Genomic DNA, 121,896 nt, shown 5'->3' with positions numbered 1-121,896 from the left:
TCATCCTCATCCCCATCCTCCTCCTCCTCTTCTTTTGTTTATATTAAAGGGGAATTTGTTCGACTGGCTGACAGGATGTAGTCTGAGCAGTCCAGCAATAACGCTCACACAGGAAAGGCTCCCTAGGCTGGAAGTCTCATCAGTCCTAATATAGTGCAGAAGGCCTGGGGGATTCCTGGCGCTGCTGATCTTCTGTCTATGTTGAAATGCTGAAGAAGTTGGTTCTAATATAAGTGAAGGAATATCAGCAAGAACGTAGATGGACTTGCCAGCAAGAGTGAGGGGCAAGCAGGCAAAAGACAAAAATTCCTCCTCCCACTGGGCCCTTGAACCTGTCATGGGTGGGGTCTTGATGATGCCTGAGCCACCTCTTTCCAGATCTCATTATAGGTGGTTATGAGCCATGCTGGGAATTGAACTCAGGACCTCTGAAAGAGCAGCAGGTACTCTTAACCTCTAAGCCAACTCTCCAGTGCCCAGCTATAGCATTCTTAGCCCAACTTCAAGCATGCCCCCCTTCTAGCCAAACTGCAAGCTTTACAAAGCCTTTGATGTTGTGTTTGTGGTCATGGTTCCTTTCAAAGGCACAATACAGCCTTCCTCCAAGTGGGCCACATGTTCTGATGAACTCATCAGAACCCATATTAGAGATCATCTGGGGACAAAGCCTTCAGAACGTTAAGCTGTTTGAGAGACACATCATGTCCAAATCACAAGAATCTGTAACTAGTCATTCACAGCAAATGAGGGGTTGATTGGACAGATAATGTTACAAAACTGTTGCCACCATTACCATGATAAACAGAGACCAGGGGCAGGCTACAGAAAGGGAAATCGGTTACAGAGGTCCAGTTTATCGTTGGGGATATGTCGCAAGACCTCAGTGTATACGTGTAACCATGGACAATTTGAAGTGCTCTAATTTAATTCCTTTTCCATCTTAACTAAGCACCCACCACACATTCTAGCCATGTTTTTGCCATTGAGGTAACCCAACCAAACTAGCATAAACTTCTTTTGCCCTCTTGACAGTTTCAGGGATGGACAGAGGTTAGGCCTTTTCTTCAGCGTATCTAAGTTTCCAGTATCATTACTCATGCAAAGTGGGGCCACCAGAGAATAAAGTCGGGGTTACTTGAACACAAGTTCTGAAGATCTGATAACCAAAATTTCTAAGTAACTGATGGGTGGGTAGTGAATACTGCGTGGAAACGCTGCACCAGAGGTAACTGACGCCCAGTTGTTAGTAACTGATGGGTGGGTAGTGAATACTACATGGAAACGCTGCACCAGAGATACCCTGTTAGGGACCGTCATGGTTACATCAAGTTAGTTGGAATGAATCCTTTTAAAACTTATGAGGTATTCCTGGAATTTTTGATGTAGTAATTTCAAACTGTGGTTGACACCAGATAACTGAAACCACAGAAAGCAAAGCTGCACCCAACAGCAGACTACTAAAGTGGTAGTTTATTTTAGTAAGAAAGGGTCACTAGTCTTTCCAGTATTGGAACTTTTTAAAAGCAAAGGCAGTTGGTTAGTTTTATCTCCAAAAAATCATGTCCTCAGAGGACAACTTGTAAGAGTCAGTCCTCTCCGTCATGTGAGTTCCAGAGACGGAACTCAGGTTGTAAGGCATGGCAGCAAGCGCCATTACCTGCTGAGACATTTAGCTCCCTCCAAGATGTCGGTTTTAAGCTGAGTTTCCTCATGCTTACGTCTGGTTTTAGAAAACAACCAAATAAAGGGTCCCTGTAGAGAACAGACGCTGCAGGCCAGGGCTGATGGACAGTTCCAGATCAGCACACATGTGGAAATGGCTCAGCCCGGCAGTAACAGTCAACACCCTGAAAGCTGAAAAGCAGCAGCCCTTCGAGGGGGCAAAGAAAAAAGAACAACAAAGTGAGCGCGTCCCTGTCACCCAGGCTGCGGGGGATGAGGGGCCTAACTATGTGGATGGCGCTTTAATAGCAATTATTTTCAAACAATAGAGCTTACACATCTCAAAAAGTCTGGATGATGAAACTGTTTAAACCTCACAATAGTCTTTCATGCTAGAATCTGACCAACTGATTTATTCTGGGCTCAGACGCTATTGTGCTGGTTCAAGAGGCAGTGTTAATTCAAGTTATATCCTCTGGATCTGAAATACATTAAAGACATATTGAATAAGCCAAGTGGTAAATGGGAAGAAAATAAGGATAATAACTATATTAAAGGACTTAATCCCAAGAAAAAAATGTGCTATAACACTAGCTTCTGTGAAGCCAGGGCCAAAAAGTGACAGAGCAAATCAACTAGATGGTCTTCCCATCAATCACAGCCCAGGCCAACAAGTGTAGGCCCCATCTTTAAATGTTTGATGGCACTCGAAAGTGATCACATTTTCCATTATAAATAAAATGTATTTAATAAATACATTTAATAAAGACATTCTGTTATGTAGATAAAATCTATTTATAACAGAGAAAAGGACGCCAAGTAGGAAAGAGGGACACAGACAGGAGAGGAAGAAGGCAAGGGACAGAGAGGGCCTGGTGAGTTCAAATGGACAGTTCTAGTTCTTAAGATCCACAATACAAGCCAGGCCGTGGTGGCTCATGCCTTTAATCCCAGCACTTGGGAGGCAGAGGCAGGCGGATCTCCGTGAGTTCAAGGCCAGCCTGGTCTACAAGAGCTAGTTCCAGGACAGGCTCCAAAGCTACAGAGAAACCCTGTCTCAAAAAACAAAAAAAAAAAAAAGAAAGAAAGAAGGGAGGGAGGGAGGGAGGGAGGGAGGGAGGGAGGGAAGGAGGGAGGGAGGGAAGAAAGGAAGGAAACGGCTCCTCCCGGTCCTCTACCAGTGCGCCAAAACCTGCTTCCAACACGCTGCTTCTTCTGTGTCCTGGACCTCAAGCCACCAGTCCCCTTCATCCCTAGGAAATGAACTCCGGTCCAGATGTTGAGGCCCTGCTATCTGGGGTACACCATTCTATGATCCCAGTACTGAGCCATTCCTGCCCTCCCAGCCTTCTTCCTTTCCTCTTCTTCCTTTCCCCATCTTCTGCACTCTACCAAGAGTTAATCTTGAGATGGCTCTAGCACCTTCGCATCTGAAGTTCTGTCCGCGAACCAGGAGTTCAGCTTAGGCCACAGTAAAGTGCAATGTAAGCTCAGCCACTCAGAAACGGTCAGCCACAGTTAGGCTAGGGACTGTCCACTGCCACAGTGCGGATGAGCAGACCGGAAGACAGTTTGTGGGGTCAGCTCTCCCCAGGCACCTTTAGGTGGGTTCTGGGAACTGAACTTGCATCTCCAGGTTTGTGTGGCAAGTTCCTTTACACACTGAGCCATCTTACCAGCCCAAAGATAAACTTCTTAAAGGCACTGTCTACACTTCCTGTTTCCCTTTCTCTCTTATCCATCACTTTCTGAAAATGATCTTTTATGAGAGAAACAGTAGCTCGGGCCCTGAAGTGCTTCATACTAGAAAGGTTAAAAATATTCCCTCCAAAGCCAGGTGGTGGTGTCACATGCCTTTAATCCCAGCACTCGGAAGGCAGAGGCAGGCGGATCTCTGTGAGTTCGAGGCCAGCCTCGTCTAAAAGAGCTAGTTCCAGGACAGGAACCAAAAAGCTAAGGAGAAACCCTGTCTCGAAAATCAAAAAAAGAAAAAAATTCCCTCCACTTTGTTCATAAGGTTCTCAGGGTCTCAGGCAACCGCAGAGTGGTAGGGGTGGGGTGTCACATGATTTTCCTGATCATAACCAGCCAATGGGCGTGTTCACTTGTCGGATCTGTTATTATTTAAGTAAAATGCTGCAGGTCCCCGAGTGGCGGCAGTGGGCAGCGGGCTCGAGACCACGGCAGGCCATGAAGGCAGTCCAGGGAGGGAGCCCCTGAGTGGCCTGCAGGTATGAGTATCTGAGTGTGTTCATCACAAGTGTGTGTGCCCAAAGGGTAGAAGGACTAGGATCCCCTGAAGCTGGAGTTGCAGGTTGTTGTGAGCCTGAGCCCAGGAGACTTGGGGGGGGGGGGGGGGGACACGACACACGGGACGGGACTGGAGCCAAGCTCACTCATCTGGAAGAACAGGAAGCGTGCACCCAGCCATCTCTGCAGCCTCCTGTTCTTGGTTATTTTTATGGGCACTTTCTTTGCACTTCCGTTCACATCATCACAGAAGCATTTTTCCTCTCTTCCGGCTTGAGTAGGTAATCTGCCCCACAAGCTGGGGCCTTTGAACACTTAATCCCCAGCATTGGCCCCAATGCTACCTTCGACGGCTGTGGAACTCTGAGCGGGTAGGATCTAGCTGGAGAAGGTGGTTCTCTGGTAGGCAAATCGTAGGGTTATAGTTTAAGCTGACTTTCCACCAGCTCCTTGCTGCTCTGTAGTCCACTGAGATGACAAGGACAGTAACCGAAGCTGCATCACATATACCCAGGTAGACCTAACTTCTCTCTGCCAGGTATTTTGTTAGGGTGACGGAAAGCTAACTAACACAGTCACCTGTCCCTATCCATCCCTTAAGAAGATGCTCCTAAAAAGGAAGCTAAAATTAGAAGTCATTCACCACTTCCCAGCAAGGCCATAGATAATTTCACCATGCCTCAAAATCCTTCCTACTGGACAAGTTCTCAATATCAAATAAAGTCAACACATGCTGAGCCCCAACAAGAGGGCACTGAGAGGCCATGAGAAGGAGCCCCCCACACACACACGTGCATGTATGAAAGAACTCTTCGGGGCTGTAGTATTCCAGGTGGCTAGCACAAAGATTTTTGACTAACCATGACTGTCTCTGCTAATGGCTTGAAACCACCCTGGGAACCAATGGCATTTGCCTTAAGGTGGCTTAGACAGACTTCTTTTTGTCTTTCGTTCCTCAGAAGTGCCTGCTCCGCCAGAGGATTCCAGTCCCTTGCTCTCCCCATATGAGTGATTTGCAGTGGAAAATCAGTCTCTCACACACTTATTTGGGGTTGATGTACTTCCTCTTGTCGGTGGTCAAAACTCTGTGTCACTCAGAATCACCACATTCTCCCTACACGGTTCTGTCCATCCCTTGAACGTCAGCTGAGAGTCCCTTCTCGGTCTCCAAACCTTTCCGCCGTATCCCCTAAGTGTGCCACCTGCAAAATTCTTGGCAGCCCACACTCCCTGTCTCTTTCTGGATGTTTTCTTCATTGTCTTTCTTAGAAGTTAGGTTACAGCCCTAACTGGAACCTGAAACCTGTTTTCCCTAGAGCATTCTCAAGAAGTGGCTCTTTCCCCCCTCCCACGTCCCACGTCCCACAGAGTCCAGGGGCAGAGTCTTTCGTGGCTCTCATTGCTGCTGACAGGCAGTTCTCAGCCAGCTGAAAAAACCCAGTTCTTCTGAAAACCCACACCCTCAAATTCTGCCACCCACTCACCCCCGCCCCCCCAGGCAGTCTTCTGCCAGACTCCCTGTTCCTGGTTCACAGCAGACACTGGTGTCTGGTTCACAGGCTGGCTCCCTTTCCCTCTCGCTCTTCCAGTCATTTTTTGTTTTGTTTTGTTTTGTTTTTCAAGACAGGGTTTCTCTGTAGCTTTGAAGCCAGTCCTGGACCTAGCTCTTGTAGATAGACCAGGCTGGCCTCGAACTTACAGAGATCCGCCCACCTCTGCCTCCCGAGTGCTGGGATTAAAGGCGTGCGCCACCACCACCTAGCTCTCTTTTGGTCAGTCTTCATGGCTTAAAGGCCACCTAAAATGTGTGCTAAGAGATTAGTCTCCTAGAGCCTCGTCTCCCACTTCCATTGCTTTCTCCTCTCGACCTGCCTCAGCTACCCCCTCCTATAATCCTATCATCTCACCGTCAGGAAACAACGTCTGCAATCATGTCTATCATCCCTATCTCTGGCCATGCCCAATATCAAAGATCTGATCCTCAACAACTCCTCAACCTCGCACTTGCCTCCAGTTGAAAGGCCCTAGCACCATATCTCTATCGCCCGTCTATATCAGAGAAACGGCAAGGAAAAGATGACCCACAAGAAACGACTTGGGCAGAGAATTTCGTGAAGGGCTTAGTCACACAGTAGCCAGTAGGCTAAGGGACCAGAAAGAGATAACCAGGTGTTCAGAAACAAGGCATTCAGGAAGCCATTGCCGCCAACAGCCTGAAGGGGAGGGGAGGAGGTCACTGAACTGAGGAAGAGGTAAGAGGTAAGCGTAGTAAGAGAGACTGCATGGGAGGAAAGTACATATCCCACTTTCTGACTTTTAGCCAGCATCTTCCATTTAGTTCCCAGTCCTATCCAGCTGGAGGCAAGAGCCAGGGAGCCCTGGGAATACAGTCTATAGACGTTTGTGTTTTACCACGGGGAAGGAAGAGTGTGACGTCATGGAAACGGGTTGGCCCTTCCTCCGCGGGCCTTGCTTCATCATCCTTGTCCGCGGATGCTTACATATTTAGCGTCCTTGCATCGCTGCCACACCAGCCTGACAAAAACACGCCTACCTCCTCACACCTGGATGCGGACAGGAAAACGTGGTTGCCGAGAAATGAGCGAATCTGCTTGTGAGTTCATTTCATTTTCTATCCGAAGATCTTAAGAGGGCCCGGCTGTCTGTTACGTTCCTCTAACCCACTCACACTCCCGTGAGTTTTCCAGTTCTCTTCCCAAATACATTGACGCTGCTCCTAACACTTTTTCTGAGAGAAAACAGAAATAGTCAAGGGGAGATGACTGCATCGTGGCACAGTGCTGTCCCTCTGAGGTGTGGTGCAAACTCCTTCTCGTCACCGTGGGTGAGCAGCTGGAGGTCATCACCTTCAACCCACTCAGGGTCTTTTTTTCCTGCAGTACCTTTGGTAGAGGAACGACTTCCTGTAGGCTATTCCACTGGAAACCACAATGTCAAACTACATTATAAAAAAAAGAAAAGCAAGCCGGGCAGTGGTGGCGCAGGCCTTTAATCCCAGCACTTGGGAGGCAGAGGTAGGCGGATTTCTGTGAGTTCGAGACCAGCCTGGTCTACAAGAGCTAGTTCCAGGACAGGCTCCAAAACCACAGAGAAACCCTGTCTCGGAAAAAAAAAAAAAAAAAAAAAAAAGCAAAATCTTTCTTCGGTGCTCTGGAACTTCTTGTTCATTTCTCTGCTTTGTCTCCCAGAAAAAAAAACCTCATGAGTTCTTACGCTCATGTTTCTATCACTTCCCATTCTCCCCGACCCCCCTCTAGTCAGCATCTGTTTCTTCTGGTCCAGAGACGCCATTATCTTGATATCAGTTAGGTTGCAAGCAGGAACTAGTTGTACATTCAAATGGATGGTTTGGGCAAATTTTCCTAACAGGCATGGGCAGAGGGAAAGGAAGCCATATGGGATGATGCCAGGTCTGAGACGACAGACATGTGCAGAGGGACAGAGGGAACATGGCAGAGGGTCTCCGGACAGAAGCAAGACAGTGCTGGGTGGAACCTTCAGTGCTTGACTGAGGACAACAGGAGCCCAGTGCCTGGCCATCTCTTGCAGCGTGGGACTCCTCCAGATGCTCTCACTGGGATGGTCAGGACTCCTTCAGCCACAGCTCAGTCCTCCTGCCTGACCTCAGTTGTCTGCCCTGCATCGCCATCAGAAAGCTTTCCTTGCTGCCTCTGCCGGCTACAGCTGTCATAAATGTCACCACCAATAAGCTAGATATCTAACTCTGACACCAGTGTCCTGGATCACCCAAACTGACGCTCCACCTTGCCAACCCCAAACGCCACTTAAAGTCCTATGGCTAACCATGGCTAGCCAGATGTGGTATGTTTCAACATCTGAAGTAAAAGCCGCAGGGGGTATTTTCTCATAAATGAAAGAGTGAAAAATAAGTTCATTTCAGGCTTCTACAGCTGAGTAGAGTGGGCTCCTATCCTAGTGAACGCAGAGTCAAAGTAACACAGCCAAGACCAACAGGTCAGAGGACAGATCGCCTAAGACAAGTAAGGACAGCACGGGAGCTCTTTCCAAAGCAATACCCTCATTGAAGAGAGGAAGATATGGATTCTATTCAGGAAGCTTGTATGTATGCATGTGTGTGTGTGAATATGAACATGTCATGCTTGGGTTTCTATTGCTGTGAAGAGACAGCACAACCAGAACAACTCTTTAATGAAACATTTAATGGGGTGGCTGACAATTGCAGAGGTTTTAGCCCGTCTTCATCATGGTTGGACATGGAGGCAGACGCGATAATGGAACTGAGAGGTCTACATCTTGATCAGCAGGCAATAGGAAGCGAACCGTCTCACTGGCATGGCTTCAGCATGTGACACCTCAAAGCCGGCCTCCACAGTGACACACTTCTGTCAACAAGACCGCACCCCCTCCAGCAATGCCACACCCCCTGATAGCGCCACTCCCTTTAGAGGCCAATTTCTTTAAACCGTCATATTCCTCTCCCTGGCCCTCAAAGGTTAGTAGCCATATCATAATGCAAAAATGCACTTGGTCCAACTTCAAAAGTCCCCATAGTCTGTAACAGTCTCAAACATGTTTAAATGTCTAAAGTTCAAAGTCTCTTCTAAGATTTATATAATCTCTTAACTGTAATCCTCTATAAAATAAAAATTAAAAAAAACAGATCACATACTTCAAACATATAATGACATAGGATATGCATTACCATTCCAAAACAGGGAAGCAAGCATAGTGAAAAAATACTGGACCAAAGCATGAACCAAAGCAGCTGAGCAAACTCTGAAGTCTGCATCCCCGATCTGATGTCAAAATGTTCTTCAGATCTCCAGTTCCCTTCAGCCTTGATGACTGTAACACACTTCTTTCTCTTGGGCTGGTTCCACGCCCTGTTAGCCACTCTCTTCAGCAGGTATCTCACAACTCTGGCATCTCCAACATCTTGAGGTCTCCAAGGCAATCCACGGTTCAACTTCACAGCCTCACAAAATGGGTCTCTCTAGTTTTTTATTTAGAGACACCCCCAACACTGCCTTTTTGGTGGCTTTTCTTAGTTGCAGAGGCAAATTTCATAATCCTTTCTTCTATCCTTAACTCTAAAGCAAGAACCATGTGGACAAGGCTGCCAAGGACTGGAACATGGCTACCTTGTTTAACTCCATCTTCACCACATTCTATTTTTGATGGTCACTTCACTGCCTAAGCTTGGCTGTCCTAGAAATTGCTTTGTAGAGTAGTGTGGCCTCAAACTCAAAGATCTGCTAGCCTTTACTATCCAAACACTGGAATTAAAGGCATGCATCACCACCGCCCAGTTTTTATTCCATCTCTTAATCTGTTTATCTCCTTGAACCTAGGACTTGGCTCCATTCCCCTTCCTAGTGCTTCTTTTCTCCTCAAATTTTATATTTTATAATTTACCCTGTTCAGCTTGCTCCCTTTCATTATAAATCTTCATTAGAGTTACCACTGATAACCACACAACAGAGTCTATACTAAGCTGCTATGAGATTTCCTAGGCCAAGAGAATTAATCCAAAACTCTTTAGCCTCAGGCAGACTCTTCAGACAAGGGCAAAAGCAGTCACTTTCTTCACCGAAATATCACAAGAACAATCTCTAGGCAAACATACTAAAATTCTTTTCTTCTGAAACCTCTTGAGCCAGCTCCAAAAGTTCAAATAACTCTGAGCACCACTGTCTTCCACGCTTCTAATATTATGTCCCATTAAGTAGAACTTAAAGCATTCTCTTGCTTTCCTAACCAAAAGTACCAAATTCAAATTCCTTCAAACAAAAATGCGGCAGGACAATGCTCTTGTACCCTGTAAAAATTTGTCACTTATGTTGGTTTAATAAAACACTGATTGGCCATAGCCAACCAGGAAATACAGGTGAGTTGACCAGGACCAGGAGAATTCTGAAAAGAGGAAAGGTCAATTCTGCAGTCACCAGTCTGACAGAGGAATCAAGAGAATGCCTCACTGATAAAAGGTACCAAACCACGTGGCTAGTCATAGAGAAGAATTATGGGTTAGTTTAAGTTGTAAGAGCTAGTTAATAAATAAGCCTAAGCTAATAGCTAACCACTTTAAAATTAATATAAGCCTATGTGTTTTGTTGGGACTGAATGGCTGCAGGACCAGGTGGGTCCAAATCAGGAGCAGAAGGAGAGAGAGCACGAGCAAGGAACTCAGGACCGCAAGGGGTGCACCCACACACTGAGACAATGGGGATGTTCTACTGGGAACTCACCAAGACCAGCTGGCCTGGGTCTGGAAAAGCCTGGGATAAAACCGGACTCTCTGAACATAGCAGACAGTGAGGACTACTGAGAACTCAAGAACAATGGCAATGGGTTTCTGATCCTACTGCACGCACTGGCTTTGTGGGAGCCTAGGCAGTTTGGATGCTCAACTTACTAGACCTGGATGGAAGTGGGGGTTCCTTGGACTTCCCACAGGACAGGGAACCCTGATTGCTTTTCGGGCTGGGGGGGGGGACTTAATTGGGGGAGGGGGAGGGAAATGGGAGGCGGTGGCGGGGAAGAGACAGAAATCTTTAATAAATAAATAAATTAAAAAAATTTTTAAAAAATCGCTATTTACACAAAATCATGGTCAGGCCTACCACAGCAAAAACTTCCTGGTACCAACTTCTGTCTTAGTTAGAATTTTTTTAAATTATTCATTTATTATGTATACAGTGCTCTGTCACAGGTGTGCCTGCAGGCCAGAAGAGGGCACCAGATCTTACCACAGATGGTTGTGAGCCACCATGTGGTTGCTAGGAATTGAACTCAGGACCTCTGGAAGAGCAGCCAGTATTCTTAACTGCTGAGCCATCTCTCCAGCCGTTAGTTAGAATTTCTATTGCTGTGACCAAACACCATGATCAAAAAGCAAGTTGAGGAGAAAAGACTCTATTTGGCTTTCACTTCCATATTGCTGTTCATTATTGAAGGAAGTCAGGACAGGAACTCAAACAGGGCAGGATCTTGTAGGCAGGAACTGATGCAGAGGCCATGGATGGTGCTGCTTACTGGTTTGCTTCCCAGGGCTTACTCAGTCTGCTTTCTTATAGAACCCAGGGCCAGCATCCCAGGGATGGCATCACCTACCATGGGCTGGGCCCTCCCCATTGATCACTAATTAAGAAAATACCTTATAGCTGAATCTCATGGATGTATTTCTTCAACTGAGGCTCCTACCTTTCTGATGACTCTGGCTTGTGCCAAGTTGACACACAGCAATACAGTACAGCATATACATATATGTGTGTATATGTGTGTGTGTTTGTGTGTGTGTGTGTTCCTATAGAAAAGCATTGGCACATTCTTGAGCATACTTAGTTAAGACGCGCATTTCCAAGCCCCATGGTGGTGGCCCATGCCTTTAATCCGAGCACTTGGGAGACAGAGGCAAGTGTTCAAGACCAGCCTGGTCTATAGAGAGAGGTCCAGGACAGCCAGGACTACACAAAGAGACCCATCTCAGTGGGGAGTGGGGGTGAAAAGTACATTTCTGAGCATGCTCAGTTTGAAGACTGACTCACTTGAAGACTGACGCATATTTTGGCATGCTTTTCTCAAGGTCATGGAGCACATTTATAAGGACGTTAACATTTTAGGCAGAAATGATTCTGGGCATAGTCGGCTTGCACTATACCATCTTAGCTGAGCATAAAGGACATTTCAAAGGTGCACGGATATAGAGGTCTGCCCACAATGGCTACTGCTCCTCATAGCAGATGGTAGCAAAGATAGTTAATAGTCTGAAAGAACAAGCATCGGTTTGAAAACCAATGTCACTTTGCCCTGACCCTTGGAGAGTGCTCATCATGTTAGCAACGACTTGTGATAATCACCACCATCGACGTGAAGAGACTAGGGATCACCAAAGGGACGCATCTCCAAGTATATCTTTGAGGGAGTTTTCAGAGAAGTTTAACTGAAGGAAGACCTGCCTTGAATGTGGGAGGCCCCATTCCATGGGGCTGGGATTACAAACGAAATAAAAGGGAGGCAAGAAGGTGATGGAGGAAGGTCATTGGTTAAATAAAAAGAAACTGCTTGGCCCTCATTGGTTATAAGATAGGTGGGAGGAGTAAACAGAACAGAACGCTGGGAGGAAGAGGAAGTGAGCTCAGACTCCACAGCTCTCCTCTCGGGGGCAGACGCCTCAGAGAGACGCCATGCTCCCAGCTCCCAGGCAGACATACGCGATGAAGCTCCGACCCAGGATGGACATAGGCTAGAATCTTCCCGGTAAGCACACCTAGGGGCCCTACACAGATGATTAGAAATAGGCTAAATTAATATGTGAGAATTAGCCTAGAAGAGGCTAGATAGAAATGGGCCAAGCAGTGATTAAATGAATACAGTTTGTGTGTTGTTATTTTGGGCATAAGCTAGCCGGGCAGCCGGGGTGCTGGGGACGCAGCCCCGCCACCCATATTACTACAAGAAGGAAGCCAGAGGAGCGCCAGCATTCTTCTCTCTCTGCTCATTGCCTGCAGACATGACATGATCTGTCACCTCAAGCCCCCACAGCCACACCTTCCTGACCCTGATGGGCTGTGCCTTCTCAAACCGTGTGCCAAAATAAGTCCTTCCCCTCACTTGCTTTTGTCAAGTATCTTGCCACAGCAATGATAAAAGTAAAAAAGTACAGAAAACCTGCTGAGAAGCAGGACTGTGGCTGTGACTGCTTCATGATATGGTTCGTAAGCCTTTGGGACTGGTCTGTGAGCGAAAAGTATAAGAATCTGCACCTGTGGTTCTCAACCTGTGGGTCTGATCCCTTCGGGGGTCAAACAACCCTTCACGGGGCTCACATATCAGATATCCTGCAAATAAGGTATTTATATAACAATTCATAACAGTAGCAGGAGTACAGTCATGAAGTCACAATGAATGTAATTTTATGGTTGGGGGCCACCACAATTGAGGAACTGTATTAAAGGGTCACAGCATTAGGAGGGTTGAGAACCTCTGCTCTAGGGTGTCATAAGCAGAGCTGAATCGGATATGTTGATGGGAGTGTGGGAGAGGAGGTCAGAATGCCAATAGGAAGTTTAGATAGGGAGATTCTGGCTCATAAGGCTTCAGAGAGTAACAGGACTTTATTGGAAGCTGGACTAGAAGCTATTCATGACATTCTAACAAGGAATACAACTGCTTCCTGCCTGTTTCCTGAGAACCCAAATGAGACTGAATTCAAGTGGTCAACCCTGAGACCGTCATATGCATGCAGCTAACATACAGACTGAGCAGGACTCATGTATCTAGGAATATGTATATGTATATATGCAACAATGAAAGAAAAAAGAGGCCATGAATTTAAGAGACAGAGCAAGAGAATACATAGGAGGGCTGATGGGGAGGAAAGGGAACAGAGGAAATTAGGAGATATATAGAGAGATAGATATAGATATATAGATAGATATATGTAGAGAGAGATAGATATATAGCTCCTAATTTATATTAGTTTCTTTCTGTTGCTATCATAAAACACAATGACCAAGGCAACTTAGAAAGGGAAGAGTTTATTTGGGCTTATGTTTCCAGAGTGATGAGTCCAGTACAGCAGGCAGCAGGCAGCAGGCAAGGGGGCAGGAGCAGGAAGCTGAGAGACCAAATCTCAACCCAAGTACAGAGACAGAACTAGAAGTAGGTGATTCTCTATACCTCAGAGCCTGTTCCCAGGGAGGCCTTTCCTCCAGCAAGGTCGTTGAAATTACCTGGTACGAATGAGAAGGAAACACGAAACACGCAACAAACCCGCTTAGGAGTTTATTAGAGGAGGCATGTACAGGTCTGGGGAAGTCAGTGTGCAGAGAGTGAAAAAGAGAGAGAGAGTAAGATGGCACCCCCAGCTTTTTTTGTTTGTTTTTGTTTTAGGTTTTTATTGATATTTATTGAACTCTACATTTTTCTCTGCTCCCCTCACTGCCTCTCGCCTCCCCCATTCAACCCTCCCCCAAGGTCTCCATGCTCCCAATTTACTCAGATCTTGTCTTTTTCTAATTTCTACTTCCCATGTAGATTAGATCTATGTAAGTCTCTCTTAGTGTCCACATTGTTGTTTAAATTCTCTGGGATTGTAGTTTGTAGGCTGGCTTTCTTTGCTTTATGTTTTAAAACCACCTAGGAGTGAATACATGTGATAATTGTCTTTCTGGGTCTGGGTTACCTCACTCAAAATAATGTTTTCTACCTCTATCCATTATCCTGCAAAATTCAAGATGTGTATTTTTTTTCTGCTGTGTAGTACTCCATTGTGTAAATGTACCACATTTTCCTTAGCCATTCTCAATCGAGGGGCATTTAGGTTGTTTCCAGGTTCTGGCTATGACAAACAAAGCTGCTATGAACATAGTTGAACACATGTCCTTGTGACATGATTGAGCATCCTTTGAATATATACCCAAAAGTAGTATTACTGGGTATTGAGGAAGGATGTTTCCTAATTTTCTGAGAAATCGCCACACTGACATCCAAAATGGTTGTACCAGCTTGCATTCCCACCAGTTACCTTTTCCCCACAACCTCTCCAGCATAAGTTGTCATCAGTGGATTTGATCTTGGCCCTTCTTACAGGTATAAGATGGAATCTCAGAATTGTTTTGATTTGAATTTCTTTGATGACTAAGGATGTTGAACATTTCCTTAAGTGTCTTTCAGCCATTTTAGATTCCTCTGTTGAGAATTCTCCGTTTAGGTTTGTACTCCATTTTTTTATTGGATTATGTGATCTTTTGATGTCCAATTTCTTGAGTTCTTTGTATATTTTGGAGATCAAACCTCTGTCTGATGTGGGGTTAGTGAAGATCTTTTCCCATTCTGTAGGCTGTCGTTTTGTCTTGTTGACTGTGTCCTTTGCTTTACAGAAGCTTTTCAGTTTCAGGAGGTCCCATTTATTAATTGTTTTTCTTAGTGTCTGTGCTGCTGGGATTATATTTAGGAAGTGGCTCCCTGTGCCAATGTGTTCAAGTGTACTTCCCACTTTCTCTTCTATGACGTTCAGTGTGGCTGGCTTTATGTTGAGATCTTTGATCCACTTGGATTTGAGTTTTGTGCATGGTGATAGATATGGATCTATTTTCATTCTTCTATATGTTGATATCCAGTTATGCCAGCATCACTTGTTAAATATGCCTTCTTTTTTCCATTTGATATTTTTTGCTTCTTTATCAAAGATCAGGTGTTCGAAGATGTATAGATTGATATCCAGGTCTTCTGTTCAGTTCCATTGGTTCTCCTGTCTGTTCTTATGCCAATACCAGGCTCTGTAGTAGAGTTTGAAGTCAGAGATTGTGATGCCTCCAGTTCTTTTATTGTACAGGATTGTTTTGGCTATCCTGGGTATTTTACTTTTCCATATGATGGGCATTGTGTTGAAGGCACCTCCAGCTTTTAAGGGCTGCCTAGCACATGTTCACAGGGGGATGGTGTGGTTACGTCATCACGCATGTGTGCAAGGGCTCATGCAACTGCATCATATGTAGATAACGCAACCTTGCTGCACATGGGTCACAGGACCTTTAAGATTCCCGGGGCCATTAGGCACTTCTGGCTGAAGGCTTGTCTGCACATGCTTCGCCCTGGAACCCGGAAGTGACAGCCATGTTGTGTGGCTGAATCATTACAGTCATATCTGTTAAGAAAAAATAACAAGAAAGGGGCAGCTCCACCAGTGCAAATAAATCCAATTAGGTCAAATCAAACCAAATCAAAATGCCCATCGTTTTATTAAGCACTGCGCTCTCGGGTGGCCAAGCGAATAACAAGGAGACAGAACAGCAGGAAGCTGATGCAAACCTGAAACTACATGTTTTTCCTCTGGGAGCCCACTTAAATACCCTGTGGGAATGGTCCTGAAAACCCCCCCCCCCAGGTGTCAGGATTTGGCATGCTGGGATTTGGAGTCCAGAGCAATACACACCTTTTAGGTCAGGGAGGCTGGGATGGATGCCAGGGGCTGGGGGCTACGCTCCCAACTTAACAGTATCTCCCAAATTTCTCCAGTGCCAGCAGCTAAGGACCAGGGGTTCAAATGCCTGAGCCTATGGGAACCATTTCTCATTCAAACCAACTGAGAAGCATCTCCCTACCTCCCAACCACTGATAATGTGACCAGTGGCCTCACATTCCCACCCATGACTTCCTCATCATGCTAGACTGTATCGTCTAAACCAGGAACCAGAATAAGCCTTTCCCCTTATGTTGCTTTGGCCATGCATTGCAGGACAGAAAAAGAAAGATAACACACTTGCTTATATTCAAGCTTCCATTCCAGGTATGAATTCTAAGAAGGAAGACTAAGCCTGTCTTACTTACAGAGTAGGTACTCAAGACTTGACTGATGTATCACAAAGTGCTCCTTCACGTGTTCTAAGATTAGTATGTTTGGAGGGTATACTTCAAGTCATTTTAATATTTGACTCTTAGGTAGAGTGTCTTCAAGTTTCACTCTAGTCAATGTAAAGTCCCTTTTTAGTGAAAACCGGTTGAGTTTCAATAAATTTCAATTAAATCTTGAAGGCCAGGAGTGGTGCACATGCCTTTTATCCTAACACTCAGGAGACAGAAATGGGCAGATGTCTGTGAGTTCAAGGGCCCCCAGAGCAGCACAAGAGAGACGCTGTGTAAAAGCAAAGCCTTAGGAGATGCAATGAAAAGGTTCCATGCCCCTTTGGAACACTGGTGTCTACCACTGTGGCAGTAGGCTTGAGGTGGTGTCATAGTGCCTTTTGATTAATTTAAGTATTTAATCTTCATCTTCCTTGGATACATTTGGTCTCTCAATTGAACAGATTTCTGCTACACAATTTGGTGCTATAGTCTCTTGTTGAAAAACACTTAATGTTATTAATGTATATTAATGTATGCAAAAAAAGAACGCTGGTCTAGTGGGAAGGCAGGTTTTCAATCAGAATACAGCATACCACGTCAGAAAAATGAGTATGCTGCCGGGTGCTGGGTCTCAGTGAGTTCAAGGCCACAAGGCCAGCTTGGTCTAGAGAGCTAGAGCTAGTTCCAGGACTGGCTCCAAAACTACAGAGAAACCCTGTCACACAAAAAAAAAGAAAAGAAAAGAGTATGGTAATCAGCTTTCTGTCATTGTGACAAATAGCTGGCAAAGACAGCTCAATCTCAATTCCATTTTCAGAGGTTCCAGTGTGTGGTTGCTTGGTCTTTCTTTCTCTTTTTCTCTTTTTCTTTCACCTCTTTCTTACGGTGAAGTGAGACCTGAGGGGTGGGGTGGAGCAAAGCTGCTTATCTCAGGAGAGAGAAGGGCAGGGAGAGACCGAGACCCAGAGGGAAATGGAAGCCAGGGTCGTAGGAGGGAAATAGAAGCCAGGATCTTAGGAGGGAAATGGAAGCCAGGGTCTTAGGAGGGAAATGGAAGCTGGGGTCTTAGGAGGGAAATGGAAGACAGGGTCTTAGGAGGGAAATGGAAGCCGGGGTCTTAGGAGGGAAATGGAAGCCGGGGTCTTAGGAGGGAAATGGAAGCCAGGGTCTTAGAAAGGGCAGACCTCTTTCTCTCCCCAAGCCAGGCCTGGTGGCTCAGGCCTCTAATCAGTGTTCAGGAGGACGAGGCAGGAAGGCAGCAGTGACTTTGCAGTCAGCTCAGGCTATTATAGAGTTTGAGGCCACCCTGTGTTAGGAGTGAAACCTTGCCTAAAATACAAAACAACAGCAACAAAAATAGGAACCTCCTAGTGATATACTTCCTCAGTTTCTGTTGCCTCCTCATAGTCCCACCAGCCCTGGGTGACACTTTTAGTACAAGCGTTGGGGGTCATTTAACATCGATACCAGAACATCGGTAGTTGGCACAAGGTTTCTTCGGGAGAAAAAAAAAACTATATCCTAAAATTAGGTTATGGTGACAGCAGTGCAATTTTGTAAATATGTGATAAACCAATCAGATTATATACCCCAAATAAGTGATCTCTATAATTTTTATATCCAAGCTTCCTTAGACTACAGCTGAATCCTAAGATAAGATTGGCTAGGGCAATCATGAAAATATGTGAAGATTTCAAAAATGTCACTCATCAGCTAGATTTGAAGGAACCACAAACTCTGCTAGGTAGAAGAGACAAGCAAATGTTCCAGACAAAGACAGCTGACACAAGGCAGAAAGGCACTTGGGAAAGCATGTCCTTGCTTCTTAGTGAGTATTCAGTAATGTAGGTCAAAGAGACAGGTCAGAGGGTGCTGAAGGGCAAGACCTAGCCTGTTTGTGCAGGCAGGACCAGTCACAAAGGGATATTTGGTCCAGCTAGCTTTCCACACGGAAAAGAGGAAAACAATGAAGAAGAGTCTCAGAGAACATTCAGAGGGGGGCCTGGAAGGCAAGAATCACTATGGAGAAGTGAAACTCATGATTTTAACCAGAAAGGAAAATAATAATACTAAGCCTAGTGGCCTCTCGGTTAAACACTCCCCTGGCAGCAGCTCCTTTAGTTGCTAAGGTGACCACCACCATCCTCCCAACAGATGAAGCCCACCTGGTTTGTGCTTCCTCTACTCTCCTTGGGGAAATACAGCTTCCTCGCGCCCTGAGTTTTTCTCCTGGTGCTTCAGTTCCATTTAACACGGTTCACTTTCAAAATCTTTTTTAAAGATTCTCTTTCTGCATATGAATGAAGGTCCATAAGAATAGGTTAGTTTGAATTTCTCCTTGAGTTCTGAATTCTCAGTTGAGTTCCTGGTACCGGGTCAACTCCCAATCCCTACTTTTTAAGTAAATGGATACATAAATAAGGAAATTGAGTCTCACAGAAGTAACTTGTCTATGAAAATACAGATATTAAGTTGAGCATTGATTCAATAACCACTATTTATTTGTTTGTTTGTTTATTTGTTTTTGTTTTTTAGAGTCTCTGTAGCTTTGGTGCCTGACCTGGCTGGCCTCAAACTCACAGAGAATAGCCTGCCTCTGCTTCCCAAGTGCTGGGATTGACAATAACCACCTCCTCCGGTTTCTGAAAGTGGCAATAGGGAAAGGAGACCAAGTTGCCTTGATTTGGTGCTGGAATGGATGTCGAAGGGCAATAAAAAGTCGCAACATGAGTTGATTTTAGCTTCTAGATTGGGCAAGTAGTGCACCTTGCAGGAGAAAGAAAGACCCTGGGTTCAACTGAAGAAGGAAAGAGGAGCATGGCAAGGGAAATCTTTTTTTCACGACTTCCTAAATAGTGTTAATACGATGTAACAAGTAAATCTAAACTCCCAGTGGAGAAGCGCAGTCTGGCGAGAAAGACACAAAAGAGTTTTAGGCAAACAAGAGTTTAAAGCCAGTCTTTATTTGAAACAAGGTGTTGCTATGTAGCCCTGGATAGCACTTCTGCCTCAGCCTCGCAAGCCAAGGGATTACAGGAAGTAAACCACAATCCCTAGCAGATGCTTGAAATCTGAAGCAGAGCTCAGACTATCGAAAAATACTACTTTTATTCCAAATTTTCTGGACGGTGACTGTCGCTTACACAACTGCCCATCAGTGTGGAAGAACGTCGTAGCACCAAGGCCAGGGTGGGCCAGGAAGGAGAGAAGGCACCGGGCGATCATGCACATACTATGGCACGCGACCATTCCCAGGAAGCTCGCGCCACCTATGACTCCCAAACCACCGGCAGGGCGCGAAGCCTCGGCGCGCTACCCGTATCCTGCGGCCTCCGGCCCACAGGGGGCGCTGTGGGTCACCAGGCGTGGCCACGGCGCGAGCGCGCGGTCTCTCCCTGGTGCGCATGCTCGTCTCGGGCTGGCTTTTTTTTCTTTTTTTTTTTCTTTCTTTTTTTTTTTTTTTCCGGGCCGCCCCGGCGGCTGCGTACTGGTTGTGGGATGGGAAGTGAAGCCCCAGCGAGCGGCTGCGGCGGGGCTGTGCGGAGCAGCCAGCGGGAGGCGGCGGCGGCGCGGCGCTGAGCAGCCGAGAGCGCGGAGCCGGGCGTAGGGAGCACCTGCAGGCACAGGCACAGGCGGCTCCACCATGGCGATTCGCAAGAAGAGCAACAAGAACCCGCCGCTGCTGAGCCACGAATTCGTGCTGCAGAATCACGCGGACATCGTCTCCTGCCTGGCGATGCTCTTCCTGCTGGGGCTCATGTTCGAGGTGAGCCCTCCTCCGTCCCGAGCCCTGGCCGAAGCAGGCCACCCCAGAGGACCCGGTCGGCGCTGCGCACCCCCGCAGCCCCCCGCAGGCCCTGCGGCCCCGGCCCGGCCCGCCGCCCCCTCCCGCGCCGCGCAGTTCCTGCTTCCCGCGAAGGGTTACGTGGCAGCCGGCGAGGGGCCGGCGGGGGCGGCGGGCGCGGTCGTGGCGCTGGCCCTGCGCGGTGGGCGGACCCGGGGCCGGGGCAGCAGGGCCGAGTGACTGACAGGGACCCCCCGACCCACGTCGGCCTCTGCCGCCTGCGCGGAGGGCGGGGACCGGGGACCCACACTCGGTGGCCCCTCGCCCCGCCGACGGCCACTCACCCAACTTTCTGCCTTGGGTCTCGTTCCCCGGAGGATCGGGTCTGATCCCGACCGAGGCTCGCAACAGCTGTGTTGAGGAGTTGAGCGATTCCGTGTCTCATCGCAGAGGCGATGAGACTGTCAGGAGTGTGTAAATTCTCTTCCCACAGATCTGAGTATTTTGATGACTTATTTAACAGCTGTTGAATGTGGGTAATGAAGTTTGCAAGGTGAACCTGTAACATCCTACGGGTTTTTTTCCACCCTCCTCCGTGCATCCGCCCACTCCCTCCCCCCTTCTAATTTTTTTCTATCTGTAAACCTCTGAGTCTCATTAAATATATTGATGATTACCATTTTGTCTCCCCTCCCTCTTGGCCTGTAACCTAGTGGGGATATTTTATTATTCATTTTTACTAGTATTTTTTTTTTACCGTCGAGAATAGAGCTTTAAAGATTTGTGTGAGAGCAAGAAACTAATGGAATGAGACAGGCCAGGCTGAAAGGTGAATAGGGTTTTGGTTTTGGTTTTCCATTAAGCGTGTGTGTGTGTGTGTGTGTGTGTGTGTGTGTGTGTGTGTGTGTGTGTGATCATTAGATATCTTTCTGTGTTACGCTTGCTTCTCTTCTAGTAGACTTTCTGAATCTACTTATGGGTATAATTCCTGATAGTGTCACAAACCGTTGTAGCCACTGCTAAGGAGGTGGCAGAGTGAAAGGAAAGTGGAACTAACTTGCCCAACAGCTTACCAGGCAACCCAAATCTGAGACGTAATTTGTCTCCCCTTACCAGACGACATAGAAGTCCCTGACACCGGCCACACAGCTGGTGATGAGGAGTCCATCGGATAATTTGGCCTGTAGAAATCTGACAGTATTTTATGATTGGGTGATATTTAAAATGCAGGGTTTGGTGTGTGGTAAATGCTTGCTTTGATTGTTTGTTGGAGACTGAACCCAAGAATGGTGCAGGTCAGGCAAGAGCTCTATGCCTGACCTGTACCCCCAGTCCCTAGTGCGTGCTGTCTCTGAAGTGTGGCCCTGGGCTCAGTTGTCAGCAGCACACACAGTGCTAAATATTTGTAATCTCTGAATTTGACATTTTTCCTGCTGTGATATAAAAGTAATTCATACCTCAAGATAGTTAGCAGATGCTTATCGTGAGTTTGAGGCAGGAGAGTTATGAATTCAAATCCAGTGTGGCCTACATAGTGAATTCCAGGTCCCTCCCTGTCTTAAAAATAGTAGTAATAAAAATAAAACGCAATCTTTTATATGCACCGGTATGCACAACAGTTTTTTTATGACTGGCCATCTCCAACATGGTAAGAACTCCTGACCTGAGAGGCCTAATTGAGAGATCTGTAGAGCAGATTTGCAGTGCTTTAAGTGAAGCGAAATGTAAACCAGAAACTTGGACACTTGAGAAATACCACAGTCTCTGCTCTTATGAAAACTGTTTGGTGTTCTTTTGCCACATTTTCTAGGGAAATTCACTATTATGTTAATGATTGGGGAGGGGGTGTAGCCCTGGCTGTCCTGGAATGTGCTGCATCGACCAGGCTGGCCTTGAACTCACAAGAACCTTCTGCCTCTGCTGGGATTAAAGGTTTAACAGTAAGTGAATTGTTTTAATACTAAATAGAAGCTTTTAAAACCACTCCAAAAAGGAGTTATTAAAACCGTGAACAGAACAGCTCGGTCCATGAAGTCGTTTCTTTCTCCTCAACCATATGTTAAAGAGTTAAGTTTGGAAGGCCTGTTATCTGTGTGCGGGTGAAACTGTCTGGATGGGATTTTGCCGTTTGACTGAGGTTTAGCAGCAATTATTTTAAAAGTCAATCTAATTATAGAGGTACGGTGTGTATGCCGAAATAATAGAGAAGCTGGTATTTTGCGGAACTCTTAAGACTTTTGTGGAAGAACACTGAGGAAATGTTAGGGAATTCATGGAGAAACCAGGAAGGACTAACACGGGGTGTTATCAGCCAAGCGCACAAGCACGTGGGAATGCTCTAGAAGTCTGCGCTCTGCAGCTAATTCAAGTTAGGGAATATTGGAACTCGAGTTTCCTAATCTAGAAATGGGTTATGCAGAGGCTGGAATGAACTAAGATGTCTATTCCCTCACTCAGGGTTGGACTTACAAGAAGGTAGCTATGGTAATTCCTTGGAAATCCGTCCAGGTTAGAAAACAGATGGCAGAGTAAAAACAGGTTTCTCTCTCTATCTATCTATCTATCTATCTATCTATCTATCTATCTATCTATCTATCTCTATCTCTATCTCTTTCTCTATCTCTTGCTCTCATTCTTTCAGAAGATTGAGAAAGAAGTAACCTGCGGGAAATGTTTGATTGTAGGAGCTCTTACAGATCTTCTTGTAAATAATAATGTTTTCTTTGTACAGTCGGTGTCTGTCTACAGAATGCAGATACTACTAGTGATTTTGTATTTAAAGTAGGAAACATGGAGCCGTGAGAGAAGCTGTAAGGTTTCTTTGGAAACTTCCTAGACGGGATTGCTATGGAAGGATAAAGAGGGTTCACAGAGTCAGTGACCTTGCAGACAGGCGGTTAGGGAGCCGCGCTGTTCGGCTGCTTGTACCTGGTAGGTTTGCGGATATCGATGTTTACAGCTATCATGAGACAGCATTAAAGGTTTCACCTAATTTATTCCTAGATTTATTTGTACATGTGTGCACGCATGCGCACACAAGTCTTTGTACCACAGCACATGTGTAGAGATGAGAACACAGCTTATGGGAGTTAGATCTCTCCCCCTGCCTCCCATGCAGGTTCTATGGATTGAACTCAGTTCATGAGGGATGGCAGCAGGTACCTTTATCCACTGACTCACGTGTTTTATTATAGTTTGGTTTTAGTTTCCATTTAAACTTGTTTACATACATGGATGTCTTGCCTGCATGCATGTCTGTGTACTGCATGTGTGCCTGGTGCCCTTGGAGGCCAGAAGAGGGTGTCATACCCCCTAAACTGAAGTTATTTGTGAGCTCTGTGGGTACTAGGAATAGAACCTGGACCCTCTGGAAAAACAGCGAGTACTATTAACCACTAAGCCATCTATACGATCCCACAAGTTTTATTTATGTATTTTGGGTTTTTTGTTGTTTTGTTTTGTGTGTGTGTGTAGCCCTGGCCATCCTGGAACTCAATCTATAGAGCAGTCTGGCCTCAAACTCAGATGTCTGCCTGCCACTGCCTCCTGAGTGTTGGGATTAAAGGTTTGAGCCACCATATCCAGCCAGGTTTTATTTTTAAATATAGCTTGTTTTAATGATATTTCTCTCCTGTCTTGAAAAACCAAAAAAATAATAATAATTTTATGTAAACTGATGGAAAAGTAGAATTTGATAGTCAGAAATTCTCTTGCCTTTCAGGAATCCAGTATATACAGTGGCCATGCCTATCTCTAACAGAGATATCTCTAATATACTTCTCATCTTTATAATATGAACAGGCACCAAGCCCCCACTTAGAAGCACTCAAAACACCAACTTACATCTTAGGACTTTGCATGTGTGGACTTGGATCTCATTAGGTTGTGGTAACCTATGTAAGATAGGTCTAAATTGACTCTTTGTTTTCTAAGTGGATAGTAGTATAAATGTCCAAAATGGCCAGTTTTACTATTTAATGTAATAAGCACCGGGGTGGCATGTTTACATTCTGAATCAATTGGCTGAAGCTGTGCTGAACGGGATGGATGTTTAGGAAGCTGGGCAATGTCAACAAAGATGAGTTCCACTATACATTCTTAGGTGGGTATTGTTCCTGTTTTTTCTCCTCTCCTTTGGCCTAATGTCACATGCTAAGCCAGTTGGAAGCCAGATCTTAATTTTATTTGGAAGCCTTGCATAAAAGGATAATGTAATTTTTGTTGTGTTTGGAATTTGGTACTATATTCATCTTTGAAGGTTTACATTTGCTGTGTATAAAGGAAAACAAGGTTTTCTCTGTGGTATTGATGACCTCGTATTATAAACTGAAAATGGGGGCATGGAGGCAGCAGAAGAGACGGAGTGTAGATACCACAGCACACACGTGGGGGTCAGAGGCAACTTTGAGGAATCTCTTCTCTCCTTTTATCGTGTGTTCAGGAATCAAAGTTGTCATCCTTTAACGCCCAAGTCACCTTGCTGACCCCACTAAATCTCATTTTAAATCTTTTTTTAGCCTTGTATTGAGAGAGAGAATGAGAATGTGTATGTTGGGAGGGAGGGAGGGTCAGGAGGTGACTTGCAAGAGTCAATGTTTTCCTTCTGGCACAGGTGTCCCAAAGACTGAACCCAAGTGTCAGTCCTGGCGGCCAGCAAAACCTACCTGGGCTGCGTCCCCAGGCCCCTCACCAGGTTTCAATGCAGTACCTTTGTTAGCCCTTCTTTCTGGTCAGCTGATCTTCTTATCCTCTCTGTTCAGCAGCTCACTTTAGTGAGCGTCTTCTAGATGGTTTGGTTTTGTTTTATCATAGGCCTGATTTATCTCTAGATCATGAACTCCAGGATAGCGGAGTTCAGGCACAGCCTAAACAGTTTACTCCCCACACACACACTCATTCCACTGTTCTGCCAACTCTCTAGTGAGTTCACATTGTTGGGGTAACTTTGTCTCTTCCTTTTCGCCCATGTGTAAACTCTCATTGCTTCTTTACTTAGCTAAAGCACACCGCTGTGCCTTCTCCACAGGGACAGGGTGTAGAACCCCAGGGATGCCTGCAGCCACATGTTTTAGGGCACTACGTGTCCTATGAGTTTGCTACATGTGCTGTCGGTGATGGTTTAGTAAACCAAGCGTGATGAAAGACTAACAACAGTGATAAGATAGAACAGTTATACTCTAACGCCAGTCATGTGAAGGCCGCCTCTGTTATCCTCTTGCATTGCTTCTCCCTTGTGCAGTGAGATGAGCTGAAACAAGGCGGAAGATGATGCACGGTTAGGCTCCAGTGTCAAGGTTACAGGCACAAGCACTGCCCCAGCAGCTCATCCAGTTACCACAACAGCCCCTGGCAGGCCAGTAGGTGATTGATGTCCCGGGTTAGACAGAGTGACACGGCACAGGCTCCACCAGGCTACTCGCTGTAACACCGTTTAAAACTGACCTCTCTCAAGAGCCTGCTGCATTCGTCAAGGCTGCTCTTGACCACAGATACCTGAAAACACGCCTAAGGGGAGACTACTGTTCCTTGCTTTGCCTTGCCTTCTCCTCGGTCTTCTTCCCCAGCCCCTTCTCCTTTTCTGTGTAACACAGGCAGGCCTCATGTTCTTGATCCTTCTGTTGTACCCTCCTGAGTCCTGGGATTACAGACATGGACCAACATACCTGTTTCTGCCTTTTTATATGCCTAAGATTCACATCGTTGAGGGGTTCTAGGAAAAAATCATGCACCTGTTGATATCACAGATTTTTGCCTCAGACATGATCTGTGATCTTTGTGCTTCTCCTGGCCAGGCAACATTGAACATTGCATTATTCCCTCCCCCACCCTGCTTGCAGGTAAAACAGCTTTTATCAGCTGTCAGCTGCTGTGGTAGGTGATTCAGCCCAGGAATGCTGCGACTGGGCAGGCTGAGGGAGGAGTCTAGTTCTGGGTTAGCCTTGGCTGCGCGTCAGACACCAGATCAGCCCTACCGTGTGTGTGTGTGTGTGTGTGTGTGTGTGTGTGTGTGTGTGTGTGTGTGTGCGCGCCTGTGCGTGTGTGTGTAGAGAGAGAGAAAGAGAGAGAGAGAAAGATACACACAGATTTGGGGGGGTGTGTGGATGGATCCCCATTCTCTTCATTCTCCCTTCACTTTCTCGCACATCGATTTCCTCAGGTCACATAAATAAGACAATTCTATCCCCTACTCATCATAAATTATAGTCAAACATAGGGATCCACCATGTATATGGCATTTAAGAAACATAAATGAATTTCATGCTTAGAACTAAGTCTCCCTCTACAAAACCTCCTGTGGCTTATATACAGACACTCCAGAATTTAAAAAGCAAGAAACCAAATTTGCTTTTGATCTCAGGCATGTGGGTAAGGGAGGCTTGGCCTGTGCTACCATCACAGCTGAGGAGGAAGTAGTCAAGATTACTCTGCTTACAGTTCCTTTCCTAACACATCTTTCCACTGTTTTCCTCTTTGTATTTAATTCCTTCTTTTCCCCTGGGAACTATCCCTGGGGACAGACTTTCCTGGCCTAAAAACAGCATCATGGTGGTTGTCTGCTAAAAAACCTGGTGCCATCTTGTTACTCTTAGGGTTTAAGTCCGCTGCACTTTGACTTCTCTGAGCCCTTCGTTGACGTGTCTCAAGCTGTGACCCGTGGATTCATTGCAGTCACCTTATCTTGCCTTTTGGAAATGCGACTATGTGGTCCATCCGGTTTTTCAAGCATTTTCCTCTCATCTTTGGGGAGGCCAGACACTTTCCTTTCTGTCACTGACATTTCTTTTTAGTTTAGGATACCACTGGCTTTCCTGGTTCACAGTTTGGGAAGTCAGGCCGGCTGCTTTGGGTCTGTGGTAGAATGAACATGGGGGCAGAGAGCCCCTGATGGAGGGGCAGAGAAGCAGGAAAGGGGGAAGAAAGAGAAAGACGGCAGGCTCTCCCAGTCCCCGTGAACCGGAAAGCTCCTTCTGGGCTCCACGAGTAGTTCCACTAGTAGTTCCATAGCTAAGGACCTTCAGGCCAAGCGTAGCAGGGACTTGAGTTTTGGCTGTCTCTGTTCACTCTACAGACACTGTTCACTTGCAGAGATGGTAGATAAGCTCCCACAATTCAAGCTCTGTCCAGACATAGTAATTCCCAAGTCTTAAGCTAACTTCTGCCTGCCAGCTTCTAGATTTGGATATAAGCTGCCTGCAGCCCTTTGCAACCATGTATCTCAAAGAAATCTCAATCAGTTGATCAGTTTCTTCCCTGATGTTCATAACCTGCTGTTCTTGTACTCCTCCTTTGTGTTAGCATTTGTCACCTTGTTGTGCAAGCTGTACGCACCAGTAAGTAATGAGGGACACTTTCCTTTGCCTACCAATCCTTACTTGGCTTCCTAAGTGCCTCGTCTATCCCACTGCCACCGGCCTAGTGCCGACTTTACTATCCTTCACTGGGTGTCTTGCAAAGTCTTACACTTGGCTTGCATGTTTACTCTGTGATGTTTCATCTTATATTTATTCTATAATGTTGAACATATATTCTAGGTCCCACGCTAGGTTGGTCTTTAAAATTAGCATTGCATTCTTTCCCTTACTGTGTGGAGGTCAGGAGACAACCTGTAGGAGTCAGTGCTCTCCCTCCACCGTGTGGGCTGTCAGGCTTGGTGACAAGGGCCCTTACTGGCTGAGCCATCTCTCCAGCCTCCCCAGACTAGGTTCTGAGCATCCAGTGACAGGATGATGTAAGCAGGGCCCCATCAGATGGTGCTTACTTCATAGCGGGTGCAACAGAAGTGAACGGAGTCCTGCCATGTTGTGTGACTTGAAGGAGAGGCACATCTTTGTCTGACAAAGGAACTGCCCCTCCCGTCTGAGAAGACTGTGGAGGGGGCCAGAAAACTGGTGAGACCTTTGAAGAGAGGGAGGAATGTCGGCCCCACTATGCTAGGAAGACAGGAATCCAAGGAGAATCCAGGGAGAGTGGGGAACACGGAAAGGCGACTGGAAGATTGTGGTGGCGATGTGGAGAACCCAAGGGGCCACGAGACCCCTCCTTAAAATCAAATTTCAACCACACTGAAGCAACTCAGTACTGTTTCTGTGCATTTCATTTCTGCCCTGGCTGCCGTCTTCAACCCCTGGGCAACTTAGGAACATCAAACAAGCTCTTGTGCCACACCACGGAGAAGCATTTCCTACCCCAAGCAAAAGCAAAGAGCGTGGTCCTTTCTCCTGAGGATCTGGTGTAGGGTGTTGGCCTAGATCCTGCAGCATTGTAACAGTCTGTTTACCGCTCCTTGTCCTGGGATCAGTTCATTCATCTGTACTGAGCCTTTCAGGTGGAGCGCTGGCCTCGGTGCCTGTGAGTGCCCATTCCATCTTTGTGTTCTGACCGCAGTTAATGAAATACCTGCTGACCAGTTAGCCGGGCATGGGAGAGGGGACGAGCGCATAGACCATGCAAGTGCTCTGATTTCGCTCACACAAACTCCGCTTCCCTTATTAATTTACACAACATTTCCCTTGATGGGAACTTCCCAGTGATTGTTCTAGAGTAGAGAATTGATCTTTGAGAGATCATTGTTTGCTGGGTCAACTGAAGTCGTGTTTTGAAATGTCAGCGGTACACACGGGTCACGTGGTCTGAATTACAGAAAGGTCCCTTGGTGAATTGTCCTAACTTTAGACGCTGCTTGTGATCAGACATCCCCACTGTATCTGCCCAAGGTGCCGCAGAATCGGGGGTCTTGCTTCTTGGAAGTGAGGGCAGAATTTGTGATCTTTTGCCCTTGATGTGTTATCGTTTGGGAGAGAGTCACTACTGATGCTTTCCATGCTTTCTCCTCCAGATAACAGCAAAAGCAGCCATCGTCTTTGTTGCTCTTCAGTATAACGTCACCCAACCCGCAACAGGTAAGTGTTCATGTCGCGCGTCAGTGGGCAAATTTGGAAGTGTCCATGGACACTAAAATTTATGTTACTCTCTAGCGTCCGGGCTTTATTTTATCCTAAACAGTGTATGAAACCTGGTTTTATGTGTTTATTGTTTATTATATATTTTGTGCGTGGTCTTGAAATTCCATCAGAGAATTTTCTGTATCACTCCCTACAGTCCCCTGCTAGTGGATATCCCGAGAGTAGATGTGAGCCGGGATTTCTGCCCTTGGTTATATTTTAGCCTGGGGATGATCCTACACGCTTATTCTTTGCATTTTTTTGTACTCTGCCTTCAGCAGGCATTTTGACGAGGGAAAGTATTAGTAAACTTTAGGGGTTATCGGATAATTGTGGCCAAGCGAAACTTTCACTTTAGAAAGTTTTTTTTTTCCAAGTTATGCTATATAAAAATTGAGTTGCTGTTGAGCAGGATGCTGTGGTTGACTCTCGTAAGCGAGAGAGAGGAGGCTGACTTAAGGAAATGGGATGTATCCGGCAGTAACCTGCTCTGGGGTTCCTACCTTGGCGGAAGACCAGAGGGATGGGAAGAGTTTTTCTGTTGTGTGCAGCTCTAATAAACGCTTGGTAGAGTAAGCGACTGGGAACACAAGTTGCTCGAGACTGTAGTGTTGCTGGGCATTCGAGATTCCAGGATGAACTTGTCACCTAGAAGTCCCTAAACAAACCTCAGAACTCAAAAGCAGTAGCCAGCAGCTCATAAGTACTGACGTTCATTTTGAAAAATTAAAGCAAATTCAAAAATTAACGTAACTTTTGAATAGTAGCTGCATCTTTCTGGCGCTCAGAAATCAGAACCAAAGCAGACAAGTCACGTTGGCCTGCTGTGAGAATCAGAACGGAGGGTCCATTAGAAGTCCAGCCAAGCGGCTGCAGGGCTCTAGAGAAGAGAGTAGGCGAGGTAAAGGTCGGCCAGGTAGCCTGTGGCTCCCTCCCCTTGTTTTTGGTTCCTGGTGGCTGTGACTAACATGTGTCCAGTCTTTTGTAAGTAATTCCTGAAGCTTCAGGTGGTAGACAGCCTCTTCAGTTTTCCTTCCCCTATGGCTCGAGACCCTCGGGGGAAACTGGTATCACTGTAGAACTCTATTCGGGGTTGGTCTCCTTTCGTTTGTTTCCATAACTATGTTGTACTGAGTGCTGTTTTCATAATCTCACGTATATTTTTGTGTGTGTGTGTGTGTGTCCTTTTTGGCCTTCAGAAGAACAAGCTACTGAATCATCATCCCTTTATTCCTATGGCTTCAAAGATTTGGCTACAGTTTTCTTCTACATGCTAGTGGCGATAATTATTCACGCCATAATTCAGGAGTATGTGTTGGATGTAAGTATACAATCTCAGAAATCCCTATTTTGTAAAGCACTACTAGTTCTCCATCCTATGATCATCATATATTATGTGTATTTTGTGATTTGTTCTTTATTGCTAATACCTGCTTTTGTTTTCAGAAAATTAACAGACGAATGCACTTCTCCAAAACAAAGCACAGCAAGTTTAATGAGTCTGGTCAGCTCAGTGCATTCTACCTTCTTGCTTGTATTTGGGGCACATTCATTCTCGTCTCTGTAAGTATGTCACCAGGCATTGTCCATACATCTCTGTGACGCTAAGAACTCTGCTCGTGGATGAGTATACTGAAGAGTTCCCAGGCTGGCTCTTTTCAGATAGCACCAGTTCGAAGCTGCTGACTGTTTGAGCAAGGCTCACACAGTTTTCAGTGTGGGACATCGTTACTGTTTCTTGTTGTCACTTGTAGATCTCCGCTTTTACAGAGAGGATCTCGTGTTAACCACGAGCTTGCTGAGATTAGATAAGCAGAATTGTTGTTGGTCAGTTCGTCCTTGAGACAGTGGAGGGGGGGCTCCAGAAACAGCAGTGTTCAAGTAAGGCCGTGTGAACCTTTGGCTCTCTAATGAGAGGGACTACTGTGCCGACTTCAGTGTTAAATGACAGCACACAGTGCCCCCATTCATCTCCATTCCATGGCTCTACACACCTTTAAGTCATCAGTCGTCATGGTGAGAATCAACACCAGCCAAGGAAGGTGCCCAGGATACAGCACTTAATAGCAGAGCTGTGCCCACCCCATCTTACTGATATAGCAGACATAAAGGAAAAGTCAGCTTAAAATCTGTTTTATGTAAGCTTTTAATGTAAGAGTTACCCTGGGCCAGGAAGTGGTGGTACATCCCTTTAATCTCAGTACTTGGGAGGCAAAGGCAGGCAGATCACTGGGAGTTCAAGGTCAGCCTGGTCTACAAAGTGAGTTCCAGGACAACCAGAGCTATGCAGAGAAACCCTGTCACAAAAAAACAAAAAAAGTTATACCAGGGACACATAGTCTTTAAGCCATCACTGTGGTTTAGAGGGGTTTTGCTTTGTTTCTTGTTCTCATTAGATACATCCTGTTCCCTGAGAAGGAGGTTTGCATGACATTGTATGAGTTGCATCATAGTGAACTTCTGTCAAGAAGTACTGTTTTCAGTTCTCTGATTGCAGCTAAAATACACCCTCACAAAGCTGGTCCACGCCTGTTCCATTCGGTTGTTGTTTACTGCATAATGCTTGTGTGTCTGTACTTCTTACTCTCCTGTATTGAATTGAAGGATACTTGAAAATTGGGTGCTGTATCTCACTTGGTTTTATATATCATACTTATATCCCTTGATAACACAAGCCATTCAGATTAGCTTAGAAGAGCCGAAACACTTGAGTTCAGCTCACTCTTTGGAACTTTCTATGGGGAACTGTAAATGTTTGTGTGGTGCTCACAGGCCAATTTTCCTGTCTCTTAGGAAGACTATATCTCAGATCCAACCATCCTGTGGAGGGCTTATCCCCATAACCTGATGACGTAAGTGAATACTGTGTTTTTAATTGGGCCTTTCTTAACTAAAGACTGCTCAAGTGACAAACAAGCTGAAGCCATTCCTGTTCATCTCTTCTGGGCTTGATGCTAATACATGAAGTGGGCACGTTGCCTGCAGCTTAAGGATAGTAACGTCACCATTGTCATAAGAAAAAAGAGTTGTGTGTTGTTGTGTGTGTTTTCATTACCTTTACCAGCTTGAGACAACTGATTTTAACCACTGGTTTGGTTGGTTTTTTTTGTTTTTTGGTTTTTTTTACTTAATAGCTATTTTTTGTTCTTTTTTTATACATTTTATTATTGATAGTTGTTGAGCTCTACATTTTTCTCTGCTCCCCTCCTCCCCTCTCTGCCTCTTCCCTCCCCCATTCAACCCTCCCCCAAGGTCCCCATGCTCCGATTTACTCAGGAGATCTTATCTTTATCTACTTTCTACTTCCCATGTAGATTAGATCTATGTATGTCTCTCTTAGTGTCCTCATTGTTGTCTAAGTTCTCTGGGATTGTGGTTTGTAGGCTGGTTTTCTTTGCTTTATGCTTAAAAACCACTTATGAGTGAGTACATGTGATAATTGTCTTTCTGGGTCTGGGTTACCTCACTCAAAATAATGTTTTCTACCTCTATCCATTATCCTGCAAAATTCAAGATGTCATTATTCTTTTCTGCTGTGTAGTACTCCATTGTGTAAATGTACCACATTTTCCTTATCCATTCTTCTATTGAGGGGCATTTAGGTTGTTTCCAGGTTCTGGCTATGACAAACAAAGCTGCTATGAACATAGTTGAGCACATGTTCTTGTGGCACGATTGAGCATCCTTTGGGTATATACCCAAAAGTGGTGTTACTGGGTCTTAAGGAAGATTGTTTCCTAATTCTGAGAAATCGCCACACTGACATCCAAAGGGGTTGCACCAAATTGCATTCCCACCAGCAATGCAGAAGTGTTCCCTTTTCCCCACAACCTCTCCAGCATAAGTTGTCATCAGTGTTTTTGATCTTGGCCATTCTTTACAGGAATCTCAGAGTTGTTTTGATTTGCATTTCTCTGATGACTAAGGATGTTGAACATTTCCTTAAGTGTCTTTCAGCCATTTTAGATTCCTCTGTTGAGAGTTCTCTGTTTAGGTCTGTACTCCATTTTTTTATTGGATTATGTGATCTTTTGATGTCCAATTTCTTGAGTTCTTTGTATATTTTGGAGATCAAACCTCTGTCTGATGTGGGGTTAGTGAAGATCTTTTCCCATTCTGTAGGCTATCGTTTTGTCTTGTTGACCGTGTCCTTTGCTTTACAGAAGCTTTTCAGTTTCAGGAGGTCCCATTTATTAATTGTTTCTCTCAGTGTCTGTGCTGCTGGGGTTATATTTGTGAAGTGGTTCCCTGTGCCAATGTATTCAAGTGTACTTCCCACTTTCTCTTCTATAAGGTTCAGTGTGGCTGGCTTTATGTTGAGATCTTTGATCCACTTGGACTTGAGTTTTGTGCATGGTGATAGATATGGGTCTATTTTCATTCTTCTACATGTTGATATCCAGTTATGCTAGCACCACTTGTTAAATATGTTTTCTTTTTCCCATTTGATGTTTTTTTGCTTCCTTATCAAAGATGAGGTGTTCGAAGATGTGTGGATTGATATCCGGGTCTTCTATTCGGTTCCATTGTTAACCCCTTTTTTAAAAAGAATATTTTATGTACATGGCTTTTGCCTACATGTATGTATGTGTACCACCTGTGTGATGGGTAGAGAGGAAGTTGTGGATGGTTGTAAGCCGCCTTGGATGTGCCGGGAATGGAGCCTAGCTGCTTTGTAAGAGCAACAGGTGCTCTTAACTGATAAGCCATCATTTCCCCAGGCCCTGATTTTAACAGTTTTAATTTGTGTTCTTTTCCCTTCCTGCATCCACCTTTGTGCTTCTCGTTCTCGTCGGCATGGCTGCATCTTTCCATAGTTTCTCTCTTTTCTTTCCCATACCCACGCCATCTCTTCGTTCCTTCATTTCTGCTCTGTTCTGTACTGTTCCTGAAGCTGTGGTTCTCTTTTGTCTTGCATCCTGGTGGTCTGTATGTTGTTTCTGGGAGCTTAGTGGTTGCGACCACAGCGAGCTGTTTTTTACTCTCCAAGTCTCCTACTGCACGGGAGTTCTCCTCACTGCTTTGCCTGCAGGAGTCCCCCACACGAATGTTGTTCAGTTTATATTTGTATAGCATCTGTATATAATCCAGATGTTCTCTCCTTGTCTCGCTTGTGTGAGTCCTGCTTTATGTCCATACCCACCACAACTGTCTGTGTCTCTGCAAGAGTGGAGCTGTAAGTCTGGTGTGTTTGTGTACTTTATACTCTGTCTGTCTGTCTGGTGTGTTTGTGTACTTTATACTCTCTCTGCTTGGAGATGTGTAGGTGCTTCCAACCTAGAGAGCGCTCACTGAATACTAGAGAAAAATCCATGAGGAAAGGGAGTCACATGGCATGCGTGTATTTGTCTTAAATCCAACAGTCATATCCCCTTTACTGAGTCAGTCTTTGATGCAAATATGTATTATATATATGTATATTTTAAGATGTAGTTACAGACATCATTCTTCCATGCAGCCCTATTACATTCTGGAAACGTCTTCAGATTAGCTTTGTATTTTCTTTTTAGCTTATAGGGAGAGTGAGGGGGGAAAAGGCCAGAGGTTTATGATGTAAGAGGAGACTGCCAGCAGCCTCAGCCTTGTCTTTAGCCCTCCCTCCACCTCCGTGTGTTTGCAACCAGGCGGAAATAATGTTTCACTAAGGAAACAGCAGGGTATTTGGCCTGAGATTGCCCATTTCCGGTGACAGTTGCATCAGCCCCTCCCCCTCCTAGCATGTATTTAATACAGAGTGGTGGGTTTGGTTGTGTCATCTGGTGGGCCAGTTGTGCCCCTGTGTTTTTCAGTAGCTGGCATGGCCTACCCCTCAGCCTTAGGTAGCCAACAGCCCAGAGGCCGAGGTTCTGCCTGCAGTGGCTTTGCTTTGCTCATTGTTGCCGCAGCAGAGCTGACTGAATGGTGGGAACTGAGCGGGCCGGTTGCTCGAGATAGCATATGGGATGGCATCAGAAACATGGCTGCCTCCTCTGTCCTGTTTCTTGTACCTCTTTGATTTTTAGGTTTTTGTTTTGTTTTGTTTTAAATGCAGTGCTTCAAAAGATATTTTCACTTTCTCACACAGTTTCCAAATGAAGTTTTTCTACATATCCCAGTTGGCATACTGGCTCCATGCACTCCCTGAACTCTACTTCCAGAAAACCAAAAAGGTAAGCTGGGTTTGGTTTAACTTTAGAAATTGACTTGCCATTTCTAAAACCGCAAACCCCTGTGCCCTTGGCCTAAGCCTTGTTTCTACCATTCTCTCACCTCCCCCTTCATTCAAAACCTAAATCTCTTTCGCCTCAAAAGCTTGTAATTTTGCTTAACTTCTGCATTTAGCATGCCGATTGCTCACTTTTACATTAGTGGTAATTTAAATGAAAACTTAAGCAAGTTTCTAAGATGTTAAAGCTTTTAAGAAGTTGAAGATGTGCTAGCTTCCTCCTATTTGTTTTGTGTTTTTTTTTTTCATTTTTGCTGTTGTTGTTTAGCAACTTATTTCACAACTAGTTGGAATACAGTTAACAATTTCGTGTGTAAGTCCAAAAGAAGATTCAGTGTTGGCCAAAAAGTTAAATTTGCGCCAGGGCAGCCCTTCTTGAGATGGGTGGGATGGGGAAGTCCCCTTTTATCCTGTGCAGAAAGGGCTTTGCTTAGAGAATGGGTAAACTAATGGAGCCCTCGGTACCCCCTTCCTGAAAGCAGCCTCCTCGGCATTGCACAGTCATGTTCCCTTAGCTAAAGCTGTTGACCTGTGCTCTGGGGTCCCCTCTGTACCCTCTTCCTTCCTCCCCTCTGTACCCTCTCCCTCCTCCCCCTCTGTGTCATCTCCCTCCTCCCCCTCTGTACCCTCTCCCTCCTCCCCCTCTGTACCCTCTCCCTCCTCCCCCTCTGTACCCTCTCCCTCCTCCCCCTCTGTACCCTCTCCCTCCTCCCCCTCTGTACCCTCTCCCTCCTCCCCCTCTGTACCCTCTCCCTCCTCCCCTCTGTACCATCTCCCTCCTCCCCCTCTGTACCCTCTCCCTCCTCCCCCTCTGTGCCATCTCCCTCCTCCCACTCTGTGCCATCTCCCTCCTCCCCCTCTGTACCCTCTCCCTCCTCCCCTCTGTACCCTCTCCCTCCTCCCCCTCTGTGTCATCTCCCTCCTCCCCCTCTGTGCCCTCTCCCTCCTCCCCCTCTGTATCCTCTCCCTCCTCCCCCTCTGTACCCTCTCCCTCCTCCCCCTCTGTGCCCTCTCCCTCCTCCCCCTCTGTACCCTCTCCCTCCTCTCCCTCTGTACCCTCTCCCTCCTCCCCCTCTGTGCCCTCTCCCTCCTCCCCCTCTGTACCCTCTCCCTCCTCCCCCTCTGTACCCTCTCCCTCCTCCCCCTCTGTGCCCTCTCCCTCCTCCCCCTCTGTACCCTCTCCCTCCTCCCCCTCTGTACCCTCTCCCTCCTCCCCCTCTGTACCCTCTCCCTCCTCCCCTCTGTACCCTCTCCCTCCTCCCCCTCTGTACCCTCTCCCTCCTCCCCCTCTGTACCCTCTCCCTCCTCCCCCTCTGTGTCATCTCCCTCCTCCCCTCTGTACCCTCTCCCTCCTCCCCCTCTGTACCCTCTCCCTCCTCCCCCTCTGTGTCATCTCCCTCCTCCCCTCTGTACCCTCTCCCTCCTCCCCCTCTGTGTCATCTCCCTCCTCCCCTCTGTACCCTCTCCCTCCTCCCCCTCTGTATCCTCTCCCTCCTCCCCCTCTGTACCCTCTCCCTCCTCCCCCTCTGTACCCTCTCCCTCCTCCCCCTCTGTGTCATCTCCCTCCTCCCCCTCTGTACCCTCTCCCTCCTCCCCCTCTGTACCCTCTCCCTCCTCCCCCTCTGTACCCTCTCCCTCCTCCCCCTCTGTACCCTCTCCCTCCTCCCCCTCTGTGTCATCTCCCTCCTCCCCTCTGTACCCTCTCCCTCCTCCCCCTCTGTACCCTCTCCCTCCTCCCCCTCTGTACCCTCTCCCTCCTCCCCCTCTGTACCCTCTCCCTCCTCCCCCTCTGTATCCTCTCCCTCCTCCCCCTCTGTACCCTCTCCCTCCTCCCCCTCTGTACCCTCTCCCTCCTCCCCCTCTGTGTCATCTCCCTCCTCCCCTCTGTACCCTCTCCCTCCTCCCCCTCTGTACCCTCTCCCTCCTCCCCCTCTGTACCCTCTCCCTCCTCCCCCTCTGTACCCTCTCCCTCCTCCCCCTCTGTACCCTCTCCCTCCTCCCCCTCTGTACCCTCCCCCTCCTCCCCCTCTGTACCCTCTCCCTCCTCCCCCTCTGTACCCTCTCCCTCCTCCCCCTCTGTACCCTCTCCCTCCTCCCCCTCTGTACCCTCCCCCTCCTCCCCCTCTGTACCCTCTCCCTCCTCCCCCTCTGTACCCTCTCCCTCCTCCCCCTCTGTACCCTCTCCCTCCTCCCCCTCTGTATCCTCTCCCTCCTCCCCCCTGTACCCTCTCCCTCCTCCCCCCTGTACCCTCTCCCTCCTCCCTCTGTATCTGCCTTACACTCCTGTCCTCTGGTCCTGTCGTGTCACCAGAGAGGTGCTCTCTCAGGATTCCCTGGCCCCTGTGATAAATTCATCAAGTATCTTTATTTTTGTCTAGATAGTTTAAAAAAATACCGTATGTAGGATTTACTTGAAAATAATGTCAGGGAAGGCTCTAGATGGGCAGGGTCTAGCTGAGACGATTTCTGTCCTTAGTTAATTCCTCTGAGCCTGTTGATTCGTGTTACTCCTTGTCGGTTATGTACATATTTACATTTGCCGCAGTTAGGAGGTTTTTCTTTAACTCCCTAACTTTGAGTTTTCCTAAGTGGAATTATGAGAACTATTTACTCACCTATTTATCTCTGCCTTCCCGTAAACCACAGACTGTCTTTAAAAAGTACGTACTGCAAGTAGGCCCTTTATCACCTGTTCTGTACGTGTGTCCGCTGTCTGCTCGGATCAGGAAACACTCCCACGCAGAGGTCATGTCCTCTGGCCCGTGTTACACAGGTCAGGGTGAGGACCCGCATTGGTGTTGAATGTCTAAGAATTATTAGGCCCACCCTTTCCAGGAGGTCTTCCCTGTAGTTGAGCTCCCTGTGAGTCTCAGGTGTCCTAAAGTTGTGCTGTGCAGAACAGTGGCTGCTTAGCCACCTGTAAGGTCAGTGCAACCTCGGTTCCTCTTCTCAGTCGTAGTGGCCTTATCTGGTGCCTTTATCCACGTGTGGCTAACAGCTGCCGTTTTAGATAGGAAGCACGCACATTGATAGTCAGTGTGTGTGTGTGTGTGTGTGTGTGTATGTGTGTGTGTCTGTGTGTGTGTGTGTGTGTGGTGTGTGTGTGTGTGTGTGTGCGTGTGTGTGTATGTGTGTGTGTGTGTGTGTTTACACTCACGGTTCTCCTGCCTCATTCTCCCCTGAGTGAGGGAAGGTGGTAGGTGTCTACCACCACTGATGGCCTGGACATTGATTTAGGGAACATTTGTGTAATTGTGGACAACAATATCGAGAGCATCTTAGTTGTAGATGCTTTACTGCTGGACATGGCTTGACTGCTTTTAGCTTCCTTTAGGTATTTGCATACCCGTGGGCATAATACCTTTAGATTCCGTTATTTAATCAGTATCTGCATCTTGCTCACTGACCCTCGTAAGTAAAAAGAAACATTTCTAAGCAGTTGTTCATTTTAGCTTCTAAAGCTTTTTTCTTATCAGCCCCTGCCAGATGGCATTGCTCCAGAAATGCAGTCTAATTTTTATGGAATAATTTGCATAACTTAGAACTCAACTGAAACTATTTTTAACCCTTACACGTGACAGTTGAAAGTAACTGTTTGAAGTAATTAGCATAATTTGAAAGTAACAGCTGCATATGTGTTAAACAGTTCCTTAAAATTTACTCTATGAAGTTTATTTTCGGAAGAAATCTTTACTGATTGTTTTGAGCCAGTCTCACAGGCAGGCGAATGAGAAAGGAACGCTGTTAATGGCTGGAGAGGGCTGGAGAGGTGTGTCTGGCAGAGAGCATAGTGTCCTTGAATAAGAAGATTGAAGTCCTGCAGCTTCAGTAAGCAAATCTCCATTTTGCCTGTGAGAAGGTGGGAATGGCATTTCTCAGCCTGGGGTTGTATTGTGCAACCACCGTCCCAGCAATGAAGAGAGAGGATGAAGCAGGATGGCAGGGTCCAGCCTGAGCAGCATCTCAGAGAGCAGTAATTGCTCTGCTAGCTTGAACTTGCAAGACTTTAGGGAACTCGAGAAAGAGTCAAATGTTTTGTTGCTGATAAGCAAATTAGCTTTGATTTTAGATAATATAATTGATTATTATATAAAATACTAGATTATTATATAAAATACTAGAAATGTTTTCCCCATTGCTCCTTCTTGGCAGCCACGATCCCATCTTTTTAATCCGTCCACTCAGCACAAGGCTTCCCATTGAGCCGTCTCAGAGCTTGTTCAGTCTGTCCGTAGACCCGGTTAAGGGGCTTTTGGTGGCAGTGGTGGAAGTCTTTTAAGCCATAGGTGCCTTTCTCAAGCACTAATGACTACGCAGACTCCTGCAATAGAGAGCATCTTAAAAGTGTCAGTTAACGATGGATTGTAGAGAATCCTTGCCTTTTATAGGCGTATGTGTGATCATTTCTAAAGTTTGGTTTTAGTGTCAAGAAGTGAAATTAGAAATGAAAATAGAAATTTGCAAGAGAATAACTCTAATAAGATCCTGGAATAACAAGTGAAAGTGATACTTAAAGTTATTTATAGTTTTGGAATTCATAACTTAAGCATACCAATTAGATTTTCCATGAAAAATGAGATTATACAAATTTTACAGCGTTCCACGGTTTCCTTCTTCCATAACTGCACGGACATTAGTATTGAGGATGTGGTGGTGCACGCCCAGAATCGCGCCATCGTCCTCAGAACTCTCTCTCAAGGTTTTAAAAGTCAAATGACCTGAAAACACTTTATTAAATGACTCATTGATCTAAGGTTTTGTGTTAATTGTAAGCAAAATCTGGTGGTGGCTCTGGTGGAGAAAGGGAATTCCCATAATAAAACCGTAGGGGGTGCGTGTCATGATGTGCCCGCAGCACATCTCCTGCCTCTCCCAGTTTCCTTCCTCTAGCCATGGCTCCCACAGCTGTGAGGAGCTGACTCCAGACTGCCCAGCCCCCTTGGTTCTCTCCCTTCCCCCACAGCCCAGACTTGTGCGCTCCAATAAACATGGCCTCCTCCATGGCGACTGGAGGATGTCGGGGGAGTTCTAGGCGCGCTGTCTAGTTAGTCCTCTCTTCTCACCTGGGCTGGGTGCACTCCAGTGGCTCCCTGTGGTTCTGCTCTCACGTCTCCTCGCTTCTGCCTTCATTCTTGGTGTTGGTTTTAGGCCTTGCCAAACCCACACCTATGGGAAGCGCAGAACTTGCTTTCTTAGTTATGTGTGTTTTTTCTGGGGTGCTCCTTGGGTGAGCAAGCACTGCTTTAGAAACTTGTCTGTACGTATCTAAGGGAGCTTTTACTTAGAAAAAGGTTCCTGGATAACTGCCCTTTGGAAAACTGTTGGTGCCATCTTAGCAGCTTGGGGGTTATTGATCGCGAGGGTGGATTTCAGTGAGGGCTTTTTCTCTGCCATCGGCATTGAACCTGTTGGTTCTGAGGTGCAGACGAATGGGCTGTGCCTTTGAAAACGGAAGTGTTGACCATGCTTCCATCTCTGCTGCTTTTGTACTTGCAGGAAGATATCCCTCGTCAGCTCGTCTACATTGGTCTGTACCTCTTCCACATCGCTGGGGCTTACCTTCTGAAGTGAGTCGGGGTTTGGCGTGGGTGTGCGTGGGCTAGCAGACAGTACGCTATCCCGTCTGAGCTGGCAGCTGACCTTCCTTTGTGTTTTCTCTCCACAGCTTGAACCACCTGGGCCTTGTTCTCCTGGTGCTGCACTATTTTGTTGAGTTTCTTTTCCACATTTCCCGGCTGTTTTATTTTAGCGATGAGAAGTACCAGAAAGGGTAGGTACTGTCTTCCTCTGCAGTCACCCGGTTGTCAGAGCCAGTGTCCATGAATTCTTTTTTTTTTTTCAAGACAGGGTTTCTCTTTAGCTTTGGAGCCTGTCCCGGAACTAGCTCTTATAGACCAGGCTGGCCTCGAACTCTCAGAGATCCGCCTGCCTCTGCCTCCTGAGTGCCGGGATTAAAGGCGTGTGCCACCACCACCCGGTGGTGTCCATGAATTCTACAGTTTTCTCAGAAATACACGGGAAGAAAATGGAACCACTTACAATGTCCATGCTTCTATATGTTATTCTTTAAATTGGAGCCTTTCTTAGCTGGAGAGATACCATATTGGACTTAATGTTTGTGAGGTTTGGGGGTTGGATCTTCCTGTAATAAATAGCATGGCTTTCTTTCGAGATGGAGTGATGGAGAAGACTCATGGGAGAAAATAAAGGGTGGGGCTGGTGAGATGGTTCAGGGGAAAAGCATCTTCCACCAGTCCTATGCCCTGAGTTCAAGCCCCAGAACCCACATAAAGATGTGAGAAAAGAACCAAGTCTACATAGTTTCCTTTAATCTCCACACCTGGGCCATGGAGTCCATGTACCTTACCCACCCCATACAGCATACACACAACAAATAAAATTGTTAAAGAAATGGGTAATATGGCCATAATGATATGAAAATATTTTAATAAGAAAATCAGATCAAAAATAAAAATTAGAAAGGTGTAACTCGTAAAGTGTGGCATCTGTAAAATGAAGCGCTCTGTCTTGACTTTTACCCAGAGAGTTTCAGTTACTCAGTAAATACATTCTGAAGCTTGTAGCAACCATTTAACAATGAACAAAATGTTACACAGTAGTCTCCTGGAGTTGTGGAAAACCTGAGTAAGGTAATGGATGGTGACTAAGGACCTCTGACAGTGTGCTAGCTACAATGTGTAGAATTTCCCACCATCTGAATCCAGAAATCCTTTTGCAGAGTAAGAAGTGCTGTCTTAGGAGGTAGGGAGAAGGCTCAGTGGGGAGTGCTTGCTGTACCACCATGGGGACCTGAGCTCAGACCCAGCCTCACGGGAAAAGCAGGCTTGCCCAGTGGTGCGCTCTCTTTCTGGGAGAGACTTGTCTCAAGCAGTAACTGGAGAGTAACGGAGGAAGACAGCCTTGCTGATTGTGGCCATGCGTTTGCTCAGGAGGGCTCTCCTTCTAGCAGAACCATCTCCGCTGAGTTTGTTATTGTGACTTTGCTTTGTCTTACAGGTTTTCTGTCTGGGCGGTTCTTTTTGTCTTGGGAAGACTTCTGACCTTAATTCTTTCAGTCCTTACTGTTGGTTTTGGCCTGGCAAGAGCAGAGAACCAGAAGCTGGATTTTAGTACTGGAAACTTCAACGTGCTGGCAGTTAGGTATGGTTAACCGTAATGTCCCACTGTTACTAAATGTGCCACCGCTTCACTTTGCTTTCCGCCATCCAGTGACTGTGGCAATAACCTGCGGGCCGGGAAACCCTTGATTTGATTTCATGCCTGTTATAGTTTCTTTCAACATTGAATAATAATAAGGCCTTTGTTTAACTTTTAAGATTAATTTCTCAATGAAATGGTTATTTCTTAACATATTCTTTTCAACAACATGAAAGTATTAGCAATAAGTCATTCCCATCCAATCACAGCGGACCGCGTTACCCTCACGCACTGATCTTTTGTCTGTGTGTGGTTTTCAGGATCGCTGTTCTGGCCTCCATTTGCATCACACAAGCCTTCATGATGTGGAAGTTCATTAACTTCCAGCTCCGCCGGTGGAGGGAGCACTCTGCCTTCCAAGCCCCACCTGTGAGGAGGAAACCGGTCATGACCAAAGGCAGGTCTTCCAGGAAAGGAACAGGTTGGTACTGACTGAGCCGTGGAAACCCGAAGTGAAAGCATGGAGAAACATAGCTGCAGGATCTTACAAAGGCAACCCTTAAAGAAGGAAAAGCATGGTTACGGAGTACACCTCAAGGACCGTGGCCTAGCCAGTGACAAAAATCTAGCTGTTTAAGAGAAATGGGTGCTCTGGTCGCGTGAGGGCCGTCAGTCCAGCAGGCCGAGTCCCAGCACAGCAGGAATCTCAGCGGTTTCAGGGGCTAGCTAAGGGCCTGGCACTGTATGTTGTCAGCATCTCGTTCATGGTTTGAAACCTGCTGCCCCTTCAAACTTTTTATATACATAAAACTTCTAATGCTTGGTGCTTTAATGTTGGGAAGCCTGCACCTCCCTGCTTTTGCCTGTTGGCTGTGACTGAAACACATTGACACTGTAGATGGTAACTTAGGTGCGTGCGGTGCTTGGGACAGAAGCGTAGGGGTTACAGCTGTGAAAACACATCGGCATTAGCCGTCCTGTTAAGTCCTGGGTCTGCTGGGTTTTCTTCTCCAGCTTTGCCCAGCAGTTCTTGAACCTGTGTAGCTCATTCAGCCCTCTCCCCTCAAACAGCTTAGATGTTGGACTGAAATCACATCAGCTCTGTAGGTCGATGTAAGGAGAGTTTATATTTCAGCCCATGAATATCATACATGCCTACGTTATTGAGGTTCTTCTGAATTACAGTGATGCTTTGTTCTTTTTACACTTACTTTGTATGTGTGCATTTGTGCCAGAGCACACGTGGAGGTCACAGTAGCTTCTCTTCTACTGCGTGGGTTCCAAGGATCAAAGTCAGGTCATCAGGATGGGCGGCTGGTGCTTTAACCCGCAGAACCATCTCACTGGCCCTTCCGTAATGCCTGTCAACAAACAGTCTTTATTGGGGTGTGATATCCACATCATACAGTTGGCCTTTGAAATAATACATATCACCGTTTTAAACAAAAGTCAGCATTTATGTATTTAGAGTGTGTGTGCAGACACATTTGTGTCATGGCATGCCTGTGGAGATCATGTGACTACCTGGAGGTACTGACCAGCTCCACCATGCGGAAGTCACACTCGGGTCATCGTGCTTAACTGTGGGTGTCCTCACCTCTGAGCCGTTTTAAGGAATAAAAACATTTTTACATTATATTTGCTAGCTGGGTGTGGTGGCGCGTGCCTTTATTCCCAACATTCAGGAGGCAGAGGCAGGTAGATCTGTGAGTTCAAGGCCAGCCTGGTCTACAGAGCTAGTCCAGGATAGCCAAGGCTACCAGAGAAACCCTGGCTCAGGGTGAGAGAGGTTGGGGGGGACAACAGTATTTACTAAGTGATATGAACTATACCTAATTCCAAAACATTTTGTGAAATCTTCCCAGAAAGAGCCAGGCATGGTGTGTTTATGCCTTTAATCGCAGCACTGGGAAGGCAGAAGCAGACAGGCAGTCATCCCAGAGAAAACCCCTGTGCCTGTGTGCGGCTCCCTGGGCTTCCCCTTCCCCAGCCCTTGGCAGCCACCATTCAGGCTTGTGCCTCAGTGGATCTGTCTTTTCAAACAGCTTCCGTGCATGAAGCAATGCAGTGTATGCTCGTCTGTGACTGACTGCAGGTGGCGTATTTTAAATTTTCTGTGTATTACTGTAGGTGTGCATACAGGCTGTGTGGGGGTCTGGCTAGCCCTGACCTTGGCGGGAAGAGCCCAGAGGCCTCACAGCAGGCAGGAGACAACACCATACAGAGAGAGCTTAAGTGGAGAGTTTATTGAGAGATGAGAGGCGGGGAGAGACTGGCCTCTGAGGGCAGGAGTGGCAGAAGATGGACAGAGATGTGGACAGAAAGGGGAAAAAGAAAAGAGTAGGTGGAGTTTTGCCTTTTAAAGGGACAGGGTGCTGCCAACCCTGCACGCAGGCGTGATGCAAGCCTTGACCTCGGAGGTGGATCTCCTTTCTCCTTCACCTTACATGGGCTCCAGGGGTCAGACTTGCACTTCAAGCATTTCGAATTGCTAAGTCACCTTGTCAACATTAGCATAATATTTTAATTTTTTTATTTTTGTGGGGAGAGGTGAGTGCACATGTGCCATTGGTTCTGTCCTTCTGCCGTCAGCATCCTGGGGGTGGAATTCCGCCACAGCCGGGCCATTACAAAGGCCCTGTCGTGTTTGTGAGGTTCATCCATGTTATGGCATACTCACTGCTCGGTCTTGTATGGCTGTACCACACTTTGTTTATCTGGTTGTTTGTACCCTTAACAATCAGGTGGTGTAAGCACACCTACACATGTTTGACTGCACGCCTGTCCCTGTCTCAAGTGTGTATAGATGTAGACCTGCTGGGCCATCAGAGCTATTATTTCAAAGTGGATCACTTCAGTGAGCTGAGTCTCAGGATTGTACACAGTTAGTTCTTGGACTGTTTGCTGGAAAAACTAACCTCTTTCTGATGAATTTTGAAAAATTAGTCAGATCTGAGCTCTGGATTTCCCCGGATGTATTTAGGTACCTGTCACTATGCAAGGAGACATGCTTGTGCCTTGCTGTGCCATGTGGACAGTGCACTGCATTGCTGTGGTGTGTGGGTGGGTAGCTCACTGCATTGCTGTGGTGTGTGGGTGGGTAGCTCACTGCATTGCTGTGGCGTGTGGGTAGCTCACTGCATTGCTGTGGCGTGTGGGTGGGTAGCTCACTGCATTGCTGTGGTGTGTGGGTAGCTCACTGCATTGCTGTGGCGTGTGGGTGGATAGCTCACTGCGTTGCTGTGGCGTGTGGGTAGCTCACTGCATTGCTGTGGCGTGTGGGTAGCTCACTGCATTGCTGTGGTGTCTGAGAAGCCACTGCATTGCTGTCTTTCTGTGGCTTTGGAAGTTTTGCAGCCAGGGGATGGGGGTTCTCCAGCTTTCTTTTATACGGTTTGGTCATTTTAGGTGTCTAGCATTTCTGTGTGAATTTCAGACACTGCCTTTCAGTGTCTGCAAAAAAGCACCTGGAGTTTTGACTCAGATTTCCTTTAATCTGTAAATTGCCTTGGGGAGCATTAACATGGATGTCTTTTCATTTATTTTGCTCTTTAATTTCTCCCAATTAAATTTTATGGTTATCGGTCTAAATGTCTAGTACTTGATTAAATTTCTTCCTAAATATTGTACTCTTTTGGATGCTACTATAAAATAGAATCCTCTCCTTGACTCCATTTTTAGATTGTTCGTTGTGTGTAGAGAAGTGCAGTTGGTGTCTGCATATTGGCCTGGATCCTGAGTCTCTACTGGCTGTTGAAATGTTTGTCTGTGTGGGTTCTTTTGGATCATCTACAAATGAAAATAGTTTATGCACCTTCCTAACCAATCCAGATGCATTACATTGCATTTTCTTGCTAAATCCTGGCTTGAGGACAGGTGTGGGCATGGTGCATACATAGAGTCCGACAAGGATGCTGGGTGTCTTGCTCTCTGCCTTTCTCCCTTTAGACAAGGACTCTTACTGACCCGGAGTGAGAATGGCAGGCATCTAGCAAGCCCGACAATCAATCCCCCTATCTCCACCTTCTGGAGTGCTGGAGGTCCCAGCATAAGTGGCCACAACAGCTTTCCTGTGGCTTCTGGAACTTTGAACTTGGGTTCTGAAGCTTGTGCAACAAGCACAGTGGCCCGCTGAGGGCTGCCCAAGCCTCCTCCTCTTGGTGTGAAATTCTCTTTCATTCCTGGCGTACACCCACAGTAGGGACGGGTGATAGACAATGCAGCTTTGCTGTGTTGGTCCCTAATTATTTGGTAGGATATTCCCATCTGTGTTCATACAAAAGATTGGCCTATAATTAGCACTTTTTTCAATATCCTTGCTGCTAGCCTCATAAACTGTATTATACAGATTTTTCCTTTGTTTAATCTCAACATTTTTGTTCTGTAAGTCACTGAGGGACTTCATGGTGATTCTATCTTTGTAGATTTACACTCAAGATAATGAAATTATTAATTTCTCCTTTTTGGCAACTTGTGATTTCTAAGGAATTATGCCTGTTTTCCTCATGGTTAGGACCAGCATTTAGACCGTAGTCCAGGGCTAGCTAGATCAACTACCCAGAATACACAGCTTCTAGCACTGTTAAAAACAAAAAAAAGAAAAGAAAAAATCTTTTTAAGTTTTTGTTGTTTGTTTTTTTACACTTTTTCTTTATTTATTTTTGTGTTTTTTCTGTGCCATCGATTCCTATGCTTGCTTCCAAGCTTAGGTATGGTGGATTGTTTCTCTGGTGGGGTCCCCTTCTTGAGATGGCTCCTGGTAGGGGTCCCCTCCTCTCTGTGGTCAGTAGGCTGCTCAAGCCTTGAGCACTATTCACTTGCAGACATTTTAGAATTATGATTTGAGTTCTCTTTTGGACCCTGACTTATTTGTGGGTCTATTGTTTATTCATTAGATGGTTTGTCATTTTCTGTTCATGTCTTCCGGTGCTGCCTGAATCCTTCCATAAGTAGTGACGTCCCCGAAGGGTGTCCCTGCCCTAAACTGTTCTGACTTTGATCACAAAGTCCTCAAGTTTAGTGAATGTGCCTTTTACACCCCAAAAAAGACATCTATTCTGCACTTATGGAGCTGCTATCCACAGAAATCCACTTGCCTCTGCCTCCCAAGTGCTGCTGGACCTGGCCTCCCCATCAGAGTTTCACAGAAGAGGCTTCGGCCCACCTTTAACTGTCATAGTGGCCGTCACTGATAGCTCTCATCTGTTTTAAAGACGTATCTGAGAGGTGTGTGTGCTGGTGTAGGGACAGCTGTGTCCTCTCAGGGCTGCCGCAGGGTACAGTTACAGACCTTGTGACTTTACCGCAGGCCTGGCTCTCTCTTTAGCAGTAACTACTTTCTCTTGATTTGCTGCCTTGGTTCCTTGTGTGGTCAGCTTCTTACCCGCAGATGCCTTGTGCAGAACGATACTGCTCACATTTGCCTATGACGAAACGACACCTGTGCTTGTCTCATTTCAGAGAACGGTGTGAATGGAGCGGTCACATCGAACGGAGCGGACTCGCCCCGCAATAGGAAAGAGAAGTCTTCATAGTGGATCGGAGACTGACTGATCAGTGGCCCCCAAAGAATCTGCTTTCTGCTCTGTCTGTCAGCACTAGAGATTTTTCTGTTCTTGAAAATACAGTTTATGCTCTTTGATTTTTGCTGTTGTACTGTTCCCGCATTTGAAAGGGCATTTGAGGGGAGGAGGACTCCTATGAGTGAGAAAATATTGTAGCTTAGACTCAGCTACCTGCCTTCAAAATAGTTTAGGGACCATCACATATTTCATTTGCTTTTTGTCTTTTAACATTTTTTAATGGTTTGGGGAGAGACCATTTACAAAAAACCCCACATAACCAGTGAAAAGTTTTCTTGCTCTCACCAATTTTTTATAATATTAGCAAGGTGACCTGTTCTATGAGGGTCATATTTTTTAAGTTGTCTTTCAGGGTAAAATGGAAATACTATAAAGTCCAATGTCAAACTTTTAATGTTTTCAGTGTTCTCTAATTTTTAGGAGTTTTTTGTAGCCTTTACACCTGGAAAAAAGATTTGTAAAATCACCAAAATAATTGTGTGCTTTATTTTCTAGGTAGTGGTTGTAGGTGTTACTTCCCATAGTTACTGCAAGGTTTATTGCCATATATTGGAGCAGATGTCTTATTAACGTAAGAGTACTTAGGGAGTGAAGGTTTTGTGCATTTTCAGCATTTATCAGCTGGCAATCAGAAAATGTTTACTGTGAAGAGGAATAGCCAACTTACATAGCCCACTTTGGTATGTTTAATGGGCCTTGTTGTAAGTTTGATATGCATAGCATCTTAATGAAATACCATTTAACCTGCAAACCCTTTCAAAACGTAACACCTGCTTGATTTATATCTGTAAAAATGTGTCAGGTAATTATATTTGGAAAACTAATGCACTAACTTTAAAGAAATTGAAAATTCAGGTGGTGAGTCTTAACAGAAGACATGCTTTCTGTTATACTATAGCTTTGAACCCATCTTTAATTGAGAAACATTTATCTGTATAAAACATATTTTTGGATAAATATATATATATATATTTGTATCTACAGAAAGGCTCTAAAAAGCATTTGAGTAAAATATTGGTTCCCTTTTCTATAGTTATCCTTACAGCCCTTACATTTGGTTTGTCCGCTGTCCTTACAGTATCTGCCCTGCTCCGTTTGGTGTCCACGTCTTGTTCCCCGTGTCTCACTTCTGTCACCAGCTGAAACATGTCCGTGCCATTTTGAATCTAAAAGCTGCGGGTCCCGGGCCGTGGCTTAAGCGGCCATGCTGCTAGAAAGGTGTGCTTCTCTTTCCAGCCGTCAGCCTAGCTTCCTGGGAAAGGAGTAGCTCTCCGTAGCATTACCAAGTGTCTGTGGAACCAAATGTCCGCCATTCAATGAAACTGGCATTATATTCAACAGTATGTTGAGAAATCAATCAAAATAAAAAATTTTTACTTTCAAAAGCTGCTTCCTGTCTCTCGCGGTTATGTTTATGCTATTTTGAGCATGTATTCTCATTAAAGTGTACTATTAAAGTTTCTGTCCTTCATTAGCAAATACACTTCCCGGGACACAGAAGTGAGGCAGTAGAGGAACAGTAAGCGTTGCTCCCTCCTCGTTTGACTAGAACCTCTTTGCATTACTTGCAACACTTGTGTTCAGACTGCATTTCAGGGAGAAAAGCGGGGGGGGGGGGGGGGGGGGGGGACCTTAGTGTGTGATTAGAGCTTTAGAAACCTCATAGATAGACACAGTCTAGTTGTAAATTACGCACCCTGTAAATTACGCTTCCCCATGCCCTGTAGAAAGTGCCCTTGCTGTCTTCCAGTCCTGCTGAGACTGGCGCTCTCGGCTGGGCAATGTGAGCTGTGAGGCCTGATGGGAAGCAGATCTGTGACTGTGAGGGCTGCTGTTAGCTCCCAGGCTCCAAGGGGCCTTGAACTAGCCATCCTGGGATTTACTTTCTCTCCCTAAAGTTAGCTCTTGCCTGAGATTAGAATAGAGTTGGGAATGGTCTGGTCGGAATATTCAAGGATGAAGATACTAACCACATTCTGCTAAACCTAAACAATCTTATAAAGTCCTTAGGTTCATAACTCAGGGACCCAGCTCGTCCAGGAACTGGGAGGATCCTGGTTGCAAAGACGTGATTAGCAAGAGCCCTGTAACAGTCATCTCCAGGGTGTTGCCGGGCATGTTCTCTGAGAAAGAGCTCTGATTGCCTACAAATGGACAACAATGAGCGCGTCTTTTCAGAAGAAAAACCACCACCTGTGTGCACATTGAGAGCCTGGGTTTAAGAAGTAACCCTGGAGAACATTCTAGGAGATGGTGGCTTAAGCAGGTGTCACAGGAGAGCCACGTTGTCATACAACCTTTTGACCAGGAGTCAGCCATTTACAGAGGCCAGCTGCACACAGCTGCCCAGCTCCAGGGCACACAGAACTATTTACAAAGGCAACCCAGATCCGCTTGTCAAGAATGAGTTACTTTATGAAAAGTTGCACCAGAACTAAATGACACATAAACACAGTTTGTCGGATACTATTTGGGGAGAGGATAAACCAGTTTGTCCAGCTCAACCATCTAATGAGAAGATTATTAATGTGTTTATCCAACCTGCAACCAAAGTCTGAAGAGGCCATGTATAACCTAAGTAGACCATAAAAAAAAAATCCAACAGTCTTCCTATTTTAACCAGTTTAAGTAATAGATAACCTCATTAGGTTCGGCTGACTGATTATTTAGCCAGCACTCACCCTGACTTCACTGGTCAGTTCTACAAATGGCTGTGTCACTGCTTCCAGTGGGAAATCCTTGACTTGGAAGTTTTCAACCTTCCAGCGGTTCAAAGATTACCCATCCAACCATTCTACTTCTTCCTTTCGGGACAGTACTTGGTAAAGTCACACGAGCTTCTCAACGCTTTATTATAAAACAGCTCTTGTGTTAGGTGGTCTTGCCCACCTGTAGGCCAGTGTAAGCATTCTCAAGTGGATTAAAATGCATTTTTGCCATTAATAGCTTTTCTACTTGCATTGGGTTTATTAGGATGAGGTCCCACAAGTTGAGTAGTAGTCATAAAACCTACCCCTCTGTGTAGTTCCTGTACCCAGGGCACTGACACCCTGTACATCCAGAGTGTGTGCGACTCTGTGCCCGATATTTTTCAAATCTCTGCTCACCAGGTTATGAGTAATGTAGGAGACATTGTGAATTGATACTATCCTTGTCTGAAGTTCTACAACTCACTGGGCATGGTGCTTTGCCATGCCAACTCCAAGGTGCCATGGTGGCTGCTCTTGAGCCAGTAGAGTGGCCAGCATCACAGCCGGTGGTTACTATAGAATACTATGGAATATGTGTGTGTACATGTGTGTGTGTGTGTGTATACAGTAGTCATGTTTAACAAGCACATCAATATCTGGAGTCTTATAAGTGTGTAACATAATAATAAAAGCCAATTCCATGTGTAGTTTCTATGGATGCTGTTAAAATGGGGATATAGCTAATGAAGCTTCCTTCCCATTGGCCTGTTCGTGAAGTGCCCTGTGTTTTCTGCTGCTTGGAGTCACCGTCCTTCCTACTACAAAGAAACTCCAGGTTAGAAGGACTACATGATGTTTTACTAAGTTTGAGCTGTTCTTGTAAAATGTCCTGGAAATCACATTTCAGCAAATGGGCCAGGAGGCCTGGCTGTGGCAGCTTTTGTGGGGTCATTCATGGTAAGGGCCCTATGAGGACACGTGAAAGCAGCATAAGTGCTAAGGACGCAGGTCACTGTGACATTTGTCCCCAGCACTACAAGATACAGCGCTGCAATTGACTCGAACTCATTTAGATGGCTAATGAACGCGAGCTAATAAAGTGGTCCTTCTATACATCATGCTGATGATTCAAAACCAAAGCCATGAAAGTTATTTGTAACAGGGTCGGAAGACAAAGTGTCTATGTGGTATGTACTCAATACAGACAAATGAGAAGGCTTCTCAAGAGTGACTTTAGTTCTCTGGGGCTGGGGGTTGGAAGACCACCCGGTTGGAGTGACGGGTGCTTTATGTATTTTTATATGAAGCTTTGAAAAGATGAGAGACAATGTGTAGCTGGGTTCAACTTCCTCTTCACAGAGACCCTTCCAGACCTGGGCAATCATCCATCATTCTTGTGGACAGAAAGCCTGTTTCAAACCGAGAAGGAATTTCTCTGTTGATACAGTAAGGTGGGTCAACTCAGTCTCCACACAGAAACGCTGATACAAAGGGAATGTGACAGAGAGAGAAAGAGAGAGAGAGAGACAGCCATTGAGCAAAATCACAGCTTCCAGAGGGGACCTTAGGGACCGCTTCCTGGCCGCCATACAGCCGCCCTCCCTTTCCTATAGACAGCATCTTAATTGTGCATGGCTGGTGGATTTTTGTTTTGGATTCTCTCTCTCTCTCTCTCTCTCTCTCTCTCTCTCTCCTCTCTCCTCTCTCCTCTCTCCTCTCTCTCTGAATAAAGAACTTGAAAAGCCATCTTGTGGAGTGCAGCTTCACATCGAAGCAATCACTGTTCTCGTTTGCTGTTTTGATGAACACCACATTCTAATTCCAGTCTGGCCGCTCTTGTTTAGCTGGCCTTGCCAATCACGCCCCATTATACGTTGCTGTAGAGGAAGTGCCCAGACCGGGCTTCTGCCATCACCACCTCCCCTCCCCCACCCCTACCCCCGTTCCCCACTGGGCTCTGTCCACGTCAGCACCCCCGCCTCCAGAGGTAAGAGCAGCTGTACTGGCTGTACTCATTAACCCAGCCGTCCTTGACCTTTGTTGCTTTATTTCTCGCTAATGTCACCACGTCCCTGCTCCCAACCTGCAGGGTTTTAGATTGATTACTTCAGCTGTTTCTCAGGCAGAATCCACACTTCATCTGAAATCGTGCTCGCTTCCCACTTGAGAGTCACGAGGCCAGAGAGAAGACCTGTGTCCTAGGTACTCGAGACAACAGCGTGGCCCGCATGGCAGCTACATTGAAACCGCCTTCAGACCTTACCTTGCTGATCTGAAAGGTTGCCTTTCAGAGCAATGGAGATGAGCTTCTCTTTGGTTTTCCCTGTTGTGTGGAAAACAAGTTAGCATTTGCAGCTATTTTTATTGTTTTAAGAGGTTCTTGCTGTGTAATCCATGCTAGCCTCTAAAAGCCTCTGCCATCTGAGGACTCAGGTGTCCCCACTCCTGGGTAGTACATTTTATGCTGTCTTGCTTCAGAAAAACATCTGATATGCTCCCATTTCCTCTTAACTCAGTAAGTGTCAGTTCTTATACAGACATCTCTGTCTCCATCTTTCCTGGCTTGTGGAAGGGAGGAAGCAGGAAAAAAATGTTCATTTTGTATCCTGTTATATCAAGAAGACCAACCCCTTTCCTGGGAATCTCTAAAATCCCTTCCATGGCCCAAAATGCCATAAACTAGGCACCTTATAAGCAGCAGAGATTAATTCTTTGCTTTGGAGGCTGGGGGCCCAGGCTCAAGGCACCAGCAGATCTGGTGTGGTAGGGACCTCTTGCTGTGCTCTTACCTGGTGGAAGCAGCAAGCGGCTCCATCAGACTTCTTTGAGATGAGAATAATTCATTCACAAAACCGCGAGACCCAATTATCTGCAAATTCCCCCACTTCATAGCACCATCCTGGGGGGAGGGGGGGATTTCCACATGAATTGGAGGTGGAACAGAAACCACACTCAGACACAACATCAGTAATACCGTACATTGTTGATTCTAAAATCCACTCCCTTTGGACAATGGCACATTTTTCTTGGTGGTACAGAAAACAAAGGTGGTTTCACTGTTTATCTCCTGAGTGTTCCGACCTCACGGATGCATTTGCGTTAGTGTTGTGGGGACCATATGAGTTCCACGTCCTCCCCTGCCGGCTCTGTACAATTCTGCCAGCAGAAAGGCTTTTACTGATGGGACCCCCTAGATCCTGTGCTTCCCAGCTTCTCGAACCTGGACCCAATAACTTCCTGCTTATTATGAATTACCCAACTTCAAATTCTGTTACAGCAGCACAAAACTAACAAACTTACTCTTCAAGTAAAACAAGGACTGCTAACATTTATAAAGAGGTGCTAGCCTCAGCATTTAGAGTGCTAGCTTATCCTCCCCACCGACTCCACTGGCACCCTACCAATATGTAGGGACCATTTTCAGCCCCTGTTCTAAATGAGAAATCTCAGTGGTGTCAAGTGATTGGCAAGGGGTAAATCCAGGCTTTTCAGCGTGGGCATGTTTGGTGGTTACCTCTGTCCTGCACAAGGCTCTACTTCACAAATTGTAGGGAGGAGGCAGGGTGGGTGTGGGGAGGGGAAGAATAGAGGAGAGAGGATGGGAGGGGGGCTCTCTGAAAAAGGAGTGAGCCTGGAAGACCAGAGTGAGGGTGATTTGGGCAAGTGGAGAGGGAGAAGCATTTGTTAGAAGAATCATTTGGGAAAGAGAGTGAGATGAGCCAAGAGAGGCAGGGTGGGGGCTGCAAGACCTGGCTCCTCAGATTGATAACATCCCTCCGAGGTACCATAGCAACCGGAGCATCTCTTCCTGAGGTACTCTAGAGCCATGCTGTCAGTGTCCAGCAGGAGGCTCAGCCTGCAGGCTTTTACAGGGCTGAGCCTGGCAAAGGAGCAAATTCACCCTCCCACTTCCCCGCAACACGCAGGCCCTCACGAGTCTTCCTCCTGTGAAGACACAGGCAATAGTGAAATGTCTCTGGACACCCCCCACCCCCACCCTAAGCAAGGTGTGAAAGCCTAATTGTAAAGCACCTAGTTACTTCCCGATACGTTCAGTGAGACTGGACACCATAGGACTAGTTCTGGGGGCATGGGTAAGGTCTGCATCCCTCCCAGGAAGGAGGAGCAGTAGCTAACTAACATGGATATCAAGGCTCACAGGACGTTTCCACGCTCTGGTATAAGCAGGTAGCGCCTGTGTGCTACCTGTTTCTGCTGTGAGAAGTTCCTGGCCCGCTTGTGATGCATATGCCTTCCTAAATTTGGTTTGAGGCAGGCTCTCCCTGTTTGGCTTAGACTGGTCTTGAACTTGTGGTTCTTTTGCCTCTGCCTCCCAAATGTTAGGACTGCAAGCATGCAGCACTAGCTGTGTGTATGTTTTCGGTTTTGTTTTCGACTGCTTTGAAAACTGTTTATCCATGATAGATTCATATCCTTATCTCAACCCTCCCCCACCATGCCCAGTAGTCTGAATCAGCTTCCAGAAGGACCCACAGGTCTGCCACTCTAGCCGCCCATCCAAGTCCAGACTCTCTGGATTCCAATCAGCAGGAGGCAGACTCCTCCTTTGGAAGTTTGGAAGACGTGCACACGCCCCTTGAAAGTCCGACCTTAAGCTCATGGAAGTGAACCGGTTAGCCAGTAAGAGGCACGGAGAGCTTGGGGGTTCCCAGCCGAGGATGTCTTCAGAGCTGCAGGTCAGGCCTGCTGCTTTTCACTGTAAGACCTCGAAAGAGCCTTGAGCTCAGAGTGTGGTGGCTAATCTCGATTGTCAACTTAGTAGGGTTTAGATTCACCTAGAAGGCAAATCTCTGGCCATTCTGTTTGGGTGTTTCTAGTAAAGTTTAACTGGAAAAGAAAGACCCACGCTGGACGCCAGAACAGGCTCCAAAGATACAGAGAAACCCTGTCTCTCAAAAACAAACAAACAAACAAAAACACAAAAAGCAGGAACTGAAGGGCACAGCAACATTCGTCGCTCTCTGCTTCCTGACTGTGGCTACAATGTTGCCAGTTGGCTCCAGTTCTGGTACCACTGCTTCCTTAAATCTCTTTGGCCAGCTATTTCACTGAAACAATGAGACCAGTAGCTAACCAATATGTGTCAAACAATAGATTCCTTTCTTACACTTTCCAAGTTTATTTATTTTCCTTGCTGGGTACTGTTTTATTTAAGACTTTTTGATAAATTTAACTTAGAATTCTAGAAATAGGAAGGGGCATGCCTTTAATCCCAGCAGTCAGGAGGCAGAGGCAGGTGGATCTCTGAGTTCGAGACCAGTTTGGTTTACAGAGCAAGTTCCAGGATAGCCAGAGCTACACAGAGAAACCCTGTCTTGAAAAAAAAATCTAGAAAGGAAAGGACGTGGAAAATATAACTCTGGTTCTCGCATGCTCGGGGTCTCAGCACATTGTTTCAACAGCCAACTTTGCTCAGGTGAAATCCACGCTACTCAAACACGTGAGAAAGGCTCATGCAATTAGGTTTCTCTGCGTGAAATTCAGAGATCATAACCTAGAATCCATAGTCTTTTATGTTCCCCTTTAGTGTCTCTTAGCAAAAATCCAGCAAGACCAAGTTGGGAAATGGATGAGCTCCGTCCTATACCAATCAAATTGGACTACAAGATTCAGTAGGCAAGGGCCTCCTCTCCTCTGATGGAGCCCATGTGACCAGGCCCCAGGGAAATAGCCAAAAGGGGAAAAAGTACCATCTATAGAAGAAACTTAGGCCACCACTGTTGACATGAGTCCATTGTATAGAGACTTGACCAGACCAGAGCTGCTGGACCTGGAAACCTGACTGGGAGCCAACAGGGGAGTCAGAGAGACAGACACAAGTCACAGAAAAGCTAGGATCAGGTGGGCCATGCCCTCAGGTGGTGCCATAGCCCAGATGGCAGGCACATGTATTATACATTGCATGAACAGGGATGCTGTGAGCTCATCGCAGTAGAGGGGCCCAGTAGGGAAGCGGTCTTAGAGGCACGTGCAGTGATCTCAAAAACTGGGGTCCACACTCTTTGCACATACTGTCTTTAGTAAAGGTCAGCCCATTGACCAACAGCTATACTTGGAGCAGGCGAAGGCCTTGCCATTCCCCTGAGACTGCCCTGTGGAAGGCCTGGCAATGCTCTTGAGTCTAAGGCATTAGCATCCTTGACATGGCCATGTTCATGTCATGAATGTTCCTTCGTATTAGGTATACCCACTCCCTCACTCATTCCTGACAGTGCCTAGGACACAGAAATTGTGTTCTATTTATAGTACCTTATTTATCCTCCCATCTACCCCAATATCATCAAACCCATCCCCTCCCTGAATAAGTCTATTTTCTGCAGTTATAACAAAATAGCTGTTGTTGTGTACTTATTTAAAGATTGATTTAGCTCATAATTCTGGATATCCAAGAACTTGACACCAGTATCTACTAAGGTATAGTGAGGACCCTGTAGGTGTGTCGCAGCATGTAAATGGCATCATGACAGTAGTGTGTGCAAGAGGGGGAGATGGCGTGGCATGTGAGGACACCAGAGGTGTTCAAGAGATGCACTTACATTTTTTATTTACTTCCTCCAGCAAGGCTTTATGTCCCACCCTTCCTCACTCACACATGAGTCTATGGGGGACATTTTTCATTAAATGCATGAGACATTGGTATTCAAAAACTATTGTCATTCCCAGTGTGGTGGTGCCACGCCTTTAATCTCCCTCCCGCAAGAAAGTAAAAAATAAGGATAAATAAATACGTAAATAAATCTCTCAAGTCTCACATCTGTACACGGTGTCAGAATCAGAACTGCATCTTTTGTCTTGCTTTAGTATTCCGTTTTTCAAGACAGGGCTTCTTTGTGTAGCCTGGACTGTCCTGGAACCTGCTCTGTACACCAGGCTGGCCTAGAACTTACGGAGATTTGGCTGCCTCTGCCTACCGAGTGCTGGGATTAAATATATGTGCCACCATCACCTGGCTTTATGCTCATGATTTCTAACCTAATAAGACTACATTATTGTAAACTCTACGTAGCCTTCCTTCTTCTTTCCTTCATGTTTGCCTGCTACCGTCATCTCCTTCTGATAGAGTATAGATTTTGTTTGTCCGTTTGTTTTGTTTTTTTATATATTCTTCTTCTGGTATCCTCAGGGTTGGGGGCTGGGTCTCCCATCTTTTTCTATTTATTTTTTTTACTCATCTGTTATTTATTTACCCTCCCATCTTTTTCTTTGAGATGGTTAAGGAAACTTACAAAGAGAGCGGCTGACCTCACAGGAGCTAACCAGGATGCCCTGAGAGCTACCTTAACCCTTTCTGAGATTGTGCCATATGGCCAATTTTGCTCTCTGCATCTTATATGATGTATGAGATGTGACCTCTCAGCTTCTGGCTCCTGCCACCATGCCTCCCCCACCATTCAGGATAGCTAGTCCTCCAAAACAGTAAGCCAAATTAAATTTATTCTTAAGTTGCTTTGGTCCTGATGGGTTATCACAGCAATAGAAAAGCAGCTAATACAGAAATAAATACAAAAGTATTTATTTGTGGGGAGTGGGGTGTATGATGGGGTGAGTGTAGATTCTGTTCTCTCCTGCCAATCATGTGGGTTCTGGGGATCAAAATCGGTCATCAGGCAATGGTGAATACCTTCACCTGCCGGTCATTTGGCCAGCAGCACCCAGAAGGCAGCACTTAAACTTTTCAACAACTCAAGGGTCTAATAACAAACGACAACAGAAACCAAACAACAACAACAAAAAACAGAAACTTTGGTTGTCTCCTGTGTTTTCAGCACTCCATGCCCCTTCCCCCATCTGAGCATCTGCAGGGTCCCTGCTGTTCCAGGGAGAATGGCTCCCACTCACATTATCCCTTCCCCTCCTCCCTGAATGGCAGCGGCTTAATCCTCTCAGGTTAGTTACTTCGGCCTCTTCCTGGGAGTCCTTGCTCTGTGAGCATTTGCTTTCTAGGAGTCTTCCTCCATCTTGGTCCACATGGACGCTAAGCAGCTGCCCAGTTCTGAAGTCCAGGGGAAGAGTACAGTCACACACATTGTGCCATCTGCTATGTGTCCAAACACTTGCAAGTTTAAGTCGAGCTAATTGGTTGTTAAATAAAACATGCTCCACGGTCTTGGCTAACTTATGTCCTTGCAGGCAGGGAGACCAGGCTTGCATTTAGGATGCTTGCATGCCTTGGCATCCCACATTTAAAGGGGGTGTAGAAGAAAGACCATCTCTGGCCCCTCAAGGACTCCCCCACACCCTCTTTTCTTCCCATTCCTCACCCTGCCCCAGATCCAGCTCACTTCCTTTCTCCCCACTACTGGGCCTACTCTGTACCAGTATCTCCTCCTCATTCTCAATCCACGTATCCCACCTCCATCCACAGCACACAGCCTCATCTTGGCTATATGCAAACCTACACAAGCTCACTACTGGGATGACACACTTAATGTAGGGAGGCCTACTCTGGAATCAATTCAACCAGGAATTTCAGGAGCCCCAACTGCCTGCATAGTGGAGAGGGCAGGGAGTGCAGGTTCTGGGTGTCTAATCCAGGGGTGTAGTCAGACAGAGAAGGCCTGGGGAAGGCACTCTCTTTTCTCTGGAAAGAGCAGAGAATTCAGTATGCACAATATCACATCTTATGCTTAAAGCTGATGTAATTATTATCGGTGCTGGCTAGTTGTCATTGCCATCCTTGTTATCGTGAGTAGCCTGCAGTGCTAGGTGATCTTGGTGCTTCCTCTACCATTCACTCAATGGCTTTCAAGTAATGGAAACCAAGCACCTACTGTGTTGGTTGAGTTGCGAAATAACGAGAAGAGGAGTGAAACACATCCTGGGCATGTCTTGGGGGTTTTTCTAGAGAGGACCAACCAAGGGAAGAATGGTACTCTGGATGGAGATGGCACCATCCCATAGACTGGTCTAAATGGAGTAAGAGAGGACAAAGGAAAGTCCTCTAAAACAAGCATATTCTCTATCTCTGTCTCGTCTCTATTTCTCCATCTGTCTCCCTCTGGCCCCCCTTTCTCTTTCTTTCTCTATCTCTCTATCTCTATCATTTTCTGTCTCTCTCCATTCTTGTCTTCCATGAGGTGAGTAGCCTGTGCCATGTACTCTTGCAACCATGACATTATTCGTCACCATGGGCCCATACACAATTGCCAAGGACTGTGGAGTGAGACCTCGGACACCAGGAGCTAAAATAAGGCTTCCATGAGTTGCTTCTCTCAGTTATGTCACAGCTATGAGAAAAGTAACTGATGCATACTGACCATGTATATGCTATGTTTATGCAGAAGAGTCTTTGAATAAATTTGACTGTAAGTTGTGTGTGTGCATCTTCATGTGGGTACATATGTGTCCATATGAACGGGGCCAGAGCTCAACCACACAGGTCTTTCTTTGGTGGCCACATCCACATTATTATTCATTGACTGGCCCGGAGCTTGTTGATTGGCTGGGCTGGGCCCAGGGATCCACCCATTAAACCCAGCAATTACAAGTGCAGGCCACCACACCCAGATTTTTTTTTCTTTTTAAACATGGGTTCTAGAGGTTAATTTTAGGTGTGCATGCTGGTATGACCAACAATTTACCAACTATCCTCTTAGCCCCCTGATGTTTCACCCTGGGTGAGATTTTGTTTTTATTTTATTTTATTGATTCTGTAACTTAGTCAGTTGTGGAATCTGGTTTGTCAGTTACTAAATCTTAGAAGAGAGCTGGTGAGATGTCTCCACAAGTAAAAGCACTTCCCTCAAACCTGACAACCTGGCTTCAATCCCTGAGTCCCCCATGGTGGAAGGAGAGAACAAATTCCTGCACATTATCTTCAGCCCTCCATATAGGTATCACAGCACTTACACACCTACAACACACACACAAACAAAATGTAATAAAAAGACAATGATGTGGGATTCCCCTCTGGATACTGTGAATATGTTTTATTACCATTGTTTAAAAAAGAAGCTACTTTGCTGGGCGATGGTTGTGCACGCCTTTAATCCCAGCACTCGGGAGGCAGAGGCAGGTGGATCTCTGTGAGTTCGAGACCAGCCTGGTCTACAAGAGCTAGTTCCAGGACAGGCTCCAAAGCCACAGAGAAACCCTGTCTCGAAAAAAAAAAAAAGAAGAAGCTACTTTGACCTATGGAAGGGCAGAATAGAGCAAGGCAGAAAACCCAAGCAGAGATAGAGGAGGAAAGAAGGTGAAGTCAGACAGATGCCATGTAGCTGCTGAATGAGAAAGATGCCAGAATCTTTCCACTCAGCCACAGCATCGTGGCGATTCACAGATTAATAGATATGGGTTAATTTAAGATATAAGAGCTAGGTAGGAACACGCCTAAGTTGTTGACCAAGCAGTGTTATAATTAATATACTTTCTGTGTGATTATTTGGGTCTGGGCAGCCAGAAAATGAAGACGCAGTCTCCACTTCCAAGGATTTTTTCTGCCATAAGTATATAAAAAAAAGAAATGAGCAGGGCCAGGTTGTGACATGCACTCCTTTAACCATGCACTTGGGAGGCAGAGGCAGGTGGTTCTCTGTGAGTTCAAGGCCAGCCTGGTCTACAGAGTGAGTTCCAGGGTAACCAGAGCTATGTAGACAGATCCTGTACTAAAGATAAAGAAATAAACAAATTATTCTCACACCACAGAGTAACCCTCCATCTACTTTAAGTGTGTGTAAGACAGCATTATTTGAAAACTCCTGGAAAACATGTCAGCAAAAGTAACAACCGTCCGGAGGCTCGCCACATTTGAAAAATGGAATGAGGGAAAGTCCCCACTCTGTCCCTCTGGTCTGCTTCTTTCCTGTTGCTGTGGCAGACACCACACATCTTCTAGTCCACTAGAAGGGAAGCCAGGACAGGAACTGAAGCAGAGCCTACGGAGGAATGCTGCTGACTAGCTTGTTTCAGAGGCTTACAGCCCAGGACACCCACCCAGGGGTAGCACTGCCCGCAGAAGGCTGGCCCCTCCCACATTGGTCAGTGAAGAAAATTCCCCTGCAGACTTACATACAGGCCAGCCTGATGGAGGCATTTTCTCAGTTGAAGTTCCTCGTCCCAGATGACCAAGCTTGTGCCAAGTTGACCAAAACACAACCGTCACACCTTCCCATAAGATTCCCTGGTATTGGGGCTGGAGAGATGGCTCAGCGGTTAAGAACACTAGCTGCTCTTTCAGAGGTCCTGAGTTCAGTTCCCAAGCACCCACATGGTGGCTCACAACCATCTGTAGTAAGGTCTGGCACCTTCCTCTGGCCTGCAGATGCACATGCAGACAGAACACTCTATACACAATAAATAAATCTTTAAAAAAAAAAAAAGATTCCCTGGTGTTCTCGTGGTCTCTACCTTTCCTGAACGTATTCCTCTGTTTGCACAGATATATCAAACTGTAAGTGGCTTCCTTTGTGTGATTAGTTACCTAGACTTGTATGACATCATCTACAATTAGCCTTTTTCCTCACTTAATGGTATATTATTGTAGGTATGTCTTCAGATCAGTATCTACAGAGATACTATATGTTCTAAGATGCTTAGTTTTCCCATGGATGGATATCTGCCAAGATCACCATTTTAAATCACTTCCATTACTTGAATGTTTACAAGTGATTCTGCAATGTACGTCTCCATGTATGTAAATATACATAGGTATTTGTACACATGCCTATATTCTGGGGGACTAGAGACCGAGAAAGAAGATTGCTCCTCTTTCTAGGACAATCTCTCCAACAGGAGGCATTCTTTAGCATGACCAGCAGCCCGCTCTCTTCTCCTTCACCTGCAGCAGTTAGAAATCGTGTGGATTGTGAATTATTGCCAATCTGACAGGCATAAGGTGCAAAATTTATCCTTTTCATTTGCACTTCTTACAGTATAAATTTAATTAATATGTTTCTTGGCTTCGTACAGACTAAACATCAGTGTCCTTTCCAAATTCATATGCTGACATATTCACTGTTAATTTAAAGGCATTTAGAAGTGGGCCTCTGGGAAGCGATTAGCTCATCCGGTTAGAGCTCTCTTAACTGGAGTTACTACACCTGTGAACAAGATACGAGCAGCTACTCTTCCTCTTTCTGTTCTCCTCTATGTGAACCAGAAGAGAGCCGAACTGGGAAGCATTCTCACCAAATACTAGATCTGCTCAAGTTGGACCTTGGATTTTTCACCCTCTAGAACTATAAGAAATAAGTGTGTTTTTGTTTAAACCTAATATTATAGCAGACTGAACTAAGATAAGGCTGTGTGTGTGTGTGTATGTGTGTGTGTGTGTGTGTGCGCGTGCGTGCGTGTGTGTGTGCGCGTGCGTGCGCGCGCTAAACCAGCCCTCTACCTCTGAGCTGCATCCTTGGCCCTACTGGTAGGCTATCAATCCTGTCTGTGATATTTGTCATCAATACTGTCACCTCATCTGTTACTGATTTTCATACTTTCATTTTGATGAATAAAAGGTCTGTAATTTTTTAATCCGACCTGTTAATAATCATCTCTGTGTGGTTTCTGGGCTTCAGGTCTTAGGGATCTCTGTGTCCTCTACTTTCTTTCTTTTGAGCTGCTGTAACTTGTTCTGCTGGGTTGGACATGACCATGGGCAGCTTGAATCAGAGCAGCTGTGGCCACTCCTGTGAGACCTCACCCTTATGACACGAGGTCTGTGGTGGATTGAATAAGAATGGCCCCCATAGGCTCCCGTCTTTGAATGCTTATGAATGGCATCCTGCTGGGGCACTCTGTGTTGCCTGAATTGGTGGAAGAAAGAGGTCACTCCAGGGTGAAATGTTAAGGCCTGTGTGGCACCAAGAAGGTCCAGCCTCTGAAGAAATGAACCACAAACAGACATATGAATGCATATTTATTGACTGATAAAGTTGTTTTTTGGGTAATGTTTTTCGTCATACCAAGGTCCCTAATCTATGTTTCTCAGAAGGAAAGCATCGATGACCCCATGACTTTAGTCCTTATTTTCAGGTGTGCCAGAAGTGCATCGTGACTAAAGGCGGGCAAAGGCTGCACCGCCCCTCAAGAAAACAATACTGCAAATCACGGAAAGCAATCATTGCTTTCCACAATGATCCTTCAAGGTCAAAGTGCTTCTAGAAAGATGAACGTTTGAGGGTCCCAGAGCTCTGGCGTAATTCAAGGGACTTCCTGAAATCCTCATGAGGTCCCTCCCCCGACTAGATTATATGTGTAAGAAGTGAACACGTGAATGGGAGTGGGGACTTCTCAGGGGAGTAGCTGCCTGTGAGTCACCCTAGAAGTAGAAGACTTGAATTACCCACGCTCCCATAAGTGACCCTAAAAATGTAACTGTTCACCAAGCTGTACTTGGATGACATTCTTTGGTCTGTTGGTGACCTCGGGGTTTCTCTGTGTAGTCCTGGCCATCCTGGAACTTGTTCTATAGACCAGGCTGACCTCGAGCTCACAGAGATCCACCTGCCTCTGCCTCCCGAGTGCTGGGATTAAAGGTGTGCACCACCACCACTAGGCTCAGACACCTGTTTTCAAAGTCATGTCAACTGTGCTCAAACTCATGCTCACATAGGTCAAACCGCAGAGAAGAATAACTAGTGGAATTATTTTTCAGTCTCTACATCTTGCTTTCTCTCAACCAGCATTGCTGCAGCCATTCTCTCGTCACAGGAGTTCATATATTGTCTCCTTCCAAAAAGGGTCAGGACTGTTTTCACAGACACAAGGCACACAGAGATAGCATGCATCCTAAATACCCAAGGAGTCACATTTATAGAACGAGAAATGTCTGTGTTCACAAAGGGGAATGCAAACCACACACTCATGAACACCATCTGAGATTGGAGAGCAGCGTCTTCTTTGGAGGACACACTAATGCAATGAACAAGAGCCTCCTGGTAATTGCAGTCTGTGGTTTCATGTAGCTTTTCTCATAACAGCATTCAGGGTCAATGGCAGCAAGCCATTTGATCAATTTAATAAGGGCCAATATCAAACTCTCTAGGTTAGTTTCTCCTGAACAAGGCTGAATTCTGGGCGCTAGCATCTATGACTCAGCATGAATTATGGAGAGGGGACGGGGAAGAAAGCAAAAGTCAGAGCATTGCCATCTTCTTCTCTCTTAATGTCATTGTTTTCACTATAATTTTGATAATTAAGCAGACTTATGAGAATGTTCGTGAAATGCTTTGTAGTAACTATTAGTAAAATTAAAAACAGATCTTTCTGTTCTCTAAATTATTGCAAAATACAAGAGAAAACAAGGTTCTGTTTATACTAAAAAGAGAACTGAATTTAAAAATCAAAGAAACTAAAAGCAGAACCATAAAATTATATGGCAGTGGTCATAACAATTATGATAATTGAAATTTCTTATTAAAAACAAGATTTATTGGTACACAAATTGCCTCGACCACTTTGTAAGGCTGTTCATCAGTGCCTTCTAGACCTGGAACTATGCACACCCTGCGACTGAGAACTTCCACTCTGAGACACATTCCCAACAAAAATGTGTATATCAGGTTACCAAAGCATCCATACAAGAGGGCAGTGGCATTATGTGAGATTGGTTTATAACTGGACAATACACAGAAGGCATCAACAACAAATCTCAGGCTACTCAGCCTTGGAAATGAGAGAAACATGAAAGTATCAACCTGTGTGAATGAATCTCAGAGTCATGAGTCTGTGCAAACGTACGTAGTCACCAGCATGCTCTTCCTGTATAGTCTCCTTCCCTCAGGTCCCCGAGAACTCCCCCTTGGGCTGTTAGAGATGCCCCTCATGGCAAAGCCAATGACTGGAGGAAAGGAGAAGCGCTTCTGTGATGCCAGTTCAGCTTCTCTTTATCCTTTGTGAGAATTCACCAAGGAATACACTTACAATTTGTGTACTTCTGTGGATGTACACTATTTTCAGTGAAATTGCATTTGACTGGGGCCGTGTCCACAATAGCCTAAGCGAGTACTTATAGAACAACCTAAGTGTTCATCAACAGATACATGAATAAAATTATGGTATGCACACAGTAAGGTTTTAATCAGCCATATAGAATGAATTATGCTCTTGTCCAGGTGATGGATGCAACTGGGTATCATATTAGGTGGAGGAAAAGTCTCAGAGAGGTGAATTTCTCATCTTTTCTCTCATTTGTGGTTTCTAGTTTTGTTTTTGTGGGTTTTTTTATTTTTTTGAAAGAGGTTCTCATTCTGTAAGCTAGACTGAGACTCACTATGTAGTTAGGTAGCCTTGACTCATGGTGACCTGCTTGCCTGGGCATTTCAAGTGCTGAGATTACCATCCTAAGCTACTCTACCTGGTTGGTCCTAGAATTTGTTGTATATACTTAAAACCATGTATGCATTTATGTGCCTGTGTCCGTGTCTTCCTCTATCACTCGCCAACTTTTTTTGTTTTTTTTGTTTTTCGAGACAGGGTTTCTCTGTGGTTTTGGAGCCTGTCCTGGAACTAGCTCTTGTAGACCAGGCTGGTCTCGAACTCACAGAGATCTGCCTGCCTCTGCCTCCCGAGTGCTGGGATTAAAGGCGTGCGCCACCATAGCCTGGCCAACTCGCCAACTTTTTGAGCTAATGTTTTATTATTATGCATACATGAAAGCGTGGGAGACTAGGAGGAAGGATAAACTAGTGTAAAGAAGACTAAAGCAAAGGAGAGAGGAGGGTGCTGTGGTCGGATTCCAAGGTATTTGAAGGATACAGTGTTTGTGTATACACTAAGACCTGTCTAGGGCCTGGGAGTATAGTTTAGGGGTTGAGAGTCTGCTGCACAGGCATGAGGCCCTAAGTTCTGACCTCCCAGCACCCACATAAAAGGCACAGCCGCACAGATAAGTGAGAGGCTGACTGGTCAGCCGGCCTAGCCGAACATCACAGGCTCAGACAGAGCCAGTCCCAAAATAAGGAAGCAAATGATGAGTAAGAAATCTGACCCCTTGGCTTGTGGTCTGCACACACACACACACACACACACACACACACACACACACACACACAGTTTTAAACCAATATTTGATGATTTGCTGTCTGTAAAAGAGTATACCTCAAACAAAATGAGAAGCTAAAAGTTAGGATGTTAGAAATGATGCCAGACATCACTTATCAGTCACTGGTTATAAACCTGACACTAATCCAAGCCCTTTCTTTACATTGCTTTATTGGCTTTTCCAACCCATACAATAAAGATCACTCAAACATCACATAGGTGTAACCAATGAGAATTCTTAATACTATAGAATATTTATTATTATACATTTAGTATTTGATTCATCAAATGACAGTGCCAACATACATAAAGCAAAAGCCTTTGAGATAAAATACATGCTAATAGAAACACAATTAATATATGATGGTCAATGGTTTGAATGAGAGAAGATGTGGGATGTCCTTCTGTATATGTGTTACTTTTATTAGTTAATGAATAAAGATGTTTTGGCCAGTGGCTTATGAGAGTAAAACGAGGCAGGAAATCCAAACGGAAATATAGAGAGAGAGTAGGCAGAGTCAGGGAGATGCCATATAGCTGTCAAAGGAGAAAGAAGCCAGAATATTACTGGTAAGTCACAGCCTCGTGGCGATACATAGATAAATAGAAATAGGTTAATTTAAGATGTAAGAGCTAGTTAGGATATGCCTAAGACATTGGCCAAACAGTGTTGTAATAAATACAGTTTCTGTGTGATTATTGGGTCTGGGTGGCCAGGAAATGAAAGCACAGTCTCTGTCTACAAAGAATGGCGCTCATGGGCTCCTATATCTGAGAACTTTAGTCATTAGGGAATAGCACTATTTGAGAAGGTTACAAGAATTAGGAGGTGTGCTCTTGTTGGAGGAAGTGTGTCATTGGGGGTGGTTTAAACATCACACAGGGCCACGTTTCCTCTTGGCCTTCAGATCAGGATGTAGTTCTCAGTTACAGCTCCTAGGTATGCCTGCATGCTACCATGCTCCCTGCTCCCTTAGTCCATGATGATAATGGACTAAGTCTCTTAAACTGTAAGCAAGCCCTTCATTAAATGTTCTCCTCTCAAGGAGTGCCTGTGGTCATGGTGTCTCTTCACAGCAAGCAGACAATGACTAAGACAGACGGTGTCTCCATAAACTCTTTACCAAAGTAATGCCGCAAAAATTAAAATGCTCTTGAGAATTTGAGACATATATTTACTTTATATAAATCCACAACAGTTTTTGACAAATGATATTAGGGCCAAAAATAAATTCTAAAATGGAAATTTCAGTATTTGAAAAGGCAAAACTGGGGCCAGGAGAGTAGTTCTGCTGATGGAGGGCTTGACTGTCATGCAGGAAGCCCTGGGTTGAGCCTCGGCACCACACAAGGTGGTTGAAGTACACACCTATCCGAAGTACACGTCTACCATTGTAACACTCCGCAGGCAGAAGCAGGAAGAGCTCTGTGGGGTTAAGGCCAGCAGAGTACATAATGAGTCCCTGTTTCAGAAGCAGAAAAGTGCTTAGGACCAACCTCAAATGTACATAGCAAACTGGCAACTTGTGGGGTAGCCTGGGATAGGTGAGAGTCTGTCTTTCTTCCCCCAGTTTTTTAAGACAGGAGTTCTCTGTATAACAATCCTAGTTGTCCTGGAACTTGCTTTGTAGACCTAGCTAGCCTTGAACTTACAGAGATACATCTGCCTCTGCCTCCAGAGTGCTGGGATTAAAGGCATGCACCACCACTGCCCAACTGTGAGATTCTGTCTTAAGAAATCAAAAAATAAACAGTTAATTTTTAAAAATACAGTATTCAAAGAAAACATTTAATCTACACTAATACTAATAACAACTCACATTTGGAAAATATATCTGAAGTCTCGTATCCTTAAAATAGAGTTCACGAAACTCTACTTAGAGGAGACCGCAGGGTTTTACAATAAAAAAGAAAGACAGAAAATGAACTAATAAGTACTTTCAAATTTTATGGAAAAATCAATAACTTACTTTTAAACCACTATGAGACTGTTAAAAAATGAAGTATGGGGGTGGGGAGAAAATAGTCCATTAACAAAAGCAAAGTAATCAAAATGGGAACCTCTACCTAACACACTGTACAGGAAACACAGAAGAGAGTTATATTGCCAAACTGGAGGCCCTTATCACTGTGACTCCAGGAGACTGAGCGTGGCGCTCCATGATAGCACAAATGTGATGGATACGTCAAAGCCCTGGATTTCATCCCAGCATAAGAAAACCCAGAAATGGAACGACATTGTTGTAGTTACTTTTCTATTGCTGTGATGAGACACCAGGACCAAGGCAACTTACAAAATAAAAAGTTAATTGAGAGCTTAGTGTTTCAGAGGGTTAGAGTTCATGACCGTCATGTAGAGAACATGGCAGCAGGAAGGCAGGCAGGCATGGTCCTGGAGCAGCAGCTGAGAGCTCACATCTTGATCCACACACATAAGCAGAGAGAACTAACTGGGAATAGCATGGGCTTTTGAAACCTCAAAGCCCATTCCTATTGACCTCCTCCAACAAGGCCACACCTCCTAATCCTTCCCAAACAGTTCTAACAACTGGGGACCAAATATTTAAACACACGAGCCTATGGGGGCCATTCCCATTCAAACCACCACAGGTGCACAATCTAAATGTAAAGATTGTAGGATTATTAAGCCTCCTCACATTGGCTTATAATTGCAATGTAAGTTTAATCATATTGCCAATTAAAATGTTCAAATTAAATTAGGCGTGGTAGTAAACACTTATCGTCCCAGAATCTGGCAGGCACAGGTAAGAAAATTCTAAATTCAAGACTAGCTTAGACTACACAGAGAGCTCCTGTCTCAAAACAAAACCCGAATAAATAGTTTTAAGAAGTAACTAAGGACCTGTGATGCCGCTCAGTGGTTGAATGCTTATATTCAACATGGGCAAGGCTCAGAGTTCAATCTCTAGTAAACACACACACACACACACTAGCTTGGGGGAAAAAAAACCCCAAAACTTCAAATGGGAATTTTTGTAGGAAAAGGAAGGGAAGGGTAGGTAGGGGAAGGTGGAGATGGTAGACAGGAGAGAAGCTATGGGAAGAGTGAAAATTATTAAAATACATGGTATGAAATTCTCAAAGAATTAATAAAATATATTTTTCAGACAGGATCATTGAAAAATAAAGTGTAGTTTATGGAGCACCTTTAAATTTGAGCTATCTGTCTTCTTTTTTTTTCCTTCTCTCATTTAGAAAATTATTTTTAAAAAATACTTTTACTAATTCTGGTTCCCAGAACCTACGGCAGGTGGTTCACAATGGCCTGTAAGGCCAGTTCAAGGGATCTGGTCTTCCCCGGCATGCACATAACACACCACACACTGACACAGACACACATTTAAAAACAAAAAGCCAGGCATGGTGGTGTCCACAGGGGGCGAGGCAGGTGGATCTCTGTGCGTCGGAGGCCAGGCTGGTCTACAGAGTGAGTTCCAGGATGCCTGAAACTGATCCCACACACTAGGTCCACTTTCTGTAAGCAGGCGGATTTACAGAGAGGCGTTCTCAGACTAGCCACGTGGCTCAGCTTTGCCGTAAGCTTCAGGGACCGAGCTGTTGTGAGCCGTCACCTCTGCCTGGCCAGGCTTGGAGTGCTCTCCATTCTTTCCTGTCCCTCTAAGTCCCCCTCGCCCACAATCCACGTTGCACTTCGGTATCTTTGCCTGTCATTGATTCCTTATCTGGGCACGTAGATGTTTGCCCCAAACTCCTCAGGAATAGTGTCACACAACAGAAGGTCAGAGGACGGCTCCCGGACAACAGCCCCTCTCTCCTACCATGTGGGTCCCAGGGATTGAACTCGGGTCAGTAGGCGTGAGGGCGGGGGCTAGACCCACTGAACCAAATAGCCTGATTTCTTCTGTCAGAAGCTAAGGAAGTCAGAACGCAGTGGAACCTTTAAAGTACGTACTGAGAAAATGAACAAAACATTCCACATGGAGTTTCATAAGCAGCAAAAATTTGACTGGAGAATAAAGGTGAGTCCCGGGGGTGGCGCTGCCTGCTTGTAACCCAGCAACAGGAGGTAGCAGGAGGGCTGCACATTCCAGGCCAGCCTGGGCTGCGTGGGAAGATCCCATCTTAAATAAAATAAAGAGTAAGTCAAAGAAACTAGTAAATAAGCCGAAGCAAGTTTTAGCACTAGAAGGGCAAACCAGCGACAATCTTGAAGATGATCTTTGGACAGACAGAAGATGGAAGGCTAGAAAGGCAGGGGCACAGGAGCGATGAGGGTGGTTCCACGGGGGTAGATATGAAGGAACATTGATAACACAAAACGATAAAATGGAGTACAAAACAGAGAATCCTGACCGCAGGGCCCAAACATTAGCTGAGACAGGATACGGGAATAAAACATTCTAAGGTCTTCGGCATTGCCGGAAAAGAGGTTAAAGTACCGATTCGTACTAGACTTTGAAAAGTAGAAACAAAAGCTCTTCTCATTAGCGCAATTACCTAGGGGCCTAAGATACCACACAGGCGCACACACAAAGGATAATTAAAAGGTGAACAGTTTCTAAGAGAGGGGACGGAGTAATGAAAGGATAGGCAAGAACCGAAAGAGACAGAACAGACAGAAAGACAATCCACTCAATAAGAAGGTGTGTTTAGCCTCCAAGCGATAGTAATTCATTAAGTGGAAGTGGGTGGGATTCTAAAATGGAAGGCAAAGATTGCCAAACTGGATAGATGAGCATATATTTGTAATATAATTTGATGCCATAATTTTAGATATGGGTGAATACACCCACATGCCGAATCTTTTCTCTTTATAAAATAAACCCACAGGAACACAAAGTAAAAGAAATTGCTTAACACCCAAATTGGCTCTTTGAAAAGACATTTGAAGCAGGAAGAAGGGTCTCCAGTGGAGCTCGAAGAGTGGACATCAAGCCTTGAGGCCGGAGAGTCTGGAGAAGGACCACTCGGGTACGCGGCAGAAAAGAGGCAGAAAGGGGCATTCTTGGAAAGGGAAGAAGCCATCACTGTGCATCCGAAAGCAGGAGGAGTAGCTAGATCGCTAGTATACATCTTGTATTCCTAGCACTCAGAAGACAGAATGGGTGGGTTTCTGTGAGCTGGGGGTCAGCCTGGTCTGCAGAGCTGGGTCCAGGTGACCCTGTCTTAAAAAACCAAACTGGCAAAACATAATTGAAGAATGATTAATATAAACTCAGAGACAACCTAAAGACCGAAAAAGCAAAGCAGCCAGCCACTGGCTCTTACCTCGACCTCAGACCGAAAATGGTGAGCCTGCCTCCAAGAATCTCAGAATGAGATTGAGCCTGAGAGCTGTCTCCTCCCGTTTCATGATCCTCTCTAGCTCTGGGATTAAAGGCGTGCACCACTACCACCTGCCTGGTTTCTATGACAACTTCCTTGGCTACTGGGATTAAAGGTGTGGGTCCTTGCTGCCTGGTCTGTGTGGCTGGCCAGTGTGGCCGCTTAACTTTCCTCAGGCCGGTTTTATTTATTAAAATACAAATGAAATACCACTACGAAGAACAATCCCCTGGGGATAAAGGCAGGAGGGGTGTCAGAGAGATGGGCAGTAAACTAGATGGTAGCTTGTTGGAGACGTCAGGAGCCAACTCTCAGAGATTCGTGAGAGCGAAAGCAAGGTGCTGTTGTCAAGGAGACAGCTGAATGACTTGGGAGGGGATGGGGGGAGGGGAGGGGCTAGCAGAAGTGCCCACAAAGAGGACCGAGGATGGATGGCCCAGGTTCAATGGCACAAGGGAAGGAGGGGTAGGGAAGGTGGGAAGGCGCAGCTAGAGGCTGCCATGTTTTAGAGCAGGAATCTGAGGAGAACATTCAGGGATGAGGTTCTAGGATTAGGGGTTTCTGGCCCCAGTGGGCTGGATAAAGGGGGCAGGGCTAGGGTGGAAAAGTATAAAGGAAGTCTGATAGGGTCCGAGCCCCAGGAGGACAGGGGGAGGAGTGATAGGCTTCTGTCTGTGGGCTCCAGGGAATAAGGAGGCGGGGCCTGGTGGAAAAAGACAGGTAGGGAAGGAGGCCGCCAGTGGCTGCGTTTGGCTGGTTGATTTTCTCAGCGGTTAGGCTTGTTTGTTTCCATGTATGCTCTGGTTGTAATGTTTGGTCCCTTCCTTCAGTCTCGTGGATTTTGTGGCTTGCATTCCTCCCCACCCTATGGTGGCTTGTTGTGGCTTCGGTGGGGCCCCAGGACCCCCTAGCTCAATGCCAGCTGTTTGGCCTCCTCTACAACCTTATTCAGGAGAGACAATGGAAGGCTAAGGGCAGGCACACTGGGCTGCGACAGTCTGTCCTTGCGACCCCTCTGCTGCATGGGGCCCCTCTCTGTGAGCTGGAGCAGCAAGCAGCTAGAAAAGCCAGGCTCCGTGGGCTTAATCCAGAGAGCCCATCCTAGGCCTCAACAGAGCTCCTGGCGAGCTGTGGGATGCAGTCATAGCTTGCTGCTGTGCGCCTGACGATGCCTGAAACAAGTGCCTAAGATTTCAACTAAATGAGGCCCTAATTTTCCTTAATAATCTTGCTAGTTTGGGGAAGGATTCTAGAAGAATTAAACAGAAGTCCGAGGTCTGGAAAGATTGATCAGTCAGCAAAGCTCTGGCTACCTCAGAAGCATAAGAAGTTCGGTTCCAGTCATATTGAGAACTAAGAGAAAGCTGGGTGTGGTGACGCCTTTAATCCCAGAGCTGGGCAGCCTCGCCTGCTCGCCTGCTCGCCTGCTCGCCTGCTCGCCTGCTCGCCTGCTCGCCTGCTCGCCTGCTCGCCTGCTCGCCTGCTCGCCTGCTCGCCTGCTCGCCTGCTCGCCTGCTCGGTGACTTCCAGTGGTATGCCGGGAAGAAAGAAAACAAACAAACAAAATGGGAATGGTGCCTGAAGAGAAACACACCAGAGGTTGACCTCTGACCTCCGCATACACACACACACACACACACACACACACACACACACACACACACACACACACACACACAAGCTCTGGCCGTGGGGCAAGGTTTGTTAGCAGGTGCAGGGCTCAGGTTTCCCCTCCCGGTAGCAAAAGCAAAAGAGAAAGAGAGAAACTTAGCTGTCTTCAAAGGACCCACCCACACCCAGCAGTGAAATCAACAAGAAGTGTGAGCAGTCCAAGGGTGGGGGTGGGGGATAGGGCTGGGGAATGCGACACAAATGCGTATTTCAAACATGTTATCTAAAAATATCTCTGTAAAGAAAAGCAAATTAAAGCTCGACTGAAATATCATTTTAATGTGTCAGTGTCTGGCTGGCGATGGTGCTGACCTACCAAGAAAAACGGATGACTCAAAGAAACGCTCCACATATTTTTGCATTTCACGCTCCTGCATCTCTTGTTCCCTTTACATAGGATGCCCTTTGACCCTTGGCCATTGGCAGCTGTACCCCTAACTCCGACTCATGTCTCGAAACTCTGTTCATCTCGCTTCCTTCCGGAACCTCTGCCCCCCGGAAAGGGCTGACTATCCCTCTGTTCTTTGTTTCCATGTAATCTTCCTCTTATAATCTGATCCTATCCGAGTCTTGCTGGTTCCAGTGTTGATTCGCTAGTCCCCTTTCCCTGCGAGAACACCGAGTCTAATTCGATTCCGCGTTCCTAAGGCCTAAATCGTTGGAAGTACTCAAAGATTCTTTGTTGGGCAGATGAATACAGAACTTGTTACTACCCTCGGAGAATGCGCTCGGTGGGCTTAATGACGCTGGGGCTGTGTGCAGCGGGCTCCGCTAGGGGGCAGTGTTGTGCAGAGAAAGGAATGCCGGGCCCAGCAGTTTCTACCTGCCCTTTGGGGCCACATGGTAGTCAGGAGACATTGGCAAAACAACCTGTAGGAAGAGCATGGAGGAGATTAAGGATAATGTGGGCCGTTTAAGGTAAAGAACCAGTATAGTTGGTTGTTCATCATAAGATAGGTCTTGATTTCTTGGTTAAATAGTAACAAGCAGTCGCAGGAAAAGGTCCACTTCAAAGGAGTATTTGTAGTTTAAGACAATCTAAGTCTGCAGCACAAGCTAGCCTGGAACTCACCGGTCTACAGCCTATGCAGGCTTTGAATTTGTGGCAATCCTTCGATCTCAGCCTCCCAAGTTTGTGGGATTAAAAAGGCGTGAGCCACCCTACCCATCTTCAAGAAGTTTTGGGGGTTTTGTTTGTTTGTTTGTTTGGTTAGTTAGTTAGTTGGTTTTTTGTTTTTTCCAGAGTTTCTCTGTATAGCTGAGGCTGTCCTGGAACTTGCTGTGTAGACAAGGCTGCCCTTGAACTCAGAGATTCGCCTGCCTCTGTTTCCCGAGAGCTGGGATTAAAGGTGTTTGCCACCGTCACAGGTTCAAGGAGAATTCTTAAAATCACTCTGCAAATGATCGTCTCTCTGAAGCTGTAGCCACAGCTCCGCCACCACCACCTCCCTTAGAGGGCTCAAGTTTGGGTGCCAGCCCTTGGCGCTCCTTTGAATTGGGTGTCCCGTGAGTCTTAAACGGGTCAAACATTTGAGGGCCTCTCCTTGCCAGGCCCTGATTCTGTTCATGTGCATTAAGCAGATTTTTTTGTGCACAGGCCTGGGAAACAAGCCACCGTCTATAATTCTGTTTCTATGGGGAAAGGCTTTCTGTGTTCCAAACAACCAACTTACTAATGAAGCCCTGGAACACAACCCATTTGTCGATGGGGACTGGCCGACTGGGTTTACACGGCTGAGCCAGCCGCCCAAGTGACTGTTCAGTGTTGATTTAATTATAATGACTTCTCTACGGTGACTAATCTAGCTGTGGTCGCCACAATTGACATGGAATTCTGAGAAACTGGGGAGAGTTCTGTAAAGAACCACAAGGATGATTAAAAGGACTGCAGGCAAATCTGGTCTGCTTTCTGCAGCTAGAAGAGCCTTGTGGAAACGCATTTAATAATGGCTCTCAAACAAACAAACCAAAGAACATTTGATTCTGCACCGTGGCAGGGGTATTTGTCCTTCGCTAACTTACAGTGGAGTTTGTGCGAAAGGGATTCGGCGTTCGCTGCGATACCCGACCCTCTCCAGCAACTTCCTGTGCAGTAATAAACGTTATCTTCAGAGATGCCTTGCCAGACAGAGGCAAGTACCTCAGCTTAACAAACAAGGAAAGTGACTGAACTAGTTGAAAGAAAATTTTCTGTATGTGAGCATATGGTGTGTGTGTGTGTGTGCTTATTTGCATGGTGCATACGGTGTGGGTGTTGTACGGGTGTGAGTATGCTTGTCTGCATGTGTGTTTACGGTATGGGTGTGAGTATTGTGTGATTGTATGGATATGAGTTTGCTTGTTTGCCGGTGTGTAGGTGCACGTACGCCTGGGTGTGCGTGCAAATGGAGGCCAGAAGTTGACATTTGATGTCTTCCTCAACGTTCTCCACTTTACTGAGGCTGGTTCTCTTATTGACCCTTGAGCTTGCCACTGTGGCCGGTCTGCTTCTCAGGGTTGTCCCAAAGATCCCTGGCTTCTGTCTTCTGGAGTCCAGTTGACCTCCGCACTCGGCAGCCACTGTGTGGCGATCCTAGCTCCGGTCTTTGTGCTCCCACAGACTCTCCCTCCCCAAGCCCCAGTGAAATAGCTGAAAACTAGTACCCAACTCTCCACAGGGTTGCTCAGCACAGTGTTGAAGGCCTGTAATCCTAGCACCGGGTGGTAGAGTCAGGAGGATCAGAAGATCAAGCCTAGTCTCAAGGCCAGTGTGGTCTCTGTGAGAATTTGTCTTAAACTAATTAAGCCGACAAATAAAAACAAGCAAATAAATAAAAGTTCCATACTCCAGTAAAAGCAATTTTTTTCTGAAATATAGTCTGTCCTTTCCGTGCATGGGATAGTTCCATGCCATTCGCTGCTCCTTAGATGAAATTCAAGTTTGTAAACACAGCTGAGTTGGCCACCTAATGTTCTGGCCTCCCACCATTAGCCCCCCACCACACTCTGCCTGATGTTGTGTTCAAAGATCTCTCTGTTTTCCCATTTCTCCACATGCAGCCAGCCTCCCGCTGTCCCACTGACGGCTCCCTGTCCTTACTGCCTCGATTGTTGTCTTGGCTGACAGTTTTCTGTCCGTCCTTTCTAAGGGCAGTCTTCAGTTGTCTCGGGCTCTCGCTGCTTGCTACATTTACATTTTGCTTGTTCTTTTCTATTGAGAATGAGTTCTTTAGTATGTAGCCCTGGCAGACCTTGAATTCACAGATCTGCCTCTGCCTTGAGTACTGGAATTAAAGGTGTGTACCACCATGCCTGGCTTAAATTTCTGTCATAATAGCATTTATCACAGGGAATTATGCATGTATGTCAATTTTGCCAGGTGGTGCACGCCACCTTTAATCCCAGCACTCTAGGAGGCAGAGGCAGACACGTCTCTGTGAGTTCAAGGCCAGCCTGGTCTATACAGTGAGTTCCAGGACAGCCAGGGCTACACAGTGAAACCCTGTTTTGAAGAAAACCAAAACCAATAAATAAATAATATATGTCATTTTATTGATAGATATTATCCAAACCCAACTGCCTACCTCACTTTGAAATTGTTAGATAAATGTAAGTAATCACATCCCAAGTTGTTTTTACAAATGAGAAAAGACCGCCATAAATATTTACCCCTCTCTAGCCCACCCTGGCCTGTCTAAGAAGGAGCTGGAATGGCTCCTCTGACCACATGACTCATACTTAGCTTTGACTGTGTTTCCTTAGTGAAAAGAGGTTTGCAGGTGCTAGGAAGATGCTGAGGATTATGGGAAAGATCAGTTTAGCATCAGAGAACATCCCACAGCAGACACCACAGAGGCCACAGCAAGAAGAAAGACCAAGAACTTTCCCTCCCTTAAGTGTCAGAAACACCCAGGAATCTACATTGAAAAGAAGCGCTGTTCTTCATAACTGTCTCGTGACACATCTCCACCTGGCTGGTGTGGGACAACCTGGGGTCGAGAATTGACTTTCTAACTTTAATAATCCCATTCTTTTGGTGTCCTTAGCAACAGAGAAGAAAACAGCCATCCTACTGCAGAGATCTGAAGTTCTACTCCAACCCCATGCTGCTTCTTAAGTTACCCAGAGGCATCTGGCCTCTGTGTTAAAGGATCCCAGGTCCTCAAGCCCTGCCTGCTGGTCATGGACTGATAGTCTCCTTCCGCTCAGTTTCTGCTGAACTCGAGCCTGGAGCCAGCCCCATCTCTGTCACACAGAGCTCCGGCCAGTGCAGAGCGCGATGTAACAATGACCTCATGATACAGACACGCTCTCCATTTGCCACAGCTCTCCGCTTGCATTTTTTCAGTCCACAGAACTGCAGGCTAGCGACAGTTCCTCCCGGTCAACTGGTGATCCCCTAAACCCTAAAGCTATACTCTCTGTCCTCCAGCCAACTGCCTTTGAGAGCTTGGCACCTCGCCTTTGAAGATGTTCACTTTCGATTCCAAGTGCATAGCCATGAATTTTTCTCTTGAAACTTTCTGCAGAATTGTGTCCATTACTCCTATTGATCAGACAGCAGTGCCTGATGGGATGGCTCTTGTTCTCTGAGTTTGTCCCCTTTTTGTCATACCTCTGGGGTTGGGTTATGAGCTGCTGGCTTCCTGTGCGAATTTCTTTTCAAGCAGTGCATTAGTCAGATGATGCTAAATTACACTGCAGCAAGCAAGCCAGCGCCTATCTCAGAATCTTAAGTCAATAGTTTCAGGGTGCTACTGTTTGTGTTTCCACTGCGTTTCTTTCTCCTTTTTATGGTGTGTGTGTGTGTGTGTGTGTGTGTGTGTGTGTGTGTGAGAGAGAGAGAGAGAGAGACAGAGAGAGAGAGAGACAGAGAGAGACAGAGACAGAGGGAGAGAGATTGTGTGGGTGTGGGTGGGTGTGGGTGTGTGTGAGAGAGACAGAAAAAGAGAGAGAGACAGACAGACAGAGACAGAGAGAGGGAGAGAGCGAGAGTGTGTGGGTGTGTGTGTGAGAGAGAATGTGTGTGTGAGAGACAGAGAGAGAGACAGACAGACAGAGACAACGAGAGAGAGAATGTGTGTGTGAGAAAGTGTGATGAATTCACGCCACCGTGGCCATGTTGAGGTCAAGTGTTTTCTTTTGAGAGTTCTTGGTTTCCCACTTCTACCACAGGTTCCCAGGATGTAACTCAAACCAGCAGGCTTGTGCTGCAAGGGCTTCTGCCCACTGAGCCTGTGCACAGTCTTCTTACACTGAGTAGCGAAGGGGCTCTGATGGTCAAGTTCACTCCATGACCCAGGTTGGCAGATGGACCATCTGACGTCACCATAAGACACAAGGCTCCAGGATTCACTGCAGAAGAACAAACGGTGAAGGCTGCAAAGCTTTCGCCTCTCTATCACGTGTGGGAGTGGTCCAAACCGTGGCTGCTCACATTCCATCAGCCAGAACGAGCCCCATGGTTGGAGTGAATCTCAAGGGACACATGCTCTGGAGGACAGAGAACTGGGGGAAATCTTGGCACACATTACTAAGACCTCCCACATCAAATGAAATTCAGATTTGCCTAAGGACAATGATCTTGCCCTTGCTTTTGTCCTTACGTCATCCACGGGAGCAGAACATGGATTCTCAGCCCAATTTTTCCCCACACAATGTCTCCTACAAAAGCAGGCACATTTTTCTGTTCTGTAGTCTAGATTGTATATGAAAACATTAGGCGAATGACCAGATTTCGCAAGAAGTTGCTAGGCAGAATGATAAAGACTAAGGCAGTGAAAACACGCCTTCTCTCTACTGAGGAGAATACCTTTTCCAATTTTCCAGCCAACAGCCTTTGAGTGCTTGGCACCCTGCCTTTAAACATGTTTGCTGTGGATGGCAGATCTGCTAGAAAATCAGGGTCATCACCTTGTAAGATACATGTTTCTCATCTACAATCTATTGCTCAACACAGATTTACCAATATAACTGATAGCATGTTTAGCATCTTCGGATACAAGACAGAACTATGACTTCCCTTGGTAGCATCTAAATTCCACACATGGGCGGGGGTAGTCTAGCAGTAGCTTGAACATGTAGCATGCATGAGACTTTGGATTCAACCTGTAGTAGCCTCACCTCCAAAGTCTGAATCTTAACCAGCCTGCTAGAGAAGTTCTGTCTCACTTCCTTTTCCTGTTGCCGTGATAAAACATGTTGAGAAGCAACTTAAGAGGAAAAGGGTTTTATGCCGGCTCAGTGTGTCAGGGTAGAGTCCATCACAGTGTGGAGATCCAAGTGTCAGGGGATTGAAGCATCTGGTCATATGGCATCAACCATCAGGAACAGCAATGAACACACATGTCTCTGCTCCGCTCTCTTAGTCCACTTAAACAGCGCAGGATCTAAACAGGGAATGGTTCCACCCCAGTTAGCATAACAAAGGTAGCCCTCAAAGACTACCCAGAAGCCCGCCTCTCAGTTCCTTCCAAGTTGACAGTCAACACTAACCCAAAGACAAGACCTGCAGAGCAAAAGCAGCAGTGGCCAGGAGGCTGCCTCCTTCAGCATTGTGGGAGCCCTGTGATGCTCGGAATGTCGTCTCTGGAACTCAAGTGGATATGGACCACGGTGAGGCTTGATCGGGATTCTCCATTCTTCATGCTTAGCAGAATGCCCTGCGGAGGCAAACATGGCTTTTTAGCTTCACCCAGGTCTGTCAACCTATTCATAGCTGATGAGTTAACTCAAAGGATGCCCTTCGCTGTGTAACACCTGCACTCTCCTTGACCTTCTCTTCTTAGACATCCCATCTCAGGCCAAACCTTAACAGCCTGAAACTCAGCTCATCGTTTTACTCGACCCTAACTACTTCTGTTGCTATTCGCAGTCCTCCGGGTGAATGTGCACTGATGTATTTGGTCAAGGAAACCAGTGAAACTTGGGCTTCTTTGAGTCTTCTCTCTCCCACCCAGTTCACCCTTGAGCTGTAAACATTCCTCCCTTTGCATCCGGAGCCCTTCACCATCTGTTGCCTTGACAACTGCATTAGCCTCCTTCTAGATTATCCTGATTTGAAGTCCACTATTCCTCATCAGACCCACCCTGGTCTTCAGTTCCAGGTTGATTTTGCAAACAACAATAAGAACAACAACAAAAATCATCTACTAAAATCATCTATGATTTAGTTTAAAATCTAAAATCCCTTGCATGGGGTTCAAGATCTTTCCTAATGTTGCAGCATTTCAGGGTCATTGGCAGTACCTCCCTCCTCTCTGATGATTGGCAATACCTCCCTCCTCTTTGATGATCGGCAGTACCTTCCTCCTCTTTGATGATTGGCAGTACCTCCCTCCTCTCTGATGATTGGCAGTACCTCCCTCCTCTCTGATGATTGGCAATACCTCCCTCCTCTTTGATGATCGGCAGTACCTTCCTCCTCTTTGATGATTGGCAGTACCTCCCTCCTCTTTGATGATTGGCAGTACCTTCCTCCTCTTTGATGATTGGCAGTACCTCCCTCCTCACTGATGATTGGCAGTACCTCTCTCCTCTCTGATGATTGGCAGTACCTCCCTCCTCTCTGATGATTGGCAGTACCTCCCTCCTCACTGATGATTGGCAGTACCTCCCTCCTCTCTGATGATTGGCAGTACCTCCCTCCTCACTGATGATTGGCAGTACCTCCCTCCTCACTGATGATTGGTAGTACCTCCCTCCTCACTGATGATGGGCAGTACCTCCCTCCTCACTGATTGGCAGTACCTCCCTCCTCTCTGATGATTGGCAGTACCTCCCTCCTCACTGGGTACCCTTCCTAGCCCAATCATTCTGTCGTTAGTTTTCACTCAACTGCCTTTTCTTGAGTTGGAAGGAATTTCTTTCCTTTCCATCCATTGTCCACTTTGGAAACCGTTTAGCTTCTCCTTCCAGACTGACAGACCCCTTCCCATGCTTCCAATGCCCACCGCGCACACTCCAGTACAGAGCTCTATTTCTTTGTCCTACAGTGGTTTCTGTGCATCTCTATCCCCATCGCTAGAGCAGAAGCAACCAGAGGGCCTGGGCAACAAGTGGCCCAAAGCATCTATGTGAAGACCACAAGCAATATATGAACATCCCAGCATCTCCAGGCACCCAAATCTCTGAGTGCAGAACAGAATATAAAGTATGGTATGAAATCCCAGCATTAACCTGAGCCCCGAGTGGCATCAAAGAGGGAATGACAGTGTTCTAAGCAAGAGAGCCAAGGAACGGGCAGTAACGATGGGGGAAAAGAAAGACTGACAGGAGCCACCTTGGTGGGACACGGAAGAGATGCTGCCAAGTCCCAGCAGCAGGCAACACCATCTATGGTACCAAAGGCATGTGAGAGGATCTAGCAGGAAGTGACATAGTTGGGAACAGATTCACTCACCTTAAAGTCACAGCATAGCTCCTGCTTTCCCGGAGGTCACAGCACAGCGCCTGCTTCCCCGGAGGTCACAGCACAGCTCCTGCTTCCCCGGAGGTCACGGCACAGCGCCTGCTTCCCCGGAGGTCACGGCACAGCGCCTGCTTCCCCGGAGGTCACGGCACAGCTCCTGCTTCTCTAGAAGCACTGCCAATGTTCTTCTATCATTACTAAGTAAGTTTCTTTTCTAAACAGACACTCAAAAAAAGAAAGGAAGAAAGAGAGGGAGGAAGGGAGACAGAGAAAGAGAGAGAGAGAAGGAAGGAAGGAAGGAAGGAAGGAAGCAGGAAGGAAGGAAGGAAGGATGGAAGGAAGGAAGGAAGGAAGGATGAAAGGACGGAAGGAAGGATGGAAGGAAGGAAGGCAGGCAGGCAGGAAGGAAGGAAGGATGGAAGGAAGGATGGAAGGAAGGAAGGCAGGCAGGCAGGAAGGAAGGAAGGAAGGATGGAAGGAAGGCAGGAAGGAAGGAAGGAAGAAGGAAGGAAGGAAGGAAGGAAGGAAGGAAGGAAGGAAGGAAGGAAGAAGGAAGGAGGAAGGAAGGAAGGAAGGAAGGAAGGAAGGAAGGAAGGAAGGAAGGAAGGAAAGAACTATAGGGATAGTTTGAATTCTGAAAGCAGAGCATTTCCACCTTTGGCTGCACTTCTCTGAGCCCCTGCTCAGGTCCTGACATTCAGTACATCTGAAAAGGTCAAAAGATCCTATAAAAAAACGAAAAGATGAACAACTTCCAGAGTGAGGAAACTTTCCAACTGGCTTTTCCCTGGAGGAAAGCTTCCTAAAGGGTCCCTTCATGCTCCTGCAGTGACCGAGACTCAGGCTGCGTCCTCTGTGAAGAAGACCAGGACTGCCATGGAAGATGCCCATCCTCCTCCTCCTTCTTCTCTGAGTTTTGTTATAGAATATCATTTTTACTATGTAAAGATGTGTTACTCTTGTTATGCTGCATCTGTTGAATGATGCAGCATGTGTGATTAGTGATGTGAAGCTGTTACATTTGTCAGCCTAAGGCACCTGATTGGTCTAATCAAGATCTGAACGGCCAATAGGTAGGCAAGAGAAAGGATGGGTGGGCTGCCAGAAAGAAAGAATAAATAGGAGGAGGAATCTAGGCTTGAAAAAGAAGAAGAAAGAGAGGACCAAGGAGGAGGAGGAGGAGAGAATGAGGGATACTCCTGGGAGAAGAGGCCAGGCAGTCTCCAGGAGACACAAGAAACAGTGAAAGCAAGTATACAGAAGGAAAGAAAAGTAAAAAGCCCCAAGGTAAAAGGTAGATAAAGAGAAAATGGTTAATTTAGGTTATAAGAGTTAGCCAGAAATGAGCCTAAGATAAGCCAAGCTTTCATAATGAATATTAAGTCTCTGTGTCATGATTTGGGAGGTGGTTGGGGGCCCAAGAGAAAAGTTTGGTACAGGGTTTCTCTGCATAGCCTAGTTGTCCTGGAACTCACTCTGTAGACCAGGCCAGCCTCCAACTCGGAGATCCACCTGCCTCTGCCTCCCAGAGTGCTGGGATTAAAGGTACATGCCACCACCAGCTGGCACCCATATTTCTTATTTAAACAAACCCTAGAGAAATGTTTGATGCTGGGTGCTTAAGACCAGTTGCATGCTGAATTTTTTCCTTAAGCATTTATGTTTGTCATCTTAACACAGAGCATTAAGAGGTAGCAATGTAGATAAATTTTTTTTATGTGCTTACTCAAAACTGGGGCTATGAAGAAAAAAAATTAAAACCTATTCAGAATAACTCCAATTTCTCTAATATCAGTGTGCTGGTTCATTTTATGTCATTTTAACATAGGCTAGAGTCATTTGCCTGTGGTGATTTTCTTGATTAACTATTGATGTGATAGAGATCAGCCCACTGTGACTGGTGCTACCTCTGGGCAGGTGGTCTGGGATAGTATCAAAAAGCAGGCTGGGCCAGTGGTGGTGGCACACGCCTTTAATCCCAGCACTCGGGAGGCAGAGTCAGGCGGATCTTTGTGAGTTCGAGGCCAGCCTGGTCTACAAGAGCTAGTGCCAGGACAGGCTCCAAAGCTACAGAGAAACCCTGTCTCGAAAAACTAAAAAAAAAAAAAAAATCCCAGCACTCAGGAGGCAGAGGCAGGAGGATCTCTGTGAGCTTGAGGCCAGCCTGGTCTACAGAGTGAGTTCCAGAACAGCCAGGGCTGTTACTCAGAGAAACCCTGCCTGGAAAAAGTCATGGGGAGAAGGCCTGCAGGTGGCACCGCTGAGGGCCTCTGCTTCAGTTTCTGCCTGCAGGTTCCTGTCTGGAGTGCCTGTCCTGACTTCCTTCATAAAGGAGGTGGGCGCAAGAGTTGAAAGCTGTAGTAGACCCTTTCCTCCCTAAATCGCTGTGGCCATGGTGTTTACCAGAGCAATAGGAACCCTATACAGGAAGAAGTGAAAAGTTAAAAGAAAGAAGTATAGGAAATTATACAAGAGGACATCTACAGGACCAAGAGTGAAGAGTCAGTCAAAATGAGGCCTGAAAGTCAACCCAGCAGTCCAGCTACAGTGTCTTTTAACACATACACACTACACACATATACACACACCTATATACATACATGTGCATGAACTAAATAAATGCACACACACCAATACACATACATGAACATGCATGCTTCTATACATACATCCTTATGCATGCACATACATAAAGGCATACAGACCTATACATACATGCCTATACAGTCACATGCATAAACACACATACACAAATACACACCTATACACATACACCCATATACACAAATATATATAAGCACACATATATGAACATAGACATATCCATAAAGATACATGCATATACAAGTACATATGAAAACACACACATATACAAACACACACACACTGCACATGGAGTTTTGCCAACTAGAACGTCATGAGAACAGACTCCCTTTTAGCATGACATTTGAACTTTCCAGTAGTTACAAATATAAAATTCTTAGGCTGCTAGGTTAAGAATATTATGGGCTGTGTAACAGAAGGGAGGCCTAGTTTTAAAGGCAGTGGGTGTGATTTATCCTGACCCACGAGACAGCCCTCCCTTTGGGCCTCAAACCCCGTCTGTAATTCCTCCCTTCCTGCTTTTCTCTGGGTCTCCACAAAGATGTAGCAAAATACGCAGCTCTCGAGATCACGGGACTGTAAACCGGCTTCTGCCAGGAAGTGAGCCTGGTCAACAGGAGCAACAGCGTCCTTTGACCTCAACATTTTCCACTCTCTTTTTTGAAGACAAACTGGACTTTGGATGGGGGCGAGGTTCTGTCCTAGGAGTGGCCCTTGCCACAGCTCCTTCACAGAATGGGGACAGTGGGTCCCACAGTGGCTGAAATTGCTGCCTTCCCTTCCCTCCATTAAGAACTTGCAGTTGTCTAAGGTGACTTCTTCAAACACAAACAAAATAAAACCGAAACCAGAATCTGTAGAAAGAGCTGGTGATCAGTACACACACCCTGATGAGGCAATGTCAGGACAGCACAGCCTCCTCACGAGATGCCCACATAACCAGCAAGGCACCCCACTCACAGAGCCACCCTTTACCACCGCCACTTCTCCACTCTCTCACACGGCTTCATATCTGTTGTATTAACATGTTTAGACTGCCATAAAAATGCCAGTGACCGGTGGCTGAACCAATAAAAATACTGGCATTTCTTGCACTTAAATTTTACCATTGTGTTTTAAGGTCCATGTGCCATCTGGGTACCCAAGACCTCTTCTTTTTAGTTTTAATTTACTTTTTCTATTTTATTTTGTTTGCCGTTGTTGTTATTGAAAGAGGGTTTCTCTATGTAGTCCTGTCTGCCCTGGGATTCAATTAGTAGGCCAGTCTGGCCTCAAACTCAGTGATCTGCCTCTGCCTCAGAGCCCTGGGATTGAAGGCGTGGCCACCACACCCTGCTCAACCTCTTCTTACCTCCCACAAGAAGAGAGACTCTTTGCTCTTCCTTCCTCTTTGTATAAGGGCCCTACCCCTATGCCTTCCTTTAGCCGTAGTTTCTGCCCCAAAGCTCCTCCCTTCAGGCCAGGTCACACTGGGAGCTGGGACTTCACGGCGTGAATTCAGAAGAAGTGAGTCGGTGTCACCCACTCTTGCTTTCTTTCTGCTTTTTGGCAGCCTATCTACCCACTGTCTAGAGACCAGGTGCCATCTACCCACTGTCTAGAGACCAGGTGCCATCTACCCACTGTCTAGAGACCAGGTGCCATCTACCCACTGTCTAGAGACCAGGTGCCATCTACCCACTGTCTAGAGACCAGGTGCCATCTACCCACTGTCTAGAGACCAGGTGCCATCTACCCACTGTCTAGAGACCAGGTGCCATCTACCCACTGTCTAGAGACCAGGTGCCATCTACCCACTGTCTAGAGACCAGGTGCCATCTACCCACTGTCTAGAGACCAGGTGCCATCTACCCACTGTCTAGAGACCAGGTGCCATCTACCCACTGTCTAGAGACCAGGTGCCATCTACCCACTGTCTAGAGACCAGGTGCCAGGCAGGGGGTAGATGCGGCTAGAAGAAGAACCAAAAGTAGTTGATGCAGCAGAGAGAGAGAGAGAGAGAGAGAGAGAGAGAGAGAGAGAGAGAGAGAGAGAGAGAGAGACAGGAAAGGGAGTCCTGAAGAGAATGGCACCAATATCACTTTTGTCCAGTTGGGGTTCTGTCCTGACTTCCTTTGATATGAACAGGGACGTAGAAGCATGAGCTGAATAAACCCTCTCTAACCCCATCTAAGGCAGAAGGACAAGTAGTGGGGGGGGCATGTTAGAGAGATCTGGGGAGAGTTGGGGGTGGAGTGAGGAGTGGATGCAATCAAAAGACATTTTGTAGATGTATAACAAATAATAAATGAAAATGTTAATTAAGAAAGATTTAGTACATCTCAGTTTCTTCTTTGCTTCCATCTTGCAGGCCTTGAACACCATCACTGCCTGGGTTCTGTTTTGGTCAGCTCCTTCACCAGTTTTGATAGCTTGGCTCAGACTGGTTAGGAGGGTGTGGGGGGGCGGGATATAGTTCAGTTGGTGGCGTGCTGGCTTGTGGGTTAGGAGGGTGGGAGTACGGGGTACAGTTCAGTTGGGGTGCTGGCCAAGCACACGGGGAGCCCTTGGTTCAGTTCTCAGCACTGTACTGCCAGTGCTCCAGAGGTGGAGGCAGGAGGTTCAGAAGTTGAAGGTCACCTTCAGCTACGCGTTGTTTGAGACCAACCTAGACCCTGTCAGCAAACAAACAACACCCCCTAACCTGGATCCCTAACCAGGACTCATTCCTCCCTTGGCCTTGGGTTGTCCAATCACAATCCTGACTCCAAAAGGATCTTATAAACTCACAGACGTGCAGCCCAACTTCCCATGATTGGTCTCTGTTCTGAGGTGAAGCAGAAGTCTTTTATACGCCAAGAGTCCCAGTGGAATCTGAGAGCCATTAGCACTTCAGCATGGTAGTCCATTTCCTGTCCCTCCCTGTGTGTCTTTCTCTTGGTGCTTCAGAACCACTCAGTCCCCTCTTCAGGACCTGTACAAAGCCATTTTCCTGGGAGCAGAAGTCGGCCTTCCTAGACATACTTCATCTTGAGCATCTCAGCCTTGATGCTCCAGACCGGATCTGTTCTTTGCTTTTGAACACCCCAGGTCACCTTCTAGGATGAATTCGTGTCATTTCTATATCTTGCCGTGATGCATTTGCTTGTGAGATTCTTTCTGTTTTATTTTCTAAGTCACAATAGTAACTCTACAAGAGGAGGACTGTTTTCTGTGTTTGCTAATCACTGCCTCTTGGGACCCAGGGTGCTTGACAAAGGGCAAGAATTCATTGCATTGTTTCTCAGTGAATGAACGAATGGACCAATTCAATAGAAACGGAGACAACACTAGGTTCTCGTCCCTTTCTCAGGGAAGAGGAAAATCTACACCCTTTTTGAAAACCGCAATTTAGTAAGATAGATTTTAGAGATTTATTTTTATTTTTTATGATTATATGTGTATGTGTGGGTATGTGCGCTTGAGTGTAGGTTCCTAGGCAGTCCAGAAGGAGATCAGATCACCTGGAGCTAGAGTTACAGGCAGTTGTGAGCTCTCTGGTGGGGTGCTGAGAACCTAACTCAGTTCTTCTGCAAGAGCAGTACAAACTTTTTTTCTCTGTAACTTTGGAGCCTGTCCTGAAACTAGCTCTTGTAGATCAGGATGGCCTCAAAGTCACAGAGATCCGCCTGCCTCTGCCTCCCGAGTGCTGGGATTAAAGGCGTGTGCCATCACCACCTGGCACGGTACAAACGCCTAACCTGAGTTAAGCCCCTTAAGTGCCCAGTCAGCTGCCAGGTTTCTTTTACTGTTTGTTTGTTTGTTTGTTTGTTTGTTTGTTTGTTTGTTTGGAAAGTGTTTCACTCTATAGCACTGCAGAGAAAGTGGGTATTTTTTTAGTGGGTTATGGAAGGGAACGGGGGTAAGGGGAGAAGGGAGAGAGCAGAGAGGGGCAGAGTGAGAGAGAGAAGGTGAAATAGAGAGGAAAGGAGCCACGACATTGGGAGAGAGATGGAAAGAGATCTCAGGCTAGAAGCAGAAGGAAGAAGGGTGGGGGTGGAGTGGGCGGGGCTTGTCTCATAAAGGGATGGGATAGACCATTACAATTTTCAGTTCCAGTCAGCATTTATTAGCACCATGGAAGATGGAGTGTATTCATTGTGTGACTATAACCCAGTTAGTGATCTATTTGTACCCATGAGTCTTTGCAAAATGACGTTGCAATTCTTGAAGATGTGGAGTCTGTTTCTCAACCCTTGAACTTAGTACCGGTATTTACTTCTACCAACACCATAGCGGACAAGTATTAGAAACTTCATGAAGACTTTATAAACAGGCTTGTTGGTACGTACCTGTCAGTCCAGCATCCAAGAAGCAGAGGCAGGAGGACCATAGATTTTGAGGCCAGTTTGGGCTACCTTCCTAAAACACAGCAAAAGAAAGACTCTGGTGACAATGATCTCCTTCCTGGACCTCTGCTCTATCTCAAGAACAACCGAGAACAGGAGGGTATCCTGATGGAAGGAGAGGGACTGGGTAGAACAATGTCAAATGATCTTCAGCCAGGGCCATGAGGCCAGTCAGCTCCTCGCCAGTCTCCAAGCAAAGATCAGCGGTGATTTGTGCAGATTCACAGAAGTGATCAGGTGAGTTAAGCAAATCCATTGTTTATGTTGGTCCTGGAGTATAACCTCGTAGTAGCAACATCCTCAGCCTCTAGAAGAAATTATGACCACGCCTACCCAATTTGCTCCTGTCAGTCAGACAGGTATCATTTTAAATACTCTCATTTATGAACAGAGCTACTTTGGGGACATTAAAACTTGTAAGGCTCAGGTTACTAACTGGCCTGGAAGGAATCTACTCCCCTTAATATGTGTGGTCCTTCTCCAAGTTTTAGGTCCTAAAGTTTTTAGCTGGTTAAGTAGTCACCCTCCTATGCATGTTTATGTGACCAATGGGATCAAAAGAAAACAGCATGCAAAAAAAAAAACCCAAAACAACAACAACAACAAAAAAAAACCCCAAAAACAAAAAACTTCCGAATGAAGCGAATACATTTTTTTCCTTTAAAATTTTATTCATTCGTCTTTATTTAAGGAGGCAGATTCTTGCTCTGTTCTCCAGCCTGGCCCCAAATTGGTCTGCTCAAGCCATCCTCCTGCCTCAGCCTTCTGAATATTGGGGACTACAGATCTTAGTCACTGTTCCTGACCCTGCAGCAATTTTCCTGTCTTTTTCTTGCCTGTTGTCCTACAGCAACAACGGTAGAAAGGGCTTTGCTGAGTAGGGGAAACCAGCCCACTGCTTGCCTTAGGAGGTGTGTGTGCGTAAGGAAAATCTTTCTTGCTTAACACTTTATTGCTTTAGGTTTCTGTTACAAGGGAACCTAGTCTTGGCTAATCTAAGCAGTCTTTAGTCTTTGGTCTGGATTCTGTCAACAAAGCGATAAGCCGCTGGTGTTGCCTTGTGTACACAGCAGGTACCGTTTTTCTTTTACTTGATGAGAAAGTAGAAGAACGTGCTCGGCGGTTCCCTGGCTACTGGTGATAATAGCAAGACTGTTGAAGCCAGCTGAAGGAAGACAAGGCTCAAGCTGCATCTTCCGCTTGAAACTCCAGACCCGAGCCTGGTGACTGTCGATGCTTGCATCCAGAAGAGTGTTCCTCTGGGGGCACTGGGTCAAAGCGCTTGCTGCCAAGCCTGGCACCCTAGTTGGAGTCCTATGATCCCTATGATGGGAGGCGAGGATTTACTCCCACAGCGGTCCTCCAGCCTCCGCACAACCTCCACGGCACGCACAAGCTCTCTTGCCCCACCGAAAGCATATTACACAAATGTAATGAAGTTTTTAAAGACTTTCCTTCTCCACTCACCCCACACTAAGAAAGTGTTGTTTTAGCTACCTTTAATCCCAGCACTCGGGAGGCAGAGGCTGGTGGATCTCTGTGAGTTCGAGGCCAGCCTGGTCTACAGAGTTCTAGGACGGCCAGAGAAATCCTGTCTCAAACAAAACAAAACAAAAAACAAACACAAAAAAAAAGAAAAGAAAAAAGGTTTTATTTTAATGAGATTTAGGAAACAGATGTATATTAGCTCTCTAAGAGCAGTGCTTGCTTTGCCAAAGCTGAACTCTTCTCCTATGTAACAGCGTCTCAAATACGGCAATATGCATAGGTCTTGAGCAAGTTCTACATAATCCTCATTTCTTCACGGGCACTTTAAAACTTTATTAAGAAAACTTTATAATTGAAAAGTAACACCATATATTTAAAATACTTGGTGTATTATGGTAAGACAGTTTCTTAACAAAACATTATACATCAATACATCATTCTTGAAACACTAAAATCACTATTTCAAGTATTAGAAGGGGAAATAGTTTGTAGAAAACTATTAGCACAGAACCCTCACTAGCTGCTCGGTGCTTCCCGCCGTGGAGATTATTATTCTGAGATGCGGAATGTCAGCAAAAGGCCTACAGAGCCTTTCCAGCACTGAGTCAAACTCTTAAAGACAAATTTCTCTCAGAAATATGTGAACACAGAGAAGTCATTCATAATAAACTCCTCGTGCAAAAATTCTTTTAAATTATTCTGACATTGGAGAAAAGACTCCCAAGAAAAGACTGTTCTGACTGGACGCCGTGGCAGCTGTGTGTCTGTGTGAGACCAGGGGAAGCAGTTATTCTCTTCAGAGTGGAAGGGGAATAAAGATTTTGTTTCTGTTAAGGTGTTTTGCCAAAGTTAATCACAGAAGTTGGTTATGCAGGCCTTTTGATAAGTGCTGTGCTATGGAAATCAACAGAAAGATTTGAACATGGCTGTTAAAGAAAACTGGTGAGAATATTGCAAGAAAACCCAGCCAGGCAGTGGTGGTACACGCCTTTAATCCCAACACTCAAGAGCCAGAGGCAGGTGGATCTCTGTGAGTTGGAGGCCAGCTTGGTCTGCAGAGTGAATTCCAGGACAGCCAGGGCTACAGAGAGAAAAAAATCTAGCGGGGGGGGGGGGGGTTGCAAATGAGAGAGAGAGAGAGAGAGAGAGAGAGAGAGAGAGAGAGAGAGACCCAAGCTGATGCAATGGCTGGGTCTCACAAAGGTTTCCAGGTGTTGGTGACTTACAGCCATCCAACTAGCGAAGCATAAAAGGACTGAGAAGAAGTCGTCAAGGTGAGCCCACAGCGGGAGCAGGTGGGTTAGCTGTGTCAGCTTGAGAACGTAGGACTTGCTGCTGGTAGTGCATCCTATGAGATGCTGCTAGTGATAATTATTTGTGGGTTTCCTTTGTAGATTTTTCTTTTCTTTTCTCTCTCTCTCTCTTTGTTTTTGTTTTGTTTTGTTTTCTGAGACAGTATTTCTTTGTGTAGCCCTGGCTATTCTGGAACTCTCTATATAGACCAGGCTGGCCTCAAACTCAAAGATCTGCCTGTCTCTGCCTTCTGAGTGTTGGTATTAAAGGTAAGCACCACCACACCCAGCATTTGATGGTTTTCAATGGGAAGGTGGGCTCTATGCTGTTATTATTTGGTTTGTGTAATTATGTGTGTGTGTGATATGGATTTATGCATGTGAGAGCAGTCTCTGAAGAGGCCAGAGGTTGTTGAATCCTTTGGTCTAAGAGTTACAGCATTTGGGAGCTGTCTGATGTGGGTTCTGGGAACTGAACCCAGACTCTCTGGAAGAGCGAAATACAGTCCTAACCTGAGTTATCTCTCCTGCCAAGGCAGTTTTTTGTTCTGTTTTTCTTTTTCTTTTCTTTTTTTTGTTTCTTTCTTTCTTTTTTTTTTTTTTTTTGGTTTTTCGAGACAGGGTTTCTCTGTGGTTTTTGGAGCCTGTCCTGGAACTAGCTCTTGTAGACCAGGCTGGTCTCGAACTCACAGAGATCCGCCTGCCTCTGCCTCCCAAGTGCTGGGATTAAAGGTGTGCGCCACCACCGCCCAGCTGTTCTGTTTTTCTTTTAAGCATTTAATTCTTCTTTGTATAAATGAGCTTGCATGTGTGTGTGAATGTATGTGTGCACGTGAATATGTGTGTGAATCTGTGTATATGTGTAAATGCATGTGTGCATGTGTGAATTGTGTGTGTGTGAATCTGTGTTTGTGTGTAAATGTGTGTATGTATGAATCTGTGTGTGAATCTGTGTATATGTGTAAATGCATATGTGCATGTGTGAATTATATGAGTGTGTGTGTGAATGTGTGTGAATCTGTCTATGTGTGTAAATGTGTGTGTATGTATGAATGTGTGTGTGTGAATCTGTGTATATGTGTAAGTGTGCGTGTGTGTATGAATGTGTGTGTGTGTATGAATGTGCGTGAGTGTGTGTGAATGTGTGTCTGATATGTTTGGTCCATGCTGTGCACACACACAGAGGCCAAAGGAGCTCAGGCGTTGTCCTCAATCACCCTCTGCCTTATTCCCTTCAAATAGGGTCTGTCACAGAACCGAAAGCTGAGTACTTTGACTAGACTGGCTGGACCTTGGAGCTTGGAGATCTGTCTTTCTTTGTCCCCCTTCCCCTCAGGGCTGGAGTTAGAGGCATGTGAAGCTGTGTTTAGCTTTTTGTGGGTGCTGGAGATTTGAACTCAGGTCTACCTACTTCCAGGGTAAATGGTTACACCGTCTGAGTGCCTCCCTGGTCCTGAAGGCTTACACCTACTCTTTGGTCTGTGATACTAACAGGTGTAAACACAATGTGAACACTAGAACCTTTGTACACCACTCAAAGGAATATAAAATCTAGCAGGCATGTTGGAAAACAATGTGACATTACTCAAATTAAGACTTGCCACATGCTCAAGCAATACCACTCTATGTGGATAGCCAAGAAAGATGTGTGTGTGTGTTTGTATACAAACGCTTATCATAACTACTCACAAATGACCAAAAAGTATAGGGAAAGCACAAATATCCATCAGTAGAAGTGAGGAGTCAGAACAGTAACACAGTAGGAGACTAGTTGGCCGTAATCAGGATGAAACAGTGATTCATACTAGAGCTGACTGGACCTTGAAAATACGATGCTACTGAAATATGCCAATCACAAACACTACACCGTCTATTCCACTTGTATTAACTGTCTAGACCAAAGACATTCAAATATACAGAGAGTATCTCATAATTGTCCAGGACCATGTGGGGGGCAGGAAGATGGGGAGGTGATAGCTAACAGGGGTGGTGTGGTAGGGGAGGTGAGAACCTTGTCAAATGAACTGTGGTGAGGACCACACAGCTCCTGAATGTAAAGACCCTTGGACCGTAGAAGAGAAAATCAGTGTCCGTTTCATGGCGATCCCTGACAGGATTGGAGGGAATAGAGGCACAAAGGCCAATGGGGAGGTCATTGTTCTTCATCTGGATTCCTAGAAAGAAGGTTTATCACTTCCGGTCTCTGAAGCCTGAATTCTCTAGTGAACTACAGTGAACTGTAGTGAAACACTATATAATAATGTAAGACAATGGTTAAACCTGTGTTTGAAGGCAGAGCATGGTAGCACATATCTTTGATCCTAGCACTTGAAGGCAGAGGCCGGAGGAGGATCCCCGAGATCGAGGTCAGTCTGGTGTTGTGCAATATCAGTTGCAAATGTGTTTGTTTATAAACATTTGTTTATGCTGTGGGATATTTGTTTAATAATATAAAAATGTGCTGCATTCATAAGTTGAATTTATTTAACTCCATAAAGCTGTTACTTTGCCTGCCTAAAACCCTTGATTGGTTTAATAAAGAGCTGAATGACCAATCAGCTAGGTAGGAGAGGGATAGGCGGGGCTGGCAGGCAGAGAGAATAAATAGAAGATAGAGAAGAAGGAATGGGAAAAGGAGAAGGAGAGGAAGATGCCACGGGCCAGTCACACAACCATGGAGTAAGAAGAAAAGAAAGGTATATACACTAGAGAAAGGTAAAAGTCTGGAGGCCAAAGGTAGTCAGGATAATTTAAGCTAGAAAAGCTGGCTAGAAACAAGCTAAGCTAAGGTCAGTCATTCATAAGAATAAGTCTCGCTGGGTGGTGGTGGCGCACGCCTTTAATCCCAGCACTCGGGAGGCAGAGGCAGGCGGATCTCTGTGAGTTTGAGACCAGCCTGGTCTACAAGAGCTAGTGCCAGGACAGGCTTCAAAACCACAGAGAAACCCTGTCTCGAAAAAAAAAAAAAAGAATAAGTCTCTGTGTATTTATTTTGGAGCTGGATCACAGGCCCCCAAAGAATAAACAAACAAACAAACAAAAACAACCATAAGTCTGGTTACCTGGTCTACAGAGTGAGTTCCAGGACAGCCAGAGCAATACAGAGAAACTCTGTCTCAAAACACAACACAACAAAACAAACAAACAAAATCTAAGCCTGAAAAAACTGGAACGTATTCTATAGGGTGGGGCTCAGGAAACAAGGACATCAGGAAGGAATTCCTGTATTCTCCTGGTCCTTCGTCTACCACTTCTCTTCTTACTGAGATGAGCCGAGGCAATGTAGCTCAGCACATCCTTCCATATCCCTGCCCCAGCCTCTCAGCTGCTGGGGCTACAAGTTCACACTATATTGCCTGGACATTTTTTATTATTTAAATAATCAAAAACAAAAGGTTAATTTTTCACCCGTTTAAAGACACAAATTTAAACTGTGTTGATGTGGCCACTCAGATTAATACTGAATGTTATAATTTTTAGAAAAAGCAGCACATGAGAGAAAGACACTGTGAGTCGGAGTTCAGGTGAAGGGGTTTTATTGAGGGAAAATGAACAGGGAAAGGAGGGAGGGGAGAGGGGAGACAGACAGAGATAGAGAGAGATGAGAGGTGGGCAAGGCCCTTTTAAAGGGGAACACAGTGACTGTGCACATGAGGTGCTCTCAGTGGCAGCAGCTGAGGAAGTACATCCCAAGGTCAGATACCTGAATACTAACACTGAATGACTTCCTATTTGATATTCAAAAAACCAAGTGAATAGATTTTAGAGTAAAAGCAGACTATATATAATATGTATGTATCCATGGTCAAATTCACCTTGGCGTATGCAGGTGAGCATGTACACGTGTGTGTGAAAACTGAAAATTGAAGCCAGATTTCTTCCTCCATACCTCTCCTCTAGATTCCTGAGGCGCTCTCTCACTCAGCCTGAGGCTCAGGGATTGACTAGTGGAGCCGGCCCACTTACCTCTGGGATTCCCTCCTGTCTTCTGAGCGCTGGGGTTACTGTGGGCTGTGACTCCTGGGCATCCCACCCCAGTCCTCATGCTTGCATAGCAAGGACTTTATCTACAGGGCCGTTTTTATCTCCCAAACAGACTTTATGGGAATGTTCTATAAAGAAGAAAAGCACTGCCTGGTGAGATGGTAACACAGAAGCCGAAACCTGGGGTGGAGGAAAAAGTAAAAAAGAAGAAAAAGAGAACACTCTCCATTCTAGAGCTCAGCAAGCCTCTGAGATGGATGCCTCCAGGAAAGTACAGCTAGGGAAAAAAAGAAAACAGAAATCACGAAGAATTAAGATGCCAGTTAGTGGTGGTGGCGCACGCCTTTCATCCCAGGACTCGGGAGGCAGAAGCGGGAGAATCTCTGTGAGTTCGAGCCCAGCCTGGTCTACGGCATGAGTTCCAGGACTGGCTCTATAGCTACTGAGAAACCCTGACTCGAAAAACCAAAAAAGAAAAAAGGGGAAAAAAAAAGAAGCTATTGTATCAGAGAACACAGGAAGATAAAAATCAAACAATATATCCCATCAGATTAAAAAAAAAAGATCACATTGATAGATGCTGGAAAAGGTTTCTACCAAATCCAACAGCCATTTATGTTTGAAAGAAAATTAGGGCTACAGAAGAATTTTCTCAATTTGATTAACCAAAACTAAAAGTAAAGTATGTGAATCAAAAGTCAAAGCTACAGACACAAGGGCAACAAGTTACTCCTTACCGGGAAAGACACTTTAAAAAAAAAAAGTTAAGAGTTAAGTAAGAAGGACTAGAGAGACAGCTCAACTGTTAGGAGCCATTGCTGCTCTCCCAGAGGACCTGGGTTCAGGTCCTGGCGCCCACATGATGGCTCCCAACCATCAGTAACTCCAATTCCAGGAGATCGATGCTCTCTTCCGACCTCCTCTGGCAGCTGTCCCGCAATGGTTCACATACCTATGTGCAGGCAAACTTTCACACCCATAAATGAAATAAAAATAAATCTGAAATAAAGAAAAAAAGAGTAAGAAAGTAAACAAATGGGTGGAGGAAGGGGGAGAGAAGAAGAGGAGGAGGAAGTTTTGGGGGAGAAAAATCTTTGCTGTCAAGGTTGAAAGTCTTGGTTGGACATCAGAAACTCAGTCTAGGGTGAGCATGATCCCTTGTGCCATTTCAAGCTCTGGTTCCTCCTAGTCAGAGAGCTCCTGCCTTTGTCTCAGGAAATAATTAGGAAGCTAAGGAGAATTAAACCCAAGATTTAGGGCTTACTAAATGCTGTCTCACAAGAAATGATGATTACAACATTGTGATTAGGAGCGGAGGACCTTTAGCCCCCGGGAGTGCTGATTACGAAGTGATTAGCAGGGATTACTGTGAGATTAACAGTCTTTTCTGAGAAGATGAAGTGATCGTTCCAGGCGTTAGGGGACGGGGAGGCAGATGGTTTTCTTACACCCACAGAAACTGTAAAATGCAGAGTAAAGGACAGTCGGTTTCATTTTCTTTTTTTAAAATCTCCTTTGGAAAAGGAGGGGGTGGGGGAGGAAGGCTTTTGAAGGGTAAAGAGATGGCTTCAAGTTGGGTCGGTTTCTGGCCGGTCCTCAGAGTGGCGAGGTAGCAACAATGTGTGATCGCTGCTTCCAAAGAATGAAAACTTGAAGACTCCGGTGCTCACTTGGACGTTTATACAGCAATTAATGCCTTTTTGAAGAGAATTTATGACGTGACCTAACCTGCCGGGCTCACAATTGAGACATGCGCAGAAGGACACGGAGGTGAAAATGCTTACTCGGGTTCTCGCATATGCAGATGACATGTTAATGATTGCACCGACTGATGAGGCTGTGAAAGCCAGCTCTTGAATGTTTGAGGCTTACATTTTAGCAATTGGTTCGAAAATCAGGCAAGGAGGAGCAGGTGATTGGCCCAGAAGGACCATCGTTTAAGTGAACCAGTTGGGAGTGAAAGATTTCTTATTTTTTCTTTTTTTGTGAGTCAAAACAGTGAAAAATCAAATTGGAAATAGATGTAGGAGATAAGCTGGTGTCCTCTGGCAGATTTGGAAGCAATTTTATTGTAGTGAATGTGTTATTAATCAAAAATGTTTCTCATTGCTTTCAGCCATATGGAAGTAATTCACTATGTTTTTCTTGCTGTCCATTTGCCATGTGTTTGAGGGAGCTGGCAAAATTCCCTTAAAAAAGAAAACCCACTAACTATCTTTCCAAAGTTACCTTAATAAGCTGATTTAAGACAAGATTCTTTGCATGGCCGTGAGTGACGGAGTGTTCTTAATTCATGAGAAGCTATAGAGAGAAAATGGAACCAGACCCTCCACCCCCAAACAGTTCTGTTATCCTCTAGCACACCTAGGGGGGATTCCTGCTCTGCACACCGATTAGAGTCGTAGACAGCGGTTTGTGATCATCATCCTGTCATCTTCCAGGGTGACAGAGAGACTTCGCTGCAGGAGACTGTCCCCAACTACCGGGTGTTCTTGAGGGGAAATCGGGCACACGGAAGAGCCAGCACAAGAGAGTCAAGAGCCGGAATTTCCTGGACTGTGTCCATAAATGCCTGTCATCCCATCTTCCCGGACTTAATTTCTTCACCTGAGAGCGCTATTAATAGTAACTGATGTTTCTAGCAAGCCGTCTATATGTCAGCCACAATGTAAACATTCCCAACAAATTAGTTCATCTTCAACGAGACTCTTGTCAATACTATTATCATTCCTGTTTTATAGAGTGGTAAACAGAATGGCGGTAATAAAATAGATGAAATCTTTGTAATGATTTATCATAAAAATGTAAGCTATGTCAGGTGTAGTAAGATGTGCCTGCAAGCAGATAGGAGGCTTTCCAGCTGGAGACGGCTGCTAGCTTGGGCTATGTAGCTAAATTCCATCTCCAAAAAACAGTAAGGCTTTTTAAAAAAAAAGAAAAGAAAAAAAAACATAATCCTAGCTATAGAATAGTTTGAGTCTTGCTGAGACGCAGAATGCAGGAGTTAGCTGGAGGTAGAGGTACATGCCTTTAACCCAGCCTTGTAGAGGCAGAGCCAGGCATATCTCTGAATTTGAGGCCAGCCTGGTCTACACAGCAAGCTCCCGGTTAGCCAAAGTTACATAGTGAGTCCCAGTATCAAAGAAAGGAAAAAATAAATAAATACAAGAAAGAAGAAATAAAAGTAAAAGTTTCTTTCTCAACTTGAGGGGGAGGGTACCATGAAAGTGGAAGCTTACCACCAGAAATAAGAAAGGGGAGAGGAAGGGGCAGGTGAGGATTATGGGAAAATAAACATGATCGTAGTCAACCATATGCCGATATTAAAACATCACAGTAAAGCCCAATACTTGGTACAATTAATTTGTGCTATTAGGAGAAATCACATTGTATTCCATAGATATACGCAATTATATTTCAATAAAGATTTAGGGGCCAGACACATAGATGGCTCAATGGGTGAAGAAGGTACTAGAGCCCACAGAGAGGGCTGGGTGCGGATACTGTGTGCATCTGCAGTGCTAGCACTAGGTGGAGACAGTAGGGCTTCCTGGAAGCCTGGGAGCCAGCGAGCCTGCAGTATACAGCACAGCTGCAGAAACAGCACAGACCTGCTCAGCCAGGTGGAAGGCAAGAGCCCACTCCAGAAAGGGGTCCCCTGGCCCTCACACTCGCTGCACGCCACGGCACACACACGCCTGCAGTCAGACAAGCACACAAACACACGCAAATTGCCGTAAAGGTAAAGATTGACGAGTTGGACTGCATTAAAATGAAAAGTAATATGTATCAACAGACATTAAAATAGTAAAAAGGAATGTTGTCAAGCAGGAAAAACGCACAATGCATTCACTTAAAATGGAATCATATATGCAGTGTCCAATGCATTCCTATAAAGCAGTGGTTCCCAACCTTACGAATGTGACCCTCAGGTTGAGAACCGCTGCTCTAAAGCAACAGAAAAATGCAAAGAACCCAATAAAACATGGGCAAACACTGTTAAAAGACACTTCATTAAGAAATATACTTACCCAGGCATTGGTGGCACATGCCTTTCATCCCTTGGGAGGCAGAGGCAGGCAGTTCTCCGTGAGTTCAAGGCCAGCCTGGTCTATAAGAGCGAATTCCAGGACAGCCAAAGCTATACAGAGAAACCCTGTCTCCAAAAGCCAAAAACCAAGGGAGAAACAAAAACCAAACAGTTAATGGAAATACAAGAAGGTCCCTGACTTTACTAACTGCCCGGAAATGTACATTAAAACCAAAATGCAAATCAAGACCACTGTGTGCCCCTTAGAACAGCCAAGATGAAAAAAACAGCCAACACGTGCTTTGCACCATTTAACTTTTATACCCTCCTGGAAGAAATGCAATTTGAAAGCCTCTTTGATCATATCTATGAGAACTAAGCACACTCAAACCCTCCAATATATTATGTACAACTGAGGGAAATTTACACAGACATGTGCCAAAAGTCACAAATGTTTATAGGATGGTATTAATAATATCTCAGAATTCAAAACAACTCAAATATCCACCACTGAATGGGTCGATATATTGCCATTGAGCAGGTACATTGGCATTCTATACAATAAACCAGTATGCTTTGTAAGGCACTATAAATGATATTACTGGGCTGGAGAGATGGCTCAGTGGTTAGGAGCGATGATTGCTCTTCCAGAGGATCCGGGTTCAGTTCCTGGGATGTGTGGCATCTCACAACTGTCTGTAACTCCAAGATCTGACACAGACATACAAGTAAGCAAGCAAAACACCAATAAATGATCATTATTAATGTTAGTGTAGAATGAAGGACCAATTAAAAACGATACATATTTGTTTCGCTTTGTTGTTGGTGTTGAGACAGCTGCACTACGCAGCCCTGGCTTGCCTGAGATTTGCTATACAGAACAGGCAGGCCTTGAACATGCAGAATCCTTCTGTCTCTGCTTCCCCAAGTGTTGGAATTTCACTGCACCATCACACCCAGAATCCCAGAATACATATTCTCGACAGCAAGGATAATGACGACAACAACAATTCCCTAAGCAGCTGTGAAGAAATCAGAACCATAGTTTCCTTTACAATAAGTGATGGTGACCCACTTTCTTTTCTTTGTGTGTGTTTGTACATGTGTGGTGTGTGTGTGTGTGTGTTGATCCCATCAGTGTTGTATTTATGCATGCATGTATGTGTATGAAGTGACCCCCATTTGTGCTGTGTTTATGTGTTAAGTATATGTGTGTGTGAGGTCACCCCATCTGTGCTATCTGTGTGTGTGTGTGTGTGTGCGCGCGTGAGGTGATCCCACCTCTGCCATTCGTGTGAGTGTGTGAGGTCACCCCATCTGTGCTATCTGTGTGTGTATGTGTGTGTGCGCGCGTGAGGTGATCCCACCTCTGCCATTCGTGTGAGTGTGTGAGGTTACCCCAGCTGTGCTGTGTTTGTACATGCATGTATGTGTGTGAGGTGACATCTGTGCTATTTGTGTGTATGTGTGGTAACCCCATCTGTGCTGTGTTTCTGTGTGTGTGTGTGTGTGTGTGTGTGTGTGTGTGTGTGCAAGGTGCCCTCATCTGTCATCTGTGCCTATCCATGTGAAAACCAGAGCTGCGGTTTACTGGTTTCCTATATGGCCCTTCACCTTATTTTTGAAACAGGGTGTCTTAGTTAGGGTTTCTTTTCTTTCTTTCTTTTTTCTTTTTCTTCCTTTTATCCCCCAAGACAGGATTTCTCTGTGTAGCTTTGGAGCCTGTCCTGGAACTAGCTCTTGTAGACCAGACTGGCCTTAAACTCACAGAGATCCGCCTGCCTCTGCCTCCTGAATGCTGGGACTAAAGGTGTGCGCCGCCACCGCCCAGCCCAGTTAGTGTTTCTATCCCTCTGATAAATGCCATGACCAAAAGCCACTTGGGAAGAAAAGAGTTTATTTCAGCTTACAGTTGGAGTCGATCACGAAGGGAGGCAGGAATCTCAACTTTCTAATGTCCCTATGGTCCATATGTGCATTGAACTTTGTAAATATTGCTTTTAATTTTCTTTTCCTCTCCCGAGCTATTCTTACTGCTAAGTGGCAGGAGTCCTTCTCAGTTAGCTGGCGGACGTCTCAGGACAGCTAAATACACTTAGTTTCTGTCTCCTCTGATGTTTAAGGAAAGCTGACAAGTTCAGGCAGCCTTCCACACACCCTGATCCTTGGACCTGAGCTCTACTGCTGGAAAGGAAGATCCAATCCACCACGTTCTAAACAGAATCCTTTTCCAGAAGCTCACAGGCTGTTTCAAGGCAAGCACAGAAGGGCACTAACTGAGCTTTTGCCTGGAACCCCGGCTTCCAATTCTCTTACACGAGACCTAACAAAAATCACTAGAGAACTGTCCTCCAGCAGGCCCATTGCACCACAGAGAGTAAACATTCAAAAAGACCAGGCTAGTACACTTCTGCTTGATAATAACTACGTGCCGGGTTCCCGAGAGCCTGCGAGTGGCGGCTGGCCTGTGTGCTACTTCAGATCTGGTAAACAAACAGAACCTTCCCTTCTCATAAGCACAGCTTGCTTGGAGCAACATTCTTTTGGCGTTGGATTGGAATCTCTCCAGGGAGTAATCAAAGGTTTTTGACTTTTTAAAATTTGCCAGTGACCCGGGGCGAAACCTGTTTCCACCCACGCTGGGACTCTGATATAACCACCCACTTTTGTTTTTGAGTGGGAGAGGTACAGTCCTAGGCTTTGAAACCTAGGCCTCTGGCATGGTGGGCAGGTGTTCTAACACTGAGCCATGTCCTTTGACCCTTGACTGTGCAGCTTCATGCTTTCCCAGGCCCTGAGGCCTGTGTTAATAAAGAGACAACAGGTGAAGTTGCAGTTCTCTCTGGGGCTAATCTGCAGTAATCTCAGCAGCTCTAAAAGTGTAAAAACCCAGATCATCATATTTGAAGCCAAATGGAAATTGGTGTGGCCTCATTTTCCCCTTTGTGTTACCCAGTTTCTGTGAAGATTATCTGGTCCTGTGCAGGCACAAATGAAGAAGTGGGAATTTCTGCATCTGTCCTTTCTCGGGTGCTGTGAAGAACGGGGTGCTTTTCTGGATACCGAATTACTCAACCTCCTCACATCTGTGCAATCAACACTGTGTGCACTGCCTTGCTTGTGCAAATGCTAACACACTGATATGTATTAAATGAGCTGTAAATATTCTAAGAACTTCGGGGTGTTTGCCAAGTTTGAAGAGGAGAGACAAGTTCACCATGGAAGGCTGTAAACAGGGGACATTCTCCCGCCTGCCACTGCCCTCCTCCCGCATAAGGGACTTTCTGTGCGCCCTGTAAACCGTTCTCTTATCCCATTTAAAATTGGAAAAAAGAAAGGAAGGAAGAAAGGAAAGCAGGTATGTAAGCTGGTTGTGTTCCAGCCACTATATTTCAATGATCCTAAAGATGAGTATTTCTCATTTTTCATAATCTCCAAAATTGGATGTATCTTACAATTGGTACCAGCACACAATCCCTGCCAGCATTTTAAATAAAACATAGAAAATCACAACACCTCGCGGCCAGCCCTGACTCAGATCCAGTCAAGCATGGTAGAAGTCAATGAAGCAATCCCCCAGACGCCAAATGATCTTTCCAGGAGCAGTTATTTCAATATGTCCCGTGACATAAATGTTTGAGATTAAAGGAGATTTCAGTGATTAAATCAGCCAACATTATGGATTTCAACTGAATTGTGGTTTGAATTGTAACTGTAGAAAGACCTTTGCAGTGGCCTGCGGGGGGGGGGGGGATTTAAGTATTCAGTAGATAGTGAATGATATTGGGAAATTGTTCTTAACGTGTGGCCATAGTATTGAGAGGCAGGTGAAGATCCCTTACCTTTTATAGACCATACTGAAGTCACAGACTAAATGAAATGATGTCTAGGTTTTATTTTTATATCGACAGAGGGAAGGGGTGGGGGCTGGCGCATGAGGTAAAGACCCTCATATGTGGGTAGTTATTAAAGCGGCTGTGGGCTTGCTCCAACTTATCTCTGTGTGTGCTTTAAGACAATGCGATCTGGGCCCCAGGCAGTATGGCTTCTTTGAATGCGTGCCTTTCCATAAAGTGCCGGACAGACACCCACCTGCCTCCTTTTAGAGTGCACTTGAATTGTCGTCCTCAATCCTCCAAAGCTACCTGGAAAAGATTTCACCATGATAATGTAGTTTCTACTCACAAAACTTTTTTATTGATTGCCCATAGTCATACATACTTGAATTACCTGCCCTTCGAGAGTCCTAACCCACAGCTTTGTCTGTGGAAAGTGTGCACAGATAGGAAACGGTGAAGTGAGGCCGGCCATGGTGTGGCCTCTAGTCCTCTCTCCGTAAGCCAAGCCATCTGACCTGAAGCAAATTAAACAAGCCTTCTGGGAATTCGAATAAATAGTAAATATTTTTAAAAAGTTAAAATGCTCTTTGTTGCAAGGTTACAGTCTGTGGCCGTGTCAACATAGCATTTCGGGGGGGAGGAATAATCAGACATCTAACTGATTGCTTTGCTATGTCATACCAACCAACCGGGCTCTTCCACAGGGACAGACCTTTAGCCATGGCTGCAGCCCCAGAAGGCCAGCCTTCGCCATGCCCAGTATTCAGCTGGGCGGCAGGCAGGCATTGCGTTGTTCTGCTAATTAGGCCACAGGGAAGGGGGATTGGAAGTGGGTTCCATCCACGGCAGATGCAGGCCATGCAGCTGGATCGGGACCTGAAAGGTAAGTCCAGGACCCTCTGCAGACAGCCGGCAGTGGAAGCTCTCTCTACCTGTCTTAGCATGTACGTGCTAGCGTGGTTTCAGGGAGTTTTGAGAATTGGCGACTTTCTGAAATATAAGTCCTTGGAGCGTCTTTTCTTTTTCCTTCATCCCCATTTGGAAAGCATTTAGTTCAGAATTGGCAGGAAGGCCTCCCTGGTGTGTCTTGCCGAGAGGTGTCCAAGTGGCTGAAACTGCGAAGCGGGTTTCAGCTCCACACACACAGGGAGGGTGAAGCATTGGAATTGGAAAGACGAGGGAAACTTGAGCGCAGAGAGGCTTTTCTCTCCCTCGAAGAAGACAATAACGTCTTCACTAAAATGCTTATATCACTTGTTGGCGAGTTTCTCAGTTTTGGAGCCCAGCAAATATGCTCACTCTACCATGGAATTGAGTTGAGGCTGCAGCTGAAAGGGGGTTAGACGCTTTCCCGTGAGCCCTGTGGTTGCCTTCCCAGTCTGTAGAAAGACAGCTCACTCACTGATGCTGTTGGCTTTGTAGCTTCTGAAGCTCCGCCCTTCTGCCCCTTCCTAGGAAACAGGTGTTTTGAATGATGGTATTTTCTTAGTAGCAGAGGTTTAACCCATAAATAAGCTTTTTCTTACATAAATTCAAATGCCAGCAAGTTGAGTCCGGCAGAATATTAGGGGGATATTAAATATCAAATCCAAAGTAAATTTGATTTCCGGAGTGCAAAAATGACTTGATTTTGGAAAGCACAATAATACATTCAAATCCGTATGCTTGAGAGAAAGAACACATAATTAACTCGGTAAAAAGACAGTTAGTGAACTTCATCGTTTTTATAATTTTAAAGGTAGCAACATAAGTAATTTTTATTAACATGATTATACAAATTACTTGTAGCTGCAAGCCAACCTCATTTTTTAGAATAAAAACCATCAATGTGGTCTGTAGTCCTTAGGGACAAAATTTTGTATATGACTTTTTCTAGAGTTTTGTGTTTTGTTTTCAGAAGTTTTTTTTAAATAAACAAACTCTCAAAAAAATAGGGCAGATCAAAATGGTTTAAACAAAAACAAGAAAAACATGACTGCTGTTACCACCATTATATAATAATAGACCTGAAAGAAAAAAATAAGGACACGGCCACTACCAGTTAAGGCAGCCAGAAGGTTTAATTGTGGGTCTGAGGGAGAAAACAGCCAAAGGCATCTGGAATGGTCTAGATTAAACCGGGCCATCAGATTGTACTAAGCCGTGAGAGGAGAGAAGGAGAGAGGGAGAGAGAGGAAGCTGAAGTCAAGAAAGCCAGGAGACCAAGAGACAGGTGTTGAGGTTATATAGAGATGGTTATTTAGAGATTGGAGCAGCTGAGGGAAGGGAGGCCCACCCCCTGGGCTAGAAAGTTAGGGTAGGGGGTGGGCTAAGACGTGCTGGGAGGAGCCAGAGGTATCGAGGGAGCATTCAATGTCCAGGGTTTGAGATCTAGCAATATCCAAGGGCTTTTTAACACCAGAAAACAAGAGGAAGATTAGATCAGTGGTTCTCAACCTTCCTAACTCTGCAACCCTTTAACGCAGTTCCTCATGTTGTGGTGACCTCTGACCATAAAATTATTTCATTGCGACTTTATAGCTAATTTTTGCTACGGCTATGAATCATAATGTATATATCTGGTATGTGACCTTTGTGGGGTCGCAACCCACAGGTTGAGAACCATTGGATTAGTCTATCATTATTTGAGGTAATTTGTCTGTAGGGAAGCAGCAACTAGACCAAGCATCCATACTAACTACACTCTCTTCCATTGTATGTTGTCCTAGCATTTGGGGGGCTTTGTGAGATTCATAGAATCCAGCCTTCATGAGAATAACTCATTAACTTCTTTAAATTTAAACCCCTTTGCCTTCACTCAGTCAGGACCAAGCCTTGTCTTTAGTTGGTCTTTATGTTTGCCCAGGGTAGGAGTTGGTTCATCCTGTTCAGCTCATCCATTGGCCACCCTGTGGGCTATCCCCAAGGTATCTGAGGTCAGAAGTCCGCCTACCAGTAGACAGGAGGGATCTCCTGAGATGCGAGAGTAGTGATGACAGTGAGAGGCTTCCCTTCTGAAGCCACTTGGAGAGGAGGTGTGTTTTCTCTCCAAGTGACATTCAGTGTGGGATCATTAAGTTCTAGCTCCAAGAGCTTAAGATTCCATGAAATTTAAGCCACATATAAAGCCGCCCAACATGGGACTTGAACCCACAACCTTGTGAAAAAGAGTTCTATGCCCTACCTACTGACCAAGCCTGACCCCACAAAAAAGTCTAACTACTCTTAGACATAGGACTTTGCTAGTCTTGAAAACTGGCTTTACCGAGCTAATAGGACAGTCAGGGCTACAAAAGAAACTTTGCTTTGAAAAATCAAACCAAACCAAACAAAACAAACAAAAAAAGAAAGTAAATAGTGAAAAACTAGTAAATAATCAATTTTTAAAATGGGACAAAGAATTAAATAGAGTTCTCAAAAGAACTGATGAAATACAAATGGTTGGGAAACAAAGAAATGTTCTGTAGCCATCAGGAAAATGTAAATAAAAACAAACTACTTTGAGTCAGGCAGTGGTGGTGCACGTCTTTAATTCCAGCACTCAGGAGTCAGAGACAGGTGGAAGTCTGTGAGTTTGAGGTTCAAGGTTAGCCTGGTCTACAGAGTGAGTTCCAGGACAGCCAGGGATATACAGAGAAACCCTGTCTCAAAAAATTAAAAAAGAAAAATGAAAGGAAGGAAGGAAGGAAGGAAAGAAGGAAGGAAGGAAGAGAAAAGAAAAGTTGCTTTGAGATTCCATCTTACCCCAGTCAGAATGGGCAAGGTCAATGAAACAAATGACAGCTCATGATGACGAAGCTGTGGAGAAAGGGAGCACTTACTCATTGCTGCTGGGGGTACACATTTGTACAGTCACTATGGAAAGCAGTGTGGCGATTCCTCAGGAAGCTGGTAATAGATCTACCTCAAGACCCAGCTAGACTACTCTTAGTTGTATACCCGAAAGATTCCACATCCTACTTCAGAGACCCTTGCTCACCCACATTCACTGATGCTCTGTTCTTTGTTCTTATGTAGCCCTGGTTGCACTAGGACTCACTCGGTAGACCAGGCTGGCCTCGAACTCAGAAATCCGCCTGCCTCTGACTCCCATGTTGTGATTAAAAATGAGCACCACCATTTTTTGGCTTTGCTGCACTATTTATAATAGCCAGAAATTAAAAACAGCCTAGATGTCCATCAACAGATGAATATATAATATAAATGTGGTATATTTACAAATGGAATGTTATTCAGCCGTTCAAAATTATAAAATTTTCAGTAACTAAAAAAATCATCCTGAGTAAGGTAACCCAGACCCCAAAATACAAATATTATGTTTTCACATACACGTGAATGTTAGCTTTTAAGTTGGCTACAATCTGTTTAACCACAGAGAAAAAGAATATATAGTTATAGAGAGATGGGAGAAAAGCCTGGACCTAGAAGACTAGAAAGAAAGGAGGATGGAAGAGAGGGGTAAGGAGGAATACAGAGAGGAACAACTATGGGGTCATACGGAAACCTGCTACTGTAGAAGCTTTTGAAAAATGCATACAAACATGAGAGAAATCTAAATGGAGTCATCGTGACAGACTGACGCCTGATCTCCAACTAGACATTGTTTGCCACCAAGAGAAACCTCCAGTGCCAGGAATGATTTACATCTGGTTAAATCACTCACCAAAGAGACCCGATGGAAACCCCCAGAACTCTCCAATTATTACAAACTGATATAATTGTGGCTGATCTCCACAAACTGATGGAGCCCATTCTCTCTAGACACTAAGAACATCATCAGAAAATCAAATTCTAGTGAGATCTTATGTCCTGTTGATTGGAACGAGCACCAGCCCAGCCACTTTGGAGATCTGTTTGAAAATTCCTCAAAAAAAAAACCCACCAACAACAACAAAACTAGGACTAGAGGACCCAGCCAGATCATTCCTAGGTAACTAAAGGAACTGAAGTCATCACACTCTAGAGATCTAGAGATATCAGTACACCTATGCCGATTGCTATCCTGGTTACACTAGTCAACTTATAGAACCAGCCTGGATGTCTGTCAGCTAATGAGTGGCCAAAGAAAAAGAGGAACAAAATCATTTGCAGAAAAGCTCGTGGAAATGAAGATCATTGTGTTAAACAAAATAAGCCAGACCCGGTGAGCGGCTCGCATGTTTAGGCTCACAAGGAAGGAGGAGAACATATTTAGGTAGGAGTTCAATTAGGGAAGAGCACAAGGGAAAACGGTGAAGGGTGTTTATGATCAAAGTGTATTATGTGGACGTCTAGGTGTCACAGTGGAGCCCACTATTCTGTACAGTTACTACACACTAATTATATACACACATCTCCAAGAGTTCAAGGTAGAGAGTAAAAATGGAAAGGCAATATCAAAACTAGAAAGAGAATAAAAATATAAAAGAAAGTGATTGAGTTACCTTTCCTTCTTAATCTCAAAGCATGGGAATGTTGCTAGGTATGAGACAAAAGCTATAAGGGAAAATATACTTGACTGTTTATTAAACATTTCTATATGAAAAGTTACTAAGATAAAGTTAAAAGCAAAGATAAACAGAAAAGAATTTATAGCAGATATAGTTTTTTTAAAAAATGGGCTCATTTCCAACAGTCCTTAGGAAGGAAGGAAAGTATCACCAAGAGAAGGACAAAAACAAAGAAAGAAGAAAGAGAGGAAGGAGGAGGGAAAAAGAGGCAGTTGGCAGGGTGCTAAATGGTGTCCCAGAGAAAAACATGCACATTTATGTAAGTACAGAAAAAAATGCTTATCTTTACTTGTATTGAGGAAATGCAAAATTTAACAGTAGTAAAACAATCATTTTAATCAATGTAAAGTGTTTTTAAAAAGATTTATTTATTTATTTTGCATACAGTATTCTGTCTGCATGTATGCCTGTAGGCCAGAAGAGGGTACCAGGTCTCATTATGGATGGTTTTGAGCCACCATATGGTTGCTGGGAATTGAAGTCAGGACCTCTGGAAGAACAGCTAGTGCTCTTAACCTCTGAGCCACCTCTTCAGCCCCAGAAAGTTTTATAATATGTTATCATATCCTAGCAAAGGTGTGAGGAAACAGTGCCATGTGGTACAAGAGTAAACCAGTACAGCATCTATAGAACACAGGTCACAGGGGTCAGGCAGTGTAAATAGCTATGGAAAGATGGCCCAGTGATTAAGAGTGCTCGCTGCTCTTGTGATGAACCCAGTTCCGAGCACCAACATGGTGGATCACAGCTGTCCAGATACAGTGTAACAGACACCTTCTGTAGGGGCAACACACACATTTGGTACACACACATACATGTGGACAAATATTCAGACACAAAAATATATAACTTTTTATTTGTTTTTCAAGATAGAGTTTCTTTTATTTTTTACAGCCCCAGCTCTCCTGGAGGCCAGGCTGGCCTTGAACTCATAAAGATCAACCTGCCTCTGCCTCATGAGTGCTGGAATTAAAGGCATGCACCACCACTGCCTGACTTTAGAATAAGTAAATCTTTTTTTTAAAGAATACTATGCAACTATTTGAAAGGTGGAATGCATTTTATACATTGATATGGAATTGTCTCAACAACCTACTAAGTAAAGGCAACTGAAGAGCATGATTTAATTTGCATTTATAATAAAAAGAATGTATCATTTATATATATATACATTTGGAAAGTAGAAATAGTATAAACCACGTTCAGAGGAAAACTAACCCTATGTGGTCCCTCATGCAGAGCCAGCAGCACTGTTCTGATTGGCCCAGGGACTGAAGGCTTAGTCCTTGCTTACTATTGGGAGGTGGCAGAACCTTCCAGAAACAGAACACAGTAGAAAGAAATTAGGTTACTGAGGGCATGCCCTTCCAGGGCCCACCCAGACCCCAGGCTCTTCCTCTGCTACCCAGCTGCCACGAGGTGCATAGTTCTGCAATCCCCAAATTCACAGTCACTGAAACAATAGAGACAAGTGACTGGATTAACACCCCTGAAATGCTGAGCCCATATGAACTTGTCCTTCTACTAAGTTGATGGTCTCAGCTATGGGAAGCCAACTAGTGCATCAGTTTGGCCATCAGAAGATGATCATGAAAGATGTCCGTCTTAGTTCCTTTTCCATTGCTGTGAAGAGACACTATGACCAAAGAAGCTAGAGATGGGAGTTTATTGGGACTTACAGCTTCACGGGGTTAGAGTCTGTGCTCATCGCGGTGGAGAGCATGGTACCAGCTGACAGGCCTGGAACTGTGGCAGGAGCTGAGCTATTGACTGTGATTCATGAGGCAGAGGGCGGGTGGGAATAGTGTAGACTTTTGAAACCTCAAAGTCCAACCCCCATGACATACATCCTCCAACATGGCCACAACTCCTAATTCTTCCCAGGCAGTTCCACCAAATGGGAGTCAAGTATTCCCATATGAACCTATGGGGCCACTCTCTGTCAAACCACGACGGTGTCCACGATTCATTATTCCTTGCTTATAATGGGTCTTATATTGGAAGATTTGTATGAAATTTTAAAATATCAACATGAATCCTCTGATTTCTTCTTTAATTAGAAAATGGAATAAATTTTCACTGTGTTAACAGTAAGTTCTAGTTAATCATAGTTTACTACTGATGTAGTTACAAAAATAATAAAAGACAGAATGGGATTATCACAAAAGATTTTTTTAAAAAAAAAATCCCTGGAGTACCTTAACTTTTTGTAATTTTCCATCCAGAGCAAAAGAAGATGGCAAAAGGCTGAGTCAGCATTCTAGGGACTTGACTGTCAGCAGGAAGGAGAGGCAGGAGAGAAGCCAGCAGTATTAAGTCAGGGGGACATGCTTCTCTGTGAGGTGGAGCCATGTTCTCTATGTGATGGAGCCATGCTCTCTGTGTGATGGAGCCGTGTTCTCTGTGTGATGGAGCCATGTTCTCTGTGTGATGAAGCCATGCTCTCTCTGTGATGGAGCCATGCTCTCTCTGTGATGGAGCCATGTTCTCTATGTGATGGAGCCATGCTCTCTATATGATGGAGCCATGCTCTCTGTGTGATGGAGCCATGTTCTCTGTGTGATGGAGCCATGTTCTCTGTGTGATGGAGCCATGTTCTCTGTGTGATGGAGCCATGCTCTCTCTGTGATGGAGCCATGTTCTCTATGTGATGGAGCCATGCTCTCTGTGTGATGGAGCCATGTTCTCTATGTGATGGAGCCATGTTCTCTGTGTGATGGAGCCATGTTCTCTGTGTGATGGAGCCATGTTCTCTGTGTGATGGAGCCATGTTCTCTCTGTGATGGAGCCATGTTCTCTCTGTGATGGAGCCATGCTCTCTGTGTGTCTGGAAACTAGAATAAGCTCTGTTGTCCTGAGTAGGCAGTGCCTGTGACAGAGCTGACCTGGTTTCCAGGATGAAGCCTCAGGTCCTGTTATGACTGGCAAGCAGAAAACAAGGACCAGCCAGTCTCCAGACATGTTAATTTGCTGGTTTTCATCACAAAACATTTAGCGGCAATAGTAAAAAGAAGAAAATATTTAAGTTGTTTTTTTATCAACTTAATTTTCCATTGGGGCTTAATGGCTAACTAATTATAAAAAATGAAATTGTCTTAGCCTAATTTAATGTTTCCTTTCATTGGAGGTAGGGGTTTTGACCCTTCAGAAACAACCGACAACTTCTGGAGAATTTCTCTTTCTTTCTTTCTTTCTTTCTTTCTTTCTTTCTTTCTTTCTTTCTTTCTTTTTTTCTGGTTTTTTGAGACAGAGTTTCTTTGTGTAGCCCTGTCTATCCTAGAACTAGCTCTGTAGACGAAGTGGGTCTTAAACTCACAGAGAGCCATCTGCCTCTGCCTCCTGATTTCTGGGGTCAAAGGTATGCACCACCACTGCCTGGCTTCTGGAGATACTTTGAGCTGTCACAACCACTGGATTGTTTCTGACACTTAATGGGTAGAGATCAAAGATGAAGCCAAGTATTCTACAAAGAACAGGCTATCCCTCCCCTAGAGTTCCTCAGTCTGAATGTTTGTGTACCAGGATGCAGTCAAAGATGATGCATTGGCCTCCATTGTCCTGGGTGAGATATCCCTGCCTTCACTTGCCACTTGGTCTTTGGAGACCAGCAAAGGATGTCACTTCCCATGGAACTGGAGTTTCAGGTGATTGCAAGACCACCCAATATGGGTGCTGGGAACCAAGATCCTGGCCTCTCTCTGTGCGAGCAGTGTGCGCTCTTAACCATTGAGTCACGCTCCAGTCTCACATCTCTCTTTTGAACTCCGTGCTCCGTAGGAACTTGTTCTTCTTCATGGCTCATTGCGTTCATTACTTTTCTTCTTGCTGTGACCAAGTATCTGGCAAGAGGCAAATTAAGGGAGGAAGGATTGTTGCGGCTCACAATCGGAACGGTTACAGGGCAGTGGTTCTCAACCTTCCTAATGCTGCGACCCTTTAATACAGTTCCTCAAGCTGTAGTGACCCCATGCATAACATTTCCGTTGCTACGTCATAGCTGTAATTTTGCTACTGTTATGAGTTGCAATGTAAATATGTTTGTTTTCTGATGGTTTTAGGTGACCCCTGTAAGAGGGACCCAGATCATCAAAGGGGTCATGAAGAATTGCCGTTACAGACCTTTTCAATGGAGAACACTTGGTGGCAGGAAGATAAGGTAGCTGGTCTCCTTGCATTTACAGACAGGAAACAGAACAGACAGGAAGTAGAACCAGATTATAAAATATCAAGGTCAGTCAGGAGGCGGAGGTACTCGCCTATGATCCCAACACTCAGGAGGCAGAGGCAGGTGACTCTCTATGAGTTTGAGATCAGCCTGGTCTACAGAGTGAGTTCCAGGACAGCCAGGGCTACACAGAGACACCCTGTCTCAAAAAAACACAGAAAATAAAATAAAACAAAAATGTCCATGAAGGTCAGCATCTAGCGAGCCACTTCCTTCAGCAAAGCTCCACCTTTCCAAAATGGCACCACCATCTGGGAACCAAGTGTTTGAACACACGAGCCTGTGGGGTTCATTTCACATCCACACCACAGCCCTTATAGGATTCACCTTCTGCATGACCCTGCTCTCCATCCCGGCTCCTCTCCTACCCCGAGTCTCATTCACTTCTGTATCTTCAGAGAACCTCACCGAGCCCCTCTAGATTGTGAGATAAACGGCTGATGGGAAGATGTGGACAACGGGCCGTGTAATTCCTTGCTGTCAAAACTGGGGTCTTGCTGCATGTGTAATGCCGCCAGAAAGATTCTCTGGCATGTCAAGCGGATTATTTCAAATTTTCTCTTTAAAACGATTAAGAAGTAAAACCGTATCTGGAGGCTTGTATAAAGATATTCATCTAAAAATCTAGGTTTTCATCTTGTTCCATGTTTGAGTATCTTAATTAAATTCCTTGTGACCTAAGCAAAGCACCGTTAGGCAAGAAGAATTCCACTGGAGGAGTCCCCAGGACCAGTGCATTTGGTTGCTCTTTGAAACACCCTGTCCCGTGTAATAATATCTGAAGTAAGTGTTAAGGTGGTTTTCCAGTTTCTGGGAGGATGTTCTGCAGAAGAGTATGGCCTGTCTGCAGCTCCAGCCAGGAGATGTGTAGTTGTATTATGTCTGTATAGAGGAAGCCACGCGATCGCGACTTTGCTTGGACTTTGGAAGGGACTTTGTCTTTCTTTCCCTTGTCTCATGACCTCGAGTGCGAGCTTCAGCAGGTAGAAAAGACATCAGATAACCCAGGGCTCCTCCCTCCCTGCTCTCTATCAGGGGCACATGCCTAGATTTGGGCTCTGTCACTCACTCTTTTTTGATGATGAATGAATCTCTTTACTCATATGCTGGCTGACATGCCATCATGATTTCATAATTTTTACATCTTGCCTCCCATTCTTTACTTCTGGTTTCTTGCCATAAAGGGCTTTGAAGAGGGTTTCTGTCTATTTTTGTGGTGTTTATTTATTTATTTTAGTCATATTTTAACTTGAGGGTGGGAATACGCAGTGATCTACTAAAGAGAAGTCTCCCTCTGGTTTCCCATTTCTCCAAAGCAAGTGATTGCTGCTGCTGGTTTTGTTTGTCCTTCCAGATGAACACGGGCTTCTTACAGCTTTTAATAAAAGAACATTTTGTCTCAGAGTCCACACTCTGAGCTAACCACTTACGGCCTAAAATCCAGTGGAAACTATATTGATACCGCCTGGCCATTTCCCCACTGTTTAGATGTATTTTTAGCACAAGAGCAAGGAATAACGGTCTCATTAGAAGTCTGAATCAACTAAGTGAAATGTTTCTTTCAGAGGTAGTTTGCTTTATTTGTGGTTCTGTGACGGAAGTAGAGGGCAAATAAAGAAAACCGGGGAAAACATTTTCTCGCATTCTAAAAGGTACATACTTAACCATTTTCCACTGGTGCCCTGTGTACTAAGCACAAGCTCTACCTGGTCTTCGGTCATAATTCTTATAATCTGGAGCACAGGCATGCGTGGGTGATGCAACTGTGTCAGGCAAAGGTCAGTGGATTTCCAGGAAATGTCCTGATATTGTATGTGTTCAGGAACTGAGTCCTCGCCGAGCTCCTGTTTCTCTGGAGAGATGCACCAACCACTGTGGACATTTTAGTGGCTATTAGATGCACCATCCCCATCTATCAGAGACTTGAGACTTTAGCTTTGATCATAAAAATGCATGAGAGACTTTAGGCAACTAGCTACTGCTCTCTTTCTGCCATACTTACTAGATTACTTTTGTCTCCATTTTTTTTTCCGCATATGTGTCGCAGGGAGAAAGTCTTTGTCAGCTAAATACAGCATTCAAAAAAAAAGAGCATGAGAAGAAGTACAAGCATGGTGGGTTTTCTGTCCTATGCCGAATCTGGATTAAACAATACACGTGTATTTTAGACCTGAGTGTAGAGGGGGAACGGCTTGGAGGTGAGAAAGGGGAACAACAGAAGAGACAAGAATGGGAGTGATTGTGTGGGTGAAAAGCCAAGCATGGTAACATAACGTAACATAACATAACATAACATAACATAACATAACATAACATAACATAACATAACATGGTAACACAAGTGAGGGAAAGCTCCTGAGGCCGCAACCATCCACAAAGAACTACCAGCAGCAAGGAATGCTGAGTGTCGGAGGAACAGTCTTCCTGAAGGAGAGAACGCCAACTGGTTATCCAGCACCCAATGATCAGCCCTACAAGCATATATACGGGTGAAATTACACAGACTGAACAGCAGGTTATAGCTTAGGAATGTACACACACACGCACGTGTACACATACACACACATGAATATACACATACAAACACACCATGTACACACATACACACACAAAACACTCATACAGACACCATACAGACACGTACCACACATATACACACAAAACAGACACAAAGACACACCATACACACACATACACCATATATATATATTACACATACACACACAACACTCATACACACATATACCACAATGCACACACAACACATATATACACACAACACACATACACACATACCACACACATACAAATACCACACACACAACACACATACACACACAACACACACATATATGCATACATACAAACACCACACACACAACACACACACACAGATCATGCACACACAACACATACATATATACCACACACATACCAGCAAATAAAGAGGCCATGAATTTGAAAGATGAGGGCATTTGGGGGGTTAGGAGGAGAAAAAAGAAGAAATAGTGTGATTACATTATAATCTCAAATTTTTAAATTATAATAAAAATTAGTAAAAACTTAAAAAGAGCAGCCACATGAAAATGATGGATTGGAGAAATGCTCTTCAGTGGTTAAGAGCACTTGTTGCTCTTGCTGAGGGCCCAGGTTCACAGTCCCAGCACTGACATTATGAGGGTCACAGCCTCCTAGAATTCCAGTCCCAAAGGCCTCAGTCCCTTCCTTTGGCTCTCAGGCCACTGCACATATGCTGTGCACATATATACAAGCAGACACACACACACAATTAGAATGCATTATAAAGAGTTTAAAACATAAAGAGCAAATGTCATAATGATGCCCATTATTTTGTAAGTTAATAAAAATGATCAAAAGCGACAAGGACAGCATTGCGTAGCTTGGACTGTGTAGATTTTCTCATGACAATTAACAATTATCTCCGAGTTCATCAGAATCTGAAAATCTCACGGCATTTCTGAAGGCTTCAAAGACATTTTCTTTCTATTCTAAATCTCATTAACTAACTATTTGATCTTCCCAGCGCCCGTATAAGCAATGTGAAGAGAACAGCTCAATATTACCTGTCTATGCATGAAGAAGCTGAGGCCACAGAAATAGCCTAAGTGCTCCAGGACATACAAGGTAGAGATAAAATCTAGGAAAGAATTCTGGCCGCCCCCATCACCTTTAGCTCTGCCAAGAGTACGGTCTTGTGGTGTACTTTCCTTTGCCTCTAAGCGGTTCTTCTACTTGCAACACCACACTGTCCATTTGGTTAAGGATAAACCAAGATACGGAGGATTTGTGGTCCATCCTGTCACCTGAGCAAATGCAGGCACTAACAATAGCTCATGCAGTGTCTGGGCCCTAAGTTAGGTATCTTGTATTTTTAGAAGGGTTGAGAAGTTCCAGAGTTTCCTGAGGAATACCCTTCACCCCCCACCCCATCCTACAAACTCCCCTCACCCCTAAACTCTTTCTCATGCCCCCCTTGCCTGGCTGACCTTGAGACTTTTGCTGACGCTCAAGTCACAGCCCTTGCTTTGCCACAGATAAAGAGCAGGGAAAACCCAGGGCTGCTGGTGAGTTATCACAAAAACGTTGAGCAGCAGTGAGCATCTGGAAAACTGAAATAGGTTAGGAGAGAGGAGTGTGCGGCCTTGGGAAGTGTTCCTCCAGGAGCCCCTTTGATTGCGTGTGCGGAGCCTGTCAGTCATCTGCTGTGGTCTTCGGGTGTCATTTGTCACCTTTCTTGGGAGGAGGACACCACAAACTAGAGCGTCGACATCTGGAAGTTAAAGACCTTTGTCATCAAGCAGATTGAAGAGCATCCTAGCTGTCTAAGGCCTCTTTCTGATAGAGAACAGATCCCTTGAGGAACTAACTTTTCATTTCATCTGGATTTTACTGCAGGCACACTGAGGCTCCAGAGACTTCGACAAATTTATCTCTCACCAGCGATTTCCCCAGGACAGCAGGCCTTCTTTAATGAGAAACAAAGAAAGAGAAATGCCCATAAGAGAATAGGAAAATGGTGTTATGCGATTGTCTAGAACAAAAGGGATGCCATTTTCTATATAAACGAGTCAACAGTCACCCAAAATAAACACCAAGCTTTGATGACTAGGGTAAGCCATTTCTATTACAGATGTAGGGGGTTTCTTAACTATAGATGAATTACAAACTTCACGTGAACAACAACAACAAAAAAAACCCATTCAAATACATCTCCAGAAGTCCTCCCCGCGTGAGTTTCTAGGTTTCTAAGATTCCTTTTTCTAGCCCTTTCCTTCCTAAGCACACATTCATATTCCTGTAAAACAGAGATTGTGAGATGCATGCCCTTTGGTAAACACTTTTGTTACTGCTGTATGCGGCACATAGAGTATACCATACAGGGTCTGTGGTGGTTTAAATAAAAATATCCTCTATAGGTTCATGTTTGAATGCTTGGTCACCAGGGAGTGGCAATATTGGAAAAGATTAGGCGGCGTGGCCTTGTTGGGTGAAGTATGTCACTGGGGGTGGGCTTTAGGGCTTCAAAAGCCCACACCAGACTCAGTCTCTATCTATCTATCTATCTATCTATCTATCTATCTATCTATCTATCTATCTATCTATCTCTATCTCCCTCTCTCTCTCTCTCCTGCCTGTGGATAAGGATGTAGAACTAACTCTCAGCGCCTTCTCTCATGCCTGCTTGAGTGCCACCATGCTCCCTGCCATGGTGATAATGGACTAACTTCCAAAAGAGCAATCAAGCCTCAATTAAATGCTTTCTTTGATAAGAATTGTCCTGGTGGTGGTGTCTCTTTACAGCAATAGAACACTATGACAGTGTGTCTTTATAAGCATCTCTTATGAGAATGAATATTTATCTATGCCATTAATTTTAGGGGCCATATATGAGTGTACGAATGTTCCTGCATTTATTAATCAATATTATTATTATTATTATTATTATTATTATTATTATTGGTTTTTTCGAGACAGGATATCTTTGTGTAGCCTTGGCTGTCCTGGAAGGCACTCTGTAGACCAGGCTGGCCTCGAATTTACAGAGATCCACCTACTTCTGCTTTCCAAGTGCTGGGTTTAAAGGTCCGTACCACCAATGTCCGGGATTAATGACCATTGTTACACTGGTAACTTTTAAAGTCTCATTTTAGTTTTCAGTATTGGCAATTCAAGAGCAAAAAAAGAGGGAAAAAAGGATGTCAAAGCACTTAAGGATATACAGGAAACTATATAGTTATAAATAAGAAAACAAAACAGCAGCATAGGAGAAATCCACACTACCTGCTTGAGTTCCTCACTCTCTTCTAACTCTTCTTGGGTCTGGATTCTCAGACACTGCTAATGAGCCCTAACTATGTTCAGCCATGGAAGTAACCAGCAAACACAGACCTACCCACCAGCAACCGGGCTATTCTCATGTGAAACTCACCTGTTAGGAAACTTCTTTCTTAGCCCCGAACTTTTCAACTTGCTTCTGTTGGCCAAACTTCCTACTTCTCCCTCATAAGTGTACATATTTCTTAAAATTTCTTAGGCTTATATAAAGTTTTGCTGGTATGTGGTAAATTAAAACTTTAAAAGAAGGGTACAGTGATTGCCATGATGAGAAGCTGGGGTCCCCAGGAAACCTGCAGTAAATGAGACCAAATGCTTTTGGGTGCCCTGTGGTACTGACTACAGTGAAGGCAAGACTCTTCTCAGTTAGGTTCACTTTCAGGAAAACAGTTTTGCATGATTTCTCCGGAATGTTTTTACCTTACATAGAAGAGTTGTTTATGAGGTCGGATCCACTAAGCTACATTCTACCTTCTGTGAAGTACCTGTGGCACCTACACAGTCCCTGGACAAACATGTCTGGAATGTTCCCTTGCATCCTTAACAAATGCTATACAGGCGGGAGGATCCCAAGCTGATATCCAGCCTGGTCTACATGTGGAGTTCCAGGCTAAGCTCGGTACATAGCAAATCCTTGTCTCCATCCATGAGTCAATGCCTTTAGGAAAATTAACTTGGGTCATAGCAGAGGGGGTAGTTTTTGAAGGGGTGAGAGGCAGCCAGGCAGGGAGGGAACCCCAGAAAAACCCAGACTAACAACTTCAAACAAGTGTAAGATACTCCATGTTAGGCTCTTTCAAAACCAGGAGAGATGATTCTTATTCAAAATGGAGCCACAATTAGTGGCTTTTTAACTTTAAGTCAACATATGTAACTGACCACATAAAAATCAATTCCCCTAGATTTACTTTGTTTTGCTTTGTTTTGTTTTTTCTAAATACATCACACTCAAAGTACCGAGCAATCCATTAACAAATATTTTGTTCTTGAGATGGGGAAACAAATAGAGTCTACCATAACCTAGCTTAAATATAGTTGAAAAGAATGAATGCTCAAAGAAATAAATACACTGAGACATTTAACTGTAGTCATTAACAACAACAACAAAAATCGGTGTCCTGGAGATGGCTCAGCAGTCATGAGCATTTGCTGTTCTTCCAGAGGACATGGATTTGATTCCACATGGTGGCTCACAACTGTCTGCAATTCCAGTTTCAGTTGATATAATACCCTCTTCTGGCCTCTGCAGGCATCATACACAAATAGGCAACACACTCATTCAGAAAAGGAAAGGAAAGGAAAGGAAAGAGGGAGGGAGGAGGAGGGGGGAGAAGAAGGGAGGGGGAAGAAGGGAGGGAGGGGGAAGGAGGGGGAGGGAGGGAGGGAGTCAATGGTAATTCATAGATCATGTCAGAACAGAGGTCTAAAGTACAGGTAGATTGGCATCCATCTGTAAGTATTTGCTGAAAATATAAGCTTGGACCGAGTCCTGAGACTACATAATAGACACAGACACTGGACAGCTAAAATCTGCCTTTGTCCTTGAAGAGCTCATTACCCAGAGGACAGAGACTGAAAATTAAATAAAAAGTTACAATTGAACATGAAGACACAAATATATACAATTTACCAAGGGAACAAAGCTATTTATAGGGACGCAAAAAAAGACTGATTTCCTGTCAGAGGAAGTGAAAAGAAATGACATTTGTGCTGAAGCCTAAAGACTGCTTAGTCAGATATTATTAAGAGTTAAGGCACCAAATGGTAATGTTTGAAGTCAGCCTCTTACTCACCCATATGAGTGCATTATCTAGACAGGTGCTCTTGAGGCAATTAGCATCCAGTAATCCCAAGCAGGTCTTCTTCTAGCATTGAAACAGATTGTTGCTTCTTCTTGGAGCATCAGACAAAGACATGGGCTTCTGCTAATTGACAGTGCTGTTTGAAACACTGAGATGACACTCACTGGATGCAATCCTCATGTGTCTTAGTGTTCTATTGCCTTGAAGACACAACATTACCATGACAACTCTCATAAAGAAAACATTTAATTGGGACTGGCTTACAGTTTCAGAGGTTTAGCTCATTGTCATCATGGCAGGGTACATGGTGGCAGACAGACATGGTGCTGGAGAAGTAGCTGAGCGTTCTACATCTAGATCCACAGGTAGCAGGAAGACAGAGACACTGGGCCTGGCTTGAGCTTTTGAAACCTCAGATCCCACCCCCAGTGACAAGCTTCCTCTGACAAGGCCTTATCTCCTAGTCCCTGTCAAGTAGCACCTTTCCCTTATGACCAAGCATTCAAATATATGAGCCTAGGGAGACCATTCTTATTCAAACTATCACATCATGCTAACATATGAGGCACCAGGAACCAGAACACACAGAGGAAACTGCTGTGGGACAATTGTCTTCTATCCTGTAGAGATTTGTCACTTGCATTGCTTTAATAAAATGCTGATTGGCCAGTAGCCAGGCAAGAAGTATAGACTGGGCAACCAGGCAGGAAGTATAGATGGGGGAAAAAACACCAGGAGAATTCTGGAAAGAGTTAGGACTGACTCAGTCTGTAGTCATCACCACCATGCAGGGGAAGCAAGATGAGAATGCCTTGCTGATAAAAGGTACCAAGCCATGTGGCTAACACAGACAAGAAGTATAGGTTAATGTAGATATAAGAGTTAATAAGAAGCCTGAGCTAGTAGGCCAACCAGTTTATGATTAATGTAGACCTCTGTGTGTTTCTTTGGGAC

General features: G+C 45.2%; 1 protein-coding gene across 1 annotated transcript; it reads left to right on the top strand.

Moving 5' to 3' along the window:
- Window positions 1-19,741: 19,741 nt before the first annotated feature.
- Window positions 19,742-49,319, top strand: Tram1 (translocation associated membrane protein 1). Its single transcript, XM_075971397.1, has 11 exons — window positions 19,742-20,029; window positions 28,884-28,947; window positions 30,189-30,310; window positions 30,436-30,552; window positions 31,783-31,841; window positions 35,054-35,138; window positions 40,691-40,761; window positions 40,860-40,964; window positions 42,212-42,355; window positions 42,673-42,833; window positions 47,813-49,319. The coding sequence occupies exons 1-11, from the start codon at window positions 19,907-19,909 to the stop codon at window positions 47,884-47,886; spliced, it is 1,125 nt and encodes a 374-aa protein (XP_075827512.1). The 5' UTR covers window positions 19,742-19,906; the 3' UTR covers window positions 47,887-49,319.
- The last annotated feature ends 72,577 nt before the right edge of the window (window positions 49,320-121,896 follow it).

Source organism: Microtus pennsylvanicus, chromosome 5 (assembly GCF_037038515.1).
Source record: "Microtus pennsylvanicus isolate mMicPen1 chromosome 5, mMicPen1.hap1, whole genome shotgun sequence".
Taxonomy (NCBI): domain Eukaryota; kingdom Metazoa; phylum Chordata; class Mammalia; order Rodentia; family Cricetidae; genus Microtus; species Microtus pennsylvanicus.
Note: the sequence above shows the minus strand (reverse complement) of the source record. Positions and strands in the feature narration are given on the sequence as shown.

Bases quoted from the DNA above. Each gene is read 5' to 3' on its own strand.
- Tram1 (XM_075971397.1), top strand. From the start codon at position 19,907: ATGGCGATTCGCAAGAAGAGCAACAAGAACCCGCCGCTGCTGAGCCAC. The intron at 35,139-40,690 runs GTAAGCTGGGTT...TTGTACTTGCAG, and splicing joins ACTTCCAGAAAACCAAAAAG to GAAGATATCCCTCGTCAGCT. The intron at 40,965-42,211 runs GTAGGTACTGTC...TTTGTCTTACAG, and splicing joins GATGAGAAGTACCAGAAAGG to GTTTTCTGTCTGGGCGGTTC.